Raw genomic sequence first — 144,179 nt, forward strand, 5'->3', positions numbered from 1 at the left:
GCCACAGAACCCAAGGGAACTCAGGCTGAACAAAGCCCAGCAACGGAGCTCCCTTCAGCCAACAGTAACTGTTCTCATCTCTTGGTTTCACTTTTCCTCTGTGGCCTTAACTCCTCCTCCACCTCACCTTCCACGCAGCTTGGTGGGCAGCCTCGGTCCGAGCTGCGAGAGCCTCATATCCACACATCAATCCTGGCTTTGCTCGGCCCACGTGTTCATTCTCGAGCCAGTCCCTGGAGAGAGATGAATGACCTGGCCGGCCTGACGAATGTGCTCATCTTTGTGAAAGGGGTGTAAGCCACAGTGTGCACAGAGCCTGAAAAGAAGACGCTCGCCCTGTCAGTTTTGTGTATTTAACAATTACTGCTACAGAGAATTTATTCCTTCATTTCCATTTTCCCAATTTTATTCCAAAAAAGGGGGTGTGTGTGGAAGATGCAGATGTCCACGGAAAGTAACCCTCATCAATGACAGTAAAGTGTTCGACTGAACAGAAATGACGAGGACCCGATTCAGCATGTAACGTCCCGTTTTCCCACTGCACCAGTTTAGAGAAAGGCAAAGCCTCCTCGTGTGGAAGAGCAGGACAGCTTTCACACTGAAACGGTGCCCCAAGTGAGTGACCGAACCTGACGGGGTCTATCTGTCCTTTTCTTTCTGTTCCTTTTCTTTCTTCTCACGCTCGGCTTTAGCTTCTTCTTCCTCATGCTTTTTGATCAACTGTTCCACTTCTTTCTGTTTGAGAACTCTGATTACCGTCTTTCCATTCTCTCTTGTTAGTGTTGCAATTTCCACTGAAAACAAACACGTGTTTATTTGCACTGCAGGCAGGCAGGCATACTTAGCAGAGAAACTTAACAGGCACTTGCGGTTTCTGCTCATCACATCATTGAAACCTTAGTTCAGCGCTCTCTTATGTTTTATGCTTAATATTATTACTCCCTTTTATGAGAACAAAATACCTTTGATCTTGTAATGTTTTAATTACAATTTTTACTGAAATAGCTTCACCTCACCCGTTACAACTTTCTTAGCAGCCATTCCGTCACTCCCTTAGAAAAAGTGTGATTGACCAACTGCTATTGCTGGCCGACTTTTAGCTGGGCTGATCAGAAAGAACCACAATTTCAGTCAGAATCTTCAACTGGTAATAACAATTATTTTTTATGGACTTTGCAAGTCTTTTTAAAAAAAAAAAAAAAATTGGGTGCAGTGGCTCACAATTGTAATTCCAGCACTTTGGGAGGCTGAGGCGGGCAGATCATGAGGTCAGGAGATTGAGACCATCCCGGCTAACATGGTGAAACCCCATCTCCACTAAAAATACAAAAAATGCCGGGCGTGGTGGCTCAAGCCTGTAATCCCAGCACTTTGGGAGGCCGAGGCGGGTGGATCACGAGGTCAAGAGATCGAGACCATCCTGGTCAACATGGTGAAACCCCGTATCTACTAAAGGTGCAAAAAATTAGCTGGGCATGGTGGCGCATGCCTGTAATCCCAGCTACTCTGGAGGCTGAGGCAGGAGAATTGCCTGAACCCAGGAGGCGGAGGTTGCGGTGAGCCGAGATCGCGCCATTGCACTCCAGCCTGAGTAACAAGAGCGAAACTCCGTCTTAAAAAAAAAAAAAAAAACAAAAAATTAGCCAGGCATGGCAGCAGGCACCTGGAGTCCCAGCTACCCAGGAGGCTGAGGCAGGAGAATCACTTGAAACCGGGAGGCGGAGATTGCAGTGAACTGAGATCATGCCACTGCACTCCAGCCTGGGTGACAGAATGAGACTCTGTTTCAAAAACAAAACAAAAAAAGGCATGAAATGGCCAAGAAAAGCAGACTAATACTAAGGGGAAGGAATTTTGTTTTGTACCAGGGAAATTGAGTCGTGTCTCCTTGAAATTGGGTGGAAGAAGACAACAGAGGGCAATCTGCATGTAAATGGCATTTTTTTTTCTTTTTTTTTGTTGAGACTGTGTTTTGCTCTTGTTACCCAAGCTGGAGTGCAATGGCACAATCTTGGCTCACCCCAACCTGTGCCTCCCAGGTTCAAGCAATTCTCCTGCCTCAGCCTTCCGAATAGCTGGGGTTACAGGTGCAAACCACCATGCGTGGCTAATTTTTTGCATTTTTAGTAGAGAAGAGGTTTCACCATGTTGGCCAGGTTGGTCTCAAACTCCTGACCTCAGGTAATCCACCCTCCTTGATCTCTCAAAGTTCTGGGGTTACAGGTGTGAGCCACCATGCCTGGCCATAAGTGGCATTTTCTAAAGAACACCAGGAGCTAAACTGTCCTAATCTAAAGCGACATGTTAATTTACCAGTTTCTTAAAAACATTTAGAAATTTGAGACGGAGTCTCTGTAACCCAGGCTGGAGTGCAGTGGTGCAATCTTAACTCACTGTAGCCTCCACCTCCACCTCCCAGTTCAAATGATTCTCCTGCCTCAGCCTCCCGAGTAGCTGGGATTACAGGTGTGCACCACCACGCCAGGCTAATTTTTGTATTTTAAAAGTAGAGCCAGGGCTTCACCATGTTGGCCAGGCTGGTCTTGAACTCCTGGCCTCAGGTGATCCGCCTACCTTGGCCTCCCAAAGTGTTGGAGTTACAGGCCTGAGCCACCACCACGCCCAGTTGAAATATTCTTTTTTTGAAACAGAGTTTCGCTTTTGTTGCTCGGGCTGGAGTGCAATGTTGCGGTCTTGTCTTAGCTCACTGCAACCTCTGCCTTTTGGGTTCAGCCTCCCAACTGGCTGGGATTACAGGCATGCACCACCACGCCCAGCTAATTTTTTGTACTTTTAGTACAGACAGTGTTTCTCCACGTTGGTCAGGCTGTCTTGAACTCCCAACCTCAGGTGATCTGCCTGCCTCGGCCTCCCAAAGTGCTGGGATTATAGGCGTGAGCCACCACACCTGGCCTGAAATATTCTTTTATATAGTCATATAGCTTAAATTGAACAAAGTATCTGGAATTGCTAACATAAAATAAGTGATTAGTAGATTCGAAACAATAGGAGAGGCTATCACAACCCATGTAAAAGTTTTATCTCTGGTAAAGAAAACCAAACCTATGTACAAATATATAAATACGTGCTATGTTTTATCACACATACACACAAGCAAAGATATCATTGATGAGAAGATTTGATAACTGTTAACTAAACATAGCACGGTACAGGATCTCTATCTGTGAGTACTGAGAATAGTATGTCCACAATTCACCAATGCTGACCTTGGTCAACCCACTTACCCTCAGTAAGCCCTAGTGTCCTCAGAAGACAGGGATAACATCACCTAATTCACAAGCCTGCTGTTTCAATGAACTAGTATAACACATTAAAACCTAACCTACTCGGTCTAACGAAGTAAAGGAGAGAACATGAGTTACCTTTCTCAGCAGACAGTTTACTAACATCCATGGTCTTATTTAGCACTTTGATAGCTAAAGCCAGTGCTGACTTCAACGTCATTTCTCCTTCTTTGTAGTCTTGTTTCAACATTGACACAGCCGCCTATAAAACACGAATCAACACAGAAGTTTAAGTTTTTACATTTTTTTAGAAACATGGATTGGTCTACAAGAAAAATGCCTAAATAATTATTATAATGATCATTATTTGAGATGGAGTTTCGCTCTTGGTGCCCAGGCTGGAGTGCAATAGCGTAATCTTGGCTCACTGCAACCTACGCCTCCCAGGTTCAAGCATTTCTCCTGCCTCAGCTTCCCCAGTAGCTGGGATTACAGGCATGTACTACCACATCCAGCTAATTTTGTATCTTTAGTAGAGACGGGGTTTCTCTGTGTTGGTCAGGCTGGCCTCGAACTCCTGACCTCAAGTGATCCGCCTGCCTTGACCTCCCAAAGTGCTGGGATTACAGGCGGAAGCCACCGTAAGCAGCCTCAATTATGACTGGCATTACAAGTATCAACATTTTTTTTTTTTTTAAAAGACACAGGGGCTCACTCTGTTGCCCAGGCTGGAGTGCAGTGGTGTGATCTCAGCTCACTGTATCCTCAGCCTCCCCAGGCTCAGGTGATCCTCCTCCCACCTTGGCCTCCCAGGTAGCTAGGATTACAGGCACATGCCACCGCACCCAGCTAAGTTTTGTATTTTTTGTAGAGATGGTGTTTTGCCATGTTGCCCAGGCTGGTCTCAAACTCCTGAGCTCAAGTGATGTACCTGCCTCAGCCTCCTAAAGTGTTGGGATTACAGGCATGAGCCACCATGCCTGGCCCATATAAAGAATTTTGATGACAGGCAAGGCACACATGGCACGAGGTGAGAGGAGTGGGTACTGATGCTCTATAAAGTACCTCAGTCTCCCAAGGGGTCTGTCATAGAATTCAGGGGATCTGTAAACTAGGTTGTGAAACAAAATTACAACTTCTAATTTTACAACTCTTAATTGAAAATTGGCATTTAATTATTAATGTAGTTAACAAACCCCAATATATTAGCTATACCAGCAATTCTGTCACCAACAGAAATCACAAATATTTCCATATCACATTAAGATTGTTGCAGCTATTGTAAAATATTGTGTACGTTCATCACCACTGCAAAATTACGGCAGTTATGAGACCTTCTGCTAGATTTTATAGCACAACAAAAATACTCACAGCACTATTATTTCCAATGCACGTGGCCTTCCATCCACCGTAATTTCCACTGGGGTCACTCTGATAGAGCTGAAAGCCATAATGCTTATCCCAGCCAATGTAGAGCAATGAAACACCAAAGGGACGTTTGCCTTTAACAAAGAAAAAAAACCAAATATATCAATAATCTAAATTTAGTATCACTATAGTTACTTGAGCTCAGTGAGTGTAGCTAAACCCTTCTCTGTGAACTTAAGCGTTCATAAACTGTTTTGTATTCTGGCTACCATAGATAAGCTCTATGACAAATTCCACGTCTGTTTCTATGATTTGGACACAGCCAGGAGAGGGAATAGACCAGGCGTCCCCAAACTTTTTACACAGGGGGCCAGTTCACTGTCCCTCAGACAGGTGGAGGGCCGCCACATCCTGTGCTCCTCTCACGGACCACCAATGAAAGAGGTGCCCCTTCCTGAAGTGCGGCAGGGGGCCGGATAAATGGCCTCAGGGGGCCATAGTTGGGGGACGCCCGGAATAGACAGAGGACCAGGGCTGAATTTCATTATTATGTAAACAGCAGTTAGCGTCCAGATTTGAAAATGTTATCTCGGACTTTACATATCCTATTAATAAAACTATGGTAATTTACACGGTGGAGGAAACAGGTTCACTCATGAAATAAGAATGTAGGGATTTCTAGTGTTCTACACCACTGTAAGATTAATATAGTTAACTGTAACACGTTAGTTTCGAATAGCTAGAAGGATATGGAAGGCTCCCAACACAGCGAAGTGTTTGAGACGATGAATGTGCCAATTATCCTGATCTGATCATTGTATGTACCGAAACATGATGTACCCTATGAATACATACAACTATTATTTGCCAATTTAAAAAATTTAATTTAAAACAAAAGGATCTATTTTTCAATTTTTTACTACCTCAAAAATGTTGTAAGTCATAAAATGACTTAACTTTTTGGAATAAAATTTTCAAAAAAATTAAGTACCTCCAAATTGTGTATAAGCTTGTTTGATGTCACACAGTGCTGTAACCAATTGTTCACAAGGTATTGGCTCCTGATACTGTAATAAATACCTAGGATAAAGAGATCAGCGCATTAGTTTTCTCTAAAACACAGACAGACTCTAAGGTAAATACTCTCTGAAAAGCAATCTATGCCATAGGGACAACCTAACATCCGAATATTCTCATAGTAAATAACATTTTGTTAAGTTTGGTTTAAAAAAAAATTCTGTAATTTTCAATTAAAATATTTTTAATGATTTTACTCTTTGCAAAAGTGAGCTCTCCATAGAAACGTCAAAACTGATTTATCATTTATGCTATTTATGACCATACCTTTGAGCAATGAGCCTTAGTTCGTTAGTCAGAACATTAGCATCAGAAGTTATGCCTGCCACACTGCAAGCCATATCCCTTAAAGAGAAAAAGACAGTGATCTGTAAGCAGGCAAGACATTTGTGAGGGGCCTGCAAGTATTAACGCACAGAGTTCTATTAAATATTTACTCCACTTGCTTCACAGCAGCTACTTCAGAAAAATCCTACGGAAGTTTTATTTTTGTAAGAGACATTTACTTGATGTCATTCAACATGAAGACTAACCAATGTGCCCTTAAGTTCTTTAATCGATGTACTGATCATTACCACCCTATGAATAGGGTAAGAGAATCAGCGCCAAGAAGCTAAAGTAAATCTCAAGATGTAGCAACAAAGAATAAAAAGACAGGCCGGCCACAATGGCTCACAGCTGTCATCCCAGCACTTTGGGAGGCCGAGGTAGACAGAGAGCTTGTGCCCAGGAGTTCAAGAACAGCCTGGGCAACATGGCAAAATCCCATTTTAACAAAAAATAAAAAACTGGGTGTGGCGGTGCACACCTATAGTCCCAGCTACTTGGGAGGCTGAGGTGGGAGGATCACTTGAGCCCGGGAGGTAGAGGTTGCAGTGAGCCAAGATGGCATCGCCATACTCCACCCTGGGTGACAGAGCAAGAATCTGTCTCGGGGTTAAAAAAAAGATTTTGCTAGACAGACAGACTGCTCTTGATTAGTATTCATTTCCTAAGGTCTGGCTGGACAGAGGTTAACAGGGGACAATGACAGGAGGGTTTAAAGCCTGCCTAGGAAGCACAGGGCTATGCTCCTTTTAGAGGTGTTTATTTCCTTTTTTTTTTTTTTTTTTTTTTTTAAGACGGGGTTTCACCATGTTGGTCAGGCTGGTCTTGAACTCCTGACCTCAGGTGATCCACCCGCCTTGGCCTCCAAAGTGCTTGGATTACAGGCATGAGCCACCATGCCTGGCCTCTGCGTAGCTATTCTAAACAATATTTTGAGGACCTACTACATGCCAAACACTATACTATTGTATTTCATTCATTTTATTTCATTAAACTGCCACAACCACTTTAGGAGGCTCTGGGACCCAAAGAAATTAAATTGGGCTGGGCGTGGTGTCTTACGACTATAATCCAAGCACTTTGGAGACCAAGGTGGGCGGACCACCTGAGGTCGGAGTTCAAGACTAGCCTGACCAATACGGTAAAACCACGCCTTAAAAAAAAAAAAGAAAAGAAATTAAATAATTGGTGCAAGGTCACATAGCCTGTATGGGTGAAGCCTGGACTTGAACCCAAATCTCTGTGACTAAGTCTGTACCCTTATCATTACACAATGCTGGCTTCTCCATTAAGTGTTTGCTCTGCACTTAAAAGGAATAACACCTGGTACCAGGCCTCAAAGAGGTTTCAAGCAAAATAAAGGCACAACTTCAATTCTACCATATCACACGGAAGAGCCCTCCCAAATTACATAGCTCCCACTTATGTGAGGAAGTGAGATATTTTTTAAAACTCTTTCCTAAAATCTAACTTACTCATTGAGTTTATAAATTTTTTCAGAAAAAAAGACTTCATCAAGAAGCTTGTGGATGTTGCGTCTCTCTGCTGCAAGCAAAACACCATCATTTGCTAAAATTCCCAAACAGGTGCCTGCATGTCCAATCGCTTCCATGGCATATTCGACTTGGTACAAGCGACCTATAAAACAAAAGCAGTGAGAAGCCAAGACTTCACTGGCCCAAAAGAAATCTGCAATGAAGCAAGCTAGAAACAAAAGTCCCGCTTTTACTCCTCTAGGGTATAATCAATCTGGTGACCATAATTGCTTCAAACAACAAAAGGAAAGAACTTTGCAACTACAAAAAGTTTGTACATTGTTTTCCTAAAAGTCTAACACGTTTTTTTGTTTTTTGTTTTTTTTTAACTTGAGGCAGATTAAACAATTTCTATTTTACCTTCTGGAGAAAATATAGTGGTCCTGGAGTCATATCTTCGAGACTGCAAAGGAAAAACACAAAAGTGATTCCTACCCACTGAAAGTAAGAAAGCTCCTGCAAGCCTACAAATCATCCTACAGAACCTCTCCTGGCAAACAGAGTTCAATGGGTGAGAAACTGACAAGAAAGAAGGCCCATCCCACGGCTCTCCTTCCGTTTCAATTTTCCCACACAAGGCTGTAGGCTGCACACAATACTATTTATCAGACAACCGTTTGTTGGTATTAACTCACCATGTTTTCTGAACTTTATCTAGTTCCTGTAAAAAAGCAAATCGGATCATCATTAAAATAAGATTCACAAATTAAAAAGCGTTTGCTGACTTTACAAATCTGTTTTATTTACTCCCTTTCTTCAGCTAAGTGTCAGGCATTATGCTAGATGCTGGAATACCAAAATGTGTAAAACCAATTCTTGTCCTGAAAAGCTAACACTGGCAGTTAGGTGACAGAGGCAGACATAGCTTATAATGTGGAAAGAGGAACCGAGGGCAGGGTGGGAAAAGGGATGAAGAAAAATCAAGAAAGCATTTTCTGAGAAACCGCTACAGAAAATGAAAGTAAATCAAGAGACAGGAGAGGCAGAAAAAAGGCCAAGAACCCTCGGGTCTAAGAGAAAGAACGGGGGGGGGAGGCGGGGAGAAAGAGGGGAAGGGCATTCCAGAAAGTATGACAAAGGGTACTGAGGCAGGATGACTTAGTGGGCATGAGACAAACGGCTGATCTTTGAAAATATATACAAATAAGAACTAAGCGAGTCTCCGAATCACGCGGAGCCTTGAATGCCAAGTGAAGAGGCTCAGGCCTTCTCCAGAGGGATCTGGGTCCCGCACTTGGGGCTGAAGGCGGTCATCTGGGCAGCACGGGCACGACTCGTGCAAAAGACACCACCGGGCGTGCGGCGCTGTTCGGCGGAAAGGCCCCAGTCCGAAGCCCACGTTCCCGACTCCGGGAACACGGGGACGGGGCCCGGAAAGGCGAGCCGGCGTCAAACCCCGGAGAGCCCGCGCGCCCACGTGGAAACCGGGGCGCCGTCTCTCAGCCGAGGGCTCCTCTGGGATTCCCGAGGATCGCCCGGGCTGGTGCGGCCGAGGGCAGCGAGGGCAGCGAGGGCAGCGAGGGCAGCGAGGGCAGCGAGGGCAGCGAGCCGGCCGGGACGGCGGCCCCGGGAAGGCGCAGGCAGGGCGCGGGCGCGCGCCGGCGGGGTCGGGTCCGAGCGCAGGCGCGGCTCTCGGCCTCCACGCCGGACGCCGGCACCGCGGGCGCGGACTCGCAGGAACTCCCGGGGACCGCGGCCGCCCCGACCCCCCCACGCCCCCCGCCGCCCCGACCCCTCGCCGGGCCCCGCGAAGCCCCCGACGGCGGCCGGCGAGGGCCAATCCCGGCGGCCGGTCCGTCACCGAGGAGGCGGCGCAGAGTCATCGCGCCCGGGGCTCTCGGCGGCGGCTGCGGCCGAGACCGACTGGCTCGCCCTTCACGAGCCCGGCCCGAGGAGCGAGCGGCCAAGCGTCTGCGGGCCCCCGGGGGGCGAAGGCTCACCGGAGGGAAGACCCTGAAGACTTGGGACGGCCACGGAGCCCTGAACTCCGCGGGGGAAAATCACCAGCGCCTCTGAGTAGCCGCTGCGAATATGGCCCCCGCGCATGCGCAGACCCTCCGGGGAGGACGCGGAAGTCCTGCTTGCGGGGCGGGGCCAGCGCCCTCGGCCCTCGTGGGAGCTGGGGCGCGGGGGTGCGGGGGTCGGGGGCGCGGGGGCGCGGGGGTCGGGGGTGCGGGGGCGCGGGGGTGCGGGGGCGCGGGGGTCGGGGGCGCGGGGGTCGGGGGCGCGGGGGCGCGGGGGATCGGGGGCGCGGGGGTCGGGGGTGCGGGGGTCCGGGGCGCGGGGGATCGGGGGTCGGGGGCGCGGGGCTGCGGGGGTCGGGGGTGCGGGGGCGCGGGGGTCGGGGGCGCGGGGGCGCTGGAGTGCTGGAGTCCTCAGCGCGTGGAGGGGTTGCTGTGCCACGGTGAGGAGGGCACGAAGACCGTGGCCAAGCGCGGTGGAACTGCTGTAGAGCTAATTTCCTCCTCCTTTCACTTTCTCTTGACTGTTCAGACCCAGGACAACACAGAGTGTGGACCTGCCTCTCTCAATCGCCGTCATTCCTGTCCTGTTTCCCAGAATGGTTCCAACCACATCAGACTTTACCCGTCTCGTCATCTCCCTTTTTCATTCTGGCTTCCGCTATTCCTGCTGATGCATACATTTTTGGACATACAAATTATGATGAGGAAGGCTGGGCGGGGTGGCTCACGCCTGTAATCCCAGCGCTTTGGGAGGCCAAGGTTGGTGGATCACCTTAGGTCGGGAGTTCGAGACCAGTCTGGTCAATATGATGAAACCCCTCTCTACTAAAAATACAAAAATTAGCTGGGCGTGGTGGCAGGCGCCTGTAATCCGAGCTACTCAGGAGGCTGAGGCACAAGAATCGCTTGAATTCGGGAGATGGAGGTTGCAGTGAGCTGAGAGTAGGCCACTTTACTCCAGCCTGGGCTGGAGAAAAGAGTGAGACTCCGTCTCAAAAGAAAAAAAAAAAAAAATGGACCGGGCGCGGGGGCTCACGCCTGTAATCCCAGCACTTTGGGAGGCCGAGGCGGGTGGATCACGAGGTCAAGAGATCGAGACCATCTTGGTCAACATGGTGAAACCCCGTCTCTACTAAAAATACAAAAAAAAAAAAAAAAACATTAGCTGGGCGTGGTGGCGCGTGCCTGTAATCCCAGCTACTCAGGAGACTGAGGCAGGAGAATTGCCTGAACTCAGGAGGCGGAGGTTGCGGTGAGCCGAGATCGCGCCATTGCACTCCAGCCTCGGTAACAAGAGCGAAACTCCGTCTCAAAAAAAAAAAAAAAAGAAAGAAAAAGAAAAAAAAAATGATGATGAGGGTCAGCACGGTGACTCACACCTGTAATTCTACCGCTTTGGGAGGCTGAGGCAGGAGGCTGGCTTGAGGTATGATTGCACCTGCTCTCCAGCCTGGGTGAGAGATAAAGACTCTGGCTCTAAAAATTAAATTTAGAAAAATTATAATCAGGTTCACACTTTGGGGAGAATTTTCACCTTGGTCTCTCTCTGCTTTTCACCAGTCAGAAAGGATTTCTCTGACCAGCATAGTTAAAGCAGTACCCTACCATCAGCATATACTCGCAGCATTTTATCTTCTTACATGGTTGTTTATGTGTTCATTATCCGTCACTCCACCCTTTTGCTCATTCAGCCTCTGTCCCTACATAAACTATCTACTATTCATGTTTAGGTTTTTTCAGGCTAGAAGGTTGAGTAGGTCTGGGTTCGTATGAAGTCATCTGCTCACAACCTCTCCCAGAAAGCAGCCCTTTGGGCAGAATCTGTCCTCTTCATGTTGGGTGCAAAATTGTTGGGGGATCTGGGCTTTGAAAAGGAGATAGCTTAGAAGTAAGCTGCATTTTCTATCTTCTCTGCTTTCCAAGCACACAGGGAAGTGAGCCAAGGCAAGGTGGCAGAGCCACGTGCAGGTGGTGCTCTGAAAGCTTCCTCAGGTGGTGTAACTATGGCATCTCTGAGGGGCCCTGCCTGCCACCTTAGTTCATTCTGCACAATTCAGCGAACAGTAACATTATTATTATTATTATTATTATTGAGATTGAGTCTGGCTTTGTTACCCAGGCTGGAGTGCAGTGGCACAATCTTGGCTCGCTGCAACCTCCGCCTTCCTGGTTCAAGTGATTCTCCTGCCTCAGCCTCCCGAGTAGCTGGGATCACAGGTGCCCACCACCACACCCGGCTTATGTTTGGTCTTGAACTCCTGAATCTCAGGTGATCCACGCACTTTGGCCTCCCAAAGTGCTGGGGTTACAGGTGTGAGCCACTGCGCCCAGCAGTGAACGGTAACTTTTAAGTGAGAGAATTCCTCGGGTGTAAAGAAGAGGGATTAGTTGAGAAAAAGGGCAAAAGAAGAATGAGTCTGACAGGTTTGGGTGACTGAGTAGTTCCGTCTGGCCTGAATGGAGAAAATAATACAGGAGGTAAAGAAGGGAAGGCATCTGGGGCCTAAGTGCAGAGTGCCTTCAATGCCAGAATTTGTTTTGGTCAGTAATGGGAAGAGAGGATTAAAGTGATGTTTTTGGATACTGAGCCCTCAACGTCTCTCATCCCACATGTTCCCCTTAGAATGTGCCACTGATGGTTCTCATTGGGAGGTTCTGTGTCCCCTTATTCTGAATCTGGGTGAGCCTGTGACTGCAATGGAAGTTGTGGGTAATCCCCAATATAGGCACCGGGGAAGGAGAGCTAAGCAGAATCCTGGCACAATTAAGATCTGGAGAATAGGGGCCGGGCGCGGTGGCTCAAGCCTGTAACCCCAGCACTTTGGGAGGCCGAGGCGGGTGGATCACAAGGTCGAGAGATCGAGATCATCCTGGTCAACATGGTGAAACCCCGTCTCTACTAAAAGTGCAAAAAATTAGCTGGGCATGGTGGCACGTGCCTGTAATCCCAGCTACTCAGGAGGCTGAGGCAGGAGAATTGCCTGAGCCCAGGAGGCGGAGGTTGCGGTGAGCCGAGATCGCGCCATTGCACTCCAGCCTGGGTAACAAGAGCGAAACTCTGCCTCAAAAAAAAAAAAAAAAAAAAAAAATCTGGAGAATATTGGCCGGGCGTGGTGGCTCAAGCCTGTAATCCCAGCACTTTGGAGGCCAAGGTGGGCAGATCACCTGAGGTCGGGAGTTCAAGACCAGCCTGACCAACGTGGTGAAACCCCATCTTTTTAAAACAAAAATTAAAAAAAAAGAAAAGAAAAAAGATCTGGAGAATATCTCAGTTTATAGTGTTACCACTCAGTTATTTCCATATATATATAAAACTGTATTTTAGTTCATAATCAGAGGAATGCCTAGAGTAGACACAGTACAGAGCATGAATTAAGGAATAAGCAGCTTATAGTCGGAAGAATGCCTAGAGCAGACACAGTGCAGAGCATGATTTAAGGGAAAACAGTTACACCAGGACAAGAATCCATGGCCCAGGCAGCAGCGTTCAGTATTGTAAAGACACCTGCTGTACGGCAGGCTTGGGGCGAGAGCCACTCCTCCTGATAAAGGAGTTGTAGGACCTTGCTCCAGTTCTTGTGGATCGCTGCCCTCAGACCCGCAATCCACCTTGGGGACTGTGAACTTTATCAGCTCTTGAACTTTATCAGCTCTTGCTACTGTGCTGCTCGAAAAGCATTCCCCTATAGAACTCATTGGAAGCTGCCAGCAGGTGGCGTAGACCCTGACAGCTCTGTCACTGCTATGTGACTTAAAGCATCCTCCTATAAATCTTCTTAGTAGTTTGCACACTGCACCCTCTTCACTGAGCATGGCCCACCTCCATGCCTTGGTGACCTAATGGGGGTGGACCCCTTACTGTACACAGCCCTTGCCTCGATGACCTAATGGGAATGGACCCCTTGCTCGCACTGTCCACCTCCCAGCCTAGGCGACCTAATGGCGGTGGACCCCTTGTTATATTGCTCACGACCCTATCACTACCCTTAAAAATGACTTCACTCACTGCCCTGCCCCCCTAACCTGTACACAATAAATACTCACGCTTCTGGACATTCAGGGCCTCGCCTGACTCCGCTCATAGGTGGCGTGGCCCCTCGAGCCCAGCTGCATTTTCCTTGTACTTCTGTGTCCTGTCTCTTTATTTTTCAGATCCTGCGCCTCAGCACAGCATAAGGAACATCCCACGACCCTGTGGGCCATCAGCCCTACAGGAAGTGATATCATGTGACTTCAAAGAGCAAATCACAAAAGATGATGTGGTTCTGTCTTGTCCTCTTGGGATGGTCGTTCTTGGGACCCTGGCATTTTGCTGTGAGGAAGCAAAGACCACATGGAGAGGTGTTTGGCCAACAGTCTAGATGAAGTCCCAGCGTCGCCTACCAGATAGGTGAGTGAAGATTCCTCCAGATGATTCCAGTATCCAGTTGTAACCAGGCAGCTTAGCTTCAAACTGCATTAAAAGAAAAATTCCCTTTTTCCTTTGGTTTAAAGATACAACCTTGAAGCAAACTGCAGAAGCCTTTTACTAACTCCATGGCTCCTTTTCTCATCATACATACTGCCTTCACATTTATCTGTCTACTAGTATCTAATTATGTGTCTTAGAGGTTCCGGGGTTAATCCTGAGACACACAGACCAAGTCTGGAGACCCAGCTGCAAAGTTCCAGAGATTACTGCAAGGCAGCCAGTTAACTACCTGGCCATTGTTGAAATAACATAAGCCCAGGGTCCAGGTGGACCAGGACCCAAGATAGCCACCAGAACGAGACACACGGACACTGTACTCAGCCCAATTCTTGCATGCCTTCCTTATCAAGTTTTCTGTTAAACCCCTGCCTTCTCCCTAAAAATAGAAGCTGTTAATTTGGAAAGGAATCTGATTGCTTTCCCTTCACTAGTTTTTGTTAATAAGTTCTATCTCTCTACCAGACCTCACCCTTGTTAACTGGACTCTGTAAGAAGTCAGTGTTCGGTTACACAGTGATTGAGTCTCTCCCAGGCACCAAATCTCTCCCAGCCTTCAAGTCTTCCCAGGGGAGGCCCCAGCATTGGGGAGCAGAGACAAAATGTCACAGAGCCTGTGTGAATTCATGACTGCCAGAAACCAGAAACTAATCAAATTATTGAAGGTTTTTTTTTTTTTTGAGATGGAGTCTCACCTGGTCCCCCAGGCTGGAGCAGTCTCTGCTCACTGCAACCTCCACCTCCTGGGTTCAAGTGATTCTCCTGCCTCAGCCTCCTGAGTAGCTGGCGCCCACCACCACGCCCAGCTAGTTTTTGTATTTTTAGTAGAGATGGGGTTTTGCCATTTTAGACAGGTTGGTCTGACCTCAGGTGATCTACCCACCTTGTCCTCCCAAAGTGCTGGGATTATAGGCATGAGCCACTGCACCCAGCCTAAAATGATTGGAATTTAAGCCATAAATTTTTTGGTCATCACACAGCAATATATGTAATGAGAGTTTTTTGTTTTGTTTTGTTTTGTTTTTTTGTTTTTTTTCTTTGAGACAGAGTTTCGCTCTGTTGCCAGGCTGGAGTGCAGCGGCATGAGCTCGGATCACTGCAACCTCCGCCTTGCGGTTTCAAGCGATTCTCCTGCCTTAGCCTCCTGAGTAGCTGGGACTACAGGCATGCCACCATGCTTGGCTAATTTTTGTATTTTTAGTAGACACAGGGTTTCACCATGTTGGCCAGGATAGTCTCAATCTTTTGACCTTGTGATCCGCCCACCTTGGCCTCCCAAAGTGCTGGGATTATAGACATGAGTAACCAGAGTTTTTATCTGCCTTATAACCTGAAGTGCAGAGGTTAGGGCGACTAAGAACACTAGAGAGTCAAGTGCTGTTGTAGTCTGGAGGGGTTAAAAGTCTGGACAGAAGAAGACACTTGCAAGAGTAAAGAGTCTTTGCCAGACATATGGTATCACTTCCTGAATCTGGAACTGGGTTTTCTCCACGTTGTTTGGGAGGACCAGGTGTGCCCTTGTCCTTGTCCACTTGTAGTGGTGTGTTCATTCTTACAGTTTATTCAACACATCTTTACTGGGTCTTCTAGGGGCATGGTGCTGGGTCCTGAAGGTAAAGTCAAAGAAATATTTAATTCATGCATCGTCTTAGGGTTTTCCAGAGAAACGGAATCGGTGGGATGGATGGATGGATAGGTAGATAAACAGGAGGGGATTTATTTTGGAAATAAGTTATGGAGGTTCAGCTGTCCCCAGGTATGCTGTCTGTAAACTGAAGAACCAGTGAGGCCAGTGACGTGTTTCAGTCTGAGTCTAAAGGCTTGAGAACCAGAGGAGTGGATGGTGTAACTCTCAGACTGAGGCTGACTACCTGAGACCCTGAGGGGCCGCTGGTTAAGTCCCGGAGTTTGAAGACCAAGAACCTGGAGTTTTGATATCCGAGGGCAAGGGAAGATGGCTGTCCTGTGAGAGACCGAATCCATCTTTCCTTTGTTTTTTTTTGTTTTTCTATCCAGGCCCTCAACAGATGGGATGGTGTCCACCCACATTGGTGAGGGGGATCTTCCTTACTCAGCTGCTGATTGAAATGCCAGTCTCTTCTGGAAACTTCTGCACAGTCATGCTCAGGAATAATACTGTAACTACCTATCTCCGTTTCCCGTAATCAGGCAAGTTGACACCTAAAACGAACCATCACAGCCACCAAAGAGTTTATGTAAACCACATGAAATTGACTGATTGGACACAAGTTAGAACACACACCGGGTAGTAAAATATCAGTGTAAGGCAGCATGTAGACATCAAAACTGTGGTCGGGAGTATTTGCACTGGGAATATCCATGTGAGCAGGGGCAATCAAGAGGGAAGTCTATAGAGTTTCATCAGTTTTGAGGATGAACACTGCTCTGGAAGTGAAACCCAAGCTTCAGTCCATTTTTCTGGTCCCCAGTTTTTAGCTTGAATGGTCAACCTAGATAAAAACCACAATCCCTTAAATCTGAGACATGAAAGTGCTTTCGTGTGAATGATCTCATTTGTTCCTCCTAGTGTGTGTGTGTGCATGTGTGCATGTGCGTGTGTGCGTGCGTGTGTGTGTGTGTGTGTGTGTGTGTAGCAGGGACAGGAAAGGGTGAGAAAGTAGCATGGAACTTTGTGGTGGTGGAGAGCATGGTCTGCATCGGAAAGACCTGATTTAAGCCCTGGCTCTCTTTGAGCAAATTATTTTTACTTTTTCAGCTGCTATTTCCTTATCTGAAAATCCGGATGAATTGTAACAGCACTTCTCTCATGGGTTTGCTGTAAAAATTAAGTGAGCTAATGTGGGTAAAATACTTCAGTGCCGAATAAATGTTGGCTTTTTTCATATATTGTTAAAAACAACACAGGCCAGGTACGATAGCTCATGCCTGTAATCCTAGCGTTTAGGGAGACTGAGGCAGGAAGATTGCTTGAGTTCAGGGGTTTGAGACCAGCCTGGGCAACATAGTGAGACCCTATCTCTACAAAAATAATTAGCTAGGCATGGTGGCACATGCCTGTAGTCCCAGCTACTCAAGAGGCTGAGGTGGGAGGATTGCTTGAGCCCAGGAGATAGAGGTGCAGTGAGCTGTGATCATACCACTGCACTCCAGCCTAGGTGACAGCAAACCTGTCTCAAAAAAGCAAACCAAAAAACCCCAAACAAAAAAAAATCCAGGAAAGACAGATTTCTAAAATTTGATGATTCTAAAAATCAGTAAGGCTTACTGAATATAAGAGAGGCAAGCAAAAAATTACTCTAATATTCTGAGTTTGGGTAACCTGGAATATGCTTCATTATTGAGTAAATATTTACTGAGTCCTAACTATGTGCCATGCACTGCGCTAAGCCCTTGGCACTATTCTCTTGTGAAATCTTCACAGTAAACTCAATTAATTCTGTGAGATAGGTATAACCCCAATCTCCACAAAAAGTTAAAGAATTAGCTGGGCATGGTGGCACATGCCTGAAGTCCCAACCACTAGGGAGGCTGAGGTGGGAGGATCAACTGAGCCCAGGAGGTTGAGGCTGCAGTGAAACCCTGCCTCAAAAAAAAAAAAAAAAATGAAAATGAGGGATAAAGAAGTGAAAAATGAACCTTATAAGACAATTCAGAGAAACATCTAGTTTGGGAAGACTAGGTAGATAATAGGTAGGTAGACACACAGATGGAGACAGAGTCAGCGCCTGTTCATATATAGAGAGAGAACTATTGAGAGGGAATAGCCAGGGTTCTAGACTTGAGTTCTCTGTAGAAAACGAGTAGTTGAAACCATAAGAATAGTAAACAGCCAGCCGGGCACGGTAGCTCACGCCTGTAATCCCAGCACTTTGGGAGGCCGAGGCAAGTGAATCATGAGGTCAGGAGTTCAAGACCAGCCTGGCCAACATGGTGAAATCCCATCTCTACTAAAAGTATAAACATTAGCCAGGCATGGTGGTGGGTACCCATAATCCCAGCTACTCGGGAGGTTGATGCAGGAGAATCACTTGAACCTGGGAGGCAGAGGTTGTAGTGAGCCAAGATCACACCACTGTATTCCAGCCTGGGCAACAGAGCAAGTCTCCATCTCAAAAAAAAAAAAAAAAAAAAAAAAAAAAAAAAGAATAGTAAACAGCCATTTACTAAATCATGCTAAAGGAGACATGAACAGAAATCAGTGACGGAAACACAGTGAAATAACTTGAGCCAAGTATACAGTGAGCTTTAGTCTACCCAATCTACTTCACAGTCATACAAAATAAGCACATAACAGAGAATTTAACAATCTGTGCTTGGGCTGGGCGCGGTGGCTCGAGCCTGTAATCCCAGCACTTTGGGAGGCCGAGGCGGGTGGATCACGAGGTCAAGAGATCAAGACCATCCTGGTCAACAAGGTGAAACCCCATCTCTACTAAAAACACAAAAAAAATTAGCTGGGCATGGTGGCGCGTGCCTGTAATCCCAGCTACTCAGGAGGCTGAGGCAGGAGAATTGCCTGAACCCAGGAGGCAGAGGTTGCGGTGAGCCGAGATCGCGCCATTGCACTCCAGCCTGGGTAACAGGAGCGAAACTCCGTCTCAAAAAAAAAAAAATAATAAAAATAAAAATAAAAAAAAAATCTGTGCTTAAGGAGGTTCCTAGTATCAGTCTGAAAGTAACCATTATATTTAGGTAGCTCAGGGGTTAGTGGCCTTGCCTGGATGTCATTATTTGCTTCCTTGCAGTTCCAGGGTTTTGTGGCACCTGCCTCTGGAGTTCTACTTTCAACTGCCCCTCAAACAAGTCAAGAATTTTCCTAATGCTGTCTGTGCTTTCTCCTTCAGCATCTTCATGTGTGCCTTCCCCATCCTTTCTTCTAGCACACATTTATTTTCAGATCTTTTTAAAGAGCTCTCCATGGGAAAGGCACTACAGTAGCAAGTGTGATAAGAAGGGATGAGGAGACAAAAGTTAAGTTTCACATGGTCTCTGCCCTCAAACGGCTCTCGGGCAAGATGACCGCACGACGACGATCCGTTATATGAAGTGATGGGCCGTGAAAAAGACACAGTGCCCTGGGATTCTAGAGAAAGGAGAGACGAGAGGAGGTTTCATAGAACTGACTATGTTAGTTAGATCAGTATGTTATGTCCGGATATTTAAAATATGTCACTAGATCTATCTATAAATATATATCTTTTTTTTTTTTTTTTGAGACGGAGTTTCGCTCGTTACCCAGGCTGGAGTGCAATGGCACGATCTCGGCTCACCGCAACCTCTGCCTCCTGGGTTCAGGCAATTCTCCTGCCTCAGCCTCCCGAGTAGCTGGGATTACAGGCACGCACCACCATGCCCAGCTAATTTTTTTACTATTTTTAGTAGAGACAGGGTTTCACCATGTTGACCAGGATGGTCTCGATCTCTTGACCTCGTGATCCACCCGCCTCGGCCTCCCAAAGTGCTGGGATTACAGGCTTGAGCCACCATGCCCGGCCTAATATATATCATTTTTAAAGTTTAAAAAAGTCATTAATCTCAGGGCTGGAACAGATAGATCTTGGAAGATAATTTGATTCAAAATGGTATCATTATGCGTGTTTTATAGACATGGCAAGTGAGCCTCTCAGAAAAATATGCTTGATCGTGGTACTTTGGTGAGTTTTAAAAAACCATCATGACTTGGCCGGGCGTGGTGGCTCACGCCTGTAATCCCAGCACTTTGGGAGGCCGAGGCGGGTGGATCACGAGGTCAAGAGATCGAGACCATCCTGGTCAACATGGTGAAACCCCGTGTCTACTAAAAATACAAAAAGTTAGCTGGGCGTGGTGGCGTGTGCCTGTAATCCCAGCTACTCAGGAGGCTGAGGCAGGAGAATTGCCTGAACCCAGGAGGCGGAGGTTGCGGTGAGCCGAGATCGCGCCATTGCACTCCAGCCTGGGTAACAGGAGCGAAACTCCGTCTCAAAAAAAAAAAAAAAACCATCATGAGATTGCTTGAAGTTCTTAGGGGTTTCATGCGCCCTTAGTCAGAACTGATCCATTCCATCAACTGATTTTTAACTGTGCAGCAAAATCCTTCCTAAAATTTGATTTGGTCCTATTTTAATTACCCTACTTAGAGGGAACTTTTAGTCACGTGGAGATCTCAGTCACATGCAGATCCCAGATTCATAGGATTTGGCAGTTTCAAACCAGATTGTTTCTACAGCTTTCTGACCCATGTCCAACATTCGCTGTAAGTGTTTCCAGCCAGTTTTTGCAGTAACCATGAGATAGTCTTTGTTCTCTGGGTATAGCTGGCAAGAGTATGCGGCCATGACAAGCGACTGACAAAAACGACTGCAGACCAGTAAAAACAAGGCACTCCTCTCTACAGCTGTCAGTGGGATGACGCTTTCAAACCCTGCAAGGACGTGACCTCCCACTTGTATAGAACTCTTGCTTTCAATCATCATGTACATGATGGTGATTGCCACTTCAAACACATAGTAGCCGTAGCTCATGTCATCGAAATCTAAAATACCAGACACCTGATACTCAGCATCGCCAGAGGCTGACTTGCGGGACTCCATTAAAATATTGTGGTCATTGAGGTCTCCATGATTGATACCTGAAAGTAGAAAACCATGTAAAAACAGTTATTGACTATCCCAGTTTACTCCCCTTCTGTTTCTCTTTCACAGGCAAAACCATTCAGATAATATGATAAGGGGTCAGAGGTAAAGGGCAGTCAGAAATAAAGGGCCAGGCCCAATTTTTCTTGAAATAAAATAATTTCCTCTGAAAAGAATAAAAGCAGTTAATTTGGGATTGTTTTGGTTTTGCTTCTCATCAGTACAAGGCCAGAAGATGTAGACTGCAGTCACTGCAAATACCTGATTTTGGCTATTAGAAGAGTAAAGGGAAAAGAACTGCTCACATCCTGAGACGTTTAAAAAGAATAGAAACATATTCATATTATTAGAAGAAGCAAAGAGTCCTAGAATGGACCAGATTTACCTTTATTTTCATCTAGGATTTTATTTTATTTTTTTAATTTTTATTTTTTTGAGACAGAGTCTCACTCTGTTGCCCAGCTGGAGTGCTGCGGCACAGTCTTGGCTCACTGCAACCTCTGTCTCCTGGGTTCAAGCAATTCCCCTGCCTCAGCTTCCTGAGTAGCTGGATTACAGGCGGGTACCCAACACACCCAGCTGATTTTTGTATTTTTAGTAGAGATGGAGTTTCACCATGTTGGCCAGGCTGGTCTTGAACTCCTGACCTCAAATGATCTACCTGCCTCAGCCTCCCAAAGTGCTGGGATTACATGCCTGAGCCTCCGTGACCGGCCTCACCTAGGATTTTAAACAAAACTTTTCGGATAACATGATAATTCTAAATTTCCTGTTTTTTAGTTATTGAAATAAGGGTGATATTTTAAGTCAGTACTACGCAAAGTACTGACTGCTGGGGTCTGTGGCCAGTGCTACTCTACAAAATGTTACTAGTCTGCATGAGATAAGAACAGAGTGAAGAGTGTTTAGAAAACTTTACGGTAGCTGGGCGCAGTGGCTCAAGCCTGTAATCCCAGCACTTTGGGAGGCCGAGGCGGGTGGATCACGAGGTCAAGAGATCAAGACCATCCTGGTCAACATGGTGAAACCCCGTCTCTACTAAAAATACAAAAAAAAATTAGCTGGGCATGGTGGCACGTGCCTGTAATCCCAGCTACTCAGGAGGCTGAGGCAGGAGAATTGTCTGAACCCAGGAGGCGGAGGCTGCGGTGAGCCGAGATGCGCCATTGCACTCCAGCCTGGGTAACAAGAGTGAAACTCCATCTCAAAAAAAAAAAAAAAAAAAAAGATATCTAATTTTAACTTTTAAATATAATGCTGACTTCTGCATGATTTAGGAGTGTGTAAATCATGCTTAAGCAATGTAACATAGTAAGTGGCACATAGAAACTATTATTGTACATCATAGATTTTAAACTACCTATTTCTGAAATTGGGATATATTATACAATTGTTTCAAATATATATAAGGCAAAACTTGGCTGGGCACAGTGGCTCATGCCTATAATCCCAGCTACTAGGGAGGCTGAGGCATAAGAATCACTTGAACCCAGGAGGCGGAGGTTGCAGTGAGCGGAGACCATGCCACTGCACTCCAGCCCGGGCAACAGAGTGAGACTCTGTCTTAAAAAAAAAAAAAAAAAGGATTCAAGCTGAATGCATTGGCTTATGCCTGTGATCCCAGTACTTTCAGAGGCTGATGTGGGAAGATTGCTTGCAGCCAGGAGTTTGAGACAAGCCTGGGCAACATAGTGAGACTCCATCTCTACAAAAAAATAAAACATTTGCTGGGCATAGTGATGCATGCCTGTAGTCAGCTACAAAAAAAAAAAAAAAAAAAAAAAAAAAAAAAAAAAAATTTTTAGTAAGATTAAATAAAATTGAAAGTCCTATTCCTTAGTAGCACTAGCCACATTTCAAATGCTCATAGCCACGTAGGAGCTATTGAATTGAACAATGCAGATACAGAACATTTCCTTCATTGAAAAAAATCCTACTGGACAGCACTAATATAAAGTATATTCTCTGATCACAATGTAATTACAGTAGACATCAACAATAAAATATAACCAAAAAAGTTCATATTTTGGGGAACAGAATTTATACTTCTAAATACCCATGAGTAATAGTACAAAAAAAAGTAGCCAGGCATGGTGGCACATGGCTGTGGTCACAGCTACTCGGGTGGCTGAGGCAGCAGAATCATTTGAACCCAGGAAGTGAAAGTTGCAGTGAGCAGAGATTGCACCACTGCACTCCAGTGGGGGTGACAGAGTGAGACTTTAGTGAAACAAAGAAAGAGAGAGAGAGGAGGGAGGGAGGGAGAGAGGAAGGAAGGGAGGAAGGCTGGGTGAATTTCATGGTGTGTGAATTACATCTTAATAAAGCTGTAAAAAATAGCAGGGGCCTGGTGTGGTTGCTCATGTAATCTTAGTGCTTTGGGAAGCCAAAGCAGCAGGATTGCTTGAGCCCAGGAGTTTGAGACCAGTCAGAACAACACAGAGAGACGCTGTCTCTACAAAAATAAAAATATTCACCATGCACGATGGTGCATGGTGGTAGTCCCAGCTGCTTAGGAGGCTGAGATGGGAGGATCGCTTGGGCCCAGGAAGTGGAGGCTGCAGCAGTGAGCTGTGATCACACCACTGCACTCCAGCCTGGGTGACAGAGCAAGACTCTGCCCCAAAAAGAAAAAAAAAAATTTAAAATTATACATCCAAACATACCATACCATGAAAAGATAAGCCACAGAATGGGACAGAATGCTTGTAGCACATATAACTAGCAAAGGACTCATATCCAGAATATATTTAACACTTCTACAAATCAATGAGAAAAAAATAATTTCAATAGAAAAACAGGCCAAAGACTTGATTTGGCACTCCTCAAGAATATATGTCAAATGGCCAGCAAATAGGGAAATGTATTTTTTTTTTTTTTTTTTTAGACGGAGTTTCGCTCTTGTTACCCAGGCTGGAGTGCAATGGCGCGATCTCGGCTCACTGCAACCTCTGCCTCCTGGGTTCAGGCAATTCTCCTGCCTCAGCCTCCTGAGTAGCTGGGATTACAGGCACACGCCACCATGCCCAGCTAACTTTTTTTTGTATTTTTAGTAGAGACGGGGTTTCACCATGTTGACCAGGATGGTCTCGATCTCTTGACCTCATGATCCACCTGCCTCGGCCTCCCAAAGTGCTGGGATTACAGGCTTGAGCCACCGTGCCTGGCCGGGAAATGTATTTTTATTTTTAAGACGAAGTTTTGCTCTTGTTGCCCAGGCTGGAGTACAATGGCAGGATCTCAGCTCACTGTAACCTCTGCGTCCTGGGTTCAAGCGATTCTCCTGCCTTAGCCTCCCGAGTAGCTAGGATTACAGGCGTTAGCCACCATGCCTGGCTAAATTTTGTATTTTTAGTAGAGACGAGTTTCAACACGTTGGTCAGGCTGGTCTTGAACTCCTGATCGCAGCTGATCCGCCGGCCTCAGCCTTCCAAAGTGCGGGGATTACAGGCGTGAGCCACCGTGCCCTGCCAGGGAGATGTGTTTTAAAACCATGATGTAATGATAAACCAGTATGTACAAATCAGATTGAGAAAATTTTAGAAGTTTGACAACACCAGGGGTGTAGAACAATAAAAACTTTTACCCTCTGCTAGCTGTAGTATAAATTCACAGAACCACTTTTGAAAATGTTGGTATTATCCAGTAAAGCTGAATATGGACATGTGCTATGACCTAGCAATCTTACCCCAAGGTAAACACTCAAAGACTAATGAACGTGTGTACGGACACTCAGACACATTCACAGCACCACTGTTCTTAATAGCCCCAAATCAGAAAGAACCCAAGTATCTTTTAAGAGTAGAATAATGTGTGGTATATTCGTGAATACAATATTTTAAAGTTATAAAAGTTAACCAGCTAGGTTGGGCATAGTGGCTCACGCCTGTAATCCAAGCACTGTGGAGGCCACGGCGGGCGGATCACCTGAGGTCGGGAGTTCAAGACCAGCCTGACCAACATGGTGAAACCCCGTCTTTATTAAAAAAAAGAAAAGAAAAGAAATTAAAGTAAAAGTTAACCAACTCGAGCCATATGCAATGACATGAAGAACTTACAAAAGTAGTATTGAGAAAAAAAAATAAGAAAAGGGAAGACAAGTGAATATATACTGTGGAGAGGTAGAGTAGGAGCAGGGAGTTACATGGCCGCTGCAATCATCCAGGTGATAGGATCTCCTACGAAGTAAGAATGGATAGAATTGGATTGGATTTGTGATGTGAGAGAATGAGCAAAGTGGAACCTGATGACGCCTAACTTTTTGTCCAGATTAATTAGGTGAATGGTGGATACCATTTTAATGAGACGAAGAAGACTGGGGGAAACACAGGTTTGAAGGGGAAAAAAAATCTCTTTTCACACTACACCAGGCGTCCCCAAACTTTTTACACACGGGGCCAGTTCACTGTCCCTCAGACCATTGGAGGGCCGCCTCATACTGTGCTCCTCTCACTGACCACCAATGAAGGAGGTGCCCCTTCCTGAAGTGCGGCAGGGGGCCGGATAAATGGCCGTAGTTTCGGGACGCCTGCACTACACCTTACATTGTGTTTACACAAAGTAAGTAAATACTAAGGCCTATCTTAGGCCTTGCTAGAAATGCCCTTCAGTTCCGTGCCCCTTTTTTTTTTTTAGATGGATTTTGCTCTGTTGCCCAGGCTGGAGTGCAGTGGCATAATCTTGGCTCACTGTAACTTACCTCCATCTCCAGGGTTCAAGGGATTCTTCTGTCTCAGCCTCCCAAGTAGCTGACATTACAGGCACGCGCCACCATGTCCAGCTAGTTTTTGTATTTTTAATAGAGATGAGGTTTCATCACGTTGGCCAGGCTGGTCTCAAACTCCTGACCTCAAGTGATCCATCGCCTTGGCCTCCCAAAGTGCTGGGATTATAGGCATGAACCACCATGCCGCCAGTCCCTTGCCTTTGACCAGTACTTAATGCTGGATGAAAAGGCTGGTTATATCTGATATATACCCTAGAGCAAACCTTGTCTGTATACACAGGGAGATATGTACGAGAGCAGCGGTTCTCAGCCTTTTTGGCACCAGGGACTGGTTTCATGGAAGACGATTTTCCATGAACAGGAGACGGGGGAAGGATGGTTTTGGGATAAAACTCTTCTACCTCCGATCATCAGGCGTCAGATTCTCACTGAGATCCCTTGCATGCGCTGGTCACAGTAGGGTTGGTGCTCCTATGAGAATGGAATGCCCGCTGCTGCTCTGACAGGAGGCGGAGCTCAGGCAGTAATGCTTGCTGGCTGCTCCCCTCCTGCTGTGTGGCCCAGTTCCTGGGGTTTGGGGACCCCTGTACTAGAGTGTTCACTGCAGCATCATTTATGTAGCAAAGTAATGGGAAGTAACCTAAAATTCCATTAACAAGAGAATAGTCCAAAAAATTGTAGTACATGCCAATAAATTATGGCATATTCATACTATGAAATACAATTTAGTATTTAAACTCATGAACTAAAACCACAAATACTCATATGGATCAATCTGCAAAACCACAAATACTCATATGGATCCATCTGCAAAACACGTTGAATAAAAAACCAGGTTGCAGAATAATAATACACAGTGTAATACCATTGATAGAAAGTTTGAAAAACACAAACCCCTACTAAACCTAATTTATTATTTTTTTCTTTTTTTGTTTTTGTGGGTTTTTTTCTTTTTTCTTTTTGTTTTTTTCTTTCTTTTTCTTTTCTTCTTTTTTTTTTTTTTTTTGCTTATATACCTAATTTATAAATCATACATAGGTAGTGTGCAAATTTAATGGGAAGAAGAGAGGTAGACTCCTGTAAAGTTTAGAGGAGGCTTCAATGTAGCAATTTTGAGAAAAGTAAAAATATTATTCTTTAAAAAGCAATAGGAGCAAATATGGCAAAAATTTTAAGATTTGATAAAGCTAAATTGTACCTCCATACTTTTCTGATGAGGTGAAATTTGACAATTTAAATATCAAGAAAAATATTTAATTGGGAGAATACTCACATTCTCGAAAATGACTTAATTTGCTCATTACTTCCTCCTTGAACAGTTGAATGACCTCCTCAACGATCTCTCGGTTTCGATTCTGGCCCAGGGCATACAGGTATTTCTCCAGAAGAGGAACATTTTTCAGATTCCAGATGAAGTTCTCCCGATGAAGACTACTTAGCTTTGGGTGATGGAATTTCTAAATTGAAAGCAAGATATTCTTAGTCTCTTGACAGAGCAACCACTGCTGAGAGAGGTGAGAGGTACTGCACATTTATTTTTATTTTTATTTTTAAGGTGGAGTCTTGCTCTGTTGCCCAGGCTGGAGTGCAGTGGCGTGATCTTGGCTCACCACAAGCTCCACCTCCCGGCTTCAAGTGATTCTCCTGCCTCAGCCTCCCGAGTAGCTGGGATCACAGGCATGCATCACTATGCCCGGATAATTTTTTTGTGTATTTTTAGTAGAGATACGGTTTCACCACGTTGGCCCGGCTGGTCTCTATCTTCTGACTTCAGGCGATCCACCCAGCTGGGCCTTCCAAAGTGCTGGGATTACAGGCGTGGACACTGCGCCCAGCCAGTGCTACGCGTTTTTAATCAACCAGATCTTGTAGAACTCACTATCACAAGAGATCTGCTGTTTCAGAAACGACCTGCCCTACACTGGCCAGGGAGTCTCTGAGAGAGAGAGCTGGCATTCTCTCATGGTCACTGACTTACCCCATTTACTTTAATTCGCAAAATGGTAAGCCCTTCCTAGCCGAGCAGGATCTCTCAGTTCTGGGAGCACATTCCCAGCTCACTTGATGCTCATAATTATGTGAAGATAGGCATTATTGCCCACAGCTTACAAAAGAAATGGGAAGCAGCTCTAAAGAACTCTTCTCACCCATGCCCCTGTTACCTTGCTGACTTCATCTTCTACTGCCTTTGCGCCCCTACTCCGGCTACCCCGGCCTCCCTGCTGTGCTAGGAACATGCCAGGCATGTTCCCACCTCACAGCCTTTTGCTTTTGCTGTTTCCTTCTTTGGGGATGCCCTTGGCCAGATATCCACATGGTTAGTGCCCTCATTTATGTCGGCTCTTTACTCAAAAAACACCTTTTCTGTGAGAATGTCTTGACCACTGTCTAGAATTTCATCCTTCTCTCTCTCTGATATCTTCTACCTGTTGTCTCTGCTTAGTTTTTCTTCTTCTTTTTTTTTTGAGACGGAGTTTCGCTCTTGTTACCCAGGCTGGAGTGCAATGGTGCGATCTCGGCTCACCGCAACCTCCGCCTCCTGGGTTCAGGCAATTCTCCTGCCTCAGCCTCCTGAGTAGCTGGGATTACAGGCACACGCCACCATGCCCAGCTAATGTTTTGTATTTTTTAGTAGAGACGGTGTTTCACCATGTTGACCAGGATGGTCTCGATCTCTTGATCTCGTGATCCACCTGCCTCAACCTCCCAAAGTGCTGGGATTACAGGCGTGAGCCACCGCGCCCGGCCAGTTTTTCTTCTTATCACTTTTGCTATGGTAATGTTTTGCTAACATTTGTCATGGTTCAACTTATTTTACTGTCTACCCTTATTAGAATATAAGCTCCATGAGCGGTAGTGCTGTTTTTTGGTCTGTTTTGTTCATTCCTGTATCCCCACACCTAGAACAGTGCCTGGTACATTGAAAGCCCTGCTCGAGCAGTATTTGCTGAATGAAAGGATGTTCTTAGGACACAAAATTCTGGAATTGGAAGGCCTTTAGACTTTGACCACTCTATCTAAAGTTGTAAATAATTTTCACTGTCATTGCATAAATGGGAAACTGGGGTTCGCAGAGGGCTGACGCCTTGTTATTACAAGGCCGAGGGAGGACTTGGGTCTTCTGACTCACAGTTCGGACCTCTTTCACAGAGTGGGTGCTGGAAGGTGCTTTGATGCTCATCCAGTGAAGTATGTTTCAAACTTTTTTGACCATGACTTGCAGTAAGAATTATATTTTACATCATAACCCCAGGATACAGGCACACACACATGTAAAGAAAAAAGTCCCAGTAAACAATCCTTAGACTATTACATGTGACATATTCTGATGTTTTTAAAAATTATATTCTGGCTGGGCACGGTGGCTCATGCCTGTAATCCCAGCACTTTGGGAGGCTGAGGTGGGTGGATCATTTGAGGTCAGGAGTTCGAGACCAGACTGGCAAACATGGTGAAAACCCATCTCTACTAATAATACACAAAATTAGCTGGGCATGATGGTGGGTGCCTATAGGCCCAGCTACTTGGGAGGCTGAGGCAGGAGAATCGCTTGAACCTGGGAGGCAGAGGCTGCAGTGAGCAGATTGCGCCACTGCATTGAAGCCTGGGTGACACAGTGAGAGTCTGTCTCAGTAAGTAAATAAATAATAAAATAAATAAATATATTGTTTATTTTAAAAGTTCCTCTAAATGGATTTCAATACTCACTATTATGACCAGGAGTTTGAGAACCTTCCCCTGACACTTAACAGTAGCATTTTCTTGCTAAACGGTCAGGTATCCTGTTTAAATACTTGCTGATATGGTTTGGGTATGTGTCCTCACCAAATCTCATGTTAAACTGTACTCCCCGGTATCAGAGGTAGGGCCTAATGGGAGGTGATTGGATCATAGGGGTGGTTTCTTATGAATGGCTTAGCAGTATCTTCTTGTGCTGTTCTTGTGATAGTGAGTGAGTTCTTGTGAAATCTGGGTTTTTTGTTTTGTTTTGTTTTTTGCGATACAGCCTCTCTCTGTTGCCCAGGCTGGAGTGCAGTGGTACGATCTTGGCTCACTGCAACCTCTGCCTCCCAGGTTCAAGTGATACTCCTGCCTCAGCCTCCCGAGTAGCTGGGATTACAGGGACCTGCTGGCACGCCTGGCTAATTTTTGTAATTTTAGTAGAGATGGGTTTTACCACATTAGTCAGGCTGATCTCGAACTCCTGACCTCAAGAAGGCTGCAGAAATTTGCATAAGTAAAAAGGAGCCAAGTGCTAATAGCCAAGACAATGGGGAAAAGGTCTTGAAGTCCTTTCAGAGACTTACGTCCTGGAGGGCTAGGAGGACAGGATGGTTTTGTGGGCCAGGCCCAGGACCCCGCTGCCCTACACGACCTTGGGCTATTGCTCCCCGCATTTCAGTTGTGCCACCTCCAGCCATGGATCGAAGGGTTATGGTACAATTACAGCTTGGACCACTTCTTCAGAAAGTGCAAGCTTAGAAGCTTTGGTGGCTTCCACGTGGTGTTAAGCCTGTGGGTGCACAGAGTTTAGAAGTTGAGGCTTAGGAGCCTCTGCCTAGATTTCAGAGGATGTACGGAAAGCCTGGATGTCCAGGCAGAAACCTGCTGCAAGGGTGGAGCCCTCACGGAGAACTTCTTTTTTTTTCTTTTTTTCTTTTTGAGACGGAGTTTCGCTCTTGTTACCCAGGCTGGAGTGCAATGGCGCGATCTCGGCTCACTGCAACCTCCGCCTCCTGGGTTCAGGCAATTCTGCCTCAGCCTCCTGAGTAGCTGGGATTACAGGCATGCGCCACCATGCCCAGCAAATTTTTTGTATTTTTAGTAGAGACGGGGTTTCACCATGTTGACCAGGATGGTCTCGATCTCTTGACCTCGTGATCCACCCACCTCGGCCTCCCAAAGTGCTGGGATTACAGGCGTCAGCCACCGCGCCTGGCAAGAACTTCTACCAGGACAGTGTGGAGGAGAAATGTGGGCTTGGAGCCCCTGCACAGAGTCCCCACTGGGGCACTGCCTAGTGAAGCTGTGAGAAAAGGGCCATCATCCTGTAGTTCTCAGAACGGTAGACGCACTAACAGTTTGTACCGTACCCCTGGAAAAGCCACAGCCACTCAATACCAGCCCTTGAGAGCAGCCGCAGGGGCTGGACCTTGCAAGGCAGCAGGGTTGGGCCTGCCCCAGGCCTTGGGAGCCCACCCCTTGCATCAGTGTGCCTTGGATATGGGACATGGAGTCAAAGGAGATTATTTTGGAGCTTTAAGATTGAATGACTGCCCTGCTGGGTTCTGGACTTGCATGAGGCCCGTAGTCCCTACCTTTTGCCTGGCTTCTCCATTCTGGAATAGGAGTGTATACCTAATGCCTACACTCCCATTTTATCTTCGAAGTAAACAACTTGTTTTTGATGGTATAGGCTCATAGGCAGAAGGGACTTGCCTTGTCTCAGATGAGATTTTGGACCGTGGGCTTTTGAGTTGATGTTAGAATGAGTTAAAATTTGGAGGGACTATTGAGAACGGATGATTGTGTTTTGCACTGTGAGCAGGACACGACATTTGGGAGGCCAAGGGCTGAATGAGACGGTTTGGCTCTGTGTCCTCACCAAATCTCATGCCAAACTGGAATCCCCAGTATTGGAGGTGGGGCCTGGTAGGAGGTGATTGGCTCATGGGGGTGGTGTCTCATGCATGGTTTAGCCTCATCCTCTTGAGGCTGCTCTCGTGACAGTGAGCATGTTCTCATGAAATCTGTTGTTTAAAAGTGTGCAGCACACCCACCTTGCTGTCTCTTGCTCCTGCCCCTGCCGTGTAAGACACCTGCTCCCATTTTGCCTTCTGCCATGATCAGAAGCTTCCTGAAGCCTCCTCAGAAGCAGAAGTCACTATGCTGCCTGTACAGCCTGCAGAACCATAAGCCAATTAAACCTATTTTCTTTATAAATTACCCAGTCTCATGTATTGCTTTCCTCCCGCCCCCCCGCCCCAGGTATTTCTTTATAGCAATTTGAGAATAGACTAACACACTTCCCGTGGGAGGTACTTTTTACCCTCATGGAGATGGCTTTGTGTTTTTCCTTTTGTGGAGTTAAAATCTGCCTCTGCCTCTCTAATAGTATCCATGCCACTGGTTCCAGCTGTGACCTCTGGGGCCATCTGGAAACGGATTAGTCCACATTTTTGAGGATAGCATTTCTGCTCCCTTGCAGTCCCCCTCCCTCAGAGTCTAAGTCTGTTGCCCAGGCTGGACGGCAGATGCGTAATAGCTCACTGCAACCTCTGCCACCCGGTTTAAGTGATTCTCATGCCTCAGCCTCCCAAGTAGCTGAAATCTCAGGCATGTGTCACCACGCCCGGTTCATTTTTTAGTATTTTCAGTAGAGACGGGGTTTCGTCATGTTGGCCAGGCTAGTTTCGAACTCCTGGCCTCAAGTGACCACCCCTTCAGCCTCTCAAAGTGTTGAGATTACAGGTGTGAGCCACTCCACCTGGCTTTGGAGTCTTACCTCTCTTTTTTTTTTTTTTTTTTCTGAGATGGAGTCTCACTCTGTTACCCAGGCTGGAGTACAATGGTGTGATCTCAGCTCACTGCAACCTCCGCCTCCCAGGTTCAAGCGATTCTCCTGCCTCAGCCTCCTGAGTAGCTGGGACTGCAGACTCACCCCACCACGCCTGGTTAATTTTTTTTTTTTTAAGATGGGGTTTCACCATGATGGCCAGGCTGGTCTTGAAATCCTGACCTCAGGTGATCCAGCTAATTAAAAAAAATTTTTTTTTAGTAGAGATGGAATTTCACCATGGTAGCCAGGCTGGTCTGGAACTGGAGTCTTGTCTTTTGTACCTTTTACATCCTGTGTGTTAAGTGCCAATGCAGATCACAAAAACACTCTGCATAGTGAGCACTGAAAATACACTGTTAGGAGCTGCTACTTTTGGGAAGTGGCATTGTGGAGGGCTGGAGATCATGGTGGAGAGAAAAACTATTCATTTTATACCTTTCGGTACTGTCTGAAATTTGAACACTGCATATTTATTACTTTTTTTTTTTCGAGACGGAGTTTCGCCCTTGTTACCCAGGCTGGAGTGCAATGGCGCGATCTCGGCTCACCGCAACCTCCGCCTCCTGGGTTCAGGCAATTCTCCTGCCTCAGCCTCCTGAGTAGCTGGGATTACAGGCACATGCCACCATGCCCAGCTAATTTTTTGTATTTTTAGTAGAGACGGGGTTTCACTATGTTGACCAGGATGGTCTCGATCTCTTGACCTCGTGATCCACCCGCCTCGGCCTCCCAAAGTGCTGGGATTACAGGCTTGAGCCACCGCGCCCGGCTCTTTTTTTATGATTAATGAAATCTCCTGAGATTGACTTCCAGCCCACCTGCAGACCAAACAACCAAATTCCCGTACGAGCTGGTCTCTTCACTGTGAACTCCTCAGTTCCGGCCCCTACAGTCCCCAGAACTCCTGCCTACTTTGGATCCCACAGTCATGCCTGACCGACTGCTGGAGGCTTCAAGGGCCCAACCATGTCCCCAGCAGAGCAGCCACAGCTTTGGTCCTGCCTACATGACTAAAATACCACACTTGTGTGTTACCTTTTATAGACTCTACAGTTCTTAGTACTCAGAGAAAAACTGAGAACTTAGCTTCTGCAAAGGCATCGGGTGGGACTGGGTGAGCAGCAGGAATAATGCAGGGTGAAATGCACTGCGATGCCAAGTGGAGAATGCTGGGTTCCCTCTAGAGCGCCCTCGTCCCCTGTAAGACAACTTAAAATAAATTGCATAGCACAGCAGCTGATGGCTAAATGCACAGCAGAAACTCACCATCAGCAATGATGGGGTGCTATTTCCCTCTGAAAACGGTATTACTTTTCAGAATATAGTGGGAAAAGTTGCAAGTTCGGTGGCCAAGGCATATGAATGAAGCCCACGGGGCAGAAGGAAAGGTGGCTGGTAAGGGAAAACTATTATGTAACAGACAGTAATTTAAACAGCTCATTTAGTAGGTTTAAGGTAGACAGAGTTTACTGAGCACTACAATCACGTCAAAGGTTTTTTTTGTTGTTTGTTTGTTTGTTTTGAGATGGAGTCTGGTTCTTTTGCCCAGGCTGGATGCAGTGGCGTGATCTTGCCTCACTGCAACCTCCGCCTCCTGGGTTCAAGTGATTCTTCTTGTGTCAGCCTCCCAAGTAGCTGGGATTGCAGGTGCCTGCCACCACGCACTGATAATTTTTATTTTTAGTAAGGATGGGGTTTCACTACGTTGACCAGGCTGTTCTCAAACTCCTGACTGCAAGTGATCTGCCCAGCTTGGCCTCCCAAAGTGCTGGGATTTCAGGCATGAGCCCCCGCGCCTGGCCCAGTTCAAAGGTTTTTCTAAATAAAATTAACATGTGGGCCAGGCATGGTGGCCCATGCCTGTAATCCCAGCACTTTGGGAGGCCAAGGCAGGCAGACCACAAGGTCATGAGATCGACACCATCCTGGCCAACATGGTGAAACCCCGTCTCTACTAAAAATACAAAAATAATTAGCTGGGCGTGGTGGCACGCACCTGTAGTCCCAGCTACTCGGGAGGCTGAGGCAGGAGAATCGCTTGAACCCATGAGGCAGAGGTTGCAATGAGCTGAGATCATGCCACTGCACTCCAGCTGCCAACAGGGCAAGACTCCATCTCAAAAATAAATAAATAAATAAATAAATAAATAAAAATTAATATGTAAAGAAAATTTCCTAAAAATAAATTTAATTGTAACTATTTAAATCTGAATTATATTAATATGAACAAACATTTTAATGCAAATCCATAAAAGAATTTGCTCAAACTTAACTGAAAACAATTTCAACTGAAATGCTTAATATGTTTACCACGCAAACCCTTGCAGAAGCTCAATAAATATTTGTCGAATAAATGAATAGAGTACAATATAAAATGGTGATTACTATAAGTATAGGAAAAGGTCTGTGGGTTTATAAACATTGGCTGAGCACCAAGGATATTCCTGGGGCTGTAGAATAGTATGGCACATGGCTAAGTGGGTCAGAGAATGTCATCTCTGGAGGATGAGATTATTGGCAACTTCATTTTTCTTTGTATTTTTATCTGGTTTTCTTTAAGTAATGAACCACAGAAGGATTTTTTAATCAGAAAAAAAGGTTACAGTATTTCTATTTGAGGATCTAAGGGTAAATGAATACTATTTACAATGCAAGATGGTCTTCAGTTTTGGGCCAAGAGGGGTGTCATGGGAGGTTGACCCTCCTGCCAGAAAAAGCAAAAACAGTGGACAAAATCCATTAAACACTGGTTTTCAAGTTATTAGATGTTGGGGAATGAAAGACAGTGATCCCTGAGAAAATGAAAACAAACAAGGGGCCTGGGTGTAGTGGCTCGTGCCATAATCCCAGCACTTTGGGAGGCCGAGGCGGGTGGATCATTTGAGGTCAGGAGTTCAAGACCAGCCTGGCCAACATGCTAAAACCCTGTCTCTACTAAAAATACAAAAAAAATTAGCTGTGCGGTGGTGGTGCGTACCTGTTATCCTAGCTACTCAGGAGGCTGAGGCAGGACAATCGCGTGGGCCTGGGAGGTAGAGGTTGTCATGAGCTGAGATCGCACCACTGCATTCCAGCCTGGGCGACCTTATCTCAAAAAACAAAATAGAATAAAATAAACAAGGCAAGTTCACCCAAGCTCACTGCCTTGACAGAGAACACAGTGCAGAGAGGGAAGACCCAGGTGGTGCCCAGAGGACTCTGAGTTGAGGAGGTAGAGCTGAGAGTCCCGGGAGATCACGGCAGCTTGAGTTTGCATGACAGATTACCAGAGATGAGAGCGCGGCAGAGACGGCACTCCAGAGAGCTGCATTGCGTCCCCCTTGAGAATTTAGCAGATTGTGTATGATCCACGTGTAAATGTGGGGAAACTACTCAAAGCTGGGGAGAGAACCGCCTGAGAGGGTTAGAGGCAAGAGTACACGGCACGCACAGGGTCAGGAAGAGCGCCTGTTCCTACCATCCACTCTGGAAAACCTTACAGTTCACAAGACGCTGAAGGATTTGGATCAGTAGTAAATTGATCCTCGGTCCCATCTATCAAGTAGAAAAAGCACGACCCCAAAGGATCAAATTGCTTCCTAGTAACTTCACTACAGCCACTGAAGGAACTCCAGGAATCCCAAGCATAAGAAACATGAAGAAAACTATACAAAGTCACGCCTTATCAACTGCTCAAAACTAGAGATAAAGAGATTTTTTTTTTTTTTTTTTGAGATGGAGTCTTGTTCTGTTGACCAGATTGGAGAGCCGTGGCTCGATCTCGGCTCACTGCAACCTCCGCCTCCTGAGTTCAAGTGATTATCCTGCCTCAGCCCCCAAAAGTAGCTGGGACTACAGGCATGCACCACCATGCCCAGCTAATTTTTGTATTTTAGTAGAGATGGGTTTTTCATGTCGGCCAGGCTGGTCTCGAACTCCTCACCTCAGGTGATCCACCCATCTCAGCCTCCCAAAGTGCTGGGATGACAGGCCTGAGCCACTGTGCCCAGCCTCGGGTATTTCTTTATAGCAGTGTGAGAATGGCCTAATACAAAGACCAAACCCCTGGCTAGGCATGGGTTAGCTCATGCCTGTAGTCCTAGCATTTTGGGAGGCAGAGGCAGGAAGATTGCTTGAGCTCAAGAGTTTGAGACCAGCCTGGGCAACATAGTGAAGCCCTGTCTCTACAAAAAATACAAAAATTAGGTAGGTGTGGTGGCAGTCTCCTGTAGTCCCTGCTACCTGGGAGGCTGAGGTGGGAGGATTGGTTAAGCCTGGGAAGTTAAGGCTGCATTAAGCTGTGACCGCACCACTGCACTCCAGCCTGGGAGACACAGTGAGACCCTGTCTCAAAAATAAATAAATAAATAAAAGACCAACCCCTTCTCCTCCTCCTCCTCAGCCCACTCAAAGTGAGGATGACAGTAAAGACCTTTATGATGATCTATTTCCACTTAATAAATAGTAAATACATCTCCTTTTTCCTATGATTTTTAAAATAACATTAAAGGTACTCACAATATTTACTGAATAAATGAAGATTTTTATGGGCAGGTCTAAAAGGTGTCTGTTGTACATTATATTGTTTCTATAGGACAAAAACATCCTTGACATACGTTATTAATTCATTTGCAACTTACTACTGCTTCATATGGAGCTCCAGCTGCTTAGACTCTGTCTGGATGAAATCTTCAGGTTTCCATTGGTGAATATGGACTGTTTTCAGTGAGCAGCATAAAGAATATGATGAATTTCTAAAAATTTAGGTAATCTTTCCAATACACTAGTAAGATTTATTTATTTTTTAATTAAAAAAAAATTTTGGAGACAGTGTTGCTCTGCTGTGCAGACTGGAATGTAGGGGTATGATCTCGGCTCACTGCAACCTCTACTTCCTGGACTCAAACGATTCTCCTGCCTCAGTCTCCCGAGTAGCTGAGACTACAGGCATATGCCACCATGCCCTAAATTACTGTAGTTTTTAGAAGATGCAAGGTTTCACTATGTTGGTCAGGCTGGTCTCAAACTCCTGGCTTCAAGTGATCCCTCTGCTTCAGCCTCCCAAAGTGCTGAGATTTGGGAGGCGAAGGCGGGAAGTATGGACCACTGCACCCAGCCCACACCAGTAAGAGTTAGGCAGAAGTTAGCCTTATTTATGCATTCAGCCGGGCGCGGAGGCTCACGCCTGTAATCCCAGCACTTTGGGAGGCGGAGGCCGGTGGATCACGAGGTCAAGAGATCGAGAGCATCCCGGTCAACATGGTGAAACCCCGTCTCTACTAAAAATACAAAACATTAGCTGGGCATGGTGGCGCGTGCCTGTAATCCCAGCTATTCAGGAGGCTGAGGCAGGAGAATTGCCTGAACCCAGGAGGCGGAGGTTGCGGTGAGCCGAGATCGCGCCATTGCACTCCAGCCTGGGTAACAAGAGCGAAACTCCGTCTCAAAAAAAAAAAAAATTTTTTTTGCATTCTAGAACTCCATTCCCTTCATAACGTACCTTACGTAGAGCACCACACATAAAAAGAGAATCTGATTCTTAGTTTATTTTACAAACAAAATAACAAACAAACCAGCATCCCTTAGAATAAAATAAAAGCCCAAATCTTACCTCCAGTGTCTTATCCAAGTTGGCAGCTAGCTTTCCAATTTCATACAATAGCTGGGGGCTGATGGGAATCTCAGCGATGGGTCTTCCTGGGAGGTAAGTCAGCAGCCTCACCAAGTAGCTTTTGATTTCAGAGCCACTATCTAAATAGATGAAATGAAATATCCTGTCAATTATTCTAAATAGATAGATAGATAGATAGATAATTAGATGTAATGGAATTAGAAGCTATTCTGCCTTTGCAAGTATTACTGAAAAGAACAGAAATTAAAAAACAGAACGAGAAAATGTGCTAACCTGAAACAACTCGGCAGGATTCTGTGAGGCACAGTGGAGCAGATCAAGTGAGAAGGCGGGCTACAGAAACCTCAAGAACATTGGAACTGGCCACTTACATGCCAACAAAATTATAGCCCTAACTCTGCTGGCCTTCGCTCTACACAAAAATTACCTACTGTGGTAGGTGAATGCAAAAATACATACTCTTTTATAAGTTCACAGTTGACGGAAGTGAGGTGCTAATAAATGACTTCCAGAATCAGGCTTCTTCAGGGGTAAATTGAGGGACAGCCTGTGTTTGCAACACAGTACAATATCTACGTCTCAGGGACCACAGTGGGCCTCAGGTGTTGGGTGGGGACAGTGCAAATTAAGAAAGAATGGTGAACAATGAAGAGAGAAAAAGAAAATCAAGATTTCAAACCTTTAAAAAACTTGAAGAAATTGATTTTAGCCTGCTGTTTTAAAGAGCTGAATTTGGCACATCTTAGCATTTTGGTATTTAAAGGTGAAAGGGACTGTCTCACAGATGTGGACTGGTGGCCTCAGGGATTTAAGCGGTCTATGTGTCGAAGGTCACATATACAGTAATGACAAAGCTAAAATCTAGAATTCTTGATTTCCAGTATTATGCCATTTTTACTATACCACAGCACCAGAATGTATAGCTTCTCTAAGTAATAAATATATTTTATTATTTTTATTATTTATTTATTTTTAAATAAAAACAGGCCAGGAAGAGTGACTCACGCCTGTAATCCCGGCACTTTGGGAAGCAGGCAGATCACTTGAGGCCAGGAGTTCAAGACCAGCCTGAGCAACATGGCGAAACTCCGTCTCTACAAAAACACTACAAAATTAGCTGGGCATGGTGGCGTGTGCCTGTAGTCCCAGCTACTCAAGAGGCTGAAGTGGGAGGATCACCTGAGCCCAGGAGGTCAAAGTTGCAGTGAGCTGTGCTGTGCCACTGCACTCCAGTCTGGGTGACAGAGTGAGACGCTGTCTCAAAAAACAAAACAAAACAAAAAACAAAACCCCCCAAAACCACCACCAACAAAACAAACAAAAAGCAAAACAAAAAATGTTCCCCTGATTTCCACAGGTCCGCTTAGTGACTGTCAGGGCCTTTCTAAACAGAACACTTAACACTGGGCTCTAACCACTACTTAGAGGACCAGTGACCACTTTGATGCTGCTGCGGCTTCTCCTAATGCTGAAAAACTCAGCACCTCTAAAGGTAGACTATTGAGGTTGCTAAAAAAAAATAATAACCGCTGCGCACGGTGGCTCACGCCTGTAATCCCAGCACTTTGGGAGGCCGAGGCAGGTGGATCACGAGGTCAAGAGATCGAGACCATCTTGGTCAACATGGTGAAACCCCGTCTCTACTAAAAATACAAAAAATTAGCTGGGCATGGTGGCGCGTGCCTGTAATCCCAGCTACTCAGGAGGCTGAGGCAGGAGAATCGCCTGAACCCAGGAGGTGGAGGTTGCGGTGAGCGGAGATCGCGCCATTGCACTCCAGCCTGGGTAACAAGAGCGAAACTCCGTCTCAAAAAAATAATAATAATAATAATAATAACAACCACATCTGCACTTGGAATTATGAAGCTGCTCTCCATGGTTCTACTTGTGGCCAAATGCAGTGGTGCACGGACAGCTGATCAGCGACGGGCTGTCGCTTACCTACAGACACAAGGGAAGTCGTGTTGTCTCCTTTCGTGCGACACACGGAGGCTGTTGGAAATCCAGCTGCTTTCAGAAACATGACGATGTGATTCTGCACTTCAATCAGGTCCGGATTCCTGCTAGTCTCGGTGTTGCTTATTTTGAGGACGTATTCGGTGGGGCCGTCTTTGGTTTCTGTGACGTAGACATGAAAGTTCTGGTCGTCATAGCTAGGAAGTGGCCGGACCTTGGAAACTTTCAGCCCGAACACGGACTCCATTAGCGCAGAAGCTTGTTCCTCACTGAACGCGGGTTTGCTAAGAGCCTCTGATCGCCGATCATTTCCGCTTGACATTATGTCTAGGGCAACAAAAAGCAACCAACAGAAAGGGGATTTAGGGAATATGTTTATTTAAATGATTTTTCTCAATGCAGACCAATAATATTTCTATTGATTCTGTACTTCTTTTGATTATTCAGTTGTACTCATAAAATTAAAAAAAAAAAAAAATCAAATCAGTGAATGAGATCAAGAAGTCGATGTTTTGGGCCGGGCGCGGTGGCTCAAGCCTGTAATCCCAGCACTTTGGGAGGCCGAGGCGGGTGGATCACGAGGTCGAGAGATCGAGACCATCCTGGTCAACATGGTGAAACCCCGTCTCTACTAAAAATACAAAAAATCAGCTGGGCATGGTGGCACGTGCCTGTAATCCCAGCTACTCAGGAGGCTGAGGCAGGAGAATTGCCTGAACCCAGGAGGCGGAGGTTGCAGTGAGCCGAGATCGCGCCATTGCACTCCAGCCTGGGTAACGAGAGCGAAACTCCGTCTCAAAAAAAAAATATGCTTTCCACTGCTAAGAAGACTAGGGGCTTAAAATTAAGGTCAGTTACAAGTAAAGTTACATTGGAGTTTGTGACCTATGAAATTAGTACCTGCCAAAATTGTGACAGAGCTGAGAGGGAGAGAAGTTACTAGAACCTAAGGAAAGACGTCCTTGAGAAGGCAGATTTGAATTTTTTTTTTTTTTTTTTTTAAAGAGAGAGATCAGGGGGTCTCACTTTGTTGCCCAGCTTGGTCTCGAACTCCTGGCCTCAAGCGATCCTCCCACTTCAGCCTCCCAAAGTGCTAGGATTACAGGTGTGAGCCACTGGACCCGTCCTGAGTTGAATTTCTTTTTTTGAAACCAGGTCTCGCTCTGTCGCCTAGGCTGGAGTGCAGTAGCATGATCAGGGCTCACTGTCACCTCAGCCACCAGGCTCAGTGATCCTGAACCTCAGCCTCCTGGGTAGCTGGGACTACAAGAGCAGGCTACCACACCAAGCTAATTTTTTGTATTTTTTGCAGAGACAGGCTTTCACCATGTTGACCAGGCTGGTCTTAAACTGAGCTCAAGCGATCTGCTCACCTCAGCCTCCGAAAGTGCTAGGATGACAGGCATGAGCCACCACACTGGGCCTTAAATTTTTAAGTATGATTTGGATACATGGGGGAGGGAGGAGACTGTTTTCTTTCACTTGGCAATTCCACCCTCTGCTGCCGATACCTGGTGTATTTCCTGAGCATCCAGGTACATATGAAAGACAATGTAGGGTTTCTGAACATCCTTCAGGAACCCAAATATTTAAGGCCCTTACAATCCCATTTTGTTTGCCCCAAACAGTTTTGTTCTAATCCTTCTTTCATACTGAGTTGTGAATAATTGATAACATCTTGAGGGTGAATTGCATTGTAGGGTATGTTTTGATTGCTGTTCAGGAGACGCAGTATTATCCAAAAACAATCTATGGGCTGGGCACAGTGGCTCATACCTGTAATCCTAGCCAGCACTTTGGGAGGCCCCGGTGGGAGAATTACTCAAGGCCAGGAGTTCAAGACTTGTCTGGGCAATATAATGAGATCCCTTCTCTATTAAAAATGAATGAATGAATGAATGAATGGTTAGCTTTTGTGGAAAGTGGAGGATCTGTTCCTTCTGACGGAGAAGGGACGTGGAGAACTGTCTGAGCGGCAAGTGTTCTATATTTTGATTAGGCTTTGGTTACATGGCTTACATGTGTCAAAACTTAACTTAAAACTTAGGTGAACTAGTAAGATCTGTGAATATCAACTACCTTTAAAAAAGAAAGAGCCCTTCTGAGAAACTGGCTAGAACAAGGGAGGTGAATCTTAGGACTTTCTTGGAACTCCCCAAAATCAGACCATATGTCTGTTAATGCCTAATTTCTTTGGCTCTGTCACAGCAAAAACCCACCTAATTCCAGTGAGGGAAAGGGGATAGCTTTCAGGGAGATACACCAGAAATCTAACGTATGACCCCCTCCCTGCCTCAGTCCCAGGACTACAGCCTAACGACTGTAGTAAAATAAGGGTAGGTCAAGCATAATGGCTCACGCCTGTTAATTCCATCACTTTGGGAGGCCGAGGTGGATGGATAACCTGAGGTCAGGAGTTCGAGACCAGCCTGGCCAACATGGCAAAACCCCATCTCTACTAAAAATTCAAAAAAAAAAAAAATTAGCTGGGCATGGTGGCAGGTGCCTATAATCCCCGCTACTCAGGAGGCTAAGGCAGGAGAATCACTGGAAACGGTGTGTGGGGGGCTTGGGGAGTGGTAGGGGCTGGGGGTTGCAGTGAGACAAGACTGCATTACTTTACTCCAGCCTGGGTGAAAGAGCGAAATTCAATCTCAAAAAAAAAAAAAAAAAAAAAAAAAGAAAGAAAAAGAAAAGGGAAAGGTAAACCTCAAATGCTAACCGCCGCCCCCTCACATGGGCCTTCCCCAATCCTCCTACCCGAAGGGATCGCTCCAGCCTCTGAACTTGCAGAGCTGTGCCACTGTTCGCTTTCCATCACCTGTTAGGACAAGTCAATGCATTTTTGACAGTCATGTTTCCTGTTTCCTTTCTAACCAGGCATTTGCTTTCAGAAGCAAGTTGAGCCATTCAGATTTTGTTCACTGAAGATATTGTGACAAAGCCTAAATGGAGTTTCAAAACAATCTTTGCACTTGAAACTTCTGGGAACCAACATATCCTGTCACACTGTATTTAGGCTTAAAACTTTACAAGGAATTTCTCTTTTTTTTTTTTTTTGAGACGGAGTCTTGCTCTGTCACCAGGCTGAAGTGCCACGGTGATCTTGACTCACTGCAACCTTTGCCTCCCAGGTTTAAGTGATTCTCCTGCCTCAGCCTCCCAAGTAGCTGGGACTACAGAAGTGTGCCACGACACGCAGCTAATTTTTGTATTTTTTACTAATACAGACGGAGTTTCGCCATGTTGGCCAGGATGGTCTGGGTATCTTGACCTTGTGATCCACCCACCTCGGCCTCCCAAAGAGTTGGGATTACAGGCGTGAGCCACCGTGCTGGCTGGAATTTGAACATTTCTTCTGGATGTATGTAAACTGATATATGGCAAGTATTCAGAATGTAATATGAATTGAAGCATTAACTCCAAGATGAAATCCTGGAGTCATTTTCAAGTCCCAAAGCGTTAAAGATGTTAGAACAATTCCGAGTTTGACATGAATTGTAAGTTCTTAAAGTTGGAAGGAAACTTAGAGGCAACTGGTGAAGACCAATTTCCTTTCTCGTCCAGATGTTCCCATAAAATCTTTGACTTATTAAGCTCCTGTTTGGAGAGCTCTGTTTTCCACAGCTGTGTAACAGGAAGGTTGTTAGGGCTGGCCATCCACAGAGACTTACGTGATAAAAAGTTGTGTTGGGAGAAATAGGACATATTTTAGTCCCAGCTCTACTACCTAACCTCTGAAACTTGCGGACTAGCCATGTCTCCTCTAAAACCGAGTTGGACTAGATGATCACCACAAGTCCCCTCTAGCTCTAGTATCCTGTGCCTCTAAAGTTCTGTCTTTTAAGTTTGCTTTTTTTCTTTCTTTTTTTTTTTTTTGAGACGGAGTTTCGCTCTTGTTACCCAGGCTGGAGTGCAATGGCGCGATCTCGGCTCACCGCAACCTCCGCCTCCTGGGCTCAGGCAATTCTCCTGCCTCAGCCTCCTGAGTAGCTGGGATTACAGGCACGTGCCACCATGCCCAGCTAGTTTTTTGTATTTTTAGTAGAGACGGGGTTTCACCATGTTGACCAGGTTGGTCTCGATCTCTCGACCTCGTGATCCACCCGCCTCGGCCTCCCAAAGTGCTGGGATTACAGGCGTGAGCCACCGCGCCCGGCACCTTTTTCTTTCTTTAAAGAGACAGTGTCTCACTATGTTGTTCACTCACGCATTTTAAAAAACTAATTTTTTTCCTACTTCATTCAAAGGGAGAGGAGGAATTCAGGTCCTACAGGTCGTTGGTCTGTACATCCAGCCAACAGTATTTTAGCTCCTAAAAAAGCCCGTAGGAAGCAAGTGTTTTCCAACTGTCTGCGCACGAATCTCAGCACCTTTGCCCCACAGCCAGGGGGACTGGACCTCACACTCTGCACTTTGCGCAAGGCACACCCGACAAGGAACACGAGTCGCTCTCGATGCTCTCCTGTCCGTCCCTCCCAACGTGTAACGAAGTCTAGCGAATTCCACCCTGGCGTGTCTTCCAACTCCGCCTTCCTTCTCCTCCGTTCCCTTCTGCTGTGTCCTGCCAAGGGGTCACACCCAGTCCGTCTCCGTATTCCCAGCCCTAAGCGCGCCCCTTATTTGGTGCTCAGTGATGAACCCCCGGGGCGGCTCACGACACGGAACGGGGACCCCGAGGGGATCACCAAACAGAAAGGCGCGGAATCCGCACGCACCGCTCTGCAAAGACAGCGGGAGGGGCTTCCAAGGGTCCTCCCGGCGGGCGACGGGCTGCGGCGCCCAGAGGCGGGACGAGAGAGGAGGGGGCGCGAGTCCGGCGCGCGGCCTCCACCCCGGGGTCCCGCCCCGCCGTCCGGGCCCCCGCGAGGCCCGGGGAGGGGGCGGCCCGCCCGTCGCGCCCGCAGCGGGCTGAGGGGAGCCGGGGGCGCCGAGGCACAGGACCCCGGCTCCGCACCGCGGCGAGCCTCCCCGCCCTCGGGGGCGCCCCCGATCCTCCGCTCCCCGCCCTGGTCTCACCGGCCGCGACGCGACGTCCCGGGCGGACCCCGCGCTCCCGCAGCCGAGCTCTGCGGCCGCGGCCCCGATCCCCGCCGCGGGGAGGTGCCGGGCCGGCGCCCCGCCCCGAGGCCCGCGGGCCTGACTTCTGATTGGCCCTCCGGGTCCGCCGCCGCCCAGTCAGCGCAGAGCGCTGGGAGGCGGGGCGCGGCCGGGAGACCACGCCTCTTCCCGGCCCCGCCTCGGGGGCTGCGAGCAGGAATTCCGAGGCCGGGCTTCTGATTGGCTTTCTGGAGCCCTGCCCCGCCTTCTCACGGCGAGTGTCCCAGTCAGAATCCGGCTACATTTTCACGGACTTGGCTTCTGATTCCAGACTGGCTCTCTGGGTTGCAGCCCCACCCCCAAGTGGGCGGGCTTCCGGCTTTTGAGTGGCACCTCGGAGTTCGCGGGGTCCACGTGGCGGTGGCGGTAGCGCTGCTGCTCGGCTGCATCCCCGTCTCCCAGCCTTCCGTCCTTCTGCCGGATGCATGTATCCTGGAGGCCACCTTCGGAACACGTGGCCCCAGGGAGACTCGACCCCATCCCACCCCCAGGAACTGCAAGGGTCCGGAGGTTGCCGTCCGCGGACTGCGCCACTGCGCTCCAGCCTAGGTAACAAAGTGAGATTCCGTCTCAAAACAAAAACAGAAACAGAACAGAACAGAAACCCCGAACGGGCCTATTTACCCAGTGGGCATACCAGCTCCTGGTACTGACCGGAAACGAGAAAGCTGGCGGTCACAGGCCGCCCTGCTCTGTTGAGGCTCTTTGCCACAGCACGAGTTTTCCCCCTTCTTCCCAAACCATTTAATGCGACATAATAGATGTGTAGAGAGCGCGAAGCCCCCCTCCGACAGGCTTTCCAGGGGGCTGGGGTCACCACGGTTCGGGTCTCCTGTGAGGGAATGAATGATTCATTTACACTGAGAAACAGAACTGGTGACTGAGTCAGACTCTTCATGTGGGTAGTGCAGTCAGTGGGTTCTCTTCCTGCGGTGAAGTCCGCAGAGACCCCATGGTTTTCAGAAGGCTCTACGAGATTCATGGGGTAACAGCCAGGTTAGTTGGATGACCTTAACTGTCAAGGGCATGAGGCCCTGATACCCAGCTCGCTGCCCTTCTCCAGCGGGGCAGGACTTCCCCGCGAAGTGGGAGCACTCTTTCTATGGAGGCTGCTGGAAGAGAGTCCTGGGCACCGGTCCACGCACGCCTGCACCTTGGTCTGTATTTCGCTTTCGAGGACGCACATCCACCCTTTGTTTTCTGCCAGGATATCACACACTCGGGTTATCTACAGTCGCCGATTGACTTGGATGATTCCCAAACTCGTATCAACCACCTGCTTCTTCCCCTGCTTTAGATACTGTTCTTAGCTGCTTCACCTCCAATCACCAAAAAGCAGGACCGTTTTTTCACAACCCCAGGGGAACATAATATCTGATTCATTTAGATTGTCAAAGAGTGATTTCAACTTGGATTTTCTGTAATCAGAATTGGAATCCGGCCCGCTTAGGCCTCTCTGCGTGCTTTTTCCCTCCAGTGGCTTCTCAATGACTTCCACCTCTCATTATTCCATCTCTATTGGTCTTTTTCTACTTTTCTTGCATCAGGGAATGGGAATTAGACTGAATCTGGAAATCGTGACAACTGGAGTCAGGGCTACTGGATGGATCCACAACTGCCCTTTTTGGGATGTGCCTGTTTACACTCCCTGAATTCTTCAGAAATACTGTATTTGGTAGGGCGAGGTGGCTCACGCCTGTAATCTCAGCTTTTTGGGAGGCCAATGGGGGCGGGGACTACTTGAGCTCAGGAGTTTGAGACCCACCTGGACAACATGGTGAAACCCAATTGCTACTAAAAAGACAAAGATTAGCCGAGCATGGTGGTGGGTGCCTGTAATCCCAGCTACTAGGAGGCTGAGGCAGGAGAACTGACCGAACCTGGGAGGCGGAGGTTGCACCACTGCACTCTAGCCTGGACGACAGAGCAAGGCTCCGTCTCAAAAAAGAAAACAAAGTACTTTGTAAATTGCCTTTTTCACTTTAAGTGAGCATTTCCTTGTTTTTAAAAATATCCTCATACGTAAATCTTTTGTAAATTTTAAATGATGTGTTTAAACTGCTCAGCGTAATACTACTAAGTATAAGAGAATAAACTCCTTTAAAGCTTTTTTAAGACAGGGTCTCAGTCTGTCGCCCAGAAATGCAGTGGCACCATCTCGGCTCACTGCAGCCTCTGCCTCTTGGGGTCAAGGGATCTGCCCGCTTGTTTCACAAGTAGCTGGGACTACAGGCACGCGCCGCCACGCCTGGCTAATTTTTTGTAGAGACGGGTTTCGCCATGCTTCCCAGGCTGGTCTTGAACTCCTGGGTTAAGTGATCCTCCTGCCTCAGCCATGCGACGTCTTGGGATTACAGGCATGAGCCACTGCACCCGGCCTAAGCCTCTTAATACGTGTCGCCAAATCTTGTTTTCCTCTCGATAATGCCAACACTGGCTATCACGATTTTTTAAAGTTCCACCAATGTACAAGATATGTCATTTTATGCGGGGCATGGTGTGGCTTTCATGTCTGTAGTTCCAGCTATTACAGGAGGCTCAGGCAGGAAAAGTGCTTGAGCCCAGGAGTTTGACAGCCTAAGCAACATAGTGAGATCCATTTCTAAAGGGGGAAAAAAAAGTCATTTCTTTATTTAGTACAATGTATTAATGCTTCTTCAGTTGGCTACTGGACCTCCCTTTTTTGAGACGGAGTTTCGCTCTTGTTACCCAGGCTGGAGTGCAATGGCGCGATCTCGGCTCACCGCAACCTCCGCCTCCCGGGTTCAGGCAATTCTCCTGCCTCAGCCTCCTGAGTAGCTGGGATTACAGGTACGCGCCACCATGCCCAGCTAAGTTTTTGTATTTTTAGTAGAGACGGGGTTTCACCATGTTGACCAGGATGGTCTCGATCTCTTGACCTCGTGATCCACCCGCCTCGGCCTCCCAAAGTGCTGGGATTACTGGCTTGAGCCACTGCGCCCGGCTACTGGACCTCTTTAAGTAGTGGCTCTCAAAGACAGCTCAGTGGCTGGTCATGGTGGCTCAGGCCTGTAATCCCAGCAGTCTGGGAGGCTGAGATGGGAGGACTGATTGAGGCCCCCTCCCACCTCTATTTTTATAATTAAAAAAAAAAAAAAACAGTGGAGTGAAACGAAACGAACAGTCTACACTGAGTATAGAGATGATTTTATATTATAAAACAATGGCTCAGCAATTTTACGATACTTCCTTTGTATATTACAAGTTGTTTAAAATGTTCAAAATTGGCTTTAGTCTCCACAGTGGGTTACAGCTAAAGCAGTGCTTAGAGGGAAATTTAAATATTTACATTTACATTGGAGAAAAAGTTTTAGAAAGCTGGGGGAAAGGAGGAAATTAAGTAACAAAGGAAGTATTTAAGAGCAGAAACCAATACAACAGGAAACAGGCTGGGCTGCTGAGGGCTCACGCCTGTGACCCCAGCACTTTAGGAGGCTGGGGAGGGCCGATCACCTGAGGTCAGGAGTTTGAGACCAGCCTGGCCAACATGGTGAAACTTTGTCTCTAAATACAAAACTAATTATTAGCCAGGCATGGTGGCGCACACCTCTAATTCCAGCTACCTAGGAGGCTGAGGCAAGAGAATCGCTTGAATCCGGGAGGTGGAGGTTGCAGTGAGCCGAAATTGCACCACTGTACTCCAGCCTGGGCAACAGAGCGAGACTCCATCTCAAAAACAAAAAACCAAAAAACAAAACAAAACAAAACAAAAAAAACCCAAACCAGAAAACAGTGGAGAAAATAAGTAATGTAAAAAAAAAACTGGCTCTTTGGCTGGGTGCACTGGCTCACGCCTGTAATCCCAGCACTTTGGGAGGCTGAGACGGACGGATCACAAGGTCAAGAAATCAAGACCACCCTGGCCAACATGGTGAAACCACTTTTCTACTAAAAATGCAAAAGTTAGCTCAGGCACGTGCCTGAGTAGCTGAGACTACTCAGGAGGCTTAGGTAGGAGAATCGCTTGAACCTGGGAGGCGGAGGTTGCAGTGAGCTGACATTGTGCCGCTGCCCTCCAGCCTGGCGACAGAGTGAGACTCCATCTCAAAAAAAAAATGGCTCTTTAAAAAATTAATTCAATTTCTAACCCCTCAGAAAGACATCAAGAAAAATAAGAAAACGCAAGTTACCAATATTGGTCATAAAATGGGATCCTTTCACAGATCATATAGATATTAACAGAATGATAGGGAAATATTGAAAAAAAAAAATGCTTACGATTCAGTGCTAACACCACACAAACACAAAATTCACAGTGACAACACACTAGTGACAAGGGCTTGCTCTGCCTCCCAGGATGGAGCGCAGTGGCATGATCATAGCTCCCTGCAGCCAGCCTCCAACTAGGCCCGAGCGATCCTCCTGCCTCAGCCTCCCAAGTAGCTGGGACTACAGGTACACACCACCACAGCACGCCATTTTTTTTTTTTTGGAGATATGGTCTTGCTATGTTGTCCAGGGTGGGGGGTCAAATTCCTGACTTCAAGTGATCCTCCTGCCTTGGCTTCCCGAAGTGTTGGGATTACAGGAGTGAACCACCTGCACCTGTCCCACACTACTACAAAATATAGCAAGAATCAAATGTGATAATACAATTTTCTTTATTAAAAATAATTTACAGCATCAGTAACATATACACAATTGTCATCAACTGAACTTTGCCTCCAATATATTTCTATACAATACTTAATATTACTGAACTTAAAACTGTTATACTGTTTTGTTGGCTTTAAATAATAAACAATGATTTTTAGTTACTTGAGATATATGGTTTCATAGCCACATATTATGTGTAAAATTGATAGAAACATCAGCAGTATCACCCTTTAGGGGAAAAAACACTGAAAAAGCCAAAGTCCATTCTCCTCTTCTCTCTCATTACTCCAATCAGACTAAGACAGAATAAACATCCAGTATCTCAGCATCTTCTCCTAAAGCTAAAGACAAAAGGAAGGTGTCTTCTATTCAACCACAGGAAAATGTCAGTCAAATAATTTCTCCTCATCCTCTCACTCATTGAAAGAGCAAATGCACACAACATTGTTACCATATATGCAGACAACTATGATTCTGATTTAGGTCTTAGCTTTACGTTCCTTTAATACAACTGCTGTTTGATTACCAAGGAAAAACTAAGCAATCTGGCTAGAGATTCTAGGACCTTCTAGTATCTTCTTTCAAATGTCAGCATGGAGAAAATAGTGACAACTGTCATCTTAAAACCTTTTAGGTATAACAATGGCAATTCAGTGGCTGAACATTTTCACTGATTTCATTGTATAAGAGTAGCAAAATATGAAGATGGCAATATGTAGCATAATGTTTTTAAAGTCTAAAAAGATGCTGCATTGGTAATGACCTTTGAAATTGTACTTTTAAGTTCACAACATTGATTTTCTTTTCTTGTGTGTCTCACATTATGCTTCCTTATTTTTGGGGTAACACAAAATTATCCAGATATAGTCAACAAAGATATAGACAATGAAAACTAACAGATACCACATTTTGCAAACATAGCATATGGCTAGAGGCAGAATTATAAGGTAAACATACCAAAACACACATCCATGACTCTCCTCCTTAATTTAAAACCATGTTACCAAGTTTTACCTCGTTGTATACAAGCCAAAAAATTAAGAGAACCTTGATTTGTTCCTGAAATAAAAGATTTGCTTGTAATCACTGGACTAGGTAGACTGGATATGTCAATATTTAATTCATAGTTAGCTAGCTTTACCATCATCTCCCAAATCAGCTGCTGAGGATGCCCGTGCCTCTGCCCATAACTTATACAGAGTATGCTTTTAAAACAATATAGATTTGTTTCCCCTACACAATCTGGAATTACTATTTCTTAAGAGCTTATACGGGTATTTTATCATTCGACCTGTCATTTCTAACTCATGTTTTCATGTAAATTAAAAACACATGCAATGACAAATACACACCATACATCAAGAACACAATATAATTTGAAAGTAACAAAGAAAATACTTACAAAAAATTTAAATAAATCATTTTGTCAAATTCGAGTCCATCTTATTGTCTAAACACAGATTTGCAAAATATTTTCAAAAGATTGTATGATTATGTGCAAAGTTCTCAGCGGTCTTCATCCACTGGTTTGGTAGTTTCAGCATTTGCTTAAAAGAAGTAATTCTTTATATAATGTGAATTAATTCTGAATTGCAGTAACTTAACTAGGTCATAGAAAGATCTCCATGTGAAAAACAAATCACTACAATTAACCTTTAGCCAGCTAGGTTTAAAATAAACAATGGTATAGAACCTTCCATAACTAATTTTCCAACCTTTAAAAAAAAAATTGCCAGCCGGGCACAGTGGCTCATGCCTGTAATCCCAGCACTTTGGGAGGCTGAGGCGGGTAGATCAGTCAAGAGATCGAGACCATCCTGGCCCACATGGTGAAATGCCGTCTCTACTAAAAAATACAAAAATTAGCTGGGCATGGCAGTTCGCGCCTGTAATCCCAGCTACTTGGGAGGCTGAGGCAGGAGAACTGCTTGAACCAGGAATCAGAGAGGCTGCAGTGAGCTGAGATCACACCACTGAACTCCAGCCTGGCGCCTGGTGACAAAACAAGACTCTCTCAAAAAAAAAAAAAAAAAAAAAAAAAAAAAAAACAATTGCCAAACATCTTGTTGACAGAACATTTGATGTGATGGGCAGACATGCATATTGAGGATATACGGTACTCAGCAACAACTTAAGTGTTTTATCCTTACAGTCAGCTTTGGTTAAAACAGTAACATAACAAAATTAAGAGTCATGCATCGCAGGTGATAAATGATTCAAAATGACAGGAAATCAATTTAAATAATCAAGACATAGCAACACTTAAAAAATGCATAGGGTTGACCACCCGTATAATTAAGGGTAGATAATTTAAATGCCTACAAGAAACCAGTTCAGAGTTTAATGATTAAATAACATTCTCTTTAGCAACTATGAGTGTGAAATTTTGGTTAATGATACTGAAAATCCTAGGTTGTAAGAAGTTACAGTATTACATAGGTGAGCAAAATAATCTAATCCAATTAACATAATGCCATCTGGGGGCTTGCCAGATGGTCACAGCGGCAAACTGCTGAAAAATTAAAGGCTGCATCGTATGTGACACATATTTCCACTACTAACGCACGGTGCCACACAATCAGTTGTATTTTGCCACGGTCCACCTTCATATGTGGAAGGAGCCTTGGCTGGACTGGACAGAATGATTGTGACCTGGGGCAGTTCTATCCCTTGCAGTTAAACTAAGGACAAACCTGGTATATGACAAACAGAATGCCAGATGTGTCCAGCTCAGTTCTGAAAAGGAATTAATATACTTTAAAGGTCCACTTACAAATCAGAGTCCAATGACCACAATTTTCGAGTCTAATCTGGCTTCTTCTATTTCAATCTGCTACTCTTAAACCAACAAACAGTAGTACACAGTTTTATAGGTGCAAAACTAAACAACTCCAGGAAGGTTACTCATATAAGAATCTTCAACACAAATTCTGCCTTTATTTACAAAATGGTCTGATAAAATATCCCCCCCCATACTTACAGGTCTCTTCCACAACACACTTCACACGTTGATTTTAGCAATGTTAATAGCACCATTCGTAAATTATTTAAAATCAAGAAGATTTCATTTCAGTCACTACGTTGATTCATCATCATGTACATCCATGGATGAGAGAAGTGAGTATACTGGGACTATCTGCAGCTCCATGGTAAGGATTCCTGGGTCCAGCACAAAAGGCTTTGCAGTTACCAGTTATGAAAGGTATCCACGGTAAGTAGATACTATGAGAATTTTCGTGACACAAAGTTTAATAATCCTCCATGTTTGTATAATGTTATTTCCACATCATTTTCAAACGAAGCAATCACGCTGAATACTTTTCCAGTGCTTGTCTTTAAAGAAACAAAAACATCTTACGTGAGCAAGTAAATCTTGCAGGTGCTACCTGATGGTTAAGATCACCTGTCTTCACATTCAGTGACTATCCTTGCCACACATTCTGATTTCTCCTGGTTCTAATTTCCTATTCTGATTGCCTGAAACTTTTCTGCTGCTTGAAAAACACCTGAGATACCTGACCATGGGCTTCACAGCTAAGTAGAAAAAGAGCTGCAGTTAGATTCTGACTTATTAATTGGGGAAGTCATCCTCACTACTCATATTCATTTTACACCAAATAGTCACTGCGTGTGATCAGTAACTCCTGCTCTTCCCTTTTTTTCTTAGCTGTAAAGTCTGTGCTGCTCTAACCGAAGTTCAACTTTGCCTGATCTTTGGAGTGGTATATATGCCTGGGTTAAAATTAGATCAGGGGCCGGGCGCGGTGGCTCAAGCCTGTCATCCCAGCACTTTGGGAGGCCGAGGCGGGTGGATCACGAGGTCAAGAGATCGAGACCATCCTGGTCAACGTGGTGAAACCCCGTCTCTACCAAAAATACAAAAAATTAGCTGGGCATGGTGGCGCGTGCCTGTAATCCCAGCTACTCAGGAGGCTGAGGCAGGAGAATTGCCTGAACCCAGGAGGCAGAGGTTGCGGTGAGCCCAGATCGCGCCATTGCACTCCAGCCTGGGTAACAAGAGCGAAACTCCCTCTCATAAAAAAAAAAAAAAAAAAAAAAAAAAAAATTAGATCAGGACAGCAACAACTGAAAACCATGAAAAGGAAGCTGGCACTTGCTCAGTGGAAGTCAAGATTCCCCTCCATGTATTCTTTTTTCTGGTGTAAACATCCAGTTCTTTCCACTTTTCCTCAGAGAACACCAACTATTATTAACATAGCTCTAAGTATGATGCAAAGAGTCATTTTAAATAGCAACTTAACATTCTTTAAGTGATATTAGTATATAATTTACAGCAATTGATTCTTAATTCATAAACATCTGATAGAGTGCATAATCATCTTTGAAACATTTAGAGATACCTGTATATTCAATGTGACTCCGGGAGCCAGTTCTTCAGGAAATGTTAAAGAGAAGGTTTCTCTGCCGGAGAGGCCCAAGGAATCCGCGTTCTCTCCCGGAAGGAACTGAAGTGGGGCTATGCCAATTCCAATCAAATGATCTTTGTGTATTTTTTCATAACTTTCGGCCAAAACAGCTTTCACACCCTGTAACAAATGTGCGTTTTATTTCCTCCGTAACTTTCCTTCTGAAAGTTATTTACTGAGCATTTAAAGGCGGAGAAAAATCTACTCTGGCCTTTCTCTGAACACTTAGTTTAATACCTCATATTGAATCAATGTTCTATCAAAGTATTTCGACAGAAGCTTTCTATAGATTATTTTTCTGAATTTCTGAATTTTTATGGAGTGCTCTAAATTATTCTGACTCCCTCCGCTGCTCTAGGATTAGGTACTACTGCAGCTTACCACATCATAAAAGACCTCTATAAATGGGCCGGCTCCTTTGACCCCAAAATAGGGCTCAGGAGGATTTCTACTTAAACACAGCAGATCAAACATTCAACACTCTTGAAATGAAACTGAAATAAAGAATAAAGTAGGTATATGGGGCCAGGTGCAGTGGCTTATATGGTTATAATCCCAACACTTTGGAGGCTGAGGCTGGGAGTTTGAGATCAGCCTGGGAAATATACTGAGACCCTGTCTCTACAAAAAATAAAAATAAATAAATAAATAAAATAAAAAATAACAAGAATAGGCTGGATGCAGTGTCTCATACCTGCAATCCCAGCACTTTGGAAGGCCAAGGTGGGCATATCACTTGAGGCCATGAGTTTGAAACCAGCCTGGCTAACATGGTGAAACCCAGTCTCCACTAAAAACACAAAAATTGGCTGGATGTGGTGGCAGCGGAGGAGGAGGTCAGAATAATTTAGGGAGCTCCATAAAAATTCAGAAATTCAGAAAAATAATCTATAATTCCAGTTACTGGGAAGGCTGAGGCAGGAGAATTGCTTGAGCTTGGCAGGTGGAGGCTGCAGAGAGGTGAGATCATACCATTGCATTCCAGCCTGGGCAACAGAGTGAGACCATGTCTCCAAAATATATAAATAAATAACAATAATAATAAAGAGGGTATAAGCCCAGAGCAACAAATGGAATAGAAGGAGTGAATTCCATGAATATTTAGAGACAGAGACAGGTAACTGGTTTGGATGGCAGTGTTGACACCAGAAAAGAATGAAATGCAATTAGGGACTGATGCCAGTAAGGTCTGAGTTCGTGTGCAGCGCAGGACCCAGGAAGAGGACTGAGATTCAGAGGTATGAGGTTCTCAGAATACTAGGCGCATACAGGTTATAAGGCCACATAAAGCAGTAAGATCCAGCTCAATCCCCACTCCAGAAGAATAGAGGTTTATTCAAGGGAAAAAATGAGCCAAAGTCTCCAGATTTCTGTTTTTCAACTTTTTTCTCCACTGTCTACCTAAAAAGTCTTTTCAGACTTTTTTCCATAATTGTGTCTGCCTGTTCACCCCTCTTCTCTCCAAAATTTGAATACCACTAAGATGCCGTGTATCTTTCTATGTACTCTATATCTGCCTGTACTTTATATGTAAAAAGTAAAACTTTTTTTTTACCACCTAAGAATCAACTTTTGTTTTTTGGGAGTGCTATCACCCCTTTTTTTTTTTTTTTTTTTTTTGAGACGGAGTTTCGCTCTCGTTACCCAGGCTGGAGTGCAATGGCGCGATCTCGGCTCACCGCAACCTCCGCCTCCTGGGCTCAGGCAATTCTCCTGCCTCAGCCTCCTGAGTAGCTGGGATTACAGGCACGCGCCACCATGCCCAGCTAGTTTTTTGTATTTTTAGTAGAGACGGGGTTTCACTCTGTTGACCAGGATGGTCTCGATCTCTCGACCTCGTGATCCACCCGCCTCGGCCTCCCAAAGTGCTGGGATTACAGGCTGAGCCACCGCGCCCGGCCTATCACCCCTTTTTAAAAAAAATTTTTGACTCATTTTTTATGATAGCAGAAATAACGAAGAGAATACATTCTCTAGGCTGACAATCACTGGGCATAGGGGAAGCTTGAGAATAGCAGACTGAAAACGGAGGACTAAGTAGAAGGCTGCATCCTGAATGAGTCTCTTTCCTTGAAGAAGCTGAACGACCTCAGAGAAAATACAGATAATGACATACAGAATCTCTTAATGAAAAAGGCAGCTTATCTACCAGTCACCTATAGTAAGGTCCACTAACTGACAAATCCAGCTCCCAACCACAGCTTGTAATCAATCAGTTTTTTGAATGTCTAACAAATGGACAGCCAAGCATCACCTGCCTTATGTGGAAAGCTTCCAACATCAGAAACAAAGACTAAGACAATTTCCAGGATAAAAGGAACCTATACCTACCATTAATATTCATAAATAATACTTGTAATTAGTATATTAGAAGGATGAGATTTCGATTTATTTCCATACCCCTCAGAGTATTTACATTTTAAAGGAGAAATTAAAGATTAAAATAAGAATGAGGTCTGCATGATATCTGTGTTGCAGCCAGCCTTTTTACAGCTACAACTGTAAAGAGTACTTGTGAGTATGAAATGCAGAAAGCACATGTCACGTGACTCTCCTGCCCAGCAGATGGCCTATTTGCTCTGCAACAAGGAAGCAGTCTCAGGAGAGCTGTTTTCCTGGCAGACCGCCAGGCACCACAATCTCCTGTGCAGGGGAAAAAGGTGAAACTGGCCCACTACTTCTGAGTCTCTTACCCACTAATGGGGCAAATCGGGGAACATTAAATCAAAAGAAGGCAAGTAAAGCTAACAGTAGGGGCCGGGCACAGGGGCTCAAGCCTGTAATCCCAGCACCTTGGGAGGCTGCAGTGGGAGGATCAAGGAGTTCGCAACCAGCCTGACAAACACAGGGAGATCCCATCTCTACAAGTAATACAAACATTGGCCAGGTGTGGTGACTGATGGCTGTCGTTCCAGCTACTTGGGAGGCTAAGGTGGGAGACCTGATGCACCTGGGAGTCATGACAGCAGTGGCAGTGATCGCGCCCCCCGAGCTCCATGTGGGAGACAGAGACCCAGTCTCAAAACCAAAAAAAAAAAAAAAAAAAAAATCAATAGTATAAATAATTATTATGAAACAATAGTTTAAAACAATTTCTACTGAGCATGGTGGCTCATGCCTGTAATCCCAGTATTCTGGGAGGCTGAGGCAGGTGGATCATGAGGTCAGGAGTTCAAGACCAGCCTGACCAACATGGTGAAACCCTGTCCCTACTAAAAATACAAAAATTAGCCAGGGGTGGTGGCAAGCACCTGTAATCCCAGCTACTCAGGAGGCTGAGGCAGGAGAATCACTTGAACCTGGGAGGCAGAGGTTACAGTGAGCTGAGATCACACCACTGCATGCCAGCCTGGGTGACAGAGCAAGGTTCTGTCTCAAAAAAAAAAAAAAAAAAAAAAAAAACCCAAACCAAACCAGAATTTCCTTTCCTTCTTCTATACTGACTTCTTCACTAAGACTGATGTAGGTTTAACCAAACTCAGAGTATTAAAATGATACTAACTAGATTAGTACAAAATATTACCTAAGATCACCAAAAAAAAAAAAAAAAAAAAAAAAAAGAAACTCTATACCTCTAAGGTTTAAATAACTATAAAAAATCCAAATCCAAGTAAGCTTTGACACGATGTTACTGACAAAAGGGAACATTTAACACTCTTTGAAGCTTAAAATGATAAATGTTAAGATTTAATACCAGTAAATATGGTCCTTTGGCAGCCCAGTCTCTGGAGTTTCCGGAACCGTATTTCTTTCCTGCTAGAATAATCAGTGGGATACCTTCTCTCTGGTACAGCTCTGCAGCCTCAAATACATCTAGCTGTGGATTAAAACAAACACAAAAATCTTTAATACAAATTTTAATCCAGTTAGAAACTGTTTAAATACTTTGTGTACAGCCTCACCGTCTGTCCTGATGGAAAATGAATTGTTTTGGGAGCTGGTTTTCCAATAAACTTATTAAAAAGCTTGATATTTGCAAAAGTGCCTCTTGTCATTACAGCATCATTACCTCTTCGAGCTCCGTAAGAGTTGAATTCACGAGGGGTAAGGCTACAAGAAAGTAATGACAGTCAGTTTTCATTACCTATGGAGAATAATCACGTATTATTGAGTTGTAAAACTTGTTAAAAAATATTTTATCATGGAAAATTTCAAACACGAATTAAAAAAACCAAAACCATGAATGTCCACGCACCTATCACCAAGCTGTATCTTACGGATTCTTTGTTTCTCTACAGTCAACCCCATTAGATTATTCTGACGCAAAACTGAGATATATCTTAACAGCATACATTTCAGTATTTCACTAAAAGATGTAGACTCTTAAAAATCTTTATACCAAAAAAAAAAAAAAAAATCACAATACTTTCTTAACGTCAGATAGTCAATATTCAAATGTCCCTATTTCCAAACTATTTTTTATAAGTTGGTTGATTCAAATGTAGTTCATTAATGTGTCAATATTCAAGTATCACTATTTCCAAACTATTTTTTTATAAGTTGGTTGATTCAAATGCAGTTCATTAATGCATTCAGTTGACCTCAAGTCTTTTCATCTACAGTTGACCTTTAAACAACATGAATTTTAGTTGTGTGAGTTCACTTATATATGGATTTTTTCCCACCAAATGCTGACAGAAAACATAGTATTCATCACAGGATGCAGAAAATTGCAGGATTTACTGTAGGAATTCAGTATCTGTGGAACTGGGTATGCATGGGTGGTCCTGGAACCAATGCCACATCTACATTGAGCAATGGTGACACATGTTCCTGCTCCTTCTTCCTGCTTGTGCTCTATCTGAAGAAATGGCATCACTTGTGTAGATAGCTTTCTGTACCCAGATTGTGTTGACTGCTTCTCCATGGATCATTTAACATGTTATTCTACCTTCTGTTCTTGTAAACCAGATGCCAGATCCAGTGGCTTGATAAGATCTGAGTCTTTAATTTTTGGCAACAATGTTTCATTGGTCATATCTACTTCTTTTTTTTTTTTTTTTTTTGAGATGGAGTTTCGCTCTTGTTACCCAGGCTGGGGTGCAATGGCGCAATCTCGGCTCACCGCAACCTCTGCCTCCTGGGTTCAGGCAATTCTCCTGCCTCAGCCTCCTGAGTAGCTGGGATTACAGGCACGCACCACCATGCCTAGCTAATTTTTTGTATTTTTAGTAGAGACGGGGTTTCACCATGTTGACCAGGTTGGTCTTGATCTCTCGACCTCGTGATCCACCCGCCTCGGCCTCCCAAAGTGCTGGGATTACAGGCTTGAGCCACCGCGCCCGGCGGTCATATCTACTTCTATTAGGAGACACAAGATAGCCAACTGTCTTTTCCTGGAATGTTACCAGTGACTGCTCATTGTGGTCTAGATTGCTTATTTTATTTAGAGACTGTAAAACAGTGACACTATAATTCAATCATTCCTTCTTCATTTTTTAGCTAGAAAACTTTCTGGCAGGCATGGTGGCTCATGCCTGCAATACCAGCACTTTGGGAGGCCAAAGCAAAACTGCTTGAGCCCATGAGCTGGAGACCAGCCTGTGCAACAAAGGGAGACCTCATCTCTACAAAAAATTTAAACGTTATCCAGGCACGATGGTGCGAGCCTGTAGTCCCAAGCTACTCAGGAGGATCAGACAGGAGAACTGCTTGAGCCCAGGAGTTTCAGGCAGAAGAGGGCCAACTGCCACTGCCCTCCACCCTGGGCAAGAGTAAGACCCTGTCTCTAAAAACAAACGAACAGGCCAGGCGCCTTGGCTCATGCCTATAATGCCAGCACTTTCGGAGGCCAACATGGGTGGATCGTGAGGTCAGGAGTTTGAGACACATGGTGAAACCCCGTTTCTACTAAAAATACAAAAGTTAGCTGCGCCTGGTGGCACGCGCCCGTAGTCCCAGCCACAGGGGAGGCTGAGGCAGGAGAATTGCTTGAACCCATGAGGCAGAGGTTGCGGTGAGCCAAGATCGCACCACTGCACTCCAGCCTGGCGACAGAGCGAGACTCTGTCTCAAACAAAACAAAAACAAAAAACAAAAAAAACCCAGAAACAAACAAAAGAAAAACTTTGCTTCATCAGTGATTTGGTTATGCTGAAATACACTCCATACAAGAAACGCTGGTTAAAGAACTGATTATTTACCAGTTTTCAAACTAATGAGCTGGTCCTGACCCTGAGATCTTTTGACAGAAGCCTAGTGGTCTCTGACGGCTCCCTTGTTTTTGGTAATCTTGGTAATTTCTGGTAAAATCATGTACATTTTCCAGTCCCAGATCTGGAATCAATAATTTCTTCATGAAGCACTGGTTCATGGTACTGGGAAACAGTATTTAGAAATCATAATCTGGGTGCTAAGGGTGTTCATTGCTACTGGATTAGTAACTATATATAACTTTCTAGGGAAAAATAACCGAAACTAAGTATCTCAACAATCAACAAGCGACTCTTCTCAGCCTCTGATTTGGTTTTTTATGCAGAGGCAACAATACTCTAAATTTGTACCTTTACATTTCTTACTTCAGGATGGGAGTGGTGGGAGGTTTGAGTGTCTTTATTTTTAGAAAATACTGATTGATGAGGACTGCTGGATTAAATGTGCTAAGAAATACATACCAGAAAGCATAATAATTACAAAAATTGTACATTTGAGAGAAATGTTGACTAGTGTTTTTTTTTTTTTTTGGAAGTATGTCACAATTATGACCAAGATGGAAATCACAACAAAAACCATTTATGGGAAAGAAAACTTATTTCTCACCACTCTATAATGAAAGCTATGCAGTATTATCACGTCAAGATAAGCTATATCGTATTGATATTTATACGACATTTTGGCCGGGCGCGGTGGCTCATGCCTGTAATCCCAGCACTTTGGGAGGCTGAGGTGGGTAGATCACTTGGTCAGGAGTTTGACACCAGCCTGGCCAACACAGTGAAACCCCATCTCTACCAAAAATACAAAAATTTGCCAGGCCTCATGGCGTGTGCCCGTAATCCCAGCTACTTGGGACGCTGAGGTGGGAGAATCGCTTGAACCCGAGACGCAGAGGTGGCAGTGAGCTGAGACCGCACGACTGCACTCCAGTCTGGGCAACAGAGCAAGACCATCTCAAAAACAAAACAAAACAAAAAACAAAACACATTTTAATGAAAATGCTTGTCATTTTAATTACTCCAGCATCAAACAAGCATCCATCCAATAAGCTAATCAGGTAGCAGTATTACAAATTCTGCTTTTAGCAAAACTTTGTCTCTGTTGTCAAAACAGTGCTTTGATAACAGAGCAATTCTATGTGATTAATATAGAAATGAAATAAAATCTTACCAGTTTTAAATTTATATTTCCAATATAAATGGCCTTTACATTTATTGTTCCTATAAAATTTTAGGCTCATGAAGCAGAAAATTCATTGTCTTTTGATTTGATACACATCATTCCCAGCCTCACACATGTACATTTTATAGCCCATAAAATACACATTTAAATTCCTTACTCCAACAATGGGAAGTTGGTTTTAACCAAATGAGTAGGCTTCATTGGTAGGTCAAACAAAGCAGACTTTATTTCAATAAAGTAGCACTGAAAACAAAAAAATCTTATTTCCAATCAGTTGTTTATTTAGGGCTCAATTTAAAATTTCAATTTCGGCCGGGCGCGGTGGCTCAAGCCTGTAATCTCAGCACTTTGGGAGGCCGAGGCGGGTGGATCACGAGGTCAAGAGATCGAGACCATCCTGGTCAACATGGTGAAACCCTGTCTCTACTAAAAATACAAAAAATTAGCTGGGCATGGTGGCGCGCGCCTGTAATCCCAGCTACTCAGGAGGCTGAGGCAGGAGAATTGCCTGAACCCAGGAGGCGGAGGTTGCGCTGAGCAGAGATCGCGCCATTGCACTCCAGCCTGGGTAACAAGAGTGAAACTCCGTCTCAAATAAAAAAACAAAAAATTTCAATTTCATTTTCTAAAGGCACAAGCAAAGACAGGTCAACAGGTTCCCCTGCCATTCTCCATTCTTGCTTAAGACAAACACATTGGCAGTCAGATACCTACGATGATGTGTATTTAATGGAAGAATGAACATGACCAATAGAAGCCTCTTAGTAAGAAACAAGAAAAAAACAAACACATTCTAAAGCCATGTACACATACCCTCTGTTTGTCAAATACTTTGCGGCAGCACTATTCCTAGCGATACTTCCTGCAGGTGATATATGATCTGTTGTGACAGAGTCTCCCAAATATAGTAAGACATGGGCATTTTCAATAGGCAGGAGTGCAGCTGGCTCTTTGGTCTAGAAGGTAAAAGTTCAAGGCATTAACTCTTTATAACACTTCTTAGTTTATAATAATCTTTAAAAGATCAAATGGTAGAATAGTACTTACAAGTTTATCAAAAAATGAAGGGCATCTGATATAAGTAGACTTTAAGTCCCAAGGAAACAAAACTGAATCCGGTGCTTCTAAGGAATTCCACCGTTTATTCCCCATCTGTGAATATAGTTTTGGTTGATGAACCAAAGCAAAGATAAAAGGACTCAGAAAAAGCGGCGTATGAAAATGATCAAGGGAATAAAATACGTCAGAACAACAACAAAATAGGTCTTAACCATCTGGAAGGAAAATTAAGGTGTACACTTTTTTTTTTAATTAAAAATTTTTATTTTTGCACAGGCTGGTATCAAACTCCTGAGCTCAAGAAATACTCTCACCTTGGCCTCCCAGAGTGTTGGGATTATAAGCGTGAGCCACCACGCCCAGCCAGAACAGTGTATTCTAAAAGAATCATCACATATTTTAGACAGAATGATTAAAAATTTGCTCCTCAAATTCTAGCATACCAGATCTTCATGAACACTCTAAGAGGCAAGTTTCAACATAAACTGAACATAAAGACTTTACAGAGTCCAAAAGAGTAACGAATGTATAAAGATCTCTATATGTTACTAAAGAGTGACTAAGTATGCATCAGGTATGCTGTTAACATCTAAGAATATTATAATGGAGAAAAACCCTCTGCTTCTTCAACATATTTGTTCCATACCTAAGCTTTCAAACTATAGGCAAACATCTCACCATTACTCAGACCAGGCACAGTGGCTCATGCCTGTAATCTAAACACTTGGGAGGCTGAGGTGGGCAGATCACTTGAGTCCAGGAGTTTGAGACCAGCCTGAGCATTTTTATTTTTTATTTTACAAAAAATAAAAAAATCAGCTGGGGTTGGCGGCAAGCGCCTGTGGTCCCAGCTACTTGGGAGGCTGAGGCAGCAGGATTGCTTAAGCCCAGGAGGTTGAGGCTGCAGTGAGCTGGTTCAGGCCACTGTACTCCAGCCTGGGTGACAGAGTAGGATGCCATCTCCCAAAAAATAAATAATAAAAAAAATAACAAATATTGAATAATTTATCTAATTATTCTCTAAGTTTATTTGCCTCTCCCCAGGGGAATTTTGTGTTTTGTTCACTGATGTATTCAAACACCTAATCAATTCTTTCTTTTCCCCCTAAACTTTTATTTTAACTTCTGCAGTACATGTGTAGGATGTGCAGATTTGCTACATAGGTAAACGTGTGCCACAGTGGTTTGCTGCATGGATCACTAACACCTCATCAATTCTGGTAACTAAGCAATTTTCTTTTAATTATAGATTCCAGATACTGCATTCAAAATCATGTAATTTAAATTTTTATTCTATTCAGAAGACAAGATATATTAAATAAAGGAACACTGCAAATTGATTAAACTATTTAAGAAACACGTAAGACTCTTACCTCTATTTTCTCTTTTAATGCTTTAAACATGGATAGTATAACATGTTCTTCCTCAACCCGATGAACTTCTTCTCGACTAGGCCAAATATCATTCAGGTAAATGTTCTTGCCAGTAGGGTCAGTACCTGGTTAAAATTTTTGAACACGATACTCAGTAAAAAAACAACTCTCTGAAAATGTTCATACCTTTTCAAAGACATATCATGGAAACCAAGTAAATGATTCAACAGGGTGCTACATGTTTAAGCGGCTGGAAGAACTAATCACCTGCACATTTTCTTTTCTTCTTGTAAACACAGAAATTGATAACTATGCATTATCATAAGTTTTCCTGAAATAATTCAAAGAACAGATGGTCTAAGAAACATTTAACAAATATAACAACTTCGGTGGAAAAAAGTGTGTGTAGGTATACATATACATAAAGAAAAACATACCTAAAGGTTCTGTCTGGAAATCGATATTCACTGTGCCTGCTATGGCATAAGCTACCACTAAGGGTGGAGAGGCAAGATAATTGGCACGAACACAATCACAAAGACGACCTTCAAAATTTTTGTTTCCAGATAAAATTCCACAGGTAACCAAATCACCCTGAAAAAAAAAAGAAACACACACACACAAATATATTCAGTTCTAAAGATGGTACAAATCTGGATAATCATATGTAAACAATCTTAAATATTAAGGTCTGAGGGCAAGATTAACCAAAAAACATATTACTAATTTTTAAATATAGAACTATCCATCTTGTGAATAAACTCAATCAATTCCTCGCATTATTAAGGAATTATTTCAAGGACCTACAAATGAGTCTTTGAATCATTTAAAGATTCACAGGTTATTATTGCCAAGAAGTAGAGTATACAGAAACACAAAGACATCAATATATATTTTCTATAATTTAATAACAAAACTTAATTAAGAAAATCACTTAGATATCTTGCCAATCCAAACGTTTTACCTGTTTTACTGCATTCAAAACTGCTTCTGATAAGGGTGCTGTATTTCCCACACATGTTGAACATCCATAGCCAACTATTTCAAATCTGCATTAAAAAAGTGATTAAATAGCACATCACAACATTTATAGAGAAAGGACAAGTTTTATCTTCTATTTCCACCTCTGTAATAAGATTACTTAAGAGACTATTCATGACACATGGATTAACCTTCATCAATATATTCCTTTCACAACATTCTGAGCAATCAAGTCTAACTCTCAGGCATGCTATTTGCAGGGAATGTAAACCTTTGAAGAGCCTTAACAGCACTTATCACTGTACAAGAAAACTTCTCAAATACTACTTGCTAGGAATATAACATGACCTTTTTTTTTTTTTTTTTTTTTTTAAAAACAGAGTTTCGCTCTTGTTACCCAGGCTGGAGTGCAATGGCACGATCTCGGCTCACCACAACCTCCGCCTCCTGGGTTCAGGCAATTCTCCTGCCTCAGCCTCCTGAGTAGTTGGGATTACAGGCACACGCCACCATGCCCAGCTAATTTTTTGTATTTTTAGTAGAGACGGGGTTTCACCATGTTGACCAGGATGGTCTCGATCTCTTGACCTCGTGATCCACCTGCCTCGGCCTCCCAAAGTGCTGGGATTACAGGCTTGAGCCACCGCGCCCGGCCAACATGACCTTTTAAAACAATGGATAGTGTACTTCCATCCAAGAGGTTTAAAATGTAAAGTATCAGAGGACCTGGCTGTAATAACCTGACCAAAGGTCCCAAAAGAGGTATTATAATTGGGCACTCTGATAAGAGTAATCCCTCAATTATCAACCAATTAAAACCAAGAAGAGTCCCTGACAATAAATCCAAGATGATAAAACTGAAAGATTACAGGTATAATCCTCTAAATTACTCAGAGATAATATTCTAAAAGCAAAAAATCTAAAATTCATCAGTTTTGCACAGGAATTGATGACTCATATGTTCCAAAATACACACTGAAAACATAACTAGCCTGGGTCTGGTGGCTCAAGCCTGTAATCCCAAGACTTTGCAGGACTTGAGATGAGTGGATCATGAGGCAAGGCGTTTGAAATGAGCCTGGCCAACATGGCAAAACTGCCTCTACCAAAAATACAAAAACTAGCTGGGTGTGGTGATGCACACCTGTGGTCCCAGCTACTCAGGATACTGAGGCAGGAGGACTGCTTGAGCGTGGGAGGCTGAGGCTGCAATGAGCTGTGATTGCACCACTGTATGCCAGTGTGGGCAACAGAGCAAGACACTGTCTCAAAAACAAAAAAAAATCCCCACACAACTAGCATCAATTGTTTCTGATTACATTAAAAACACGTTACTTTCTCCAAAGTTCAGGGACAATTTAAACTTATGTATTAATCCAATAACTTCATAAAACTAAAATTAAGACAATTTTCAGCTAATAAATGCAAATGATAAGATTTCTTTCTTTTCGGAATGGACCTGCACAACTCACAGAAACTGTGTACACTTGGTACCGTTTCCTACACTGCGACTGTTACTTGGTTGTCCTTGTTCATCTTGTCTTTCCAACTAAGTACCCTGAAGCTAAGACCACATCTCCTACTTCTACGTATCCAACGCGGTGTTTTGCTCAGTTGATATGCCCAGTGTTTCCTGACTGATAAGGCTTCGAAAATTGTATGGTAATGGCAAGGCAGCAAGTAAAACTAAAGCATATTTTGTCTGCCTTCTCTATGTATATGACAGTCCCGAAGCAGCAGCTTCAGTACCTACTGAACACCAGCATCAGTGCAGAGAGACAGCTGCCACTTACCCCAGCTTGCTGAGATACGGCAATACTCCACTTGAACTGAGGTACTGCGTGACCATCCCACCGCCCGGAGACAGACTTGTTCTTATGTAAGGTTTAACGTGCAGACCAGCTTCCACAGCCTTTTTAGCCAAAAGACCTGCGCAGCCAACAAACAATGATTGATCATGGCAGTGTTTCTTTCCCTCTCTCACTCAAAGTGGAAGGTGAGAAATGACTTAACAGACCTCACCTCCGATTCAGATTAGAGAGAAAGTCTGAATTTATGAATTTATTGTCCTTATTTTGTCTACTTTATTCTACTAATTTGCTTCATTTATGACAAATTTAAAATTGCAGTAAATACACGAGTCTTTATGTTGAAAATTATTAAGATACAGGCAGATGACATTCACACAAATGGAGAAAAACGATGCACGTTTAAGTAGATATCAACAAAATATTTTTTTCTCTTTCTTCTCTTTTTTCTCTTTTGTTTTTTTCTAACCCGAACCATTTTTTAAGTCATAATCACAATATGCTAAGGGCAATATAACACATTATACATGGTTTTATACAACTAAGTAATTGTTCCAATGGGTATACGAATTGATTTCATTTACAATCCTTGCCAAGACAATGATCTTTTACTACCTTTATAATTTTTAATGAAATCTACCACACTGTTATGGCTAATTTCTAGATAATCAAGAAATAACTGCTAATTAACTATACTTCTAATTAACAAGAGAAGCAAATATCTAAAATTAATTGATAGGTAAGTTATAGTAAACAGTAAATTTACTTTCCGTGTAATAAAAACAAAATTAATAACGTAAATTAAACCCAGGCTCCTTAAGACCTAATTAAAATATTAGAAAGTCTCTCAATATCAAATGACACTGATATTCATGCATATCTAAGAAACGAAGTTAATATAACAGAAAAACTAACAATCATTTTGGGGAAAAAAATGGATAGCCATAAACCACAACCTACCTGCAGCAAGCATGACAGATGGATTGCAATTATTGGTACAACTGATAACTGCAGCGATGACCACTGATCCATGAGACAGCTTATATTCACTTCCTTCATAATGAATGGAGACAATGTCCTTTTGTTTTTCAGCTGCAATTTGGAAGCCTTTAAATCCAACCTATACAAATTTCCACAAAAATATAAACTAAATATTCTGGGTATGTACAGAACAAAAGACTGGCAGAAAACATAGCAGACACCTGACATTTGATGATTTAACATTAGAAATCCTATTTGTGAGTGATGCTGAATGCCCGTAACATTCAGTAATTGTAATTCAGCTGAAGCATGAATCTGCATAGGCACGACAGGAGTCTGGTGATGTTCAAGCAAAACTTTCATCTACTAAGCGAGGCCAGCTGACCACCCACAATCTAGTTCTTATTTGGCTTTGTTGTTCTCCATCATCCCTGCTTACAGTAATTCTCAAGGGACAGCACTAACTTTTTTTGTTAAAATGACCCTGAAGATTTGCTTCAAAGGGATCCTATGTGTGTGAGTGCAGTATAGGTGAAACAAGATTGGCTCTAAGTTGGTAATTATTGAGCTAAGTGACAGGTATATCGCAATTCAGTAGACTATTTTGTTTTTATACAAGTTTAACACTTTGAACAAAAAGTCAAGAAATCATAAAAAGAAAGGCTCTGAAAGGAAAGCCAAATACTAGGCAGGAGAATCGCTTGAGCCCGGGGGGCGGAGGTTGCAGTGAGCCAAGATTGCACCACTGCACTCCCGCCTGGGCAACAGAGTGAGACTCAGTCTCAAAAAAAAAAAGTTTCTGTGATGATGTAAATATTCATTTATCTATGCTATTCATCAACACCAGAGCCGTACGTAGCTATTCAGCATTTAAAAATGAGACTACTGTGACTAAGGAACGCAATTTTAAATTGTATGTAATTTTAATTTAAATAGACACAATCAATCTCTGATCCTCACAATGGAACTGGGAGTAAGCTTACCAAATGACTGACTTGCACATCAGCCAGAAGGAAAATAAGGGGGCTGCTGTGTGTGCCCTAATATATAAAGCACAGCAGTGAACTGAGTTTATGGGCCCCTTTGTTAGTTCTTTACTACTTAGTACAAAGCATGTTGACAAACATGGGTAGCAATAAAGTAACCTACCTTTTCATTTAAGCAAGCCTGGAAATCACTTTTCATATCTGTCACAGCAACTCTATCCTGAGGTCTTTTTGGACCACTAACAGATGGAACTATTGAATTCAGATTAATCTGGATCACCTAGGAAATGAGAAAGAGAAAGAACAAGGAATTTCCTTACTATAGATACCAATTCAAGCATTACTTTTGTTTCGTTTTGTTTTTGAGACAGAGTCTCACTCTGTCGCCAGGCTAAAGTGCAGTGGCACAATCTTGGCTCACTGCAAACTCCACCTCCCGGATTCAAGCGATTCTCCTGTTTCAGCCTCTCGAGTAGCTGAACTACAGGCACACACCACCATGCCTGGCTGATTTTTCTATTTTTAGTAGAGACAGGGTTTCCCCATGTTGGCTAGGATGGCCTCAATCTCTTGATCTTGTGATCTGCCCACCCTGGCCTTCCAAAGTGCTGGGATTACAGGCATGAGCCACCGTGCCCAACCTCAAGCATTACTTTCTAAAGCAGAATGAGTATACACATATTTATTTTAATGCAATTTATTTTAATGGTATAACATATCAACTCAACCCCAAGAAATAAAGATCTTAATACAAGCCGATGGCCAGGCACGGTGGCTCACACCTGTAATCCCGCATTTTGGGAGGCTGAGGCGGGTGAATCTTGAGGTCAGCGGATTGAGACCATCCTGGTTAACATGATGAAACCCCATCTCTACTAAAAATACAAAAAATTAGCCGGGTGTGGTGGCATGCGTCTGCAGTTCCAGCCACTCGGGAGGCTGAGACAGGACAATCACTTGAACTCAGGAGGTAGAGGTTGCAGTGAGCCGAGACTGCACTATTGCACTCCAGCCTGGGCAACAGCGTGAGACTCTGTCTCAAAAGCAAAAAAAAACAAGCCCATTTAAAGGCATGAAACATGAAAATTTGCTAAAAGACTAGATCAGCATGCAATTAAACTATCACAACAATAACTGTACTGTATATATAAAATCTGTGGTTTCCCAAGTATGTTTTCCCACAATGATAAACACTGTCCTAACAGATGTCCAATGATAAGATAGACGCCTGTGTCAGCTATCAACTTATTGCCCCTGAGCTCCAAATCCACCCTCCTTTGCCAGCTCTGTGATCACAGAGGTAAACTGTTGGGAAATATTTCTCCGTTGTCAGCACACAATATGAAGACTGGCCACTAGAGGGTGCTGAAGGGACACAGCAGAGTTGCAGAGGGTTTCACTGCCCAGCCTGCTACAGCCCAGGCTATTAATCCTCGGTTAGGAAACTGAATGGTATTTTGTTAAAAATCCCACTTCCCAACTAGATTTCTATTTATTTCTTCTGGTACTTCTACCATTTCCTTCATGCATTTATGTGAATATAACCAATCTGAAACTTTTCATCATGGCTCTCATCATTATTTTATATCCATGTTTATTCTGACCGATCCAACCAACTTACACTTATTTATTAAATATTACTTTTATTGAGAAAGGTTCTCTGTTGCCCAGGCTGGAGCACACCGGCACAATCAGGGCTAACTACAGCCTCAACCTCCTGGGCTCAAGTGATCCTCCACCCCAAGTAGCTGGGACTACAGGCATGCACCACCACGCCTAGCTAATAGAATTTTAGTAGAAACAAGGTCTCACTAGGTTGCCTAGGTTGGTCCTGAGCTCAAGCAATCCTCCACCGCAGCCTCCCAAAGTGCTGGGATTACATGCATAAGCAACCACACCTGGCTTACTTATACTTTCATTTAATGGATTGAGGCGATCCTGCTCATTGCCCATAATTATGCATTTAGGAAGTTTCTCTCGAAATCAATATCCTAATGAATTTAGTTTTATTTCTTTATACAGTCAGGTTTGTTTTCACTTTTTCTTTAGAGACAGGATCTTCGGCCAGGTGCGGTGGTTCATGCCTGTAATCCCACCACTCCAGAAGGCTGAGGCGGGTGAAACACTTGAGGTCAGGAGTTTGAAACCAGCCTGGCCAACATGGTGAAACCCCATCTCTACTAAAAATACAAAACACAGCCAGGCATGGTAGTGCGTCCCTGTAATCCCAACTACTCAGGAGGCCGAGGCAGGAGAATCGCCTGAGCTGGGGAAGTGGAGGTTGCAGTGAGCCGAGATTGCACCACTACACTCCAGCCTGGGCAGGTCTTGCTATCCCTCAAGGCTGGAGTGCAGTGATGCTCATAGCTCACTGCAGCTTCAAACTCATGGACTCCAGCCATCCATCCCTTTGTTGTAGGGATTGGTCCTTGTTTATGACGCTGGTCTTGAACTTCTGGCCTTTATGTAATCCTATTTCTTGGCCTCCCAAAGGGTTGTAATAACCTGCATGAGCCACCACACTTGGCCAGGTGAGGATTTTTTTTTTTTCTTTTTAAAAGACAGTGTTGGCTGGGTGTGGTGGCTCAAGCCTGTAATCCCAGAACTTTGGGAGGCTGAGGCGGGTGGATCACGAGGTCAAGAGATCGAGATCGTCCTGGTCAACATGGTGAAACCCCGTCTCTACTAAAAATACAAAAAATTAGCTGGGCATGGTGGCGCGTGCCTGTAATCCCAGCTACTCAGGAGGCGGAGGCAGGAGAATTGCCTGAACCCAGGAGGCGGAGGCTGCGGTGAGCCGAGATCGCGCCATTGCACTCCAGCCTGGGTAACAAGAGTGAAACTCCGTCTCAAAAAAAAAAAAAAAAAAAAGACAGTGTCTCTTTCTGTTGCCCAGGCTCAAGTGCACTGGTATCATCTCAGCTCACTGCAATCTCTGCCTCCTGGGTTCAAGTGATTCTCGTGCTTTAGCCTCCTGAGTAGCTAGGATTACAGGCACCCACTACAGCACCTGGCATGTGTGCGCGTGCGCGTGCGCGTGCGTGTCTATCTGTATTTTTACTAGAGAAAGGGTTTCATCATCTTGCCCAGGCTGGTCTGGAACTCCTGACCTCAGGTGATCTGCCCATCTTGGCCTCCCAGTGCTGGGATTATGAGCGTGAGCCGCTGCACCGGGCCAAGGATTTAATTTAACAGGCACATTTATTCCATGTTATTCTACCAACCAAGTTTTCCCATTTTTCTTATTCTTTCCATTTACATATTTTAAAAAATGTGAACAAGAGGCCAGGCACAGTGGCTCACACCTGTAATCCCAGCACTTTGGGAGGCCAAGGCAGGTGGATCATGAGGTCAGGAGTTCAAGACCAGCCTGTCCAAGATGGTGAAACTCCGTCTCTACTAAAAACACAAAAATTAGCCAGGCATGGTGGTATGTGCTTTTATCTCAGCTACTCAGGAGGCTGAGGCAGGGAACTGCTTGAACCCAGGAGGCGGAGGTTGCAGTGAGCAGAAATCATGCTACTATACTCCAGCGTGGGCGACAGAGCAAGACACTGTCTCGAAAAAAAAAAAAAAAAAAGTGAACAAGGAAAAAAAGTGGACAAAGCACTAGATTTAACAAATAAAGGTGAAAGTGATTTAAAAATGATCAGAAGTTAAAAGATTTGCCCAATGTAGCACACAAATTCAATTTCTATGGGTCCTGTGCTGGCCCTTCAATATAGTTACATGTATTCATTTATTCACCTGACATGTTTACTGAATATCTACTGTGTACCAGGCACTTTTCTAGAAGCTGGGGATACAATACCAAATCAAAGTTCCTGTCCTCATGGAGTTTACTTGTATTTTAGTCAGGGAGCTTACCTATATTCTAGACAAACAGTATACCAATAAATAAATAATGCCAGACAGGAAGATGCTATGAGGAAAAGTGAAGATGGGCAAGATAATAGACTTCCCCACAAAAAATGGCTTACCAGTTAACCAAACCCATGAAACCATATTGTTAGACATCACTGACACCCTCCTAGAAAATGAATTTTATTAAAATTAAGACTTCCCTGGAAGTGAATTCTACCTATTTTGGTATAAATTTCCAACAAATTATATATATATATATATATATATATATATATATATATATATATATATATTTAAGACAGGGTCTCACTCTGTCACCCAGGCTAGAGTGCCGTGGCACGATCATGACTCACTGTAGCCTTGACCTTCTGGGCTCAAGCTATCATCCCTACTCAGCCTCCTGAGTATCTGGAACCACAGGAGCGTGTCACTACTCCTGGCTAATTTCAGGTAAATATTTATTTAGATGGTCAAATATCTTTAACATGTAAGACTGCATAATGGTGTATATCATTAATGGAATTTTGCAAAATATACAAGTAAACCAGATGCAGGTAACATCAAAACTGATTATTCTGAAGGAAGATATTACTCTTATCATAAAGTAGAAATAAATTAGAGCAAAGAATTAAGAGTCACTATGATCATTTTAAACACTAAAATATTGGACTTCATAGGCTGGGCGTGGGTGGTTCACATCTGTAATCCCAACAATTTGGGAGGCCAAGGCAGGAGGGATTGCTTAAAGCCGTAAGTTTAAGACCAGCCTGGGCAGAACAACAAAAGCCAAAATAGACAAATGGGATCTAATTACACTTAAGAGCTTCTGCACAGCTAAAGAAAGCATCATTAGAGCGAACTGGCAACCAACAGAATGGGAAAACATTTTTGCAATCTATCCATCTGACAAAGGGCTAATATCCAGAATCTACAAAGAACTTAAACAAATTTACAAGAAAACAACAAACAATCCCAACAAAAAGTGGTCAAAGGATATGAACAGATACTTTTCAAAAGAAGACATTTATGTGGCCAACAAACATATGAAAAAATGCTCATCATCACTGGTCATTAGAGAAATGCAAACCAAAACCGCAATGAGATACCATCTCACGCCAGTTAGAATGACGATCACTAAAATCTGAAGACAACAGATGCTGGAGAGGATGTCGAGAAATAGAAACGCTTTTACACTGTTGACGGTTACACTGTTGGAGTATAAATTAGTTCAACCAGTGTGGAAGACAGTGTGGTGATTCCTCAAGGATCTAGAACTAGAAATACCATTTGACCCAGCAATCCCATTACTGGGTATATACCCAAACGATTATAAATCATTCTATCATAAAGACACATGGACATGTATGTTTACTGTGGCATTGTTTACAAGAGCAAAGACTTGGAACCGACCCAAATGCCCATCAATGATTGACTGGATAAAGAAAATATGGCACATATATACCATGGAATACTATGCAGCCATAGAAAAGGATGAGTTCATGTCCTTTGCAGGGACATGGATGAAGCTGGAAACCATCATTGTCAGCAAACTGCCACAAGAACAGAAAACTATGTTCTCACTCATAAGTAGGTGTTAACAATGAGAACACGTGGACACAGGAAGGAGAACATCACACACTGGGGCCTTTTGGGGGATGGAGGAGCTAGGGGAGGGATAGCAGGGAGTGGGGAGATTGGGAAGGGGTAACATTAGAAGAAATACCTAATGTAGATGACGGGGGGATGGATGCAGCAAACCACCATGGCATGTGTACACCTATGAAACAATCCTGCATGATCTGCACACGTACCCCAGAACTTAAATTAAAAAAAAAAAAAAAAAAAAAAGAAAGACGACCAGCTTGAGGAACATGGCAAAACCCTCTATTAAAAATAATCCCCAAAACTACAACTAGGCCTCATAAAATATTAGAAAGTTCACAATAAAACTCTATGTAAAATTAATGAATAAAATAAAAGCAATGGGCTACCATAACATTACTTAAATAGTAGTAATAATAGCTACCCCTTTAACCTGGCCCAGTGGCTCATGCCTGTAATCCCAGCACTTTCAGAGGCCCAGGCCAGAGGATCCCCTGAAGCCAGGAGTTTGAGCCCAGCCTGGGCAGTAAAATGAGGCCCTGCCAAGTATCTTGAAAAATAACAACATCAAGTAATAATAACAGTATTAAAACAAAAAGGGGACTAGGCATGGTGGCAGCTCACGCCTGTCATCTTAGCACTTTGGGAGGCCAAGGTAGGAGGACTGCTTGAGCCCAGAGGCTGCGGCTGCAGTGAGCCATGACTGTGCCACTGCACTCTAGCCTGGTGAGAGCGCTGGACCCTGTCTCAAAAAGCGAAACAAAAAGACGAGCTACCCTTTACTGAGCACTTACTATGTGTCTGGAACTATTCTATGAATTTGTATTTAATCTATCTAAGAATCCTTCAGAGGCAGATATTACTGTCGTATCTAAGAGGTGAGAAAACTGAGGCAGAAAGGCTAACTAAATTGCCCAAGGTTATACAGCTAACACATCTTAGAGCTGGGATTCAAATTCAGGTGGTCAGGCACTATGGAATTTACTTTTTATTCTTTTTGACACAAGTCTCACTCTGTCTCCTAGGCTGGAGTACAGTGGCATGATCTCAGCTCACTGCAACTCAGCTCACTCACTTCCCCCAGGCTCAAGTGATCCTCCCACCTCAGCAACCCTAGTAGCTGGCACTACAGGCGCAAGCCATGCCCAGCTAATGTTTACATTGTTTTGTGGAGACAGGATTTTACCATGTTGCCCAGGCTGGCCTCAAACTCTTGACTTTAATCAACCCACCCTGGCCTTCCAAAGCACTGGGATCATATCATACCGGGCCCACAATTTACACTCTTTACTAGGTGGGTTATTCTGCAAATACCTGGGAGTATTCAGGTTCTCCTGAAGAATTCTGGTCATTTCGAAACAATTTCACAGCTTTAAGGTATGTTTCCATTGACTCGAGTTTGGCTTTGCTAAAACCTAAAATGAAGATGAACAAAACAACAACAAAATGCAGTGAGAAACTTATTTACTTATTATTTTTTTCAGATTAGGTTTCACTTTGTTGCCCAGGCTGGAGCAGTGCTGCAATCACAACTCACTGCAGCCTTGACCTCCTGAGCTCAAGCAATCCTCCCATGTCAGCTTCCCAAGCAGCTGGGACTATAGGGGCACATCACTGTACCTGGTTAATCTTTTTTACAAATGTTTTGTACAGATGAGGATCTTGTTGTTTTGACTAGGATAGTCTCAAGTGATCCTCCTGCCTTGGCCTCCTAAAGGGCTGGGATTCTGGGTATGAGCCACCACACCCTGCCAATAAATTTATTATTTTTAGAAACAGGGTCTCACTGCTGTCACCAAGGCTGGAGTACACTGGTGCCATCATAGCTCACTGAAGCTTTGAACTCCTGGGTTCAAGTCATTCTCCCACCTTAGCCTCCCAAGTAGCTTCGACTGCAAGTGTGTACTGCCACACCTGGGTTGTTTTTAATTTTCTTGTAGAGATGAGGGTCTTGCTATGTCTCAAACTCCTAAGCTCACAAGATTCTCATGCAGTCCTCCTGCCCCAACCTCCCAAAGTGCTAGGATCATAGGTGTGAGACACTGGGCCTGACTTCAGTAAGGAATTTTGAAATCTTTAGGGGTAAGGGTACTGAATTCCAGTGATGAGCAAGAAACAAATACTATTTACATATTCATTTACATTTCTCTTTCTCCTAACGCTTGAGACTGTACCATGTGAGAAAGGCCAGACTACCTGGAGAAACGACAGGAGGGTGTTTTGCTTGATAGCCTTACCAAAGTCCCCAGCTGACAGCTCATAATTTGCTGTCAGACATGCAAGCAGAACAAGCCTTCACGATTCCAGGCCCTGCCTTTCAAATCTTGCAGCCGAGGCCCAAGACATGAAACAGAGGATGAGCTGTCCCCACTGTGTCCTGTCTGAATTACTGACCCACTGAAACCATGAGCTAATAATTATTGCTCGTGCAAGCCACCAACTTTTAGGATAATTTGTTACACAGGATCACTAAAACCTTAACTCAAGATTAACATGCAAGAAATGAGGCACTTCTAATCATTTCTACTTTGAATGTTCTACCAACTCAAACACAGAAGTTTTGCATTTTTGGGGGCTCATTCATCAGTTTTGCTGTTTGATTCACTAACATAATAATCTGCCCCCACACTGAAGAATACTAGAATATCTCCTCCAAATATATATCTAAACTCAGAAATGAGCAACTCAACAATGATCACTCCACTAGAGATTTAAAAGATCTTACTTTTTAAATAGCAGCGTTATGAAATATCAACATATTCTGTTTTGTAGGTACCTTATATTTCAATCTAAACAGTCCACAGAGGAGTAGTCAAAATTCCTAGTTAATCAGGTTACAAAAAGATTTGGCACCTGTGGTCCTACGCTGTTTTCTGCAAAATTCTGTGCTTCCGCTTCTCTAGATAGAAAACTGATTCCCAAACCCCTTTGTCTGATAGCTCCTCTACTCCTGGTTGTAGAAGGAAACTGCTACGAATATGTTTAAGGCTGATTTCCATTGAACTGCAACCTCTGACCCCTAAGCGGAGGTGGAGTTACCCATCATTATGGGGAAACAGTCAGCTTAGGATCAATGGTTTGAATAATTCCTTTAAACTGCTTTCAATGGGTCACAGAGAACTAGGGTTTGAGGACACAACACTCTTTAAAGACATCTGATGTTTACTTGACAGAATGTAATAATTTTGTGAATACTAAGTAACATGTATAAGGTAGTAATTTACAATATATTATCAAACACATTGGAAATGCAACACGTTTATTCTAATGATCTTTTATCTTCTCACCTGTATGTACTAAATGTTTTAATGTCACATTGTCCACAGGGAAAAAGCTGAGGATAGCACCATATTCCGGACACATGTTTGCTATTGTAGTTCGATCAGCTATAGATAATTGTGAAACTCCACTTCCAAAAAACTCAACAAACTTCCCAGCCACTCCTACTTGCCTGAGGTGCTATATAAGGAATACACAGAAATATACAAAAAATTAGCAAAGATTATCTGAAAACTATAAAATACAATTTCTAACCAGTACTAGCAATGGTGAAGGAATGTGATCCTTCATTGTTCTTATGAAACATCAACTCATTCTGGTTTTGTGGTTATTTAAGATAAGGAGTCAACAGAAGAATGGTTCGATGTCACTGTTAATCAGGGTAGAAAAGGCCTGAAAACTCACGGTGGCTGTGATCAACAAGTTCATGTCTTTGAAATCAGGGCAAATCAACTCAGTAGTGTGTCTGTTTAGCTGGCAGCCCCTTTTCTTTATTTTAGAAACAGGGTCTCACTCTGTTGCCCAGGCTGGAATGCAGTGATGTGATCACAGCTCACTACAGCTTCTAACACCTTGGCTCTAGCAATCCTCCAACCTCAGCCTCCTTGCAGCTGAAATTACAGGCATATGCCACCACACCCAGCTAATGTTTAGATTTTTTTTTTGTAGAGACAAGGTCTTACAATGTTGACCAGGCTGGTCTTGGACTTCTGGCGTCAAGTGATGTTCCTGCCTTGGCCTCCCAAACTGCTGGAATTACAGGTGTGAGCCACTGTGCACAGCCTCTTACTGTTTCTTAGCAGTGCGTACAACAGTGGTGTCTGCTAACCACTGATTGCACTGTAGACTTAACGAAACACTAGTAGACAGATGAAGCTGTATATTCAAATAAAAAAATTATATACTGGCTATAAATATTTTTCAAATTATAACTACTGGCCAAAATGTTTACAGCATCTTTAATTACACACAAATTCCATTTTGGTAGAATTTGTTAACATGTAGTTTCAAACTTAATTCCTTCTAAAATTATTTTTCTTGGTTATTATACTATCAAGTAACCCAATCAGCTACTGTCTTTTCTAAACCATAAAATGGTCTCAGATTGGTATAGGGAGAGTGAGTAAGGAGGTGACTAAGAGTGAAACTATCCTCAATCTATGAATAATATTAAGCCCAAACTCTTTTTTTATAGATACAGAAACTCAAACTTTAAAATGTAAAGATGTTTCCTTACATTTATGGTTATATTTTTTAGGATGAAAGAAATGCAGATTAGCTATTACAAACCAAACGTTGCTTTCATTAAAAAAAAAAAAAAATTACATGATTACTCTTATAAGGATCACAAACAGAAAAGGATCTCAAAAAAAGTAACATATTCAATAAATGTAAACATACATAATAGACTAGCTTTTTAAATAATAAACTGTCAAAAACACATAGTAATAGTGTTAGGAAAAAACAGCCAGCAAAAGCCAAAAAGCAGCATTAATTTCAGGATGTCTAAAGTAAAGAATGGATTACTCTAAAAACATAATGGGAGACTTATTTTCCTTTAGGAATAATCCTGCAATTCCCAATTTACTTCTTCATCTTTTGGTTCCATATACTGAATCGATAATTTCTCTAAGATGCCAAATTCTTTTCTAATGAGGGAAGAAGGATCAATACCAACTGCTGAGAGGGAGGCATTATCATTTCCTTACAAGATGCCAAATTCTTTTCTAATTAGGGAAGAAGGATCAATACTAAATGCTGAAAGGGAGGCATTATCATTTCCTTACCCTGTGGAGTATCCTGAAAGCCTTCCTATTAATAATCTAACCAAAAATGCTGAGATTGGGATCTGAATTGGGATTATACGTGGAACATTTTCCAGGTACATTCATTTAACAAAATAGGGACTTAATCACTAAAGTAAAGTTAGTAAAAGCCAGACATTTAGGAAGAAGAGTTACAAATTATTGTTCACTAGGAAACCCGTGAGCCTATGTACTAATATGCTTAAGAAGCTCAGTGTATGTATTAAAGGCCTGCAGCCAGAATTTTAAAAATTACACGAAAAGATTTTTACATAATCCAGAGAAATGTTAAAACAGCAAGAGAAAAATCTGATATCACATTTCTACAGTCCACGTTTTTGGAAGCATTACTTAGTAGGGCAACAGTTTCTAATGGGCAAATAATTCAATTAAAGAAGATACAATCAACTTTTGTTAACAAATTTTTGAATTCATGTAGAAAAAAGAAAAAAATCATGTAGTCAACAAGTATTTATTAAGGCAACAAGGTACTAACGAGGAATAATGGTTAAGGGAATGAATTCAGTAATCTGACTGCCTGGGTTAGAATCTTTGTACTACTCAGCCCTCCGACCCTTTGTTAAGCCACTAAACCTTACGTACACCTTAGTTTTCTCAGAGTTAAAATGAGGATAGTAATAGTACCCATCTCACAGGCTTGTTATGAGGACTAGATGAGCAAACGGAAGTGAACACAAAAGATTTCTTCGATTTATTAGTACAAAGTAAATGCTATGTTTGTTGTTATTACTATGATAACCAGGATGACGTGGCTAATGTCAGAGACTTGTGGATGAAGTAATGCCAAATCCCTGCTCTCATAGGGCTCTTCCATTTATATAAAAATAATGTTCACTAGATCATAGAGCTACGACTACTTTAACTTACCTTTGTAATGCCAAGAACGACATCTATGGACGTAACAAAAGGGTTTGATGACCCAGTTAACTCACATCCAACGACCTCTGGTAAAGTAAGAGAAACTGGCAGACCAAGCATAACTGCTTCTGTTTCGATGCCTCCAACCCCTAACATGATAAAGACAGGAATATTAGCACAGTACATTTAAAAATAATTTATCTCTGTAACATCTGAATGCCTAGATGTTTCATGAGCTTATCTTACACAGTACCTTACAGAGTTGCTCTATTGCTATTAATGTGGACACTGAACGCAAAACCTTCCCAAAAGAATGACTCCACACACATGGTTGAAAAACTATTGTTTTAACTTTATATTCATAGGAAAATACTGTTAGTTTTGTTTTTTGAGATGGAGTCTTGCTCTGTCTGTTACCAGGATGGAGTGCAGTGGCATGATCTTGGCTCACTGCAACCTCCGCCTCCTGAGTTCAAGTGATTCCCCTGCCTCAGCCTTCTGAGTAGCTGGGACTACAGGTGCATGCCACCACACCCAGCTAATTTTTTGTATTTAGTAGAGACGGGGTTTCACCATGTTGGCCAGGATAGTCTTGAACTCCTGACCTCGTGATCTGCCCGTGTCAGCCTCCCAAAATGCTGGGATTACAGGTGTGAGGCACCTCACCTAGCCAATATTAGTTTTAAGTATATTCAAGTTAAAATATTAGTTTGAGTATTCATTATGCGAGGCCCTGTACTATAGTCAAGATACAGATATAAACAGAATCTAGTCCCTGCCAACCTCAACAAGTTCAGTCTAATGAAAAAGACAAAAAATCAACAATTATAACACCCGGTGGAAGAGTAAGTACAAAGTGAGGTACACTGCAGCAAGGGGAGTTAAGGCTTTCACAAGATAACTGAGGTCAGCCTTGGATGAGTTAGAAGTAGCCACATTTCAACAAGAAGGAACGGTCAGCAGAGTGCATTCTGCCGGAGGAAACAGCCTATGCAAAGTCAAGGTATAAAAGAGCACAGCCAGCTGTGCCTGGGGTTACCAGCACTTTGGGAGGCCGAGGCAGGTGAACCACTTGAGGCCAGGAGTTCCAGACCAGCCAGGCCAACATGGCGAGACCCCATCTCTACTAAGAATACAAAAATTAGCTGGGCGTGGTGGCACACACCTGCAGTCCCAGCTACCTGGGAGGCTGAGGCACAGGAATCACTTGAATCCAGGAGACAGAGGTTGCACTGAGCCAAGATTGAGCTACTGCACCCCACCCTCGGCAACAGAGCAAGATTCTGTCTCCAAAAAACTGAAAAGAGACAGCTCACACAAGTAAAGAAATGACTAGTCTCTAAGATGGGGATGGATGAATGGCGAAAGAACACCAGACATTGTGAAGAGCCTTGTATAAAACGGCAAGAAATTCAGACTTATAAAGAAGACCAGGAGAAGCCACAGAAGTACCTGAAACAAAGAAGTAACCTGTGCAGACATATCATCATCCTTATTCAATTACTTCAAAATGGTAGTGCTGTGCTAGGCATTGTGTCAATTTCTTTTCATAAATCCTCTTTTACGACAGCATCACAAACTCTCGATTAAGATTTTGTTGTTGCTATTGCTACTACAGATGAAAAAAAACAGAGCCTCAAAGAGGCTATAGAAACCCAATAATATATGTTTTTTAAAAATGTTCGTGACATCCTTACCCCAAAAGAAATGAAATGTATTTAGTCATTTACTTACCCCACCCCAGAATCCCTAAACCATTCACCATCGTTACATGTGAATCTGTGCCGACTACACTGTCTGGGAAGAGGAGGTCCTTTTCTTCAAAAACCACTCTTGACAAATATTCTAAGTTTACTTGATGAGCCATTCCAGTTCCAGGAGGGATCACTGCCACATTCTTAAAAACTCTTGAACTCCACTGTATTTTGTTTAAGAAACACAAATGTTAGTATATGAATCTACGCTGACAATCAAGCTATAATATTAACACTAAAAATATTTTGATTAATGTTCAATATGATATATATAAAGTTTGTATCATGGACTTAAAAACAAATATACAGACACTGAACCTAAATATATTTTTTATTAAGACAAAATTAATTTAGGTCAAATAAAAATGTTCAAGAAGTCCAGACAAATGGCAGTATTCAGCTGTGTTCCACAGATTCTCAGGAATGGGAAGAAAGAAAGAAAGAAAGAAAGAAAGGAAGAAAGAAAGAAGGAAAGGCTCAATGTACAAGACCCTCCCTCCAAGCTGTCTCTCCTAAACTGGAGCCACTGTTTTCATCTTTCTTTATACAATGAGGTTTCCAATAAGATTTCATTTGAAGAACAAAAGTGGCCAGGCAGAGGGGCTCATGCCTGTGATCACAGCACTTTGGGAGGCCGAGGCGGGCAGACTGCTTGAGGCCAAGAGCTTGAGACCAGCCTGGCCAACACGGCAAAACGCCGTCTCTACTAAAAATACAAAAAGTAGCCGGGCATTGGCACACACCTGAAATCCCAGCTACTCAGGAGGCTGAGGCATCATGAGAATTGCTTGAACCCAGGAAATGGAGGTTGCAGTGAGCCAAGATCATCATACCACTAAAGTCCAGCCTGGGCAACAGCATGACTCTTCCTCAAATAAATAAATAGCCCAGGCACTGTGGCTCACGCCTATAATCCCAGTACTTTGGGAGGCTGAGGCAGATGGATCACCTGAGGCCAGGAGTTTGAGACCAGCCTGGTCAAACGGTGAAAACTCATCTCTACTAAAAATACAAAAATTAGCCAGGTGTGGTGGTGTGTGCCTGTAATCCCAGTTACTCGGGAGGCTGAAAGAAGAGAACTGCTTGAACTCAGGTTGCAGTGAGCTGATATCATACCACCGGACTCCAGCCTGGGTGACAGAGCAAGACTCTGTCTCAAAAAAAAAAAACAAAACTACTACTAAAGATACAAAAATTGTACCTATCACTATTTTATATCTTACAATACAGAAATTTCCTTGAATCATTTATACCTTAAAAAACTGAAGCCTCTCTCGATTTCTGCCGAATTCTACTTCTTGATTTTTTAACACTGTTTCAGGTCTAAAAGGAAGAAGAGCTGGCATTAAATGTATGTATTACAAAAAGACTTGCCTTGTTTCTACGCCATCATTCTTAGGCATATATATACAAATATATTCTTAAAATCCTTGGAAGAATTATTTACTAGATTTTTCAGAATTATTTTTTCAACAAAGAAGTTACGCTTTAACACACTACAAAGGTACAAAAATGAGTTTTATTTTACTGAGTGTAAGAAAGCCACATTACAGCACTGTCTAAAACTATACTTAAGTGATAATAAGAATACACTTCATTGGGTTATCCACTGCAAGAAAAGAGGAAGGTTGTAGCTTCTTCAACGACAAGCATGTACTTTCCTCCCCACTTGGCTCTCGTGCCTTAACTAGGGAGATGGGCGCTGATTACTGCTATGCAGCATTGACAAACAGCATGAAGTATTTAAACAAAGAGACAAAACTAATTAACCTCTAAGCAGTAACATTTTTAGAAAATTATTTTTAGATGGGAGTTTCGCTCTTGTTGCCCAGTATGGAGTGCAATGGTGTGATCTCAGCTCACCGCAACCTCCACCTCCCGGGTTCAAGTGATTCTCCTGCCTCAGCCTCCCCAGTAGCTGGGATTACAGTCATGTACCACCATAGCCAGCTGATTTTGTATTTTTAATAGAGACGGGGTTTCTCCATGTTAGGATGGTCTCCAACTCCTGACCTCAGGTGATCTGCCCACCTAAGCCTCCCAAAGTGCTGGGATTACAGGCTTAAGCCACTACGCCTGGCCAACTTTTTTTTTTTTTAAACAAAGATCACTTTACTCTTTTTTTTTTAAACAAAGATTGCTTTAATAATTCATGGTTGAGTGATCTTTTGAAGCCAAGCACATCTTAGTGACATTTTTCTCAGGGCCTTGGGGAACACAGCTTTCTGAACCACTCCAATTATTTTACCTTTCAACAGCACTTACGGCAACAAAGTGCCATACAAACATTTATTGGCTCATAACCTGACTTCAATCTATAATTAATACTTCACTGACACATTAAAGGACACCAATGAGTCACTATCACCACATAGCCACGGACTACTATATAACCGATCTTAATACTTTAAGAGTCAAAATTATGGGGAAATGTTACCCCAGATTAGATTTTTAGAAATAAAAGCATAGCACTAAGCATTTACAATCTGCCAGTTATAAACAAAAGCTAAAGAAATCAATGATTTTGAATCAACACATCTTCCTTTTCAGAAAATTAATTTATGTATAAGAGGTGTTCATCTCAAAAGTCAACAAGCTCCCTAACAACCAGGACAACTAGGCAACAGGAACAATTACATAAACGGCCAACATCTGACGGCAAAAGACACAGATTATACTGAATCCTTAGAAAGAGCACACAAGGTCACTATAATCTGTGGCTTTCTAAAAATCATAAGCCCAAAATTTTAGAAGTAGGCAGATCTTGGAAGATCCAGTCAGGGACAAAGGAATTAACATATTACTTGGTACTTAGGATACATAAATAGCCATTACTCTTAGCTACTCTAAACCTTAAAGGTGTTAAACTTTCTAAAAACTGAAGTGTAAGTCATTTTTTACTAAATACATTTTTAAAAGGACCAGGTGGAGCGCATCATGCGTGCAGTCCCAGCACTCTGGGAGGCCAAAGTGGGAGCACTGCGTGAGGTCTGTGTAAGACCAGCCTGAGCAGCATAGTGAGATCCCATCTCTACCCCCCAAAAAGGAAGATAAAATTAGTCAGACATGGTAGTGTGTGCCTACAGTCCCAGCTACTCTGGAGGCTAAGGCAGGAGGATGATTTAAGCCCAGGAGTTGGAGGCTGCAGTGGGCTATAGATGGTGCCACTGCACCGCCAGCCTGGGTGACAAAGAGAGACCCCTATCTAAAAAAAAAAAAAAAAAAAAAAAATGGCTGGGCACAGTGCCTCATACCTATAATCCCAGGACTTTGGACAGTCAAGGCAGAAGTATCACTTGAGGCCAGGAGTTCGAGACCAGTCTGGACAACATAGTGACATCGCTTGTCTACACAAAAAATTAGCCAGGCATGGTGATGCATGCCTGAAGTTCCAGCTACTTAGGAAGCTGAGGCGGGAGGATCACCTAAGTCCAGGAGGTCAAGACTGTGGTGAGCCATGAACATGCCATTGCACTCCAGCCCAGGCAATAGAATGAGAGTCTGTCTCAAAACCAAACCAAACCAAGCCCCACTTTGGAAGGCCAAGGCAGGCAGATGACTTGAGCCCAAGAGTTTGAGACCAGCATGGGCAACAACATAGTAAGACCCTGTCTCTAAAAATAAATAAATAAAAAAATAAAAATAAGACTTTGGAAACTTTATAGTATATTTTCCAAGAAACCGTAGAACTCTTTTCTTTTCTCTTTTTTCTGAAACAGAGTCTTGCTCTGTCAGCCAGGCTGGAGTGCGGTGTGTGTGATCTGAGCTCACTATGATCTCCGCCTCCTGGAGATCAAGCAATTCTCATGCCTCACCCTCCAGAGTAAAATCTGAGATTACAGGTCCCTGCCAGCATGCCTGGCTAATTTTGTGTTTTTATTTTATTTTTTATTTATTTATTTTTTTTGAGACAGAGTTTCTCTCGTTACCCAGGCTGGAGTGCAATGGCGCGATCCCGGCTCACCGCAACCTCCGCCTCCTGGGTTCAGGCAATTCTCCTGCCTCAGCCTCCTGAGTAGCTGGGATTACAGGCATGCCCCACCACGCCCAGCTAATTTTTTGTATTTTTAGTAGAGCTGGGTTTCACCATGTTGGCCTGGATGGTCTCGATCTCCTGACCTCGTGATCCACCCGCCTCGGCCTCCCAAAGTGCAGGGATTACAGGCTTGAGCCACCGCACCTGGCCAATTTTGTGTTTTTAGTAGAGATGGGGTTTCGTCATGTTTGCCAGGCTGGTCTGGAACTCCTGACCTCTGGTGATCCACCTGCCTCAGCCTCCCAAAGTTCTGGAATTACAGGAATGTGTCACTGCACCTAGCCATAGAACTCTTCTTCTTATTTTAAAAAATTTACCTATTAGGAAATCTAGCCAAATCCTAGGAACAGAACTCTTTTCTCAGGAGTCTCACTCTGCCATGCTCAGGCTGGAGTGCAGTGGCGTGATATCCGCTCACTGCAACTCTCCACCTCCTGGGTCCAAGAAATTCTCCTGCCTCAGCCTCCTGAGCAGCTGGGACTACAGGTGTGTGACATCACACCTGGATAAGTTTTTGTAGAGATGGGGTTTCACCATGTTGCCCAGGCTGGTCTCAAACTCCTAAGCTCAAGTGATCCACCTGCTCTGGTCTCCCAAAGTGCTAGGATTACAGGTGTGAGCCACTACGCCGTCCAACATAGCGCTCTTAATGCAATAAGATAAGAAACTCCTAGTAGGGAAAAAAAATGCTAAAACTATAAACAGAGAATTAACATAAGAAGTATGAATGACTGCCAGGCGTGGTAGCTCACACCTGTAATCCAAGCACTTTGGAGGCCAAGGCGGGCGGATCACCTGAGATCAGGAGTACAAGACTAGCCTGATCAACATGGTGAAACCCTGTCTTTATGGGGAAAGAAAAAAAAAAAAAGAAGTATGCATGACTAATGAGTATTAGTCATTAGTATTAATGAATGGTACAAATGTACTAAAATGAAAATTTTAGTTTAAAACGAGACCCCATTTTTCTGCTTATAATCGTCAAAAAGATGAATTATATTTACAGATAAATCTTAAGAAAGGTTAGCTTTGTTAGTAACAGAAAGAGAGAACGGTACTTGGAGATCATCATGTTCACTAAATTTACTTCTTTTAGAATAACAGGAAATACATATAAAAATAATTTCAATTCCAGTACATAGTGTGAAGGTAACATAATAGTAATTGAGTGGGAAGGAGAATGCATGTGATTTTCTTAACTGCAAAATAACCTGATATTAATCAACATTAAGAAAAACAATCTCATACTCAGGCACTGGTTGCAAATGAAAAGGACACAGGATGGGTGTATTCTCAATCTGTGAAGAAAATGTTCCTGAGTTTCGGCCTAGTTCTCCAGAATCACAAGATCCTCGGCAGGCAGTCTGGCCTCTGCAGGGAAGCTTCTTAGGCTGCACTTTAAGTGGAGAGAGCTTTCCTGCTTTCTGCAGGTCGCCACCTCCAGGGTTTGGCGCATTCTGTATTGCACTGTCATTCCAAAAAGAAAACAAAATAAAGCCATTTAAAAGTGACAGAAATTTTTAAAAATGCACACTTAAAAATGCACACTAGGAATGCTATATGGAAGTAAATGATGTTTGAATGCTAATATATCATTTGACTCAGGTTTCAAAGGCAAATCTCAGATTATGGAAAAAAAAAAAAAACAGGTAAGAAGTGAAAACATAATTCTAAGCGTCCAGTAAAATCACTTTCATATACTCTACCAATTTAAATAACTTTTAGCAAGTACTGAAATAAGACTTTTTTTTCCCATAACAACTTAAAAGAAATTTAGAGCTACAGTTTATCTAGAGGGCAAAATTTCTCTCACAGGCTATAAAAAATTGCAGACTTATTCCGCTACTGTAAGGAATGTTTTTAAAAAGTTAATTTATGGCAACAGAAATACGTCTTCTCTAGTTTGGTCTTGGTCAAAGGGGCCTTATAAATACAGGAAACTTATTTCAGTAGAAGGAAAACAGAGCTTTAGTGAGCTCAATGTTTTTAATCATCAAATAATTAAAAACATTCATGGCTCACATCTTTGGATTCTTTCTGAAAGACAAATAGGTTAAAAAACAAAGAGGAAACAAAGCCTGAATTCAGAGGTTCACTTCAAAAGGCAGGTTCTAAGCTTATATATTTCTATCAAAAATGGCAGCAGAAATACACAAAACTTTAAACTCAGACTAAATACAAAACAAGCCAGCATTCCATAAACTTTTTACCAGTTATCCCTTTTACATACTAGCCAATACTCAATTTTGCATACTTTTCTCTGCCATAAATCATCTCTAATCCTTTTCCTCTACATGACGCATTTCCAGCCAATCAACTTGCATGGCTATCTATAAACATCTGTATTGAAGTACCATTTACTGAAGTCAATTTGTAAAGAATGGTCAACTGTCAGATCTGTTGGACAAGCAGGATGGACTTTCTTAGGATCACCACCAAGAGTTTTCACTGCCTCCCTCATAGCAGCAAAATCCACCATTGCCGGTATTCCACTAAAAAATAAGGAATGGTCAAATTATAATTCGAATTGCTTTTTATGCATACTTAAAAAACGATATGTACTTTTTCATTTTCATATTTAAAAAGTATCCCTGTCTAGTTTACATTCATTTTTCATAATGTACTTATTATCTAAAGTTAGGAGTATCCTGGTTTAATGAGAATTAACATTAAACATTATCTGAGAACTGAATTACTCAGGCAAATGTGCCAAAAACAGTAAGAGATAATTTTTGAAGGCATGAGTGAACTTCAAGGAGAGTGTCCACGGAACTATATCCTGCCTTGTATGTTGCTCGACGCACCCTCCCCTTTCTCCAGCTCCAGCCCCTTTCCCCTAGTGCCTTCGTGTTCCCCCCAAACTATCCATAGTGGCTTTTGCCATTTTACATTCCTCCACCCATCTATCCAGCCTTTGATAAATGCCTTCAATGTGCTAGACACCAATGGTACAAATGCCACGTAAGATGCAGTTCTGGTTCTCAGAAAACTTTGAGAGAAGATACTGATTACAGAATAGTATTACAAGTACTGTAATAGCTGCATACAATAACAGCTTGAGCCCAGGAGGTCGATGCTGCAGTTAACTACGATTGTGTCGTAACTGGACACGAGATATACTTCAAAGGTAGCACTGACAAGAGTTTGCTGACAGACTGCTTAGAGGGTACTAAAGAAAGAGAAAAATCAAGGCTAACTCCTAGGTTTGAAGCCTAAACAAATGGGAATGTATGGTGCTATTTACTATGACAAAAAAGACTTAGAAAGAAATAGGTGAGTTGAGATTGATAATCAAAAAGTCAAGTTTTTATGGTTGGGCAGGGTGGCTCACACCTGTAATCCCAGAGCTTTGGGAGGCAGAGGCAGGAGGATCGCTCCAGCCCGGGAGGTTGAGGCTGCAGTGAACTCCCATGGCATCACTGCACTCTGGCTGAGGAGACAGAGTGAGACTCTACCTCAAAATAAAATCAAGTTTCCAATATGTTAAGTTTGAGAAGCTTGTTGGTTATGTAGAGATCATAAGAAGGCAGTTAAGCAAAAGCAGTTTTTGAATAAGTGATATGTAAAACAAGTATCTAATTTTTAATGAATTGCTTCAGTTTAGAAAGGGCAAAATTTAAGTTTATAAACTAAACTTAAAATTAAAAAACACAGCCCTCCGAGAGGGAGTCTGAATTCTTAGTTTTTATTTTTAGAGACAGGGTCTTGCACTGTCACCCCAGGCAGGAGGGCAGTGGTGTGACCACAGCTCACTGCTGCCTCAACTTACGGCGCTCAAGTGATCTTCCCACTTCAGCCTCCGGAGTAGCTGGGACTATAGGCATGCACCACCATAGTTGGCTAATTTTTTTTTTTTTGTACATACATGGTCTCACTATGTTGCCCAGACTGACTGCAAACCCCTGGGCTCAAGTGATCTTCCTGCCTTGGCCTTCCAAAGTGCTGAGATTACAGGTGTGAACAACTACCCCTAGCCAAGGAGTCTGAATTTTAAAAAGGAAGCACACTCTGAGAATTCGTTCACAAAAAATAAACCCATTACTCACGTAAAATCTTGAAGAAGAACACGGGCAGGGAAAAAGGGCACTTCAACATTGCTTTGTTTGGTTTTCCAGTCTAAAATGTTCATAACATCTTCCTTCTTCATGAAAAAGCCATCACAATTTCGTACAGCAGCTTCCAACAGAACCCGTATTGAGTAAGGCAGAGCATCTGATTCAAGAAAATATTACTATTAACAAGCAAGCAGTCACACCTATATATTATAAAAACATGCCATTGTAAAAAGTCAGATAAAGACAAAGATACACGGCTTTCTCAACCTCAACTATTCATTTTTAGTCTAACAAACTAGAGGATGACACCATTCATGTTAACATGAGGTGTTTTGTAACTGACTTTCCTATACATAAGCTCCGAGCCCTGAAAAAAGCAGAGCGAGAAACCTTCACACAAGAGCTGCATTAATTTAGGAATATCATACTGTAACCATGAGAAATACTGACATTCGAGGAATTCACTGAAAAACTAAAGGGCACAGAACATCAGAATTCAATTCAATAATGTAGACATCCTCTAGTATGGCAAAAAGAAAATGATTAAACTGTATTAAAGTCTGTAATAAATTTAAAATATTTCCATCAAAAACGATTAAAGTTTAAAAGTAAATTGGAATGCTTGAGTAAGTAAAATTCATTTCACAAAAACTGATTCAATTAATTACTTTAAGGACACAATTGAGAAAGTGATTTCAATATTTTTAAATCTTCAGTCATATTTAATTCTCACACCAGGTTGTGCCACACAAAAGTGTTTACTTAGGATTTAAAGAGAAGGCTGAATTAATATGCGGTTAGTTGAATAAATCACTGTAATCCACACAATGGCTAACCATGCAACTATTTAAAGGAATGAAGAGCTACATGCTGATAAAGAGTGAGCTCCAGAATATAAGAGAAAAAGCAGGGCAGAACAGTATTTATAATACACTAACTTCCCTGTAAGAAAGGGAGTTTAAAAATATATCAATAATACATCATTTTAAAATAATCAAACATAAGATCACCGAACGTATATGATACATAATTTTAAAAATATATTAGCATGTATATTTTAATAAAAAGCAACGACGATAGGATAAACTGAAAACCTAAGCCTGTATCTCACACAGTATTTCAACTGTACCTCCTTTTCGGGAGTACATTATTGGTACCAAGTACAAAAAGAATCACAAAGAAAGAAAAGTATATTCAGTCATTAGTGCTGCTATTATGAGACTGTGATTTGTGTAACAAGCAGCAAGCAAGTACTTTTTGTTACTGTGGTTTTAAGAGTACACAAGTATAAAATCAAAGCAGCTAATGAGAGCTGAAGTAACACTAAGTAGTTTTTTTGTTGTTGTTATTTCACAAGAGGGTTTGCAGTTTGGGAATGGAATTGTTAAAGCTGAAGTCTTGAAGAATATGCTAAGTGTTCACTGGGCAAGGAGGAGAAGTAGGCAGACAGGACTTCCGTGCCTGTGCGTTACATTAGTTCAAATTGTCCAACCATTTTTCTATATGTGTAATTTGGTTAATACTGCTCTGTTTAAAGGATAAACAAGTCCTAATGCTCAAAGTATGTTAAAAGTAGAGGCAGTAAAAAATACATTTTTAAACACGCTTTTGTTTGTTTTCAGGGAGGACTGTCTTCTAGGAGTGGTATTGTTAACCTACCTCACAGAGCTAGATGTAGTACTGTGCTTAGTCACTGAAATGACAGAAGAGGGAAAGGGTGAAGGGTAAGGCTCTCTGCTAATGTCTCCATACCCAGGGGGCAGGTTTTAGATTTTAACCACAGGTCTGTAAGTGCATTTTTGGTAAAGCATCTGTTTATTATGGACAAAGTTCATTCTTTATTTTGCAACATCTATGCTTTATAGATGTCCTGAGGTGACAATGTATGATAAAAAGCAGAGCTGGTGATTTAGCCAATTTGTAAATATCTTGCTATAATTGATAGAAAAGACGCATCTTGAACATGGAACTGTTAAACCACCTAGATAGTACACAGCAGGACTTATTCAACAGGTTGGCAGCTGAAGAGCAGAAGGTAGCTTTGGGGTTCTGAACTGATAAAGGCTCATGATACGTGAAAAAGCACAATACACACTGTATGATCTCAATCACATAAAACCGGATGTTGTGTGTACATTTGAGACCTGGAAGGGCATGTCAAGCTGCTCATGACTGCGGATGACTTTGTTCCTCATTTCTCCTGTCAGTTTCCAATAATGCACGTTACATTTTTTTAAATAAAGCTTATTTTTTAAATCTGGAAAAAAAAAATCACAGTAGCCAAGTTAAAAGAAAAAAAAAGTCCTTACATTTCAATTGTAAACATGGATAGGAACTCCTGATTTATTTTTCTCTTCCTAAAAAATAGGTATTTTTCCTAGCTCTGTCACTGGAAATGCCTAGAATAACAACCCAACAGTAACAAACCCTTAACAACTGTTTGTTGTTTCTAAATACTATTTCCTAAACATACACAACAAACAGTTTTTCAGAGAAACGGCTGATTGTAGTCTGGAGAAGGGTATGTACAAAATGAGCCTGGGACACCTTGTGTCTGAAACCAAAGAGGTTATCAAAGACTAATGGGGACACTAATGGGTCAATTTGAGCATCAGAATGAGGAATAACTATAATTCACCAAAATCCATCAAATATATAAATAGCTCTTAGTTCATAATGACTCTTAGAAAACCTTTCATTGATCACCAATGAAAGCTGCTAAGGCATCAACTCATTACTCTGAAAACTGACAAGTAAAGGGGGGAAATCAATAGTTAATATTACCTTTCCTTATTTCAGGTAACCAAATAGAGAAAGCACTTTGTTATATAGAAGAATCACAGCTAGTAAATGTGGAAGAAATGACGTAATTTTAAAGATCACTAATGTGCAACACCTAACAAAATAATGAATCTAGAGAAGGATCACAAATGGGTGCTAAAATCATTAGGATTTTGTGGATGGGAAACTCGCAAGCTGGTAACACTCATACTCACTTAGCATCACCGAAAGTAAGATATTAGAGATATCTGCCTCCTGATGAAACAAAAAACTACATGTACTAAATAGTACATGTTCTTGCAAAAATACGTATATAAATAAACCTGAATCTAATTAAACCTCTAGCTCTAACTTCCAGTTAACAGGAAATACCAGGGAAAGAGTCATAAAGTAAAATGAAACCCCAAAGAAGCTATCAGCCAAATCTAGAATGTGGGACATTCTACAGGATAAAGAATCTAGTTTTTTCAACATAAAAATGGCATAGAAAAAGGAGAAGAGACCATTACAGACTTTTTAAAAGAGACTTAAAAGACATAACCCAACACTATGTGTTGGCCCTATCTGGATACTGCCTGAACAAACCAAACGTAAAAATGTATTTTTTGAGGCAACCAGAAAAATCCGAATGTGAACACAGTTTCAGATTATATTAAGTGACGGGGCTCAGTGACTCACCACCTGTAATCCCTACACTTTGGGAGGCCGAGGCGGGTGGATTACTTGAGATCAGGAGTTCCAGACCAGCCTGGCCAACATGGTGAAGCTTCGTCTCTATTAAAAATACAAAAATTAGCCAGGTGTGGTGGCGTGCGCCTGTAATCCAAGCTATTCAGGAGGCTGAGACTCGAGAATCGCTTGAATCTGGGAGGCGGAGGCTGCTCTGAGCTGAGACCGCACCACTGCACTCCAGCCTGGGCAACAGAGCAAGGAAAAAAAAAAAAAAAAAAGATTATATTAAGAGATTACTAATTTTGTTAGGTATAACAATGGCACTGCGATTTTTTTAATGTCCTTTTATGCATCAGCTATGCATATGGGAGAATGTTTACAGGTTAAAAACTGGTAGAATATATGAAACAAAAGATTGGCAAAATGCTGAAAAATGGCTGATAATTACATGGTGGGGATAAGACTATTCTTGCCCTACTCTTTTTCCCCCATTAAGAATATACCTACTGGCCAGGCATGGTGGTGCACACCTGTAATTCCAGCACTTTGGGAGGCTGAGGCGGGGGGGATTGCTTAAGCCCAAGAGATCAAGCCTAGTCTGGGCAACAAGGTGGAAGGAAACCCAGTCTCTACTAAAAATACAAGAAACTACCCAAGTGTGCCGACGCATGCCTGTGGCTCCAGCTACTTGGGAGGCTGAGGTGGGAGAATCACCTGAGCCTGGGAAGTCAAGGCTGATCCTGCCACTGTGCTCCAGCCTGGGTGACGGGGGTAAGACCCTGTCTTAAAAAAAAAACACTAAAATGAATACATTTACTGACTTTTCTAGTATATTCCAGCACTAGGTGAACAAATGAGACATGGTATTTGCTCTTATGAAGTTGGAACCTACCCGGAGAGCTGGACCACAACAAGTAAACCAATATTTAGAAACAGCAGGTGCTATGAGGGAAGTGAGCAAGGTTCGGGATAGACGATGACACTCTTAGATGGGGTAAGCAGTGAAAGCACCTCTGAGAAAGTCTGATGACCAGCAGGGAGCAGTGGCTCATGTTTACAATCCTAGCACTATGGGAGGCGAGGCTGGAGAATCATCTGAGGTGAGGCGTTTGAGACTACTGTAGTCTGGCCAACATAATGAGGCTTAATTTTTTTTTTTTTTTTAGAGCAGTTGTAGGTTCACAGCAAAATTGAGAGGAAGGTATAGAGATTGCCCACATGCCCCTTACCCTACACGTGCACAGCCTCCCACACGATCAACATTCAGAGCTGTATATTTACTGTAATTCATTAACTTATATCAGCATACCATAATCACCCCAACTCCACAGTTTACATTAGGGTTCACTCAGTGTTATGTACTTCCCTTTCACTTTGAAATTTTTCACACATAAAGACTGATAAAAGTTGTAAGTAAAGTAGAAAAAGGACTACAGTATCGGAAATACTAGATTCAAAGCTTGTATGTTATTTACTACAGGAATGACCTTTGGAAAGTGACCAAGTTGATACATTTTCTCACTAAAATGGAATTGGCAGCTACCTAACAGATGTGAAGAGTATCTTTCTTACCTCATCTATCTAGTTAGTACATGTAAAGCTCTCAAATTACAATAAATAGTTGGCACTTAATTGATAATAGTTTCCATCCTTGCCTCAATCAGAAACATAAGAAGTCCCCCAAACCAAGGGGAATTACAGGGGAAATTTTTTAATAGAACATTTGGAAGTAATAAGAAGGAAAATATTATCACAGAAATTATATACAAGATTAATCTTTTATTTAGATAATTATTATGGAAAAACAATCTCAGGAATATTTTTTGTTTATAAAAGTTATAAACCCACTAGAAAAAAAGAGAGGGAGGCAAAGCCAACAAAATTTTGGAAAACAGGAAGTATTACTAGACGGATGACTGCTAATGGATTGAGCAGAACAAAGGAGAGGCAGCTGAAACTTAAACGTCTACATGGGTGGAAAGCCAAGCAAAAACAAAGATTAGGAATCAGGATTGCCTGGGATTTCTCAGGAGGAGTGTTAAAAGCTAGCAGACAATGGAACAATGCCCTCAAAATTCCAAATGAAAATAATTTCCAATCAAGAAATTTATACACAGGAAAACTATCAATTAATCAAGCGAAGTCTCAAAAATGTATTTCTCAGGCACCCTTTCTTAGGACGCTAGTGGAGGATATGCTCTATAAAACTGGAGAGTAAACAAAAAACAGAAAACCACTAAATCTTGCAAAGTCTCCAAAACAAGAGAGAGCAGGCTCTTCTACGACAATGGCTGTGCACGCTACAACGCAGTCAGCCCCAGATGGAGCAGAAGATAAAGTCCAGATAGGACGTCACCAACAGAAGAAAGAAAATAACCGACAGATTCTATGATCATACCAGGAGGAGGAATTTCATTCTTTTGAAGAGTTCAGAGGTGATTTATTTATCAGGACATAAAAAAAAGTAAACAAACAAAAAAAAGACAATCCATTAATTCCAGGAAAAATACAAAGTTATATGAGAGATGGGATACAATCATCACTTACTACACGTATTAACTAAGAATATTTATAATCATAATAATATAAACACTGAACATCGATTCCACCAAAAATTGAGTTGCATAAATACACAGAAGTGCCAAATTATCATTTTCACACTACAAAACTACTAAACTCTAAAATCGGACAATCAAGAAACAGCAGTATAAGCAGGGCAATTTAAGAACATGGAGGAAATTACCAGAAGAGACATTCAAGGGAACTGAGAATAGTATTCTCTGGGAAGTAGAAATTGGGTACAGGGCAAAAGGCTACTGTTTTGGTTATAACCAAACAAGTGGGGTTTTTAAAAACTCTTATTTAAAAATTAAAAAGCAATTATCAAGTAAGAGTGCAGTGAGAAAACACTAATCACAAATGTATTTTATTTTATTTTTAAGACAAGGCCTTGCTCTGTCGCCCAAGCTAGAGTGCAGTGGTATGATCATGGCTCACTGCAACCTTGGCCTCCCGGGCTCAGGCAATCCTCCCACCTCAGCCTCCAGAGTAGCTGAGCCACAGGCGCATACCACCATGTCCAAAAGATTTTTGCAATTTTTTTTTGTAGAGACAGGGTTTCGCCATGTTACCCAGGGTGGTCTCAAATTCCTGGGCTCAAGCAATCCTCCCACTTTGGCTTCCCAAAGTACTGGGATTACAGGCATGAGCCACTGCACCTGGCCTCACAAATGTTAACTGGACATTTTGTCATGAAGAAGCACCAACTATCTCAAATTTGTATAAATTTGTATAAGTAACGACTAGAGACCTACTGCCAAGAAAGATGCAAATAAATATGCCTCTCCCTCTCAAAGCAAAAACAAAACCTCTTTCTCCTTGTGGAAGCCAATCTCCAAGATGATACCACTAATACCTGCTTTCTGGTCGTCATGCTCTCATATAATCTGTACTGAAATCAGTTCTGCTGTCTGACCACTAGAGTATGGCAGAGATGACAGTGTGTGCCTTCCAAAGCTGGACTATGAAGTTATTTTGGCTTCAGCCTTCCTCTCTTAAGATTACTCAGTGAGACGCCGGCAGCCTGTTATGACACTACTGACCAGCACTGAGGCGAGGCCCATGTCAAAAAGAACTGAAGCCTCTCCATCATCAGGGAGCACCATGTGAGTGAGGCCTGGAGCCAGAACTATTCAACTAAGCCACTGCAAATTTCTGACCTACAGAAAGTGACCATCATCAATCTATGTACTGTTGCACTTGGTTTCATCTGCTATTCAGTAAGATAACAAATATGCTTTTCCTCAACGTTTCCAACAATAACATCTGCAACTGTTTCTTCAGAACTAAGGTGCAGATACAGAGGTGTCTTATAGAAATTATTCCAGTTAACCCTTAAATTAAACCTACAGGTAGATCTGTTCTGGAGTGCAGTGGCCTGATCACGGCTCACTGCAGCCTTGACCTCCTGGGCTCAAGTGATCCTCCTGCTTCAGCCTCATGAGTAGCTAGGACCACAGGTGCACACCACTGCACCCAGTGAATTCCAGCAGAAGAGTTACAACACTAGAGAGTAAACCAGAAGATGTGAAAAATGGACACATGCTCCAGTTTTTTCTTTTTTAAATAGAGATGGGATCTCCCTATGCTGCCCAAGCTGGCCTCAAGCACTCCTACAACCTTGACCTTCCAAACTGCTGGGATTAAAGGCAGAAGACACCATGCCTGGCCTGGGTTTGTTTTTCAATAATATTAATTCCACGCCTCCACTTTCGAACAGGTATAAAGTTCAGGAAGACCCATTTATTCCCTTTCTTCCTCTCTCCTCTCCCCATCTCACCTCTACACACACTCTCATGCTCCATCTACACCATCTCGCAAGTTCCCTAAACTTCAGAACCTCTCTGATCCCCACTCTCACCGCACCTGTTCTTTGATACTGGGGGGGGATTTTCTCCTTATTTGTCGGCACCAGCTAATCCATGCTTTCCCTACTTACTCAGTTAGGGTCAATGCGGTTCAATCTCTCACTTCCCCAAACCCTACATTTACTGCCGTTTTGTTCTTTTATCCTGTTTGCCCAAGAAAACACCAATCCTGTTCTCCCCACCCCTGCGCTCTGCAAGCTGGTCCACTCCACGTCACTTCCCTGCACAAGAACTATTCCCTCTTTTCTAAAACTGACTTTACTGGCTGGGCACAGTGGCTCATGCCTGTAATCCCAGCACTTAGGGAGGCTGAGGCAAGAGGATCACTTGACCCTAGGAATTCAGACAACCTGGGTATCGTTACAAGATCATTTCTACAAGAAAATAAAAAATTCACTGGGTACAGTGGTGTGTACCTGTGGTCCTAGCTACTCATGAGGCTGAAGCTGGAGGATCACTTGAGCCCAGGAGGCCACGGCACTCCAGCCTGGGCAACAGACAGAGTAAGACCCTGTCTCTAAATAAATAAATAAATAAAATAAACCCTAAGTTTACTAAGGCATATTGTATGTATCTTACCATTCACCCTTTCCAAATGCACGATTTAGCGATTTTTTTAACGAAAGTTTACCAAGTTGTGCAATCAACATCATAAATCAGTTTTAGAACGTTTTCATCATCCCAAGAGATCTCTCCTGCCTACTGTTAGTCCCTCTCCCTTTCTTCTCTAACTCAAGAAACCACCAATCTACCCTTTGCTTTCCCTGGGCATTTCATATGAATGGAATCATAGTATCTTGCTCTGGAACAGAGAGCAAGCATGCTTACTACCCATTATAAAAGACCTGGGTTTCCTGTCTTTTTTTTCACTGAGCCTGCTTTTTACAGTTCATCCATGTTGTAATTGTTATCTGTAGTCCATTTCTTTTTACTGCCAGATAGCATTCCATTGTGTATCAAATTTTTGCCTACTCATTACCCATTGCAGGGCATTCAGTTTGTTTTCAATTTTCAGCTATGAATAATGCTGGTAAGATCATTTGAAAATCTTTATGTAATGTTGTCATTTTTCTTGTGTCGATACAAATGAAATTGCTGGGTCACATGGCAAATTTAACTTTTTAAGAAACTGCCAAACTGTTTCCCAAAGTGGCTGCACTATTTTACGTTCTCATCAGCAATGTGTGAGGCTTCCCATTTCCCCGCATCTTCCCCAACATCTGTCATTGCCAGTCTTTTATATAATACCCATTCTAATGGGTATGAATGGCAATTTGTTGTGGTTTTAAGTTTTATGTAGAGGAGGAAGAATGAGGAAAAAATTCCTAAAACATCAACGCAGAGAAACTGGTACCAAGGTAAATACACAATTATAATCTCAATCAGGTCCTCACTATTCACCCAGAAATCCCAATATTTCTACACTCCACATCAATTGATTCTTATTTTCATCCACTCTCCTTAAAATTTAATCCCTATTTATCTCCTACAGTACATAGCCCCACTTCCCAACTAACTGATAAATAGAAACTAACAGTTCCTGCCTCAACTTCCTCCTACTATACCCACAAGCCTTGCTGCCTCTGGATTCACCCTTTCACCAGTTAAGGGAGCTGCAGACTTCCTCCTACTAAATGGTAACTTCTCTATAGGAGTTTTGCATGCTATTCCCATTAACCATCTTAGGACCCAAGAGTCCTCAGTTATTTCCTCTCTCCTTTTTTTGTAAACTGGTTTGCAATTCAATTGGTTTCTTCCCATCAACATTTAAACAGCTCCCAGCCCCAGCTGACGACAGAAGTTCTGTTTTCGTCAAATTCTCTGTATTTTCAGTGTCCACTTTGCTACCTTCCCTTCACCTCAGCCCTAATCAATATGATTTCTATCCTTAAACATGAATGAAGCAGGTCTAGCTAGAGTCCCAATAACCCTGTAGCAATATTCAACAGAGCTAATTACCTGATTTTTGAAATACTCTTTCTACTCAATTCCATAGCACCATCGTCCAGTTTTCTTTCTAACATATTGCTGGAAGACAATTTTCCATGTCTCCCAGCTCACATTTCTTCACGACTTGTGAAGAGAGGCAATGACTGCCTTTGTTCCAGACTATTTTTTTCAGAGATGTCTATATACTGAATAGTCTTGGAATATACAATAGCATCTCTCTCTGGAGCAAAGAGCAAGCATGCTTACTACCTATTATAAAAAGACTTGGGTTTCCTAAACCACAGTTCCTTTTCTGTAACACAACCCCTGTGTGTGCAGGTGTTACCTGGCCTTCTTCAACATTACCCTACAGAAACTGGAGCTTGGGAAACCAACATAAATACCGGTATTAAGGATAATGCTCTGCTGTGAGTAATAAACCGTCCATCGTCTCTGACCCAAGAGTCAGGTGCCTTTCTGCCAACACACATGAAACTACATCAGGCTAACTTGTTAACTTGAACGGAAGGTAAAATTTTAAATCCTTTATAGGTTTTTGTTTGTTTGTTTTAAATAGAGACAGGTTCCCACTATGTTGCCCAGGCTGTTCTTCAACTCCTGGGCCCAAGAGATCCTCTCACTTCAGCCTCCCAAAGTTCTGAGATGACAGGCATGAGCCACCATGCCGAGCCAGGCCTCCCTAGCAGTTCTTACCACTTCCAGGCAGCCCGATTTTCCTTGTTAACCTCTACTCCTTTATCTGATCTTTAAATTTAGGAGTTCCTCAGAGTTCATATTGAGGCTCATTTTTTTTTTTTTACTCTATACTGTTTCCTTCAGGGAATGCCACTGCTCCTATGGCTTCAATTTTCACTACATCTACAATAATAATTCAAAAATATTTTCTGCAGTCCAAGTCTGTCTTCTAAGCTTCAAAACCACATGCCTGATTCCTCCTGAACATGGTTACTTTAATACTGGTTATGTTCCCAAATTCACTAGTACCTAAAACTTCAACTCAGTGATTTCCCCTCTGCCCCTTCCCCTTGTCATCACCTCATCTTCCATTCCCTGGTGCAGTAAATAGCACCACCATTCATCCAGGTGTTTATGCCGAAACATCGGGGCACCTTCGCCAATGCCTCTCCCGTATCTTTTTGCCGTCTACCGCCAGCACCATTAAACCTAGTCTAAATCACCACTGCATCATCTCTCACTTCGGTTCCACAGGTGGTCCCTACAACCCCATACTGTGCTTTTCAAAATGTGGTCCTAAACTGCCGATGCCTTAGCAGGACTCAAGCAGTGGCACCAAACTGCACTTCAGGCTGAGTATCCATAATCCAAAAATCCAAAATCCACCAGGTGTGGTGGCTCACGCCTGTAATCCCAGCACTTTGGGAGGCCGAGGTGAGTGGATCACCAGTGGAGTTTGAGACCAGCCTGGCCAACATGGTGAAACCCTGTCAGGTACGGTGGCTCACGCCTGTAGTCCCAGCTACTGGGGAGGCTAAGGCAGGAGAATTGCTTGAACCCTGGAGGAGGAGATTGCAGTGAGCCGAGACTGTGCCATTGCACTCCAGCCTGGGCAACAAGAGTAAACCTCCATCTTAAACAAACAAACAAACAAACAAAAAACAACTCCAGAGTGCTCCAATGAGCATTTCCTTTGAGCCTGGTGCTCAAAAGGTTTCAGATTTCAAATTTTCAGATTAGGGATACTCAACCTGTAGTATTCATATTGTTTATTATAATCACACAAAATACCAGTTTCACTTAAAAATGTCCCTACGAAGCAGAAAAACTGTTTATTATCTCAATTGAGGAGGTCAAGTCTTAATATTCTGTGTGAGAAAAGTGAAAATATTTGTAGAGTATTTCTGCTTAACACTGAAGTACAACAGTTGCTTGCAAAAAGACTCTTGTACAATTGAGCCGCAAGCTAAAATAGCCTTTTGTTTTTCAAAGAACATTGTTTTTTACTTAAAAGAAGTGATAAACTGTAGTTATTCATATGTGCGTATTTGGCAGAAAGTTTCTCAAAAGTGAATGAAAGCTCGGAACAGTGGCTCACGCCTGTAATTCCAACACTTTGGGAGGCCAACGTGGGTGCATCACCTGAGGTCAGGAGTTCAAGACCAGACTGGCCAACATGGTGAAACCCCATCTCTACTAAAAATATAAAAACTTAGCTGGGTATGGTGGTGGATGACTGTAATCCCAGCTACTTGGGAGGCTGAGGAAGGAGAATCGTTTGAGCCTGGGGGGCGGAGGTTGCAGTAAGCTGAGATCGCGCCATTACACTCCAGCCTGGGGAACAGAGCAAGATTAGAATGAAATAAGCTTCTACCAGTCTGCTCATTACTTTATAGGTCTTTGAGAAATAAGAGTTTATCAAGTTACGCAGAACTTCCAAATGTGGACACTGTTACATTGTGTGTACACACACACACACACACACACACACACACACACACGTTAATATCACCACAGCCCCCTCAACATGGGAGCCGGAGTCCCTATATGGCTATATGCTCTTAAGGTCTCCTGTCTGTGCCAGTACCTGGACTAAGACACTCCCGTAAAGAAGGTCCGCTGCCCTGACAGCCCATGGACTCCATCTGTAAGCTGGCTGGAAGGTCACACATTGAGCTGTCCCTCCTTCTGCAAGCTCCCACATGGCCCGTGAGCTCTGAAGGGCTCCTGCCCCCTACTAGCATCTGTCTTCCCAAGGCACACCCACACTGCTGGTTGCTCATCGTCAGATCCCTTGCCTGTACTCCAGAGGGTACCCAGCAATCCAGACCAGCTCCAACCTGGCCAAAACCAGCATACCTCTCTGTTATCTGTGGCCCAACCCACACCTACTCCACTGACTTCTGAACCTCTTCCAAGTTTGTCCTTTGGGTATTCTCCCTTAGACCTACAGTACCATATACAGTTTCCCTATATTACAATTATTCTTACAGCTAATAATTATGTATAATTAGCTTCTTCCGTTTAACCTACTATGCGGTTTAACCTACTACGTGGTTTCTATCTCCTGACTGGACCCAAATTGCTACAACAAACCTAGTACCGTACTTCACACGTGTTTTCCATGTATGTCCCCATTACTAAACTGTGTTACTTGCTTTAGCACGGATACTATCTTAGCCATCTTTCATTTGCTAGAGAGATGTAAGTCCTCACGAAATATTAGCTGAATGAATTAAACGGTGTTGAGAGACTCCCGCAACAAGTAAAAAAACGGACTGAATTACATCTGCCTCTTCTAATCACGAATGCCTGGAATTCTATGAATCTACAAAGCTAACCCTTCAAGGATAGGTCGTCAAAAACATCATGGAGGAACCAGGATGCTGGCAATTTAAACAGGTTAAGTGTAAGAATTCGTTTTACCACACTCCTGAAATAATTTGGTAACAATAAATATCCTTTTGAATAGTAACTTAGTGGAAGATCCGTAAGTGGTTCAAGCTCTGAAAAAAAAAAAAAAAAGCTGAGGTCCACGATTGTATATGGGAAGCATCTGATGCAAGACAAACCCAGGCTCCCAGGACTGCAGATTCTACTACTCAAGGCTAAACAGCTGCTGCAAAGATTAGAAAATACAGTGTATGTCTCTACAGAGGTCACAAACTGTCTCATGTCTGCTAGCCTACAGACATGTTTTACTTATTCTGCAGAGTTTTAACATTTTAAATTTAACTGCCAACATTTAAAACACCAAAGGTCTTTCACATGAAAACCCAAATTTCTGGCTTCTCAAGATAAAAATCAGAAAACTTTTCCCTTTTCATTTTTAAATGTTTTTCAGTAAAATATAAAAATGTAAATTTTCATAGTAATAGAGATGGAGTCTCACTATGTTAACCAGGCTGGCATTGAACTCCTGCCCTCAAGCAATCCTCCCATCATGGCCTCCCAAAATGCTAGGATTACAAGTGTGAGCCACCACTCCCAGTCAAAAAAAAAAAAAAAAAAAAAAAAAAAAAAAAAAAATCAGAAAACTTTACACCACCAACCTTATACTTCTGCTGGAACTTTGTAAGCACCTACCTCTCTATACAGGATATGTGCCTTCCTGTTTGCCACACAACTCCCACTAGAGCATTTCGCTTGTTTATGCTGTCTCCCTGGCGCCTGTGAGCATGAGCCTGCAACCCCTGCTGTACTAGGCTTTAATAAGCATAGGTTTTGGAATCAAGATTTTTGTTCATGCTTCTGTCCCACTGCTTAGTAGGTAACGGCAATTAACTGTGGCACCTTGGCCCAGTGTAACAGAGCTTACAGAACTGGATACGGTAAATACACACTCCACAAATACTAGCACTATAATGACATTACTCAACTGGGAAATAGAACGTATTGGAGAGAAAAGGCATGGTCTTGAAATCAGAAGATAATAAAATATGTTATGACCTTAGGCGAATTAGTTGTATTTTCAACCTTGGTTTCTTTATCTGTATAAGGTAGATCTAAAACTATCTTCCCTGCTTATCACAAAGCAGCATAGTGAAGTAAAAGGGTGTTGATATTTGTAAAAAGGGAAGATTCCAGGTTCAAGCAGTAGTGAAGAAATTACCCATGGGGAATATCAGTACTCTAGTAAGCAGGCTTTGGATAACTAAATGTAACAGAGAAACCCATCAGTCTGAAGGAAGGGGAAAAGACTCTGAAGCCACAGGTTCTCTAGGCCTGCCAAAAGCCCCAAAGAGACTGTATCTTTGGAGTCCGGATGGGGAAAGAGGGCTAGGAGACCAGAGCAGGAACCAGCTAACATAGCTACAGGGTAAAGCTAACCCTCCTGGAAGTCTAGGGGCCTGGAGATAAGATTAGGAAGCTGTTCTAGAAGGCCCTGTAATCCCATCAGACCTGGCAACAAGACTAACTCATGACCATGTCTGACTAGAGTCAAAGAAGTGTTTCTGTCTCTGACCAGAACCAGGTGGGACAGGGCTGATTTCCAATAAAGAAAGTCTGACCTCCACAGAACAAGACATCGTCTCTTCGAATAAATAAATAAACAAACTCTGACCTTTTTTTCTCCTCTTTTTAAATATATTGCCATTGGGCCCAGTGCAGTGGCTCATGCCTGTAATCCCAGCACTTTGGAAGGTTGAGGCAGGCACATCACTTGAGGCCAGGAGCTCGAGGCCAACCTGGCCAACAAGCTGAAACCACATCTCTACTAAAAATATAAAAATCAGCTGGGCATGGTGGCCCACACCTGTAATGCCAGCTACTCAAGTGACTGAAGCAAGAGAATCACTTGAACTTGGGAGGCAGAGGTCACGGTGAGCGCCACTGCACTCCAGCCGGGGTGACAGAGTGAGACTGTCGCAAATACATACATACATTGCCACTGAGAGTCTGAGGAAGCAGAAAAAAACAGATTCCTGCATAAGATTTTTTTTTTTTTTTTTTTCACGATTACTGTCAGGTTCTTAGAATGCCTATATCACAGCCCTCTTTGTAAGGAATTCTCTTATACCAGTTGCTGGTGGGCTCTGGGTAGCCTTGCCACCCTGGCATGAATGGCTGGGGCCTGGAGCCAGCCTTCCAACAGACAACCAATCTAGAGTCTGGCCAGTGGCACAAGGAGTAGTCAAGCACAAATGCCATGCCTAACAGAACTTGACTTAGGGAGAAGGCAGAAAACAGACGGAAACAAACAGAAACCAAGAGAAAAAGAAAAGCAAAATAATGGGCCAGGCATGGTGGCTCACACCTATAATCCTAGCACTCTGAGAGGCCAAGGCAGGAAGACCACTTGAGTTCAGGAGACTCCCATCTCTACAAAAGACTGAAAAAAAATGAGGCTGGGCAGTGGCTCAAGCCTCCCATCTCTACAAAAGATTGAAAAAAAAATGAGGCCGAGGTGGGTGGATCACCTGAGGTCAGAGCTTGAGACCAGCCTGGCCAACACAGTAAAACCCCACCTCTACTAAAAATACAAAAATCAGCAGGGTGTGGTGGCACACACCTGTAATCCCAGCTACTTGGGAGGCTGAGCCAGGAGAATCACTTGAACCTGGGAGGTGGAGGTTGCAGTAAGCCGAGACTGAACTCCAGCCTGGGAGACAGAGTGAGACTCTGTCTCAAAAAAAAAAAAAAAAGCTAGCCAGGTGTAGTGGTACCTGTTTCTAATGAGAGGCTGAGGTGGGAGGATGTCTTGAGCCCAGGAGGTAGAGGATGCAGTGAGCTATGACTACACCACTGTAACCCAGCTTGAGTAACAAAGAGAGACCTTGTCTCAAAAAAAAAAAAAAGAAAAAAGAAAAGAAGGAAAACAGAAATAGGGAAAATTAGCTGAGTCAGAATCATGGGCTCTACAACATGCCTACTGAAGGGAACCAAGAGTCTGATCTGACCACACAATCAGATCCCGTCAATTTCCTTATTTCCTTCAACTCTTCACAATAAACTCCCCAATTTAATGTAGAAGAAAAAATACTTTTTTTTTACTCACGTACTTCACTAACAAAAGTTCAGCAAACAAGAAATATCTGCTACTGATGAAGGTGCGGAAACACATTCTCATTCACTACTGGCAAGCATGTAAACTGGCATCATTTGCGAACATAATACAACAGACGTCCTTCATGGTGCCTGTCCAAACTGCTACCCATGGAATGGACTGTTCTCAGTGTCCTGTGGCCTCCTGGGCTACAGCAGCGAAGCAAAAGCCATTCCCCTGGCAGGCTAATGACCGAAAGTCTTGTAAGAAAGCAGACGCTGGGGCCAGTGAGAATCACCTCTCAGAACTGTGTAATCAGGACACAGAGACACTGAACTGGAAAGGTGTTAAGAGCTAAACTAGGGACTGAAGTTGCTATTTGAGGCCATGTACAAAGTAAGTGGGCTGAGGAGCCTTGTGTATAGTTAAGTGGAGGAAGCAAAAGAGTGGAACAGGGCAGAAATCTGAAGGTCCTGAGTGAAAATAATAAAGAATTTCCTTAATTCTGGGCCACCACCACTTTCTTGAAGGACAGCCACATTTCACTGGCCTGGGAGCACTGTATCATTACAATAAATCCTTCTTCACTTGAACTAGCGTCTGTTCCTTAGAACCAGAAGGGCCTAATCTAAAGTAGAAGTTGGCGATAAAAGCAAAGGTAAAATGTGGAGGGTTGGTGAGTACGTGGTTGTACATGGACTGGTAGAATGATGTGAGGTAAAGGCAATCCTTAGAAAGTTATGTACTATGTGTACAAATTGCAAACAATTTCATTGCTTACCCAACCCAGTCTTTTCAAGAGCCCACGTAAGAGACAGGATGAACAGATCTGTGTCTCTTTCAGCAAGATAAGCGGCCCAGCAACAGACTCCTGACAAGTGCAGTCAAAACACGTTAAATAAAACATCAGGTGAGCCGGACACAATGGATACACTTGTAACCCCAGCACTCTGGGAAAACTGAGGCAGGAGGATCATTTGAGGCGAGGATTCAAGACCAGCCTAGGCAACATAGGGAGACCCTGTCCCTATACAACATTTAAAGTTTAGCCAGGCATGATGGCATGTGCCTGTAGTCCCAACTACCGAGGAGACTGACATAGGAGGATCACTTGGGCCTGGGAGGTCCAGGCTGCAGTGAGCCATGATCGAACCACTGCATTCCAGCCTGGGTAACAGAGCAAGACCCTGAGGGAAAAAACAAAACAAAACAAAACAAGTAAGAGTCACCTAGCGATAGAGTCTTAACTGGATGGTAATCCAGGCGTAACATACAAGAACGGTCAGCAGTGGCCATACTGGGCATTATACAAAAATGAGTGAGTGAAGTAGGCTGTAGAGATGGGAGAATAAATATTCAAAAAGAAACAGAAAATAAACCAGGCAGCCTTCAAGTGACAAACAGAACACTGCCTCGGGCTTAGAAATTCTGGTTCCCATAAAACTTGACTACACTTTCTTGTCTTTGGATGTCTGGAAACTGCAACATATTTTTTACTTGAGTGAGCTTTTATTCCTTATAGTCCAAGGTAAAGACCGCAACCGGGCAGGGCACGGTGGCTCATCTGAGGTCAGGAGTTTTAACACCAGCCTGGCCGGCATGGCAAAACACTGTATCTACTAAAAATACAAAAATTAGCAGGGTATGATGGCAGAGGCCTGTAATCTCAGCTACTAGGGAGACTGAGGCAGAAGAATCACTTGAACCCAGGAGGCAGAGGTTGCAATGAGCTGAGATTGGACCACTGCACTCCAGCCTGGGTGACAGATCAAGACTCCATCTCAAAAATAAATAAATAAATAAAAGTGTGTGTTAGGGTGGAGGGAATAACATACTTTCAAACCAACAATTCTATGTAGTAACAAGCCTGCACAAAAATGTGAGTATCAGCACATGCAAAGCTTTATTTATAAATACAGAAAAGTTACCATCAGCCTCAATATTCAAAGGTCTGTTTAAATCTTAAGGCATTCATACAAGCAATATTGTGCAGCTATTAGAAGCTGTAGAGAAGTACAGGTATCCCTTTCTACCTGAGTTCATGCTCCTTGACTCAGAAACCAAATAGATTCAGATAGCAAGGGATACCTGTATTCAATGACATGGAAAGATGTTCATGATATATTAACTGAAAAAAGGGTTACAAAACAACATATACCCTATTTTCATTAAAAGGAGCATATCGGCATGTATTTTTCTACACACAGAAAAATGAGACTTTCTGTACTGTCTGCAATGTTCTTGTCTTTCTGTGATTTTTTTTTTTTTTTTTTTTGAGACGGAGTTTCGCTCTTGTTACCCAGGCTGGAGTGCAATGGCGCGATCTCGGCTCACCGCAACCTCCGCCCCCTGGGCTCAGGCAATTCTCCTGCCTCAGCCTCCTGAGTAGCTGGGATTACAGGCACGCACCACCATGCCCAGCTAATTTTTTGTATTTTTAGTAGAGACGGGGTTTCACCATGTTGACCAGGATGGTCTCGATCTCTCGACCTCGTGATCCACCCGCCTCGGCCTCCCAAAGTGCTGGGATTACAGGCTTAAGCCACCGCGCCCGGCCGTCTTTCTGTGATTCTTATAAGCAATAAAAACTCTCCTAAAAAGTTAAATACAGGATTTTCTTTCAAAGGCTGCAAGGTAGGATTTGGACACTAGGTCCCAGCTCTATTGTAGGACTAAGCAGTACTGTGGTTAAAAAAGCAAGCAGACAGGAAGAAAAAAAGAAAGGGTGAATGAGGTGACTTGAGATAAAGAAGGGGATCAGGGGTCTTTACACCACCAGAGGCCCTGGTGCCAACAATAGGTACTCTCTAAAACAAACCTTTCACTCCAGCCAGGATAGTCTCTCCACTATCTTCCCTTTCATTCAACATAGCCATTCGTGTTTCCAGTATGCTGTTCATTCTAACTCTCTGGTGCCGACTGCCCTCCGTCATACATATATCCTCTGTTTAACAGCAATTCAAGTCTCAATCCCTTCAGAAAGCAGCCTCTCACTACTCTAGACAACACTGATCTCTCCTCTCTGTAAAAATAGTGATAGTTGTGAATTTAGAGATCTACTGAAGAGTCATCCAAATCAGCTACTCGGGAGGGTAAGGCAGGAGGATCTCCTGACCTCAGGAGTTCGAGGCCACAGTGAGCGATCATCATGTCACAGCACTCCTGGTTAGGGTGACAGTGAGACCCCCATCTTTATAATTTTTTTTAAAGGAGTTACTCAATATCTACGTTTGAGACTACCTAAATTTTGACTACATGATGTTTCTAGTCAACAAATTGGAGCACCAGACAGGCAACTCCAGAATATTAAAGACATTCCCCACAACTGGCTGAGTGCAGTAATTCATGCCTGTAATCCCAGCACTTTGGGGGCCTGAGACAGGAGGATTGCTTGAGGTCAGGAGTTTGAGACCAGCCTGGTCAATATAGTGAAACTCCATCTCTACTAAAAATAAAAAATCAGCTGGACGTGGTGGTGCACACCTGTAAGCCTCAGCTACTTGGGAGGTTGAGGCATGAGAACTGCTTGAACCCTGGAGACAGAGGTGACAGTGAGCCAAGATCACGCCACTGTACTCCAGCCTAGGTGACACAGTGAGATTCTGTCTCAAAAACAAACAAACAAAAAGACAAGACATTCCCACAAGCGAAATCATGCAAGATTAAAACGTAATCAGTGTCTAAGACATGCCCATTCCCACAGAGATACCTGTACCTTGAGTCTAAATTCGGAAAGCAAAAGGTTAATATGGCAGTAAAAAAGCAGAAATCAAATAATCTGCGTTGAACTCTATCAAAAGTCAGAATAAGAGAGGCCATCAGGTTGGTAAGGCAGATAGTCTAGGCTGGTTCACTCACCACCCACTCCCAACCACTCCGCCCTTTCCTTTCTCTGTTGTAAAGGCTGTAGAGATAAAATACAGTACTCTCATCTTATCTATGGTTTGGCTTTTTGTGGTTTCAGTTACCTGCAGCACAGCACAATAAGGCATTTAGAGAGAGAAAAAGACCACATTCACATGACTTTATTATTACAGTATGCTATTATAACTGTTCTATTTTATTATTAGCTACTGTTAATCTCTACTGTGCCTAATTTATAAATTACGTTTGATCACAGGTATGTATGTATAGGAAAATACATATACATCAATGAGTATATACACAGTTTGGTACTACCCATAGGTTCAGGTGTCTACTGGGGGTCTTGGAACATATCTCCCATGGATAAGAGAAGATCATGATTACTCCACCTTTCAGCCTTCCTGAAGATAACAGTGGCCACTGATACTCTGGCCAAAGAGGCAAAGGCCCCTGGAGAGGGCTTTTCCTTTTGTTTTGCCCCTCCAGCTGCTTGAAACATGGACATAATGCCTGGAGATGCAACCAAAAGAATAAAAGCAAAATGGTAAGACAGGACAAGCCTTGATCCTTGCTGAAATTGGTGCTGCACAGCCCTAGTCTGTCCATCTTGTTATGTAAGAAAAATAAACTCCTATTTCTTAAAGTCATTGGACAGCAGGTTTTCAGTTCTTACAGCTGTAGGGATCCCTGATACAGTTAGCATGGAGCTTAGAACAATGTTTCTTAATTATCATTACTCTTCAACATTTATGAGGGATAGAGGCCATTCTCTTCATTAATTGTTACTCGTTAAAGCAGTCACTCTCAACATGGCAGGCAACAAAATGCGGAACGAGGGCAGAGAAGACTGGCTCCGAACCTTGGTGACTACCAAAGCAATGTCTTCTAGTAAGCATATCTCTAGGAGGCAATTCAATCTGATCCCTTCAAAAATGCAGTAAGTACTTTTTGTTCTAAGGCTAAACGAGCAAAATACTTTCTACCTAAGTTGTTCCTTTCTTTCAAAGTCCATTCTTCAAATTTTACTCCTTCTTAATTACTAGGAAATTACTTAAGTAATTATTACTTAATCACCTCTCATAATAATCACTCTATTAAAAAACCAAGAAGGTCCGGGCGCAGTGGCTCACTCTTATAATCCCAGCACTTTGGGAGGCTGAGGTGGGTGGGATAACTTGAGGTCAGGAGTTTGAGACCAGCCTGGCCAACATGGTAAAACCCCTTCTCTCCAACTAGCTGGGCGGGTGCTGCACACCTGTAGTCCCAGCTACTCAGGAGGCTGAGGCACGACAATCGCTTGAGCCCAGGAGGCGGAGGTTGCAGTGAGCTGAGATCACACCACTGTGCTCCAGCCTGGGAGACAGAGCTAGATCCTGTCTCAAAAAAATAACTAAAATAAAATAAAAACCAGGGTACTGACCGCACATAAATAAAAACCAACTTTCTGTTTTGAAATTATTTAGATTCACAGGTATTCTATTACATTTATCATGGTTACAAAAACTGGTAATTCTGGAATAATGTTAAGTACGGGCGTACTCTGTAAAGTTATGCACAAATGCCTATGACAGCTTATTTCCCAGAGAAAATTTAACTTCCATACCATATTATATCAATCATTCCCTTTCAATGCATTTTACAGTTGTTTTTGATAGTTTCCTACTGATTCCCTAAACTTGAAAAATATAAGTAATCTTTCAAGTAAGCACATTTCTACAGATTATACACAAAGTATTTACACTCAATCTTCAAAACATCATATGTGCTCCTTTAATTTATTAAGCTATGGAATTTGAGTTAAAAAACTTACAAGCCAGGATCACTAGATTATTTTGGAGAAGTAAAAGTGAAATCAAAAGACTATTCTTGTAAACAATCAATTTAGCTGTTTTCAAAATTAATGCAAACTCATCAATGAAGGGATAAAATTAATATGAAAGATACACATCATTAAGAAAATGACCAACCTCTTTTAACAAACATATCAATACGAATCACTGCAGCTAAACACGGAAGGTAAGGGATATTGCTCTCATTTTGGCAAACTATTTCTTAATGACAACCTAATTCCAAAATGGGGATTCTCTAAGATACTCCAAAATATCTGTATTTCACAATACACAAAAAATATCACACATAGCAGTCAAGAATATTTAAATTCCTCAAAATCTACAGAAAAATCAAAAAAACAATCTTTAGTAAATAATGCAAGAATAAACAAGGTTAAAGCTCCTACCAAAACTGACTACAACAGATGTGGCATTCAATTTATCTTTTCATGTCACTGTCACAGAAAAGTTCACTAACAATAATCGGTCTTTTAAACTATTGGCCTAATTGAGAGTTACTCAACTGTCAGTAAAGTCAAAACTTCCAATCAATGCCCTGTAGGTCAGCCACATTCACTCTTCTGAGACCACAGGGAAAGGTTTGACCCCGATCAGGTGAATGAGAATGTCTGCCAAAACTGTAGGTATGCAGGTTGGCACAAACAATGTCCAACGCTGCAAAACAACTCAGTCAGTGGGTCCTGTTGGTGATTCCTATTCAACAGATGGCAAAAAGAAGAGATGTGGGCACTCTTCATTTGAGGAAGTAAAATAAGCCAGGCACAGTGGCTCATGCCTGTAATCCCAACACTTTCAGAGGTTGAGGCAGAAGGATCGCTTGAGGTCAGGAATTTGAGACCTGGGCAACACAGCAAGAACCCATCTTTACTAAGAATATAAAAATTAGCCAAGTGTGTTGGCATGCACCTGTAGGCCTAGTTACTTGGGAGGCTGAGGCAAGGATTGCTTTAGCCCAGGAGTCCAAGGCTATATGAGCTATGATCATGACACTGTACTCGAGCCTGGGCAACAGAGCAAGACTTTGTCTCAAAAAAAAAAAAAAAAAAAAAAAGAAAGAAAGAAAGAAAGAAAAGAGAAGGCCGGGCGCGGTGGCTCACGCCTGTAATCCCAGCACCTTGGGAGGCCGAGACGGGTGGATCAAGAGGTCAAGAGATCGAGACTATCCTGGTCAACATGATGAAACCCCATCTCTACTAAAAATATATATATAAAAATTAGCTGGGCATGGTGGCGCGTGCCTGTAGTCCCAGCTACTCGTGAGGCTGAGGCAGGAGAACTGCTTGAACCCAGGAGGCAGAGGTTGCAGTGAGCCAAGATCGCGCCATTGCACTCCAGCCTGGGTAACAAGAGCGAAACTCCATCTCAAAAAAAAAAAGAAAAAAAGAAAAGAGAAAGCAAAATATACATTTAATTGGTATCGCATATCATCAGTCAATCAGGTTCTTCTAAAAATCACATTAGGCCAGGCACAGTAGCTTACATGTATAATCCCAACACTTAGGGAGGCAGAGGCAGGAGGATAATACGAGCCCAGGGGTTCGAAACTAGCTTGGGTAACATAGCAAGACCCCAGTCTCCAACAAAAATAAGAAAAAAAATTTAAAAACTGCATTACTGGTTTGAGGAAAAAAATTAGTGCTTAAGTAACTCGATTTTAAAATAAGAAGTTAAGGTACATCTTCCCTGAACAAAAGTTTTCCCAAGAGGAGTTTTTAAAATGGTATAGGTATGTGGAGGTGTACTGGTTACGACACGGTAGAAATAAATTTAAAATTTCTTCAGCTCAGTTTAACAAATGCATTTTAATTATTAGAAACTAAACAAACTCAAGAAAATGTAAAGCAACATTACCATACTTGGTGCCTCCAAGTTTAGATACATTGAAGAACTTCTTATGTGAACTGTCATTTAATGTTTCAATAAGGTACTCAAAGGCGTATCCTGGAACAAAATATATTTTAATTAAACACAGCAACAATGCCTGGAATGAAAACACCTGGAAACTAGCTTTGTCTAATAGAATTTTCTGCAGTGGTACAAATGTTCTATGTTTGAGCTGTCCGGTAAAGTGGCCATTAGCGACGTGTGGCTATTGAGCACCAAAAGGTGGCTATGGTGCCTGAGGAACTGAGTTTTTAATCTATTTAATTTTTATTACAGTTACACAGGGCTAGTATCCACCATACTGGACAGCATATCTCTAAACCATAATGTGTCGAATAAAAACCAGTAAGATAATTCACTCCAGAAACGTTTTCACACACAATACCTGGAAAGAGACTCTAAAAATGATTTAAATAAGCTACGGGGACATTCTGGAAAAGACATGTCTTGAAAACTGCAGAGACAGGAATCTGGGAACTCCAAAATCAGCATTAGAGGGACTGATCAAAAAAACCAAAAGATGGATTTTTACGAAGCATTCGATGAACAGTAACAAAAAACTTCTCCGTTAGGTCCTTACAAGGGTTTAGTACAGAAAATTAAAGTAACAGAATATCTAGGAAATTAGCATATTCTCCCCGACAGATGTAAGTCCGTCTGGTTTTGCACGAATTGAAGCTCAACCACAAAGTCAAAGATGCAGGGTCTCATGTGACTGTGCCTCGGCTCCCAGCGTTCTAGGGGGCAGCGGCGGGGAGGCAGCCTGGAGGTTGGAAAGAGCCTTCAGATCTTTGTGCAGACCCACAGCGGTGGGTGGGCAGGACCCTCCACCCAGAAAGAGGAAACAGAAGCACAACCCGTTTTCAGAATGCATAGTATTTTTTTCTCTTTTTTTTTTTTTTTTTTTGTAGCGGGAGGAGGACGCGGAGCGGAGACGGCGCTGCAGTACACGGTCGGGGAACGGACTGACCGGCGTTCAACCTTAAGTGGCCCTCACGCGGCCTCCAGAGACACAGAGAGGCCGAGGGGCCCGAGGCCGGGCTGCGGAGCCGACACGCAGCCGCGTGGGACCCGAGCACGGAGACGCGGGCCCCGGCCCCAGCGCTCAGCCGCGGGGGGCGGGCGGAGGGCGGCGGGGGGCCTCTCCCTGCCCCCAGTGTTGCCGACGGCGGCCGCGAAGGCGCCGGCGGCAGGCGGCGGCCACGGGACGGGGAAGGGTGCGGGTCAAGCGCAGCGGCGGGGCGGCCCAGCCTGCGGCGGCCGCGCGGGACGGTGGCGGCCGGGAGTCCCGTCTTCCGCGGCCCGGGCTCCAGGGGCGGCCCCACAGGCAGGCCCCGAGGGCCCGGGCGCCCGCCGCGCGACTCCAGGCGAGACCAGCAAGGAGCACGGCGCCCGGGCGGCTGCCAGACCCAGCTCGGAGGCCCGAAACTGACCTGCTTTTGGGGCGTCCATCGCCGGAGACCATATTATCCCTGCGGGGAGGGGGCCGGCGGGGGAGGAAGGGGGAGGCCGGGCGGGGAAGAGGGGGAGGAAGGCAGGCGGGCCGGCCGGGGAGGAAGGCAGGAAGCGGTCTCGCTCAAGTATCGCGAGAGCCGCGGGGCCAGCCGCGGCTCTGCGCTCGCGGGATTTGTCGCCCAACTCCCGCGAGATCTTCGGCAGGAAAACAAAGAAAGCGAAGGGGCGGAGCTGGCCGGAGGGCGAGTTCTCTCGCGAGCGGGGGCGGGGCGCTGCGGAGGCTCCGCGGCGGCGTCGGAGCGGCTGGTGCGGCCTCGGCGGCGACCCGTTGCTTCGTGGCGGCCCGGAGGTGTGTGTCGGGGTCGCGCGCTGCCGCCGCGTGCGCGCTCCCGCAGGGTGTCTTCCGGGGTCGGGGTCGGGGTCGGGGTCGGGGTGGGAGCTCCTGGGAGAAGAGGCTGGAGGAGAAGCGCCTTCCCCTCGCGGCGGAGCCTGGACTTGCCCGGCGGGGGCGGCCCTCGGCTGCGGGATGAACGAGTGTTTCTTAGGCGCCCGTGGCCTCCGCTGCGCCGCAGTTCACGGCCTTGGGCCTCTCCGTCCCTCGGCCGCGGCCCCTGCGGCCCCGCGTGCGCCGTCCGCCCGGCGTGAGCGCCTGTGGGCGGCGGCTTCGCAGAAGGAAAGCGGCTCGTGCTCGGCCTCCCTCCCGCGCCTGGCCTTTTTCCAGTCTGTGAATCTGCCTGGTCTCCGCTCCCAGAAACGCCTTTAGCCAGGGTCAGCCGCGACTGCGCTTGCTGATCTCACACACCTCCGTCTTGCCTGGTTCTTTCCCCTTGTCGAAAAATACTCTTCCATCAGCTTCTGTGACCTCAGACTCTGCTTTTTTCCTTCTCCTAAGGGCGCTTGATCGCAGGCTCCTCTGCAGGCCTCTTCCTCTGCCCAGCTTGTAAATGTACCGGGCACTGGACGCGTGCAGCAGCTCATGTCTGTACTTACAGCACTTTAGGAGGCCAAGGTGGGAGGATGGCTTGAGCTGGAAAGTTCGAGACCAAACAGGGCAACATAGTGAGACCCCCATCTCTACAAAAAAAATTAAAAGTTAGCTGGGCGTGGTGGCATGCACCTGTACTCTCAGCTACTCAGGAGGCTAAGATGGGAGGATCACTTGGGCCCAGGATGCTGAGGCTGTGGCAAGCCATGACGGCACCACTGCACACCACTGTACTCCCACGTCGGCAACACAGCGGGACCGGTATCAAAAAACAATGTATTGAACATTAAATGTGCCCCAGGGCTCTAGCCTTGTACCTCCTCCCTCTCTCAATTTTCCCTGGCCCATCTCACCCTTCCTTTAACTTGTTATTAGTTAATATGTTGATGCTTCCCAGTCTGCCTGTAACCTGAGGCTGTCTCCTAAACCCAGAGGTGTATATCCTAGTACCCATTGGATGCCTCCACATCCCATGGCCACTTCAAACTAAAAATCACCAAAACTTAACTCATCCTTTCCCTCCTTAAACCCACTGTTCCTTTTGTATTGCCTGTGTCAGCGAACGGTGGCATCTGCCTGGTTGCCTAAGCCAGAAATCAACACATGATACCTGTCTCCTTTACCCTCTGCTTTTAATCATTGACCCAACCCCTGTCAACCCAAATTCCAGTGTATTTCCTTTATTCACCTTGCTATATTTTGTAACATCTGCTTTGCAATCTCAGCATGAAATTCACAGGTAATCTACCTGCACAACAATAAAATAATCTACTTAAGGACCTAACTAATATAAAGGAGAAAAATAGGACAGTAATTTATTAGAAAATAATATGTATTACAATATGTAGGTGCACAGGCATGTCTATATTGATGACAAAATTGAGTCGTCGGATGCTTATATCTACTTATAATGAATGAGTTTGGTTTTACAGGACCTGTAATACTCGACTGGGCCAGGCACAGTTGGTAGCTCAGGCTTGTAATCCCAGCCCTTTGGGAGGCCAAAGCAGCAGGATTGCTTGATGCTAGGAGTTTGACACCAACCTGAGCAACATAGTGAGACCCTGTCTCTACAAAAATTTAGAAGAGTTAGCCAGGCGTAGTGATGCATGCTAGTAGTACCAGCTACTGTGAGACAGAGGCAGGAGGATCACTTGAGCCCAGAAATTCAAGATTACAGTAAGCTATGATTGTGCCACTGCACTCCAACCTGGATGACAGAATGAGACCCTGTCTCAAAAAAAGATAATATTCAGCTGAAGATGGTCAACACTTTTTTTTTTTTTAGGCAGAGTTTTGCTTTTGTTGCCCAGGCTGGATGGAGTGCAGTAGTACAATCTCAACTCACTGCAACTCCTGCCTCCCAGGTTCAAGCAATTATTCTGCCTCGGCCTCCCATGTAGCTCGGATTACAGGCATGTGCCACCATGCCTGGCTAATTTTGTATTTTTAGTAGAGATGGGGTTTCACTATGTTGCCCAGGCTGGTCCTGATCTCAGGTGATCCACCCACCTCAGCCTCCCAAATTGCTGGGATTACAGGCATAAGTCGCTGCACCCGCCCAACACTTTTTATTTATGTCTGACATTGCAAAATAAGGATTCAATATACAAGTATACATGCATACCGTGCATAAATATGTATTATGAATGCATATATGGCAAATGCACACATGTGTAAAATGTACGTATATGTCATGAATGGCCTCCTCTAAAGACTAATGAAAATGTGTTAGTGATTCAAATATTGGAAGTGTTGTCACTGTTGAGATTTTCTGGAATGGTAAATAACTCTTGGGAAAGTTCAAAACAAAATGAAATAAAACCTTTGCTTTTTTTACACAATAGTTGTATTCCTAAAAAATTGTCTATGTAGGCCTGATGTGGTGGCTCACGCCTGTAATCCCAGCACTTTAGGAGGCCAAGGCAGGTGGATCATGAGGTCAGAAGATTGAGACCATCCTGGGCAACATGGTGAAACCACATCTCTACTGAAAAAAAAAAAAAAAATTAGGCCGGGTGCGCTGGCTCACGCCTGTAATCCTAGCACTTTGGGAAGCCGAGGTGTGTGGATCTCCCGAGGTCAGGATTTCAAGACCAACCTGGCCATCGTGGTGAAACCCCATCTTAAAAAAAAAAAAAAATTAGCCAGGCGTGGTGGGGTGTGCCTGCAGTCCCAGCTACTCAGGAGGCTGAGGCAGGAGAATCGCTTGAATCTGGGAGGCGGAGGTTGCAGTGAGCCGAGATTGCACCACTGTACTCCAGCCTGGATGACAGAGCAAGACTTCCATCTTAAAAAAAAAAAAAAAAAAATCCATGTATATTAAAACCATACACAAATTACTTTTGTCTTTACTTGTAAATGGGGTTAAACTCTAGCCTCAGATAATTTTAAACAAAGTCGTTGTTACCGTTTTTATGTTTCTGTGCATGTTTAACGTACTTGAGTATCTGACGGTATGGGTCTTGTTTGATTCTCGCGTAACTCTGTCCTGTAGAATGCAGGCAAACTGACATTCATTAAATGCCAAAAGTGCCCCATGATGGTGACAACCAAAAACACCCCTTTTCTCAGTGTTCTGCTTCCACGGAGAAGAACTAACTTGGAACAATCATGATATGTTCCCTTCTGGCTGGACTCATTACTTTTTTTTTTTTTAACGGTTTTATATACTTTTTGAAAGTTTTATTTATTTTAAGACAGAGGTCTGGTTACTTTGCCTAGGCTGATCTCAAACTCCTGAGCTCAAGGGATTCTCCCACCTCAGCCTCCCGAGTAGCTGGGACTATAGGCATGCACCATCTCAGTCAGCTCTAACAGTTTTATTGAGGTTTAATTCAAATATCATAAAATTTATCTATTGTTAAACCTTTTTATTTTGTGACAATTGTAGATTTACATGTAGCTGTACTAAATAATAAAGATACCTTTCACCTAGTCTTCCCACATGTAGCGTAGTACAATATAAAAATGAGGAAATTGACATTGATATAATCATTCCACCTTACCCAGATTTAGGCAGTTCTATATGTACTCCTTTGTAGGGTATGTGTGTGTGCACGCATGCACGTGCACATTTAGTTCACGTGTGGCTTTGCGTGACCACCACTATGGTCAAGATAGGGAACATTTCCAATGATCCTTGACGTTACCCTTTTATAACAGCAGCTGTTTTCCTCCTAAGCTGCCATTTCCTCATCTCCTACACTTTATTTTGAATGCTATGCAAATGGAAGCTTAAGATAAGTTTTTTTATGTAAATTGTGTCAACGTTTGAATATGGATTATTCATTTCTTTTTTTAATATAAAAATAGGGTTTCACCTTGTTGGTCAGGCCGGTCTTGAGCTCTCGACCTCAGGTGATCCGCCCACCTTGGCCTCCAAAGTGCTTGGATTACAGGCGTGAGCCACTATGCCCGGCCTATTCATTTTGTTTCAAGTTACATTTGCAGTGAGATTTTAGCACCCCTTTAGATCAGTGTCTTGGTTCATCTCTCCTTTTTTTTTTTTTTTTTTTGAGACAGAGTCTCACTCTGTTACCCAGGTTGGAGTACGGTGGGGTGATCTCAACTCACTGCAGCTTCCATCTCCTGGGCTCAAGTGATCCTTCCACCTCAGCCCCTGAGTAGCTGGGACCACAGGCGCACACTACCACACCCAGATCATTTTCGTCTTTTTTGTAGAGACAGGGTTTTCCTATGTTGCCCAGGCTGGTCTCGACTTCTGTGCTCAAGCTGTCTGCCTACCTCAGCATCCCAAAGTGCTGAGCATGAGCCACCGCACCCAGCCCATCGCTACTTTTTAAATTAAACATTTTATTTGGAAAAAAAATTAAGAATATAGAAGAATTGCAAGATACTGTATGTAAGGCTGGTTGCCTCGCCAGGAGCTCGAACACACCCATCCCTCTCCGCACCTGAAAACTACGTCATCATTCCATGCTCATTACTCAACATCTGGCTTCGCCACGTAGCTTCCCCACACTCATCTCTGCACACTGCACCCGAGTCTGCACTCAACACTAAAAACTATGCACTTGGCACCTAGCCTGCCACTGGAAGACCTCGCCAAACTTGCCCAATAGCAGTCTGCCCCGTACATCCCCGGGTGGCCCACTTACCAGTAGTCCCACCTGCCTACCAATAGCAGCCTGCCCCATCCACGTCCTGTTTCCCCATAACTAGTGAAATCGCCTTCACTTGCTATAAAACCCCACGCCCTGGGAAGTTGGGCGCGACTTCTCTGGCCCCTTTCCCGGACCATAGAACCTTGCCTGGGAGCTGAATAAATCGGCATTTAATTTTTTTATACTGGCCTCAGTTTCCTCATTTTAACTTAGCAAGAACCCTTACATTTGGTGCCGAAACCCGGGAGGAGTTGTAAGACCCCTCCTGGGGGAAACTGAGTCCTCCACCCGAGGCTGGACCAGGAGCTGCTCTGCCACAAGGTAAGACTTCTGTTGCTCATAGCTTTTCCCACTGCCTGCTCTGTGGACTCCCCGCCCGTAATCATGGCCGCGTCAAGGACTCCTCCTTGTCTCTCGCTGTGGGCCCAGGGCCCCGGCCTCGTTCCGAGGACCTGAGCGTAGCGGAGACATCCCTACATTCTTGTCTTCTCCCTATAAGGGGTTTCTCAGGGCCAGGAATCTGAGGGATTAAACATTTTATTTCGGAAAAAAATAAAGAATATAGAAGAATTGCGAGATACCGTATGTAAGGCCGGTTGCCTCACCGGGTGCTCGAGCAAGTCCCTACCTTCCTGAACCCTCTGGTAGTCTCCGGTGTTCGGTGGGACAGCCCAGGACGCTGAGCCAGCCTTCCGATCATCTCCGCAGCAGCGGCCGAGGTTTGGGTCATGGAAGCCCCTGTGGCAGGCCAGCTCCCGCCTGGGTACTTTTGGTTTCTCTTTCTGTTCCCGAGCAAGTGCATGAGTGAGTGAGTTGATGTGTGGTCCCATGGCTTAACGGCTACGGGGCTTGCGTGGGCCTCCACCCGCGGTTCCACAGGGACGTCATAAGGCATAACGGTGATTCACCTCAGGACCAAAGGTTCTGGGGTGACCAGGTCTGGGGGTTATACAGGTACACCCTAGCCAAGACGCCCTGAAACATCCCTTCAGGGACGTGGCCGGGAAGGCATCAGACTGGTCTCCCATCTGGGGGGCACCCACCCTTTGTCCATCAATCCTATATGTGATTCTGTCTTTACTGTAGCTTTGCCAGCTTCGTTAGGCTCTTACTAGCTGATATACCGTGGTTCAGGCCTGCTTCCCTCGAAGTAGCAGGTATTCTACAGTGGGTAACAGACCACTGGCTACAGGGAACCTTCACCAAATTCTCGCCTCTAGAAATAACTCTGTTTTCCTTTTTGCTTCTACTCTTCTACCACTAAAACCTCACTTCCTGGTTCTGTCTCTTTCACCTCCTTTGATTCTTCCATGTGGCAGAGAGCTCTAGCCCTGTCCCTTTTTATTTTCTTTCTCATTATAGTCATTGCAGGCTGTACATTCTGTCAGCCACTCCCTCCAGGAAAAGAGTTTTTCTGCCCATGTTGCGTATAATGCCTTTCTGTGTCGACTCCTTTCCCTTAATTAACTGCAAAAAGCAAAATATGGGTAATCAGGAATCTCGCCCAGACCTCAAGTTGCCACTAGGATGCCTGGTCCAAAATCTACCAAAACTGGGTCTTTCTATAAAAAAGAAAAAGCTACTTTCCCTCTCCACCGTGGCCTGGACACAGTATCCTCTGGACAACCAGTCCAAGTGGCCTCCAGAGGGCACACTCAACTTTAATGTCCTAACAGCCTTAGACAACTTTTGCCAAAGGAACAGCAAGTGGGTGGAGGTTCCCTGTATTCAGCTTTCTGGCATCTCCACTCCCACCCCAACCTCTGCTCCTCCTGCAATACTGCTCAGATACTCCTGGCCAAAAACACCCCCACACTGCCCTCGGCCCCTTTGCCAACTTCCTCCTCCTCTTTCTGCGACCCCAATCTGCCCGAAGAGCTCTCCCTACCCCCCCAACCCACTAATCCCCCACCTTATGCGGGCCCCCAACCCCCTCCTGCTCCTCCTCTTCCAGGTTCCAACCTGACCTCTCCTGTTAGTGCTCACACTCACCCGCACTGCGCTCCCAACGACGAAACCCGCCTCCTTTGTCCTCTCCGCGAGGTGGCCGGGGTGGAGGGTGTTGTCCGAGTTTACGTTCCCTTCTCTCTCTCTGATTTGTCCACCATCGAAAAATGCTTAGGGTCATTCTCCGCCAATCCTGCTGCTTACACCACGGAATTTTGTCTCACTCTGGCGTATGACTTAACCTGGCATGACACTTCTGTAATTCTGTCCTCTACCCTTACTCCTGATGAGCGTAACCGCATCCTCACAGCAGCCGGGGCACACGCTGATCAGGTACATCTCACCAACAATCAAGTGCCTGTGGGCCTGGTGGCGATCCCCAAGGCCGACCCTAATTGGGATTATCAAACTGGCCAAGATGGCCGCTGCCACCGAGACCAACTGTTACAGTGCCTCCTAGCAGGCATGCAAAACGCAGCCCAAAAGGTAGTTAATTGATCAACTGTGGGAAATAACTCAGGGTCCTACTGAAAACCCAGCTGCCTTCCTTGACCAACTAACTAACACTGTGGTCCTTCATACCCGACTAGACCCAGACTCTAGCAGGGGCTACCCACCTAGCAGCCCATTCCATCTCTCAGTCAGCACCAGCTATTAGGAAAAAACTAAAGAAAGCTGAGGAGGGCCCCCTAACTCCCACACAAGACCTGGTAAACGTGGCATTTAAAGTTTTTAATGACCGAGAGGAAAAGGCTGAGGCCGCCCACCAGGCCCATCTGCAGCAACAGGTAAGAAGCTCTTGTAGCAGCCCTGAGGCCAGTGGCTCGCCAAACGTGTGGTGTAGGGGGCCCATCAAAACCCCTCCAGAAGGGCCCCTCGAGGCCCGTCCAGACTGCTTTGAGGGTCCCGCCCAGGCCCTGTTTCAAGTGCGGCCAGGAGGGACACGGGGCCCGACGGTGCCCCTGTCTGCGTCCACCCCCTGGACCCTGTCCGACCTGCAAATGGGCCAGACACTGGAAGGTAGACTGCCCATCCCAGACTTCAGGCCCACCCCCCCGCACCTCTGTGTGAGGGGCAGGCCGGTCCGAAGGAAGCAGTCCCTTCGTTTGAGCTCCTCGGCCTCCTGGATGACTGAGGTGGCCCGGACTCGGAGACCCCCCATCACCCTTGCCGAGCCCAGGGTAACGCTACAGGTAGCGGGTAAGTCCATTTCCTTCTTGGTGGACATGGGAGCTACCTATTCTGTATTGCCTTCCTACTCAGGACCTAGCATACCTTCCCAGGTTTCGGTCATGGGAATTGATGGGAAGCCCTCCTGTCTCAAGCAGACTCATCCCTTAGCCTGTAACCTTGACGGACACCGCTTCTCCTACTCCTTTCTAATCACACCCTTGTGCCCAGTTCCCCTGCTAGGACGAGATATCCTCCAAACTCTAGGGGCCACCCTCCAACTCACTGGCCCCCCACCGTCAACCCCATCATCCACCCATCTCCTATTACTACCTGGTAACGCACCTGGTCTTAACCCCTCGCCTAAACCCCCTGTTCCTCCTGAGGTAGTTTACCCCTCGGCATGGGATACCTCTAAGCCTGTAGTGGCCACACATCACACGCCAGTTAAAATATTTCTCAGACCCCACCCATTTTCCCTCCCGTCCTCAGTTTCCCATCTCAAAGAACCACTGCCAGGGTCTAAAGCCTATCATCACTCGACTTTTAGCCCAGGGACTCCTTATCCCCACCAATTCCCCTCGTAATACTCTTACCTTACTGGTCCAGAAGCCATCTGGCGACTACTGCCTAGTTCGAGATCTATGCCTTATTAGTGAGGTGGTGGTACCCCTCCACCCAGTGGTCCCCAACCCTTACATACTATTATCCAATATTCCCTCCACTACCTCGTTTTATGGTTCTTGACCTCGAGGATGCCTTCTTTACCGTTCCCCTTCACCCAGAGTCTTACTTCCTCTTTGCCTTCACCCGGACCAATCCGGACATCAACCTGTCGCAACAATTAACCTGGACAGTCCTGCCCCAGGGCTTTAGAGACAACCCCCACATTTTGGGGCAAGCATTAGCGGCTGACCTCAGCTCTTGCCCCCTTCAACCCAGTCTCCTCCTCCAGTACGTGGATGACCTGTTACTTCGTAGCCCTTCCCTCTCCATGTCTCGGCAGCATGCTGCTACCCTCCTTACTTTTCTTGGGTCTCGGGAGTACGGGGTATCCCCCTCCAAAGCACAGTTGTCGGTCACTCTGTAGTCTATTTGGGTGTTCACCTCACCCCCAAGACTAAGAGCCTAACAACAGACCGGCGGCAGGCACTTCGTTCACTGCAGCCCCCAGAAACTGCCGACCAAATCCTCTCTTTTCTAGGATTCGTAGCATTTTTTCATCATTGGATACCCAACTTTGCCACTCTGGCTAAACCCCTGTATGTAGTGGTTAAGGACACACCCACGGACCCCTCTCCCATTCTGGGGTTGTAAAACAAGCTTTTAAAACCCAGAAACTGCTTTGTCCACAGCACCCCCCACCTCCAATTGCCAGATCCTAACCGCCCCTTCCGCTTGTTCACTGATGAGAAACAAGGAATCGCAGTTGGAGTCTTAACCCAACCCCTGGGTCCTGTATATCATCCTGTAGCCTACTTATCAAAACAACTTGACCCTACAGTCAAGGGGTGGCAGCCTTGCCTGCGAGCCCTGGGAGCGGCAACAGAACTTGCCAAGGAATCCCTAAAGCTTCCCCTGGGCCAGTCCATCTCGGTGTTCTCTCCCCATCGCTAACCGATCTTCTCTCTCACAAATCTCTAGCCCACCTGGGGCCCTCTCGCATACAGGAGTTCCACCTACTCTTTATTGAGAACCCTTCAGTCAGCCTTCATCCTACTTCTCCACTTAACCTGGCTACCCTGCTTCCCCTTCCATCTCACTCGCCCTCCCCGGCTCATTCCTGCCCTGAACTAATAGATGCATTTGCTAAACCTCGGGGGTGGGGGGGCTGTCTGATCTTCCCCTATCCAACCCAGACCTTACCTTTTATGTAGATGGGAGCTCAATAGTGACAGCTGAGGGGCGGCGAAAAGCAGCCTATGCAATAGTCACAGATTCAGCCACCCTCGAAGCACGCCACCTCCCCATTGGAACCACATCGCAGAAGGCGGAGCTCATTGCCTGAACCCGAGGTCTCACGTTAGCACAGGGAAATCGAGCAAATATCTATACTGACTCAAGGCATGCCTTTCTTATTACCCACTGCCGCTCTGCCCTTTGGAAAGAGCCGGGATTCCTTACTACAAAAGGGTCCCCCATAATCAATGCTACCCAAATCTCTAACCTCCGACAAGCCCTGTCACTGCCCAAAGAAGTCGCTGTCATCCACTGCTGAGGGCACCAGGCCCAGCAGGATGCTGTTTCCCGGGGGCAGTGCAAGGGCAGATGTGGCAGTAAAATCCTTGATCAGGACCAGGCTAGCCCCCACTCCAGTTCTGTTCCTCACCACAGCCACGCCGCTGGTTTATTCACCATCAGAAAAGCAGGCCCTCATATTAAGAGGAGGAATCGAGTCTAATCAGGGCTGGATCTTCCTAAATAACAGGATCGCCCTTCCACGGGAACAGGCCCCACAAATGATCCCTGAAATCCACCACTCCTTGCATCTTGAGCCCAAGGCGCTGCAGCGATTTGTGCAGCTCCTCTTTTTCTCACTGGGTCTGCAACAAACAATCGAACAGGTACACAAGGCATGGGTTACCTGCTCTAAGGACTCATCCCAGGGGAGCTTAAAGCCGCAGTTTCCCACCCACCAGATGCATGGCAACCTGCCAGCCCAAGACTGGCGAATTGATTTCACTCATATGCCCACTCACAAAAAACTCCGCTACCTCCTAACCTTTGTAGATACCTTTTCTGGATGGATTGAAGCCTTCCCCACCCCCAGGGAAACCGCGGATATGGTGGCCTCCCTCTTACTTCAAGAAATCATCCCTCACTTCGGCTTACCTGTAACCATCCAGTCAGACAACGGTCCAGCATTTACCGCTCAGGTGGTCCAGCTGGTCGCCAAGTCTTTCATCATCTCTTGGAAACTACACATCTCCTACTGCCCTCAGTCATCGGGTAAAGTTGAATGGGCCCACAGCATCTTCAAGGATCATTTAGCCAAACTCACCATCGGGGTAAAACTCTCTTGGCCCACACTCCTGCCCCTTGCTCTAGCCCGGGTCCAAGCCACCCCACAGTGGCCAATGGGCCTCAGTCCCTTTGAATTGCTGTACGGCCAACCTTTTCTGGTCTCCCATAATCTCCTGGTACAACCACCTCCTCTGGCCTCCCACCTCCCCTGTCACTCCCTCCTCCGCCATTGACTCAGGGAACATGCAAATCGCACTCTTCTCCATTGTTCCAGAACCAGAGGATCCCCACCTGGCAGCACCTCTCCAACCAGGCGACACTGTTCTCCTCCGGGAGCTCAAGCCAGGATCTCTGCAGCCCAGGTGATCAGGACCCCACCTTGTCATCCTAACCACCCCCACTGCTGCCAAACTCCTGGGTCACGCCCCATGGTATCATGTTTCCCGCCTCAAGCTGGCTCCTCAAAATAACCAGTGAAGATCCGAACCCTTGGGTCCCACTCACCTCTGCCTCATCCGCGGCCCCTCCCCGTCAACTCCTAACCTTTCAAATTCTCCTCCTAACAATCCTTCTAGTGTCCCCTCTTAAGGCCACCCCCTACTATGTCTGGTGGTTCTACCTTCAGGAATCCTGGACAGAAGGCCCCACCACTAAAACCCAATACATTACCCAAGCCGACTGCCAGCCCGCAGGCTGCCAATCGGCCATAAAATTTGAATTGCCAAAATCAAAGGCCAGGACTATTAAAAACTCCTGGAATCACTTTGGCTTCTGCTTTCTATATGACCAAACCAAAGGCTACTGTCAGTGGTGGAACACTACCTATGGCGGATGCCCATATGCTTCTTGTGTTATGCACACAACCTTCAGAACAGACCCCACCCCAAAAAGTAAAATGCTCTTCGTTAACAACCAAGGTGAAGTGTCCCTTATCATCCGCAATCCCCGGGACGGCCGCTGGGAAAAGGGAACTGCAGGTAAAATATACACCAGGTTTACAGACAGCCACCCCAGTGGCACATGGCTAATATTCCAGTCCTATACCTGCATTGTGCCCGTGGGAATAGACCAGCTCGGCTCGCTAGGCAACACCATCCTGCAGAAGGAGACCACCTTAACGAACCAACTCTGGCCTTCAAGCAACTCTCCTCAACCTTTCTCTTGGTTAACACTAGTACAGCAAGGTGTTAACATGCTAGGCTTAACCAAAGCCATAAACTTCACTAATTGCTTTTTATGTGCTTCCCTGACTAATCCCCCCTTAGCCGCAGTTCCCCTCCCAATGGAGTTTAATCTGTCCCAATCTCCTACGGGGCCTGACTCCACCTTAACAGGTATCCCGCTGTGCAAGGTGCACTCTCAAAATCTCTTTCTCCGCTATGGAACGGCCAGCAGCTCCAGCTGCAACATCACAGTAAAGGTAAAGTCCTCTCTTTACGCGCCTCCAGGAGGATACTTTCGGTGTACTGGGACCTTGACAAAGTCATAAATGCCTCCCTCCCCTTCCCCTGTGTGCCCGTGACTCTAGTCCCGCAGTTAGAACTATACGGGCAAGCCGAGCTCCTATCCCTCATCACACCTCCACCTGCTCACCGAGACAAGCGAGCTGTCTGCCTCCCAACGGTGGTCGGCCTCTCCTTAGCATCGTCTCTAGCAGCTGCTAGAATAGGAAGCGGAGCGATGGGCTACAGTGTCACTTCGGCTGCTCAGCTAGAGGACAAGCTCCGTGTAGCCACTGAGGCGTCAGCCGCCTCTCTGGCCTCCCTCCAATGACAAATCACGTCGCTAGCTCAGGTAACTCTCCAAAACCGATGGGCCCTGGACCTGTTAACGGTGGAAAAAGGAGGCACCTGCTTGTCTCTTCAGGAGCAGTTTTGCTATTACATCAATGAAACCGGCCTGGTAGAGGAAAATGTCAACACTCTCTATCGCCTCCAAGAAGATCTCCGAAGAAAGCAGAAGGCACCAGCCTCTTCTCTTGACTGGTGGCAATCCCCCATGCTTACCTGGCTCGCTCCCATGATCATCCCCATCACCACTGTTTGTCTCTTGCTAATGCTAGCCCCTTTCTTCCTCAGGATTTTACCGGCTCGCATAAGGGAAATTTCCAGGGTGGCCGTAAACCAAATGCTACTTCATCCCTATGTCTGACTCCCAACTGAGGCACCAGCCAACTGACCCCCAGCTCCGCCCCTACTCAGCAGGAAGTAGCCAGGAAGAAGCAGCGTCCTATATCATCAAAAGGGTCGGAATGTAAGGCCGGTTGTCTCGCCAGGAGCTCAAACACGCCCATCCCTCTCTGCGCCTGAAATCTATGTGACCACTCCACGCTCATTACTCAGTATCTGGCTTCACTGCGTAGCTTCCCCACACCCACCTCTGTACACCGCACCGAGTGCATAGTCTGCACTCAACGCTAAACTATGCACTCGGCACCCAGGCCACCTCTGGAAGACCCTGCCAAACTTGCCCAATAGCAGTCTGCCCCGTACATCCCCGGGCGGCCCACTTACGGGTAGTCCCGCCCGCCGACCAATAGCAGCCTGCCCCGTCTACGTCCTGTTTCCCCATAACCAATGAAATCGCCTTCGCCTTCTATAAAACCCCCAGCACCCTGGGAATTCGGGCACGGCTTCTCCGGCCCCTCTCCCGGACCATAGACCCTTGCCCAGGAGCTGAATAAATTGGCATTTAATTTTCTTATACTGGCCTCAGTTTCCTCATTTTAACTAGGCAATAACCCTTACACTGTATATATACTTTAACTAGATTGATTTATTTACTGTTAACATTTTGCCACATCTGCTTTGTCTGTCCCTCTCTCCCTCTCTGCTATTGCAGAAATAAGATCCTCGTTATTTCTTATTCTTTCTTTTTTTTTTTTTTCACTGTGTTGCCTGGTGATCTGGAGTGCAGTAGGTATTCACGGTAAGATCAGAGTGCACTGTAGCCTCCAGCTCCTGCACTCAATCAATCCTCCTACCTCAGCCTCCAGAATAGCTGGGACTACAGGTGTGTACCACTGCACCTAGCTGTTTCTTATTCTAATTTTTTTGTGCCATTTCAGAGTAAATTTTAGAGATTATGAACTTTCAGTCCTAAATATCATGTGTCAACTAAAAATGATCAAATTCAGGATATGTAATTGATACAATAAAATCAATTGTATCAATACAATCCGTATCCAAATTTTATGAATTTGAATCATCAGATTTTATGAATAATCCATATATAAACATTGGCAAAATTTAGAATTTATATTTAAATTTTGCCAATGGTCCCAATATTGTCCTTTCTAGAAACTCTTTTCCAATCTAAAATGCTATCCAGCATAAAGCGTTGCATTTAGTTGTCATACCTGTCGAGTCTTCTCTGATTTGGAACAGTTCCCTTGCATTTCATTTTCTTTTATGGTATTGACATTTTTGCAGAGTATTGGCCCATTGTTTTGTGGAATGTCCTTTAATTTAGGCTGGCCCTGCTGTTTCTTAGTGATTAAACTTAATTATGCATTTTTGGTAGGTACGCTACATTAGCCATGTTGTGTTCTTCTTGGTACGTCATATCAGGAGGCACCTGCCTTTACTTAGTTCCTCCTTTTTTTTTTCAGTAACAGAGCCAACTCTTAACCTACAATCAGAGCAGAGTTCTAAGACGAGATCCATGAGACTCTTTTTCTCTTTTGAGTCAGGGTCTTGCTGTCGCTGAGGCTAGAGTGCAATGACACAATCACAGCTGACTACAGCCTTGACTACGTGGTCTCAAGTGATCCTCCCATCTCAGCCCTGCAAGTAGCTGGAACTGGAGGCATATGCCACCACACCTGACTTTTAAATTTTTTTTGTAGAGGCAGGGTCTCTCTGTGTTGCCCAGACTGGTCTTGAACTCCTGGGCTCAAGTGATCCTCCCGCCTCGGCCTCCCAAAATGCTGGATTACAGGCATGAGCCACTGTGCCTGGCCTCCATGACGCTCTAGAGCCCATGTTTTCATGTTTTTACCCACCGGTGCCTCTGTGGTTAGACGTGGTCTCAGTTATTACAGCGGGTGAGTTGGAGTCTCCTATGGCCTTTCTAAATCTTCTCAGTATGACCTCTCAGGAGCTAAGTCCTCAGTGAGGCCGTGTGTTAGTTCTACACAGAGAAAGTCTGTTTAGTTATTGATAGTTCCAAAATAAATGTCCTATATTCAAGAATCATAAGCATGATAAACAAGATCGCCTGCCATTCTGTGGCTGACTTTTGTAGCCACTGCTGAGCCTGATTGTGGGTAAGATGAGAGCAGATGGGTAACAGCCCTTGGCATATGAAATCAAAGGAAACCATTGCTCATCCAAGGAAGGCAACTGTATGTTCTGCCCATCCAGTCAAGAGGAATGCTGATGAGTTTTTTCTCTTTACCATGAGAGTAGACCGACATTAAAAGGTTTTTGTTGTTGTTGTTTTTGAGATGGAATCTTGCTCTGTTGCCCAAGCTGGAGTGCAGTGGTGTGATCTCAGCTCACTGCAACCTCTACCTCCTGGGTTCAAGCAATTCTCCTGCCTCAGCCTCCCAAGTAGCTGGAATTACAGGTGTGTGCCACCACACTTGGCTAATTTTTGTATTGTTGTAGAAATGGGGTTTCACCATGTTTGCTGGGTTGGTCTTGAACTTCTGACCAAAGGGCAGGGATTCCAGGCATGAGCCACCCCGCCCAGCCAACACATTATAAGCTCACTGACATCCCTATCTATTGCCCGCAGGGGATTAAGAATGTTGATGCAGGCTTACAGTGCAGAATACTGTCCTTGGAACTGTGTTAAGACATGGAAATAGAAAAGACCCTATTCCTTAGACCCCAATTCCCTTTTTTAAGGGAAAAGAAAGAATTCCATTAGTAAAAATGACATGGGAACATAAATTTCAAATGTACTGTTACAGGTTGAATTGTGTCCCCCTCCCCCCGAGAAGTTCATATGTTTAATTCCTAATACCTGTCTCTGTGACCTTACTTGGAAATACGGTCGTGGTTGATGTAGTTAAAGATGAAACCATACTGGAGCAGGGTTGGTCTAATCCAATGACTGGCGTTCTCACAAGAAGAGAAAACAGGCACACAGACACACAGGGGAAAGGCCATGTGAAGACAGGTCGGCCCACAGAGAGAAACACTGTGGGATCATGAAGGAGGAGATCGGGATGGCAGGTCTACAAGCCAAGAAGAGAGGCCTGGAGGAGATTCTTCCCAGGGCTCTCAGAAGGCTCCAGAACCATGAGACAATCAACTTCTATTGTTCAGTTGATTATTAAGTCTCTCAGTTTCAGATAGTTTGTGAGGGCAGGAAGCGAATGTGCACTGAAGACAGTGCAGCAGAGCAGTCAGGAATCCTGGGTTTCAATCCCAGCCCAGCCCCAAATCTGCTGTGTGGCTATACCCGAATGAATGAATCTTTCAGGCTTCAGCTGCAAAATTCACTGGTTGAAGTAAACTTTCCAGGTTCAAGAATGATTTTTATAGCCTGTGATTTTCTATTTCCACATTCAGGCATATGCCCTTTCATATGCCCCTCATCAAAGAAACCTCTCAGACTAGAGCTCCTGAGGTCTCTTGGTTTCTCTCTTTTACTGCTGCCTCGGTGCAGGTTCCAATCGCTTCTTATCTGAACCATTGCGTTGGGAAGGAGGTTGAGGGCATTTGATCATTTTCAACAACAACGAGAGGTGATTTTATACGGTCCAGCCTAAGAGTCATTTCCTTCCTAAGTGGTCTCCTTGTTTCAGGCTTGCCCCCGCGACCCTCTCATCACTGCTCTAGTCACACTTTACAGCCCCACCAGGTTATTCTCTCTCTTTTTGTTTTTTGTTTTTTTGAGATGGAGTCTCACTCTGTTGCCCAGGCTGGAGGGCAATGGCACGATCTCACCTCACTGCAAACTCCACCTTCTGGGTTCAAGTGATTCTCCTGCCTCAGTCTCCCAAGGAGCTGGGACTACAGACACGTTGCCATCACCCCTGGCGAATGTTTTTGTGTTTTTAGAGATGAGTAGAGATGGAGTTTTGCCATGTCGGCCAGGCTGGTCTCCAAATCCTGGCCTCAAGAGATCCGCCTGCCTCAGCATCCCAAAGTGCTGGGATTACAGGCATGAGCCACCACACCCGCCCCACCAGGATATTCTTTTTGAAAGGCAAATTTGATCATGTTTGCTTAAAGTCTTCAAAGTCTTCCTGACCACCTTCCAGACGAAATCATAACTTTCCAGCCCAGGCTTTAAGGCCTTTTGGGGCCTGATATCACCTACTCTCCAGTCTTACCTCTTGTCCCAAGCCCTGTTCTTCCCCAATACCGAACCCAAACAGAACTAATACTACCTGGATTTCCTGAAGATAAGCCTCATTGCTCCTTCAAGCCTTGCCGCATTCATCAGCCAACTGCTAGCTGTCAGTCAGAAGCAGAAGCTCCTCTTTTTTTTTTTTGAGACGGAGTTTCGCTCTTGTTACCCAGGCTAGAGCGCAATGGCGCGATCTCAGCTCACCGCAACCTCCGCCTCCTGGGTTCAGGCAATTCTCCTGCCTCAGCCTCCTGAGTAGCTGGGATTACAGGCATGCGCCACCATGCCCAGCTAATGTTTTGTATTTTTAATAGAGACGGGGTTTCACCATGTTGACCAGGATGGTCTCGATCTCTTGACCTCGTGATCCACCCGCCTCAGCCTCCCAAAGTGCTGGGATTACAGGCTTGAGCCACTGCACCCGGCCCAAGAAGCTCCTCTTTTTAAAGCTTTTTCTGCTCCTGTGAACTCCCCTCCACCGCCACCCTGCGCTCCCTCTCTATTGCCCTCAAAGCCACCCATGCTTCCCTCTCACAGCCTTTAGCTGGCCATGCTGTAATTCTGTGTTTGTCTGACTTCCTGAACACAAGCACCAAGTGTTTGCTCTCCCTACCTCCCAGCACAGGCCATATGGCATATGGCAGTGGCTCCAGAAAGTCCGTGAATGAATAAATGAGTGACAGAAACCAGATTCTGCATGGAAGAAATCCCAAATCTGTTTAACGGACAGATGAAACATAAATGATTTGAATTATAAAATGACTAATCTTTCAAAAATCATTTTCTATAGGAATCCTGTAAATAGCAAGCTATCCTACTGGTTTTGAAAATATGACTTACATTTTAAAATTCTATTGATGGAAACTTGACTCTTGTAAACTAGTGGCCTGGACACTTTGTTCAACCACCATTTGAGTATTATGTCCTAATACCAGAACAGTGAGGAGGTTAAGACCTGCCCTTGAGAAGCTTACAAATAGATAGCATTAGTATAAGTGATAATAAAAGTAGTAATAGTTAACACCTGTTAAACCTTGTTAAGGCAGAGGGCAGCGGCTCACATCTTTGGGAGGCCAAGGCTGGCAGATATCCTGAGCCCAGAAGTTGCAGATTAGCCCAGGCAACATGGTGAAGCCCTGTTTCTACCAAAAATACAAAAAATTAGCCGGGCATGGTGGTACACGCCTGTGGTGCCAGCTACTCAGGAGGCTGAGCTGGGAGGATTGCTTGAGCCCAGGAAGTGGAGGTTGTAGTGAGTCAAGATTGCACCACTGGACTCCAACTTGGGTAACAGCATGGACCCCATCTCAAAAAAGGGGGGGGAAAACTTGTTAAATACTTTACATACATTATCTCATGAGCATAGTGCCTTACCTGTAATCCCAGCACTTTGGGAGGCCAAGGCAGGTAGATCACCTGAGGTCAGGAGTTCAAGACCAGCCTGGTCAACTTGATAAAATCCCATCTCTACGAAAAAATCCAAAACTCAGCGTGGTGTGGTGGCGTGCACCTGTAGTCCCAGCTACTGGGAAGGCTGAGGTGGGAGAATCTCTTGAATGTAGGAGATGGAGGTTGCAGTGAGCGGAGATCACACCACTGCACTCCAGCCTGGGCAGCAGTATGACATCCCATCAAAAAAAAAAAGTTCCCCAAACACCCCTAGAAGGCATGATATCAGGTTGTTTTCAGCTGTAAGTAAAAGAAACATTCAACTCAAACTGGCTTAAATCTAAAACAGGCCACTCCTTGTATCAAGTGAAGTTCCTGTATTTTCTCAGAAACATTAGCCAGCTGCAGGGGCAACAGGGCAGCTCCCTTGCAGAATCAGGGAGGTGGAACTTGAGTGGCTCATGAATGGCTCACCTGCCAAGAAAGGGCAGTCCCGTTGAGCAACACACATGGATCTGATGGCCGATCTTAGCCAGGCCCTATGCTAAGGGCTGGGACGCAGGATATAAGGCTACCTTGCTCCAGGATATAAAGCTTGTCCCTTAGTTTGGGGACTTGGGACAATGAGAGGTAAACAGCTAGTAACAATGCGTTTGAGGACTCAGAGAAGACGTTCCTGGGAGGCAGTGGTGATTGAACACAGAAACTTGGTGGTCAGGATCTTCGTGGACATTTGAAAGTCATTTCCTGTGGCTCCTGTCCACATGACTCTGCACATTGCCTGGGCAAGTCAACTCTTCCTCAGGTCCCATCCACAGGTCCACCATGGATCCAGCATTTGGATCATAAATTGGGGATAGAACCTAATTAGAAGCAACAACTCACAGCAGACTTGTTGGAGCTTCTGAGAAAGGGAGGCTTTTTTTTTTTTCCCCTCAACAAGTTGTGAGAGTGAGGTTCTGACATCTGGAACTGCTGGAGCCATTTTGCCACCACGGGGGTGAGTTTGGAGGTATGGCGTCCACTGTGTGGTATCTGAGAATGAAGCCTCTCTCTGTGGAAGGCATAGACGAGAGAGAAATTCCGGATCCAGGTGTCCTTCTTTCAGTTTCTGAATCCACCCTTGCCTGTTCGCTACAAGAACTTCCTTTGGAATTTTCTTCAGTTATGTGAGCCAATGAACTCCCTTGATGGTGTTAAATAAAATTTAGAGGAGGTCATTGGTTTGGATTGAGCTCCTGCACTAGGCCCAGCAGACCAAACCACGTGGAGTCACTCACGCTGAAGCTCCACGCCACCAAGCCTACATGAAATCATTTACCTGACCTTACAAGAAATCGAGAGAGAGAAGGAATCAAATCCCCAAACAGGCCGGTTTTAGCTGGTGTGAAAAAGAAGGTCCCTTCCGCTTCTTCCTTACAAGGAAGGCAACTTTGAAACAACCAATCTGATCTTTATTCTCCATTTCTGTCTTCAGCCCTCTGCAGCCCATAAAGCCAGCCTCGTCCGTTCAGCTCATTGGAACACTCATTTTATAGTGTCAAAAGACAAAATTAAAACAAATTAGGCTGAGATGGGAGGATTGCTTGAGCCAAGAGTTTGAGACCAATCAGGGCAACATCGTGGGACCGCGTGTCTATTTGTTAGAAAAAAAAGAAAAGTATAAAGAAATTTTAACAAATTTTTAAAGTAAAAAACAAAAACAAAAAACAAATTTAGTTTAAAGATCTCTGCATACCAAAATATCAATGATATTCTTTACAGAAATAGAAAAAAACTTTTAAAGTTCATATGGAACCGCAAAAGATCCCAAACAGCCAGTTATCCTGAGCAAAGCTGGAGGCATCATACTACCTGACTTCAAAATATTATTACAGGCCGGGCACGGTGGCTCACGCCTGTAATCCCAGCACTTTGGAAGGCTGAGGCAGGGGGGAATCACCTGAAGTCAGGAATTTGAGACCAACCTGGCCAACATGGTGAAACCCTGTTTCTACTAAAAATACAAAAACCAGCCAGACGTGGTGGTGCGTGCCTGTAATCCCCACTCGGGAGGCTGAGAGAGGAGAACTGCTTGAATCCAGGAAGTGGAGGTTGCAGTGAGCAGAGATGGCACCACTACACTCCAGCCTGGGCGACAGAGCAAGACTCCATCTCAAAAACAAACAAACAGACAAAGCGAAATGTTACTACAACGCTATAGTAACCCAAATAGCATGGTACTGGCATTAAAATAGATGCATAGACAAACAGAACAGAGTAGAGAACCCAGAGAGAGGTAAACCCGCAGGTTTACAGCCAAGTCGTCTTTGACAAAGGCTACACATTTATAGCCAACTGATTTTTGATAAAATGTCAAGAGCATACATTGGGGAAAGAACAGTCTCTTCCATAAACGGTGCTGTGAAAACTGGATATCTACATGCAGAAGAATGAAACTAGATTCTGTCTCTCACAGGACAATTAAATCAAAATTGAATAAAGACTTAAAGGTAAGACCTGAACTATGAAACTGCTAGAAGAAAACATTGGAGAAATGCTTCAAGACATTAGTCTGGGGAGATATTTTTTGGATAAGACCTCAAAAGCACAGGAAACCAGAGCGAAAATAGACAAGCGAAATTATGTCAAGCGAAAAGGCTTCCATGCAGCAAAGGAAATGATCAGCAGAATGAAGAGACAACCTACAGAATGGGAGAAAAATATGTGCAAACTATCCATTTGGTAAGGATTTAATAACCAGGTATATAAGAAGCTCTGCTCAATAACAAAAAGCAAATAATTCAATTAAAAATGGGCAAATGATCTGATAAACATTTCCCGAAAGAACAAGTATATGAAAAATGATCAATGTCACTAATCATCTGGGAAACGCAAATCAAACCCATAATGCAATATCAACTCACTGAAGTTAAAATGACTTATCAAAACTTATGATAAAAAAGGTTGGGCTCGGTGGCTCACGCCTGTAATCACTTAGAGCGGCCAAGGCGGGCAGATCACCTGAGGTTGGGAGTCTGAGACCAGCCTGACCAACAGGAAGAAACCCCATCTCTACTCAAAATACAGAATTAGCTGGGCGTGGTGGCACATGCCTGTAATCTCAGCTACTTGGGAGGCTGAGGAAGGAGAATCGCTTGAACCCAGGAGGTGGAGGTTGCAGTGAGCCAAGATCCTGACATTGCACTCCAGCCTGGGCAACAAGAGTGAAACTCTGTCTCAAAAGAAAAAAAAAAAGAAAGATTAAAAAAAAGATAAAAAGCCGGGCGCGGTGGCTCAAGCCTGTAATCCCAGCACTTTGGGAGGCCGAGGTGGGTGGATCACGAGGTCAAGAGATCGAGACCATCCTGGTCAACATGGTGAAACCCCATCTCTACTAAAAATACAAAAAATTAGCTGGGCATGGTGGTGCATGCCTGTAATTCCAGCTACTCAGGAGGCTGAGGCAGGAGAATTGCCTGAACCCAGGAGGCGGAGGTTGCGGTGAGCCGAGATCGCGCCATTGCACTCCAGCCTGGGTAACAAGAGCGAAACTCCGTCTCAAAAAATAAAAAATGAAATAAAATAAGTAAAAAATAAAAAATAGCAACTGCTGGTGAGTATGTGGAGAAATGGGGGCTCTCGTACTCTGTTGGTGGGAATGTAAAGTAGGTACAACCACTATGGAGAACAATACAGAGTTTCCTCAAAAAACTAAAAATAGGACTACCATATGACTCAGCAGTCCCACTGCTGGGTATATGCCCAGGAGAAAGGAAATCCATTTATCATTCAATGAGATGTCTTCACTCTCATGTTTATTGCAGCACTATTCACAATAGCCAAATTATGGCATCAGTTTAAGTGTCCATCAACAGACGAACGGATAAAGAAAATGCCGTGTATATACACAATAGAGTGTTATTCGGCCATAAAAAGAATACAGTCCTATCATTCGCAGCAACATGGATGAAACTGGAGGTCATTATTTGGGGGTCCCAAGTTTTTATTTTTCTTTCACAGAGCCATGCACAGAGAGACAAATATCTCAAGTTCTCATGCACACGCAGGAGCCAAAAACGCGGATCTTACGAAGGTAGAAAGTAGAATGAGGGTTACCAGAGACTGGGGAGAGTGGGGGGGCGGGGATGAATGAAGGGGTACCAAAATACATTAGAGAGAAGGTATCAGTTCTAGTGTTTGATCTTTGTTGCCCAGGTTGGAATACAGTGGCACTATCTCAGCTCACTGTAGTTTTAACTTCCCAGGCTCAAGCGATCCTCCCACCTCAGCCTCCCAAGTAGCTGGGACTACATGCCTGGTGTATGCCACCACGCCTGGCTAATTTTGTTGCCTAGACTGGTCTCAAATCCTGGGCTCAAGCAGTCCTCCCACCTCAGCCTCCCACAGTGCTGAGATTTCAGAGGTGAGCCCCCACACCCAGCCTCAAAGCAGCTACTCTACTAGATTAGATATCTATTCCAAATGAATCTGACCCTACTCAAAACATTGCAGTCACTGTTCTTTCAGAGCTGAGGCTGGCCCAGAAGGGTCAGGCTTGAGGGTGAGCATCTGCTTTGGAGACGGTTCATCTAAAGCCCATAAGACTAAAATCTGACTTTTTCAGATGCCCTGCGCCTGCCTCCTACAAACATCCACACCTTCCCCACTGATAAATATCATCCTGGACTGGGCATGGTAGCTCACACCTGTAATTCCAGCACTTAGGAGGCTGAGGCTTGAGGATCACTTGAGGCCAAGAGTTGGAGATCAGCCTGGGCAACATAGTGAGACTCCATCTCTACAAAAAAGAAAGAAAATTTAAAAATTAGCCAGGTGTGAAGGTACATACCTGTAGTCCTTACTATTTGGGAGGCTGAGGTGGGTGGATCACTTGAGTCAGGAGTTCAGGGCACCACTGCACTTCAGCCTGGGTGACAGAGCAAGATCCGATCTCTAAAAAAGAGATATATATATACACAGTCCTGGTCCAGGCCACCATCATCTCTGCTCTGGATGATGGCAGCAGCCTCCTGACTAGTCTCAGCACCGCAGCCAGAGGATGCTGTTCACGTGGAAGGCAGCTCGTGTCATTCTCTGCTCAGAACTCCATCCTACTCAGTGTCAAAGTCAGTGGCCTCACAGTGGCCTCCAGGGTCCTGGCCTCACCCCTCCTCTTTGGCCTCGCCGCCTGCATCCCTTGCCCACCCTGCATAGTCTCATTCCTTACCTTTCTCTGTTCCTTGAACACCAAGCACAATCTCTAGGCCTCTGCATTTTCACGTACCTCCTCCCAGATAGCCACATAGCTCGCTCCTTCGCTTTCACTGGGTCCCTGCTCCAATTTGCCCAGCTCGGTGAGGTCTTCCTTGAACACCCAGCCTATATGGCAAACCCCAGTACCCCTTATACTCATTATTGCATCTCATTTCTCTCCACAGCACTTACTGATACAGAATGGCTGGGCTCCCAGCTGAACTCCACCCTTAAGCCGGGAGCCACAGCCTCAAGTGAAAACAGCTGACCCCCTTTTTCCACAAAACTATTGCTTGTTTGACCTGCCCTGCCTCTTTCCTGTGCCCATAAAAAGACTTCAGCTGGCAGAGCAACACAGGCAGCTGACCGGTGTGATGAAACCCTGTCTCTACTAAAAATACAAAAATTAGCCTGGCGTGGTGGTGGGTGCCAGTAATCCCAGCTACTCAGGAGGCTGAGGCATGAGAGTCACTTTGAACCCAGGAGGCAGAGGTTGCAGTGATGTCTGTAGCATTGAACTTTTTTTTTTTTTTGAGACAGTGCAATGGTGTGATCGCAGCCCATTGCAACCTCCACCTCACAAGTTTAAGCTGGGATTACAGGCACGTGCCACCACGTCTAGCTAATTTTTGTGTTTTCAGTAGAGATGGGGTTTCACCATGTTGGCCAGGATAGTCTTGAACTCCTGACTTCAAGCGATCTGCCCACCTCCCCACCTTACCCTTCCAAAGTGCTGGGATTACAGATGTGAGGCACTGCACCTAGCTTTTCATTAGTCTGACATAGGCTGTTTTCAGTTTCTGAGTGAGGAGTTAGTTTTAGGGAAGGATTATTATCATCTTTGCTTTCAAGTTAAACTATAAATTCTTCCCCAGGTTAACTTGACTTACACCCAATGCTACAGACATACCTGGTGCTGGGAGATAGACGCTCACATTATGAAAGCTTGGGCTGGGGGGCGGGGTGACATAAGGGGCATGCAGAATGTGTAGGGCAGGGCAGGGCTCTGAAAACTCGAAGGCCAGTGGGCTGGGGGAGGGCCTCAAGAGCTGGGGCTAGTGGGAGGCAGTGGTGCTGAAGGGTCCTTCCAACCCAGCCTCCCTTCTGCTCAGCAGTGCCTGGTTTGAAAGGGCCCTTCCGTGCGTCTGCCAGAAGAGCTGTCAGGAAGGCTCCGGTGATTGTTATCCATGTTGAGAGAGAAGCAGTGACACAGAGGTGGGGAAGATGGGGAGACCCGGGGAAAAAAGGGTGCAGGGTGACGGACGGGTGGGTTTGCCGGGCTGGAGAGGAAGCGGTGGCATTCTGTCGTGGGAGATGAGTGGGGGTGAGAATGGAAAAGCAGAAACAGATTCTGATGTGGGGAAGCTCAGGGCCTGCTTCCCCTGGAAAGCAGATGACTCAGTGAGATGATGCAGAAAATCCAGGAAGGTGAGAGGGCTCAAATATCAAGCTAGAGAGTTTATTTATTTATTTGTTTTGAGACTGAGCCTCCCTCTGTCACCCACGCTGGAGTGGAATGTCACCATTTCAGCTCACTGCATTCTACATGCTCCTTATGTCACCCCGCCCCCCAGCCCAAGCTTTCATAATGTGAGCATCTATCTCCCAGCACCAGCACCAGGTATGTCTGTAGCATTGAGCTTTTTTTTTTTTTTTTTTTTTTTTTTGAGACAGAGTGCAACAGTGTGATCGCAGCTCACTGCAACCTCCACCTCCCAAGTTTAAGCGATCCTCCCACCTCAGCTTCCTGTATAGCTGGGACTACAGTTGCATGCTACCACACCTGGCTACTTTTTGTATTTTTAGTAGAGATGGGGTTTTTTCTTGTTGCCCTGGCTGGTCTTGAACTCCTGACCTCAAGTGATCTGCCTGCCTCAGCCTCCAGAGTGCTGGGATTACAAGCATGAGCCACACACCCAGCTGCATTGAACATTTTCTATTTTTCATACAAAACAGCCCAAAACACAAGCCCACCACTGTTTCTGGTACTCAGATGAAGAAGCTGGTATCTGTCTATGCTGGAGGAGAAGCTGGCTATATTGATCTTATTCAAAGATAATTTTGTCATGGAATATATAGAGAACCTAGAGGATTTTCAAGGTCATTTTTACTAAATAGGATTTTTTTTTTTTTCATTTTTTTAAAGACGGGGTTTCACCATGTTGGTGAGGCTGGTGTTGAACTCCTGACCTCAGGTGATCCGCCCACCTTGGCCTCCAAAGTGCTTGGATTACAGGCGTGAGCCCCCGTGCCTGGCCACTAAACAGGATTTTTACTTTAAGTGCTGACTTTAGAACCCATGCCTCTGTAAGATGTGGCTGTGCCATGTAGAGTTTGTGAGATTATCAGGAAGTATGACTCCACGTGGAAAAATAGCTGCTCTGAATAGGTAGAGACCTTTGCACAGTGTCTCTGAATCCCAGGATGTCTTCACCTGTAAGGGGTGAGCCCTGGGAGGACGCTGGGAGCTGATTCTTGAATGCAACAGTGTTCTGACCCCTTTTTGTCAAATGAAGCAACTGAGGCCTGAAGGAAATAATGTATCCAGTGGTCCGTTTCCAAGACAAAGGGCCTTAAATCGGCTTAGGTTAGCAAACCACATAAGAAACAGGATATGCTAGGCCCTAGCTCCGGCACCTGCTTGTTGTGCACCATCCCCCGCCCCCACCCAGACTTAGTCACCCTCACCCGAATGGAAGAAGTTCAGTCTAAAATGAAAGTTTATTAGTCTGCAAAATAGCTCGCTTTGTCCGTTCTTAACTGCCTGCCCAGCTACTTAGGTCGTAAGTCAAATACTGTTTTTGGCTTTTGGTTTTTGGGTTTTTTTTTTTTTTTTTTTTTTGAGACAGAGCTTTGCTCTTGTTGCGCAGGCTGGATTGCAATGGCATGATCTTGGCTCACTACAACCTCCGTCTCCTGGGTTCAAGCAATTCTCCTACTTCAGCCTCCCGAGTAGCTGGGATTACAGGTGCCCATCACCCATGATCTGTTAATTTTTTTTTAATTTTTTTTTTTTTTTGTATCTTTAGTAGAGACGGGATTTTACCATGTTGACCAGGCTGGTCTCGAACTCCTGGCCTCAAGTGATCCGCCTGCCTCGGCCTCCCAAAGTGCCGGGATTACAAACGTGAGCCACCGCGCCTGGCCAAGTCAAATACTAAAAGAGCCCCTGAGCTAACCAGGATTGCAATGCATTGCGGGCTGCAAAAACGTGCAGCAAGACGCCCGCTAAAGAAACACCTAAAGCTCCTACACAACGACCAACAGGTGACATCGGGAAAATTGTGACCCCATGGTACTCAGCCTATGAGGAACCGGGGAGAGGCCTGTTCACTAGGGGATACATTGCTGCTTAAGACTCTGCTGGGTGTACCTGCCCATCAGACACCCAATCTTGCAAGACCGTCATTGAAAGTCTCACTTTCACTGATCTCCGGGTCTCTGGGTGCATTCTTTGGGTTTGGACGGGTGAGTTTGTTTCTCACAAGGCCCGGAGAAAGGAAGCAACTTAGCAGAAAGTGTGAAGGAGAAGACAGCAGGTGAGACTCAGCTTGGCAACTTGTCACAATCAGGACACCACCATGAACAGACACCGCCCGCGCTGCTGCTCGCTGGAGTCACTCGGTGCCGGCCGTTCTACTGTTCTGTTACTATTCCAGTTCATGCCTCACGCTCTGCTTCTTAATACACACAAAGCTAGTGACTGGACGCTGGAATTTCTCAAGGGCCACTGAAAAACCAGCGGACCCGGCGGAAGTAGGGCCTCCTCCTCACTCCCACGCTCCATGCAAGCTCATCTCATCAGCGGAGCCCAAATCACACCACAAATCCTGCTATAGGGGAACACAGACCTGAGCTTTGCAGCCTCCTCCGTGGAGGAAGGCACACAGGGAGAAGGAAATTGATGCTGAGCACCAATTCATCGTTATAAACTTGTTTCTGTTACTATACAATTAGCTGGAGTAGATTCAGATTCAGGTGTCTACAAATCAAAACCCCTGACCCACACAGGTTCTGTCTCTGGTGAGAGTGTCCCTTCTGCCCCCTCCACAGGACACCTGTTCCATTGTGTGACGGGCTGTCTAGGAAGACGTTTTCTTTCATGTTGAGCTGAAACCTGTGCTCACCTGTCCTGGCTTTGCTTTCAGGGACCAAACAGAATGCATCGACTCTTCTTTCTATTTAACTGCCCTTTGGTGAGCTGAAGATGGCGATGGTGATATTCCCCAAACTACTCAGCGGTGCTGAAAGCCCTGGTTTCCAAATGAAAAAGTCGACCACCAATGTAAAGGTGGAGAGAGTTTGGCACTGAAGAGATGCCAAGGGCAACTCTTCATTGTCTTCCACTGAGGGGAGAATACATTTCACCGCGTCTTAACAAAGGTAAAAACCACAGCCAATCCGCAACTCCCAGGTTTCTAAGAAGCTGTGGAAACCAATTAATTCAAAATGCATTATATACAGTGCGCTGAATTGGTCACCAGAGGGAGTCTAGATGTCATCGGATCTTTGGCTAGAACCGTCATTATGACAGTTTGTATTTGGAGAGCTTTTTCCTCCTCTCATCCAAAGGGGTGCCAGCACCTGTCTCATTAATGAACACAGTACCTCGGTGAGCGAGGCAGGTGGCCAGTCTCATTATCTCACTTTTTAAAGAAGGGCACCTGGAGGTCAAGTGACTTTTGTTTCACACGATGCTAATTAAAACCTTCCGAAGCTGTTATTTGCAAGTTCATGGGCTCCTTAAAAGCTTTGTCCGTGATTTCAAAAGCCTCCTTTCACTTACTGACTGCTTTAACACTCCCATTAAGGAGAGGAGTAAAAAATAAACTGAAAAAGACCAGTTTTATCCTCATTCTGTTTTACGTGTGACTGTCAAAGGATTTGGTTTTAAAAAATTAACTGCCCGCTGAGGCAGGATTTATTCATTCACAGTCTTGTTGATTTCTCACTTTCAGTAAATGTTATGGACCAAAACCCTGGCCCCAAGAAATTACACTTACGGACTATAATTAAATATTATGAACTATACAAAGACCAAGAGCTTGGCCCTAAGCAATTGCAGCTGGGAAGGGCTGTAGGGGTGGGCCGGAGGAGGATGAAGCCATTTCTGGCTAGGGTGATGTGGAAATGCTTCAGAAAGAGATGGTGAAGGATGGGGAAGAAACAAAATACGGAGTGGGCATTCATTCCCTGCTGTGGGGCATCCTGGGCACCTGGTCAAGATGTGCTGGATGCCCAGTCCTTGTTCTGCCTCCTGCTCTGCTCCCCAGCCTCTCGCAGATTCTGGTGCAGCCAGAACTATCTTTCCAGCAAATTCCATTTTGGCTTATGCCAGCCTGAGTCTCTGGGCAG

The 144,179-nt window shown here is 44.3% G+C and overlaps 3 protein-coding genes and 1 long non-coding RNA gene across 6 annotated transcripts; 1 reads left to right on the forward strand and 3 right to left on the reverse strand.

Moving 5' to 3' along the window:
* Positions 1-376: 376 nt before the first annotated feature.
* PSMA4 (proteasome 20S subunit alpha 4) lies at positions 377-9,613 on the reverse strand. Its single transcript, XM_039469295.2, has 9 exons — positions 9,493-9,613; positions 8,188-8,213; positions 7,913-7,955; positions 7,493-7,655; positions 5,958-6,035; positions 5,605-5,693; positions 4,617-4,747; positions 3,384-3,507; positions 377-794 (listed from the first exon to the last, which is right to left on the reverse strand). The coding sequence occupies exons 2-9, from the start codon at positions 8,188-8,190 to the stop codon at positions 640-642; spliced, it is 786 nt and encodes a 261-aa protein (XP_039325229.1). The 5' UTR covers positions 8,191-8,213; positions 9,493-9,613; the 3' UTR covers positions 377-639.
* A 285-nt stretch (positions 9,614-9,898) lies between these two features.
* On the forward strand, positions 9,899-18,119 carry LOC141583446 (uncharacterized). Its single transcript, XR_012516060.1, has 3 exons — positions 9,899-11,812; positions 12,351-13,906; positions 16,001-18,119. It is a non-coding gene; the product is annotated as an uncharacterized LOC141583446 (long non-coding RNA).
* Positions 13,629-44,537, reverse strand: HYKK (hydroxylysine kinase). Of its 3 annotated transcripts, XM_039469418.2 has the most exons (6): positions 44,452-44,537; positions 39,418-39,759; positions 37,456-37,595; positions 26,580-26,763; positions 20,497-20,576; positions 13,629-13,969 (listed from the first exon to the last, which is right to left on the reverse strand). In XM_039469418.2, exons 2-6 carry the CDS (start codon positions 39,752-39,754, stop codon positions 13,874-13,876), a joined length of 837 nt encoding a protein of 278 aa, XP_039325352.1. In that variant the 5' UTR covers positions 39,755-39,759; positions 44,452-44,537; the 3' UTR covers positions 13,629-13,873. The 3 variants fall into 3 exon arrangements, with proteins under 3 accessions (XP_039325352.1, XP_039325351.1, XP_074248689.1); XM_039469417.2 differs by lacking the exon at positions 13,629-13,969 and having other exon boundaries at positions 16,179-20,576; XM_074392588.1 differs by lacking the exons at positions 13,629-13,969; positions 44,452-44,537 and adding an exon at positions 44,151-44,234 and having other exon boundaries at positions 16,179-20,576.
* A 4,598-nt stretch (positions 44,538-49,135) lies between these two features.
* IREB2 (iron responsive element binding protein 2) lies at positions 49,136-114,774 on the reverse strand. Its single transcript, XM_039469135.2, has 22 exons — positions 114,680-114,774; positions 113,214-113,303; positions 89,368-89,533; positions 87,676-87,813; positions 86,570-86,788; positions 82,539-82,608; positions 81,266-81,449; positions 79,541-79,680; positions 76,856-77,027; positions 74,883-74,983; positions 68,266-68,382; positions 67,096-67,255; positions 66,121-66,256; positions 64,311-64,395; positions 63,784-63,940; positions 63,347-63,471; positions 61,962-62,066; positions 61,728-61,870; positions 57,479-57,626; positions 57,271-57,393; positions 53,511-53,696; positions 49,136-52,482 (listed from the first exon to the last, which is right to left on the reverse strand). The coding sequence occupies exons 1-22, from the start codon at positions 114,696-114,698 to the stop codon at positions 52,372-52,374; spliced, it is 2,895 nt and encodes a 964-aa protein (XP_039325069.1). The 5' UTR covers positions 114,699-114,774; the 3' UTR covers positions 49,136-52,371.
* Between the last annotated feature and the right edge of the window lie 29,405 nt (positions 114,775-144,179).

The sequence above is a fragment of the Saimiri boliviensis genome, chromosome 2, assembly GCF_048565385.1.
Source record: "Saimiri boliviensis isolate mSaiBol1 chromosome 2, mSaiBol1.pri, whole genome shotgun sequence".
Lineage (NCBI taxonomy): Eukaryota > Metazoa > Chordata > Mammalia > Primates > Cebidae > Saimiri > Saimiri boliviensis.

Excerpts from the sequence above, each read along its gene's own strand:
- PSMA4 (XM_039469295.2), bottom strand. Across the intron at positions 5,694-5,957 it reads CTAAGGCTCATTGCTCAAAG|GTATTTATTACAGTATCAGG; the intron begins GTATGGTCATAA and ends TCTTTATCCTAG. Across the intron at positions 4,748-5,604 it reads AGCTTATACACAATTTGGAG|GCAAACGTCCCTTTGGTGTT; the intron begins GTACTTAATTTT and ends TCTTTGTTAAAG.
- HYKK (XM_039469417.2), bottom strand. The coding sequence starts at position 39,754 with ATGTCAAGCGGAAATGATCGGCGATCAGAGGCTCTTAGCAAACCCGCG. Across the intron at positions 26,764-37,455 it reads ACTTGGATAAGACACTGGAG|AAATTCCATCACCCAAAGCT; the intron begins GTAAGATTTGGG and ends CTTTCAATTTAG. Across the intron at positions 20,577-26,579 it reads ATTAAGTCATTTTCGAGAAT|GTATCAATCATGGAGACCTC; the intron begins GTGAGTATTCTC and ends TTCTACTTTCAG.
- IREB2 (XM_039469135.2), bottom strand. Across the intron at positions 62,067-63,346 it reads CATTAAAAGAGAAAATAGAG|ATGGGGAATAAACGGTGGAA; the intron begins GTAAGAGTCTTA and ends CTATATTCACAG. Across the intron at positions 57,394-57,478 it reads ATTTTCCATCAGGACAGACG|CTAGATGTATTTGAGGCTGC; the intron begins GTGAGGCTGTAC and ends TTTAATCCACAG.